The sequence below is a fragment of the Panicum virgatum genome, chromosome 6N (assembly GCF_016808335.1).
Source record: "Panicum virgatum strain AP13 chromosome 6N, P.virgatum_v5, whole genome shotgun sequence".
Lineage (NCBI taxonomy): Eukaryota > Viridiplantae > Streptophyta > Magnoliopsida > Poales > Poaceae > Panicum > Panicum virgatum.
Genome location: NC_053150.1, coordinates 32287118 through 32431296, shown reverse-complemented (window position 1 = coordinate 32431296; position 144179 = coordinate 32287118). Strand labels below are relative to the sequence as shown.

Sequence of the window (144179 nt, the reverse complement as noted above, 5' to 3'; positions counted from 1 at the left end):
TTCTCAAAGGATTCAGATTCAGTAAAAGGGAAGTAGAGGGGATTATCTAATCCTTTGTAGAAGACTCTGAACCAGTTTGCTGCATCTGCCGAATTCAGTTACTGCCAGGGAGACTGAATAAAGCTTGGCCATAACTAGTACATCTGATTGGTTTGCCATTTTCATCAGGAAAGGAGTTCTTGGTTAGGCTTTGGAAGTTGGGAATATGGTGCTGGAAGTACAGTTGTGCCCACAACTGGATAAACCACCAAGGGCCTCCAGTTCTCAGTTTCTTGTGGTTGAGCAAGTTAGATGTCATCAGATGGAGATATCTGTATGTTTCTCCAAGAAAAAGTTTGCCTAGGCCGGTGTGATTACCATGGGCCAGGTGATAGGCCAAGGGGAGATAGTTCTTAGTTGGAGCTAAGGAAGGGCCACAGAAGATGAAGTGTTCTAGCCAAAGATTTAAGAAGGTTGTGTGTTCCTTCTCAGTCACTGGACCTTTTATTTTCATGTGCTGACTCATGTAAGTACCCCAATTTGTGTAGTTGACTTTGGAAGAAAGTTTAAAGGGGACTTCTGTCATTTTGTGAGCAGCAGGATTTGGGGAGCTAATGTCTAGTCCAGTGATCATGACAACATCTAGCAGAGTAGGAGTCATGGGTCCATGACCAAAGAGGAAACAATTCAGAGCATCAGACCAGAAATAGCCGATGGTTTTCAGAAGATTTTCATCTTTGTCAAGGGGTGACAGTGATAGGCTAAGTGCATCGGCTATGTTCAAATCCTGCCATAAGGGCATGTGAGCTTTTGCTACTCTGTTATACCATGTTATCCAGCTCTCAGGTGGATTAGGCCAGGCTCTTAAGCAGTCGGCCCAGAGGTTCAGATCGATGTTTTGACTCACAAAAGGGATCCTATTTGCTTCACAAGAGATCAAATCTGTGGGGTTTTCATGAGTTTGTGGGCCAAGACAGAAAGATTTTGGATTAGAGGGATGCGGCAAGAGGATGTCTGACACCTGAAGTTCAGAAATATGCGTATGGTGTCATGTTTCAGTGTTTCAGTTTCAGAAACTTGGTAAGCTGAAGAAAACTAAAGGTTTAGGCCGAATATTACCTTCAGGCCGCAGGTTGCCGTATCATCGGTTGCAGAGCTTGTCGTCCGAGTTGCAGAATCTGCCATGGTACAGATCTGTTGGCTTAGGGTTTGCTTGCTATGGGCTCTGATTCGAATTCCGGCTGCTTGAAGAATTCTTGCTCGGATTTGTAGAGCTTGGTTTTCGAATTGCACTCGAATTTGAGGGTTCGTCGAGTTCGGTTCAGGCTGGGAGTATTATTCTTCTGCGGGTTGCTTCTAGTTTGAATTTCGTCGGCTCTTGGATATTTATGGAAGCCTGATGCGTTGCCATCGGCTTTTGGGGAAGTAAACGAAGACACGAAATTGGGGAAACTCGATTTCATTAAAAAGAAAGTTCATTACAAGGAAAGCCGATTTTACAAAGGAATTAATCCTTCGGCTTTGAGGTCCTATTCCTATGATGCTACCTACATCTACCAGTCGTAGGTGTCTGAACGCCTACGGCGCTTCGGGCTTCGCGACGGTGCATCTCCACCATCGTCGTCGTCATCATCGTCGTCGTCGCCGCTGCTGCCATCGTCCTCGGTGCTACTGCTGCTTCGCCCGCCGCTGCTGCTGCTTCCCTCTTCGCTTCCCTCCATGGGGGCTTTGAGGAACTGAAGGGGGTTTTCCCCTGCCGCCGTATCGTCGCTGGAAGAAGAGCCGATCTCTTTGGAGGAGTCGGCTCCTTCCCAGGAGAAGGCGTCGTCTTCGCTGCTCTCCAGTTCCTCCCGGAACAGGAACTGGAGGTCTTCCTCTCCCTCAGTTGTGGGTTCGTCCTCCTCAGAGGTGACCCCGAAGTTGAACTCCTCTGCGTCCCAGTGCAGAGGAGCCAGCACCTCGTAGGCCGCTGTTGGGTCCCACTCAGGGGTCGGCTCTCAGCTCTCTGGGATAGAGTCGATGGAGGAGGCCGAGAGGGAGGAAGAAGAAGAAGGGGAAGAGGAAGAAGAAGAAGAGTCTCCGAACGAGTTGGAGCCGGAGGAAGAGGAGATGGCCATGGCTGGTGAAGGATTGGGTTTTCTGTGCTACTGGCTTTGGGAAGATGGAGTTTGCTGTGGAGAAGAGCTGATTCGGGTAAGATTAAATAGTGAAAAGATGGAAGACGGATCGGCAGTTTTCACGTTCTACGAGGAGCCAGTTGCAAAGACGTTGCGTCTTCCTTGGTGGTTGCAATGTGGTTAATGGACATTAACGGGAAGATGAAGCGACGGATTGGTTTTGGAACTATCATTACCAAAACCAGGGGGGCATGTGTTATCGCCATAAATTGACAGGGTTAATTTATGGGCCGAAATCAAGATGGGCTTAAAGCAAAAGATGAGGAAGGCTTGTAAATCGGCTCCTGCGTGAGCGTATGGGCCATATTGGCCGTGTATCCTTAGATTTAGTTTAAGATTAGAGATAGAGTCCAATCGGGACAAGATTAGTTTAGATTGTTTCCCATGTCTCCGGACTATAAATATGTATCCTTTGTTATTCGTAAAGAGAGTGTCATCACGACCCACAAACAACAACTCTCGGTGCATCGCCACCCCTAATCCTAGGGTTTCATCCAAGTAAGTGCCATGCTGCCCTGATCGCTTCTTGCGATCAGGGCAGTATTGTTCTTGCTTTTACCTTGGTATTACTCATACTGAAGCGTTTTTTATGGCGAGTAGTGCTAGTTATCATGATGTTCGTAGCATGGCTTTTAGTAGATCCATTGTGCTTTGTTGCTTATCATCTACGAATATCATGTTGTCTCTGTGCAATCATGTTCCGATCTCATGCTAGTTCTTATCGCATAGAATTAGTCGCACAAGGACAACACCCTGCTTCTTTCATGATTAGTAGATCCGATCTGTTATGGTTTGCTCTTATCTTAAGAGTTGGCGTAATATCTGCTAGGTTAGGCCTTGCAAACGGATTGGATGATCCGGTGGCGTAGTAGATGCTTTATCTTAGCCTTGATAGGGATTGTTCCGGGAATCGGCTCTTGCTAGTTCTTAGGCCTCTGTTTTAGGTTGTGGTTTAGTTGTCTGTTACGTTCGCTAGGCCTAGTCACGTGTAGGATGTTCCGATCTAGCAGTGAAGCCGTTACCATCGTGGATTAGATCAATTAGATTTGACTGAAGCAGTTTTATAGTGATTTGCTTTATTTATCATATCCGGATACAATCAGATCCCGTCTGACACCGGGACTCGATCAGCTCTTCAAAGCCGATGCAAGAGTCGTCCCAGGGAGCCGACCACGGCTCGGACTTACGTTTACACGTGTCTTTGTATGCAGGAAACTGTTCAGAGCACGTCTGCACCCTCCTGATCGGGTATAGGTCAGGTGGCACCCCCGGTTTTCCACAAAACCTCTGGGTGCGTGACAGAAATTGCGGGCCGTCGACGAGGGAGCAGTGCCTCTAGCGCCCTAGCAACCTCCCGGCTCTTCGTGTTGCCCGTCGTTGCTCGTCGGTGGGTTTCGGTCGACAACAACGAGTAAAATGATGCTTGATAAATAAATATGCCACGAACGATTGTAATGATATGCAAATGATATGAGAAGGCATGCTTTGATATTGCAAAACTATGATAAAAGAGGCTAGACATGTAGTACATAGGTGGATTAACCATGGGTAAAGTGTAAGGGTACTAAACAACTAAACGTGGACCGTCCATCTTGGAAGAAGCGGACCTTCTGGCTATAAACGACAGACCATTTGGTGGACCGTCCGTCGGCCCACCGCGGACCATTCTGGGCGAAAAACATGGTTTCTGGGTGTCTCTCTATAAGGCTGAAAAATGACCTGCGGACCTTCCGCCCCTAGGGGGCGACCATCCGCCTCACAATTTTTAGGAGTCCAAAAACTGTCTAGAAACATTGCTAGTCGAGTCGGGTGACTAGCGGACTGTCCGCCCATGATGGGGAGTCCGTCCGTACTACGGCTGAGGTTCACCGGCAAGTTTGCCACCGGCGATTTCTGCCACGATCTGGGATGGGGTTTGTTTCTAAGGGTTCCTGAAAGTGTAAGGAGTTTATTTGAGTAGCTAAATCTCACATGCATTAAGGTTCCAAAGCTCTAGATCATCAATGGTGAAAGTGCTCTAGAGGGCTTCATGACTTCCAAACCTAGGGCAATGAAGATAGATCGGGAAGGGGATAAGCTCACCGGCGATAAGTAGAACACCGGCGAAATCTACAAGATGGTGTAGGAAACTTGGTGAAGCTCGAACTCGTTCTCCTTGCTTGAAGCTTGATGGAGAGGTGAAGTTGGGGAAGAAGCTTGTTGGGGAAGCTCCTCTCCAAGGAAGAAGATGAAGTCGAGGTGGCACAGCTTGTCGGCGTCGATCTCCAGAGGTCCTTCGGCGATGCTTCGGCGAGGTGGAGGGGCTTCAATGGTGGAGAAAGTGGAGCTCCTCCATGGCTTGAGGTTAGAGAGAGAGATGAATTCGAGTGAATGGGGAGGGAGAGAGAGAGAGAGCAATAGGTGCTCTGGTGGAAGAGGGCTCGGGCTGACACGTGGGGTACGTGGTGTCAAGTTTCTGTGTATTTGACACGCACCGAGGAGGCACTAGCGGACCGTCCGCGAGTGAGGCGCGGACTGTCCGGGGGTGTTGATGTGGCAAGGAATTGACTTAGTCGTGGTTGACCGAAGTGGGTCGTGCCGATGAACGGAGGACAGTCCACCCTATAATAGGGGCGGACAGTCCTCCTCTATAAATTTAGAAGGGCTAAGCCCTATGGTTTTGTCACCCCTAAGTGCAAACTAATCATGGTCAATGCTTGATGATGCATATGATGATATGTTTACCCTTTAATTAACATAGGGCTGTTACAGGCGGCGCCGAAGCCATAGGCGGCGGCATCAAATCGAGGAGGGGGCGACGAGAGGAGGGGAGGAGGCGACAGGAGAACAGGCGCTGTTTTCTTTGATTCGCGAACCATGTAAACCAGTGACATGGTGGATAATTATTCCGCAACTCCATAAAAAATAGTATTACAAGAGTTTCCGAGCATCTCTTGGGGTAACTTCACAAAACAAGTAATGGTGCACGTGCTAACGCTACGGGTGCATTTTAGAAGTACAAAAAATAACACATCTTCCGTAGTCTAAATAGAGAAATATATATTTCACACAAACAAAAGAAACTATTGAGATCACGGTGGTTACAACTGTGCTATAACATATAACCACTATTGTAAGCTAAGGATTATTTCAAAGTCCAATTAGTAGGGAGATGACCTAGGGCTGCAAAGTAAATCATTTGCTTAAGGGCAAGGCCTTTACAGTTACACTACATCACCAGTAACAATATCCTTATTTAAACAACTTCTTTGTCTGGAGTCAAATGATCAAATGGAGCACTCAGTGTAGCATCTTTGTCAATCCACATAAAAATTCCAATATATTAGGTGCAAAGTTCATAGCTTCAATATATTGGAATTTTGTCTAAAATATATGGCGGAGCTCATGGCGGCGGCCATAGCCGAGCTCATGCACAGATCTGCTCTGGCCATCCCCGGCGCTCCTCCCTCCCCGGGTGGGCGGGCTCTGCTCTTCGCGGCTGCTCCGGCAGGCTCCCTCGCGCTGCAGCTGCTTCGCCCCGGCGGCGCCCGTCACGGCGGATTTGGCGGCGAACAGCACGCCCGAGGCCTCATCGGCGGCGAGCGACACCACCGCACCCGACGCGCCGCCTGGAGGCGAGCAGCGCACGGCGCCAGGTGAGGCGGGCCGACCAGCCGGAGGCGAGCGACGGTGTCAGGCAAGGCGGGCGGCGCGCAGCCAGAAACAAGCGGCATGCGGCGTTAGGTGAGGCGATCCGGCCAGAGGCGAACGGCACGCGGCCAGAGGCGAGCCACGCGCGGCGTCGGGCGAGGCGGGCCGGCCGGTGGATGTAGATATAGAAGATGATAAATCTCAAGGGCTTTTTTCATATATTCATGGTCCTTGAAGGGTTATGGACTTAAGTGACACAACTTAATAAGTTAAGGGTGCCAGATTTCGATTTTGCAAGTTCGTTGACCTAAATAGCACTAGGGACAAATTCGAGGGCCGGTGGTGTATTTAAATCTTTATTTAACTTGTAGCTTTCTTCTTGGGAGTCAAGCTACTTTGCTGGAACTATATAAGGCCTTTTCTTTGGAGTAATCTTTTTTTGCTGGAGCTGAACTGCCCATCAGCTCTCCAGTAGTTGCGGTGGTTTGGAGAGAACTGCCCACTCCCCTTAAGAAAGCAAGGCAGCTGCAGATATATGTTATCACTAGATGAATATTTGTTTCCTCATTCATATTCCTGAACATAAAGCTATTATTTTTTTCGTTGCTCTCGGCGTGGACCATGCTTGGACTAGTATTTGTTCTCTAGTTGGTCTCGGTGGGGTGCTAGGTTTACCTTGCTAGCTTTTGTAGTGTTTTTTCTAGGCTTCATCTTCCTACAATTTAACAAAAAAAATTACTCATTAGATGATCGTTTAATCTTCATATTAGAAAAAACAGCACTTGACTTTTTTTGGTTGCATTGAGTGGGCACTTGTAACTAGCTTTGTTTGTGATCCTCTCCACCACGTCTGAAACAAGTCATTGGGCCCCTAATCATTTTCTTCCCATTAGTATAGGTGGGAGCAGTACTGACATGATTGGCACCATTACGTGCACCTTTTTTCTTGTGTCCACTTTCAAGACATCCTTTGATCCACAATTTCGTTTGTCTTTCGGCATTTCTCTTAGCAAGGGGCGCACTCACAACAAATGGGAGCTGTACTTGTGGCCATTGAGATTTGTCTGTCATTACACTACTAGAAAACAGTCCATTGGAACCGGTTGGAAATGGCCTTAGGCACCAGTTTTCCAACCAGTTCCCCCAAACCGAGACCAATGGCGTGACCCTAAGACCCCGGGTTTTTCACCCGGTGCCTTAGGCATCCATTGGTACCAGTTGGAAATAACAACCGGTACCACAGAGGCTACCATGCTGACGCAAACTGGTTGCCCCTTTGGTACCGGTTGGTCTTTACAACCGGTACCAATGAGGTTTCCCCCTATTTCCCATAAATCCAGTTTTGTTTGTTTTATTTATTACTATTTATTTTTTATAATTGCTAAGCGCATTCGAGCTCTACAGTACTATACGTTCATTAGTCGTACGCGTTCGATTTCACAGAATATTTGAAACTAACTAAAAGTCAAATGCAAACATATAATTAAGCTAATTAGATAAACTAGTATATTTACAAATATACAAACATCAAGGCATCACGTTTAGAAATATTATAAATGTACAAGTCATATTTGTTGTCCAACTACTAGGCCCCTCAGGACGTCGATGGAAATTCTCTATGGATGTGACCGTCGTGGTAGAACTCGCCTCTAGGATCCAGGATCTCATTCAAAATGAATCCGGCGATCTGCTCGCACACGGCGTTGATCTGATCAGTAGAATAACATTCATCCCCCATTTGAGACATCTATCTTTTAGGAAAAAAAGACTGATATATTAACATCATATGCGTTAGTATAATTATGAAAATGTACTAGTGAACAGTTTGTACGTACTCTTATGTCCTCCGTAGTAGGCTTTCCGCATGGAGTCATGATGTGCAAGAAGTCGCATACGTAGTACCCAGACCAATCAGTTCCTTGTTTTTGTCTCGCACACTTAAAGAGAAACAAATAAATTACTCAATTTAGAATAATTTGGGATTACTTGACTAGACAAATCTTTGTGAATCAACATACCGGATAATCCATTTTAACATTTAGTTGGGGGCTCCATTGACCATGTCCTTTGTTCGTTTTCAATAATTTTTTTCAAACCATGAGCTCAAAGTTAAGTTTGATATTCAAGAATTATTATTAATAGAAAAAGGATTTGATTGTGCAAACTGAACTTACCTGTTCAAAGGGTCTATGATATGTTGGATTGCGGACTTTGGTTTTCTCATTGAGTCAAAGACTACAAGATTGCCGGGTCTCTACAGAAAGTATGAGTAAAATCCAATGATAACTGCAGATATAGATAGGATATATACATACATGCATTAGACGACTCAGTATTTATTTAGAAATATAACAGAGGATTGAGTTGACCAAAGCTTACACATAGTTGTATGGTATGTATATATAGGATTTGTAATTTTGCCTAATCAACGAATCCTACATGTTTTGGCACGTGTCCTTGTAATTTTTATTGAGCATTTTCTGGTTGACTAGCAACAGAGACATGAAGCCAATCTGATAGTGTCATCCTTGTTTTCGGCTTCTTTGAATCTCCTGTCTAAACGATACAATAGAAATTATATAATGCACACAGATAATTACATTCTTGTTAACAAAAAGTATTAATGTAGAGGTAAGTGATACTTACAGAACCCAAATGGTGATGATAGAGGCGTCGAGGACTTATCGATGGTAAATGAGATATAAATCTTCAAAGTACACCCAGAAGTCATCCTCCCCGCGGAAGAAATAATGGTCACAATACTTGACTTAAAACATTTTCCCTTCATCATTCGACATTCGCAGGTACCATCTATGCAAATTGAACATTTGCGTGCCTAGAATTTTCTCCTCTTCCTCAGTGACAAAAGATTTTCCATGCTCGAATGGAGTAAGAATGGGAGCGACAGAGATATCCACATCCTCTTGCCCCGTTGCCTTCTCTAACATTAATCCAGTTTCAGAAAGAAATATCGTCGCTTGTAGGTCCGCCTGGTGTTGTACGTCCGAAGGGTGTAGGACTGGCAACCCTGGTACCCGGAGGGGCTCGAGTTCTTTTTGTTGTGTGCCAAGCTGAGGAATGGTCTTGCTACATTTTTTCTTCAGATTTCTCACCTTGTGTGCCTTTGTCACAGTACGATCATAGTCCGAGGGTAAGCTTTTCGGTTTTGGTGGGTTGTCTAGATTTGCGAGAAGCTTTTTCCCTAATTCTAGAGGTACCTTTTCCCTCGGCGGGGGGACTTTAGGCTTCAACTGTTATTTTATATATTGAGCAGTCTCCTCTTCCAACTCCTCAGTGGTCTTCTCGTATGTCAATTTCCTTTTGATCGTTTTCTGCCTCTTCTTTGAGGGTCCAGCCGCTAGGAGGGATGATGTCTTTTTCTTTCCTTTTTCTGGTGCAGGAGGAGTTGGAGTACTTGTGGCCCTTTGCCTCGGCAGAGATGGTGGTGAGGGAGGTGGTTGTGGGAATGGCGGTGAGGGAGGACGCGGAGACGAGCGGTCGGTCTACACGGGAGCCGTTGTGCTTGCAGTAAGTTTGATGTCGGCCTTGCGCCATAGAACGACCCCGTGCAGTGCGTCTCCCAATGTCTTCTCTCTATCCCCTCCAACGAAGTCGAGCTCAAGATTCCCACTGTTTCCAACTATCTGTTCAGCTGTGACGGAGGTGTAGCCAGGGGGTATCGACCTTCCATGAATTGTAGTACAAGGATTCAGTGGCAGGGCTGACCTGTATGCTACATGAATGGATATATTCTTTGCTCGCACATATAGCTCGCATGCTGTCGGCATGGTTACATCATCCACTGGATACTTCTAGTCATCTACCGTCGTTGGCTCAATCTGGGGGTGCTGATCAGCTTGTACGACGGGCGCCGCCGTGGATGCACAGCTGCTCCGTCGCTGAGAGGCCGGGCTTATCACAACATCCGGGTGCGACCTAGCAGTGCCCCTTTGGCTCAGAGCTAGCTGCACTGCCTCATTGACCCTGGCGTCCATCTGAGATTCCAAGGACGCAACCTTCCTATTCATCTCTTCTTGTAAGGCACGGAGTTTCTCTTCTTGTTCGGCTTTGCTCTTTCGGTGAGTCTTTTAAGATAAATCTCCGGCCCAAGCAACTTTCCATGGGACCACGCCGATGTTGCGGTCTCGTCCAGGGTGTTCCATTCTTTAATGCCTTGGTCAGTTCATCATTCTCCCTTTGAGGCTGGAATGTTCCTTGTTGGGCCTCATCTATTGTTGTGACCAGATTGCGGGACACTTCTTGCATATGCTCTGGCACGACCAAAGTTCCATCCAACTGGCTTAGTGTCACACCGTTAGCAAATAACCACCACTTGGATATATCCGGCCAATCCCAAGTCGCCGGCCTGATGCCTTTGTCCATAAGGTCCAGCTCCATCTTCTGCCATTTTTTTACTTCCTTCTTGTACCCGCTAGCCCCAAGGTAGTGGCTGTACTTCTTATTTGCTGCATTCTCCTTGGTCTATTGGGATTTTCCTTGGGCTTCCTCTAATAGTTTGTATTGTTTGAACTCCTCCCAGTATGGTTTAACCTGAGGAAGATTCTCCCAATTCGGCTCTTTATCCTTCTTGATGTAATTGTTGTACAACTTCTTCTTGAAAGTTGCAAAGGCAAGGGCCATCTTTTTCAAGGCACATTTCTTCACAAGTTCTTGGTCAACTCCTTCAGGAAGAGTGAACATACCCTTGAGTTATGTCCACAACATTTCCTTTTGATGTGGAGCCATGGCATGTTGCTGTTCTTCTGGTTTGCTCGATTTCCATAGTCTTGTGGTGATCGGAATTCTTGCCCGAACAATAACCCCACATTGGTTGACAAATTTTGTACTAGCAGCCTCTGGAGCACTTGGACAACCCTCTGCGTCCACTTCTGTGACGACCTGTCTTCCCTCTATTTTCTTGGTTGGCCGGCGTCTCCCTTTTGATTGGCTCAACGAAGTCAATGCGGAGGTCGACTAAATTACAGAAAAGATATGTTAATCGCAAAACTAATCTACCAAAGTCACCATGCATATATAATTAAGATACATACTGGAACGTGCTGCTGATGATTGGGCGGCGGTGCAAAGTCATCATCTTCTTCATCGGCATCTCCAGACATATTCAGGAAGGAAACAGCTGTCCGAGCATCTTCTTCACTGATTGGCTGGGTGGTGTTGGCCCTCGTATCTTCATTTATTGCGTCCAACATGTATTGCATGGCGGCCTCGTCATCACCGAAGGGGTCCATCCTTAACTGAAACCGTAAAAATGTTTACAGTCTATGACGTGTGTGTGTGTGTGTGTGTGTGTGTGTGTGTGTGTGAGTGAGTGAGTGTGCGTGTGTGCCAGTGTGTGTGTGTGTGAGCGAGAGACCGAGCGTCGGTGAGGAGACAGCGAGAGAGCGTTGAACGAATGTCTCTGTGTGTGTGTGTGTGTGTGTGTGTGTGTGTGTGTGTGTGTGTGTGTGTGTGTGTGTGTGTGTGAGCGAGCGAGAGACCGAGTGTCGGTGAGAAGGAGACAGCGAGAGTTAGCGAGAGACCGATCACCGGTAAGAAGGAGAGAGCGTCGTGTTTGATTTCATAATTAAGAATGAAGAATTTATAATTAAATAATCAATACATGATAAATACATGAGTTACAGAAATGCATGATAAATACATAAATACAAGTATTATTCACTCTCTATTTAAATACATGATTAAATAAAGTCTTTGAATGACACAATTATACACTACATAAGACATAATAATAGAAATTCTCTCTAATAACTAAATTCTACACTATATATAATGAAAACATTGTACCTATAATAGAAACACTATATCTATTATTGTAACTAATTAAATGCTAGAAACACTATAATAGAAAACATTGTAACTAAATTCTAAAAATATCTCTATAATTAAATGCTAGTTAATATCTCTATAATTCAAAGAGTAGCCTAATGGGACCTTGATATTGTTCAAACAGTCGAACATACTTTACTTTTCTTCCTTACTAAGAGTGTAGCACGCATGACCTAGGTAATGCCGTGCTTTATCTCTTTTTCCTGGATGTAAGACGGCCCGTTGTTTCATACGTTGAAGATCTTGCCGTGCTTCCAATGTATCGTTTGGCTTATCGTAGACACCAAGGAAGCCTAAAAGGTTCACACAAAGATTCTTTGTTAGGTGCATCACATCAATTGCATGGCGGACCTCTAAGTCTTTCCAATAAGGTAACTCCCAAAAAATACTCTTCTTCTTCCACATAGGTGCACGTCCGCCATCACTCTGCACTGATCTGCTGTCAGGTCCTTCTTCGAATACTACTTTTATATCTTTGACCATTTCAAACACTATTTTCCCACAATGGTGCCTATGTTTGGTACGATGATCTGCCTTTCCACCGTAGTGAGCATGCCTCCTCCTTAATGGGTGCTTGATCGGAAGAAATCGACAATGACCCATATACACGATCTTCCTACAATGCTTGAGGTATGTGATGTCAGTTTCTTCTAAACAATGGGTGCATGCTCTATAACCCTTATTGGAATGTCCGGAGATGTTGCTTAGTGCTGGCCAATCGTTGGTGGTTATGAAAAGCAACACACGAAGGTTAAAATGTTCCTCTGCGTGCGCATCCCACATATGAACACCCTGCTTTTTCCACAACAATAGAAGATCCTCAATCAGTGGTTTCAGATACACATCTATATCGTTACCAAGTTGCTTCGGGCCGGGGATAAGCACCGGCATCATAATGAATTTCCGCTTCATACACAACCAAGGAGGAAGGTTGTATATACAGAGTGTCACAGGCCAGGTACTATGGCCACTGCTCTGCTCACCGAAAGGATTCATGCCATCTGTTCTTAAGCCGAACCTTATATTCCTCTCATCATTTGCAAATCTTGGGAATGTTCTGTCCACCTTTCTCCACTGCGACCCATCAGTGGGGTGTCTCAACATATTGTCTTGCTTATGTTTTTCTTTGTGCCATTGCATCAATTTAGCATTCGTTTTGTTCATGAACAAACGTTTCAGACATGGTATTAGAGGGAAATACCACATCACCTTAGCAGGCACCCTCTTCTTGACACGCATCCCCTCAACGTCGCCTAGATCATCTCGAGGGATCTTATACCGGCATGTGTTCCATACAGGGCATGAGTCCAAATTTTCATACTCACCTCGATATAGGACGCAGTCATTAGGACAAGCATGTATCTTCTGTGCCTCTAATCCTAAAGGACAAACAACCTTTTTTTGCCTTGTATGTTGTCTCCGGCAAGGTGTTACCCTCAGGGAGTATTTATAAGTTTCAGCAACTCCTCAAATCCCTTGTCAGACAAACCATTTGGTGCCTTCCATTGTGACGGGGGAATAAACCAGGGTCCCTGACGGGCCCAACTCGTATGGAGCAAGGCCCAGCAGACTTATTGGGCCAAGGACGGGATAGCCCATTAGGCCGCGCGGGGAGTTGCTTCGCTACTAAGCGACCGGGTCTTGAAGCCCGACCTCCCGAGACACATGGCGGCCCCCCGACCTAGCGCCCCGAGTCAAAACCAAGCCAGTGGCTTGAGACGTGCGCTCCAAGGGCGCCGCACCTCCTGACAGGCGTGCCAGCCAAGACAGCCTCCATGCAAGCCCCAAGGCACCGGCTCTCCTTATCTTGCAGCAAGGGCCAAGCCAGCAGGCCTCCCTGACAAGAGGACAGCTCCGCTCACGCATGCCCCTTGACACAACGGGAGGGGGCATCCGCAGACGCTGCCTCCCCTCGCCGAAATGATGGTTGCCTCTGCACACCACTCCATTACGCCAGCGATCGTGACCGGACGCCCCCAGCCAGGCCTCGGTAAGACGCCCCTCTCCAGGCGCGCCGTTTGGTGACAGAGCTACGTAAGATAGTCCTGCAGGTAAGAAACCCAGGCACCGGCGGACAAGACTGAAGGAGATCCCCGAGCGACCGACTGGGTCATCGTGCCGCCCCGACTGAACCAGGATGGAACAGCGCCAGGGGACACACCGCTCAAGGAGATCGCTAGGATCATTCCTAGCACCATAAGATTGCCAGGATCAAGCTCGCCCACTCCCGATCGACTGAGTGGGCCCCGACGACTGACAAGGACGATTTGCGCCCCGACAGTGCAAAGTAACAACGCTAGATAACGGTAAATGGGGGTTCCACCTTGGACTATAAAAGGAAAGGCCCTCCACGTTGGAAAGGGTTGGACTCCCACAGGTTCGACATACTAGACCATCTTGTAAGTTCCCCTCTGAACTTTGAGCACCCGGGCTCGAGAGCAAGAACACCACCCCTATACTGGACGTAGGGCATTTCAGGCCCGAACCAGTCTAAATCCTCGAGTCTTTGCGTGCTAGACCATATCCGATCAAGCGTACAACAATCAAGCAATCGAGTAGTTTTGTAGTCGCCCATTTCCAACAGCGACCCATTGCAACAATTCCAATGTGTGCTGTCATTAAAGACAGGTACAAATTTTTTTATTAAGCTTCACGGTATGCCTTTTACAATTATTTTTGTTGGCCCAAATCTATGCACTCCAATTAGCAGATTCAACTACTTTCAAGTGCCCCAAACCTCTAGTTTTGCCTTCAGCTGTACCATAATACCTGGCAGTGTGCTTCCAGGTGGACATCTTTCTCCAATCTTTCTCCTCTTCCTCTAGAAATCTGTGATCATCTCTCAAACCTTATCAACTAGTTCAGCAACAGGTAAATCCTTAATGTCTGAAATCCAATTATTAAAACATCTGCCACATTATTAATAATGTAGTCGCACTTGATTTTAGAATTGAAGGAACACCTCATCCACTTGAGATTGTGGTGCTGCCTTAGCTAATCCTATGCCGCATTTGACTCTTTAAAAATAGATGTCATTTGTTCGGTGAACACCTCTTCCCAATATGCTTTTACTGCAGGATACATCTTTCCAAACCTCTAAAAAAATTTCACCTTCATAAGATGCATGGAAAAAACGTTCCCTTTGATCAACATTAGGAAAAACATTCTTCACTTCATTCTCCGAACCTTTGCAAACATCCATGCACACTGCAAGAAGTGAAAGGTCTCCTATTGCCTTCTTGAGATGATTCATAAACCAAGTCCAATTGTTTTCCATCTCAGAAAATATGAAACTATAAGCTAGTGGATACATCCAATTGTGAGCATCAATTACTGTAGCTGAGGCTAAATGACCGATCCATCTTTTATTCAGTGTAGTAGAATCTATACCCATGTATGGTCTACATCTTTCAAATAACCATTAGTACGGTTTAAAGTGCATAGAAGCACTGATGAAAATACACATTACCATCTACCAGAACTTCAATCTTCACGACACTTCCAGGTGACCTCTCTAGTACCTCAGCCTTCTGTAGGACTGAGAAAGGTGACCAGAGGGGGGGTGAATGGGAGCCAATCAAAAATTCTTACAAACGGAAGTTCGGCCTTTGATCCCAAGTGCGCACCCGACCCTAGAATCCTAGGTGAAGTGTGGAGTAGCCATGGATGAGCTACACCAATACAAAACACCCATATGAACCAACGAGAATAAACGCGGAAGTAAACACGATGAACAGCGCAATCATCGGCACGGTATATGTAACACCCTAATTTAAATTTCAGCATTTAATAATAAATTTAATTGGCTTTATTTAATTTTCTAAGGATTTTTTATGTTTAGTCTTGCATTTTAACTAATTTTGTTTCACAAGGAATTAAAATTTCTTTTAGGATAAATATGTTTGTGCATTCATGCTGGTGCACAGTTTTATTTGATTGAGTGTGGCTTGAATTCAAATTCAAATTTGAACTCAAGTAGTATTAGTTTGGTTGGAAATTGTAAAAAGATTAGAGGAAAGGAAATAGAAAAGAAGCTAGAAAACCCAAACCCCTAAACCCACACTCAACTCAACCCAGATCTGGCCCAAACCCAGTGACCAGCCCAGCTCCCTCCTCCATCTCGGGCCCGTTTCCTCCCGCCGCGGCCCGAACCACCCCGGCCTGCCCCGCACGGCCCGCAACTGCAGCGACCCACTCTCCTCCCTCCCCTGCGGCCCACAGTAGCACGCGCCTGAGCCCACGCCTCCACCCGCTCGCGCGCGGCCCACACTCGCACCTCACCGCGCTGGCCCAGCCTCGCACGCCCCGCTCCGCAGCGCGCGTCGCCCCTCCCTCTCTCACTGTGCCCCCGGGCCCATCTGTCGGCGCTGCTCACCCCCCCCCCCACAACGCCACACGCACTCGCTGACGCCGCGACCCCACTTGGCAGATTCTTCCCTTCCCTCAGTCCATTCTCCCCGCTCGTGTCCTCTGCTCGCAGCTCCAAGTTGCCTGCTCCGCGACCCACTGCCCTGTGGTCCACCCGAGCCCTGCAGTCCCACCGACCGGTCTGCGTCGTGCCCGCCTAGACCTTCCAGAACCTACGCCCCGGCCGGATTCCGTGGGGACCGGTGCGCGATCCACTCTCCCCGCGCGGCACCGAACCCGGCCGCAAACTCCGGCACCTTCCTTCCTGGAACGGACGCCAAGATTCCCGGTCGTCTTCTTTAAACCCCCGCAACTCCTCTGTGCCTAATCCCCATCCCGCAGCCGCCACCACAGCCCCACTTCCACGCCGCATCTTGCCGCCGGAGCAGGACCTCTGCGCCGTCGTGGAGCCGCCGCTCCACAGCGCCCTAGCCCCTGCAAACTCTCGCGTGAGCTCCGCCTTGGACCCAGGAGCAACCCCGAGGTAGCCATCATCGAGCTCCGCCACTATCGCGCCGGGATTTCACCCAAGGCCCGTCATCGGTAAGTCGCGCCGCCGCCACAATTCCTCACCACCAGTGGTCCTCAGCCCTCCCTGACCCCTTGCTCAGCTTCGCAGCGCCACCTGGTCGCAATTTGTCCCACCCAGGAGCCCGGAGGAGTCTAGTGCCGCCCGGACCGCGAGCTCCTTCCCCGGCTCCGACCGACCGCCGCCGCAGAACCTCAACGCCGACGACCCTGCGCCACGCCTTCGTCCAAGTCCGACCCCGGTGAGCACCCCCGGCCTTTCCTTGGTCTTATGCTCTAGATGTAGCAGCCATGGCCCTCCTAGTTTCCAGCGCACGGCACACCGGCGACACAGCTCCGCCCCGCGCCGTGGCGAGCCCCAGTAGAGCCTCCCCGAGCCCCGCCGTAACCCCAGGTGCATTACGCACACAGGGCACTCCACCCTCAGCCAAACCCCGGCCCAAACCGAGTCTGGTAGCCCCCAGTTCACTTTCTCTGGCTGGGCGCCGCCGCGGAGCATAACTCCGGCGACCCAGTGCCGCCGCCCGCGCCCCCAAAAGCCTGTGACCGCCCGATCTGAAACCTAGGGCCCAGATTAGATCGTAGTCCGAATAGATCTAACCCGCTAGATCCAAATCCTACGGCCGAGATCTGTAGATACCGGTTCGCTGTGGCCATCTTGCTAAAGAGTCCCTCCCCTTCCTTGAAATCAACCCGCCATCCTGGATAGTTCAAAAATAATTACAGTTGGGCCCAGTTTTTAGCGAGTTAGACCCTAGAGTTTTAGTTTAATTACGTTTTAGTCCCCAGTTTTACCCAGAAACCCCCTGGAACTCCAGTTTTCTTGCAAATAGGTCCCTGGAACTTGTTTTTGGCCTAGATTTTGCGTTTTAGCTCCGTTTTAGGCGTTCTTTATGTCCATGCGATCGTTGTAGCACGTAGAATAGTTTTAGACTAGTTTAGTGTGCTGTTTTTATGTATTGATGTACTGTTTCTTAGCTCTTGCTATTGTTTGCTTGTATGCTTATTGTTGTGCATTGTTTTTGGCCATGTGTTCGTGAGTAGACGTTGAGCTACCGGAGGAGCCCCAGTATCAGTACCCGGAGCAGCCGTCTTCTGACCAGTTGGAGCAGCAGCAGGAGCAGTACGAGGAAGGCAAGTATAACATGAACAACACCTATCACTTTTAAATACATTTCATACTGCATTTTAATACTGTATGCCTATAAGGACTTTCCTAGCCACTTTATATCCTTTATATATACCTTTGGGTTGCATTTTGGTTAGTTGTGCTAGGTGCCGCGCTATAACACATAATGGTCTTTTTTAATTAATTTGATTAATGGTATATGCAACTTAATTCTGGGAGTGGCCCTCTGTGCTCCGTGCTTGGGTGGCTCACGTCCCGTTAAAATATGTTTTGTTAGAAACATGGTTTAGGGGGCCAGCACGGTGCTTAGTGCTTGGTTGGCCACTCTCTATAAGGACCGGTTCATAGAGCGACAACCTGGGACAACAGTGCTACCACAAGACTGGAATGGGACAGTCTTGGCATAATAATTAGGTCTTTTTGGTTTGGAGTAACTTACCTGCGGGGCAGGGGCGGTAAGCTTCTATGGCCCTCATTCTGAGTGGCCTCGTCTGTGCTTCGTGTCTTGACGCCCACTAGACCTGCTCCATAGTCGCCGATCCACCCTCGCGGTTACTCCCTACCAACGAGATTCTTTGTAAAGGCCTCGTAGTGTGCTTGCTGGCCATCTCACCTAAGGAAGTGTGATGAACAACTAGCGTAGCTCACGACTTGTGGGTAAAGATGTGCAACCTCTGCAGAGTGTAAAACTGGTATACTAGCTGTGCTCACGGTCATGAGCGGCCCAGATCCTCCTTTTGATTAGTGGGGTTATCTTCCTTTGACGAGGCAGGTTTCCCCGGGTGGCTTGGTTTGGTATGGTTCTCAGTAGTATCATGATTAATTTTGATTAATTACTATATAACTGGGTTTATGGTAATTCATCAACTCGTAGTAAATAGCTTTAATAAAATTTTGCCAACACTTAAAAGCTAATGCAGTTGAGTCAGCCAACCTTAGAGCCTCATAGTTTGTGTTATTCTTGTTGAGTACAAGTCGTGTACTCACTCTTGCCTCTTCTCTACTTGTTTCCTCTTGGATACTCTACTGCTGCTCAGTTCCTGCCGACGCGAGGGAGTTCGCTCAGCGCTTCCAGGACTACGAGGACTTCTAGGCGTTCGTCTCCCAGTCGACGTCCCTGTGGCGCCCTGCTCAGCTTTGGAGAGTTTTTATCGTATTTTGTACTTCGCTTCCGCTGTATCAGACATTTTGTCATTAATGTAATAAATAACATTCGTATTCGCTTTATTATATCTTTTTACGTGATATGTGCTGTGATATACTATTCATTCTGTTGTATATACGTGTGACTTGATCCTGGCACGTATATGATTGCTCGGTTTATGTTCTTTTATAAACCTGGTGTTACAGTATATGAACATCGGTTAAACCGACGTGCGAAGAAAGTCTTCACCGGTTTAACCGACGTCACAGAGCCGGCAGCAAAGAAAAGCTATCACCGGTTGATCCGACACAACGGTTTAAACAGCGTCGGTTCAACCGGCGATAGTGCACCGGATGATCCGACAAAATCAAATTGCAACGCCGGTGCAGTTGTCCAGAGCGACCTCAAAATGATCGAACTAAACACCGGATGAACCGACAAAATCGTTCACGAACGCCGGTGCAGTTGTCCAGAGGAACACCAAATCGAAATGTGCTGAGCACCGGTTAAACTGACGTCTAGGAAATTCTATACGCTGGTTGAACTGGCAAAACAGCAGCCGAAGGAGTAATGCCGGTTGATCTGATGTACGTAGAGACTAATACACCGGTGCAACCAAAAACCTAGGTCGAAAACCCCAATTGAACACTGGTGGAATCATTGGCAACGCTGGTTCAACCGGTGATAGAAAAAATTCATCTCGACGCAGAAACTCTGTTTTTGTTCTCGGCTCAATCCAAGACTTAACGATTGGAGGATCAAAATGAGTCCAAATCTCACCAAATTTTGCAGGCACGATCACGAAGACCTTGTGAACATACTCACCAAAGGAATCGATGAATCACTCCATGGTTTGGGGGGAATCGATGAATTCCCGAGCAAGAATGGGGCATTCTCAAAAACGCAAGAATGTCAATTCGAGGAAGCTCATGAATCCTAGTGATCTTGCACTAATAAAAGCGGTTTGGATTCATCACAAAGAGCTCGGAAAGCCACCAAAATCTCGTTCACCAAAACTCGTCAAACCAAAAATGAAAGTCATCACACGAGAGGAATACGACCCATGAATTTGACACAAGATCGAAACCCAAGAGGGCACAAGGAGGATATGGCCTCCTTTCCCAATCAAATTCAATACAAGGTCTCAATAATCCATCCCTTAGAGAGGATAGGGAGGAAGAACAGAGGAGGGAGGAAGAAGAGAGCACACGGGAGAAGAAGGAGGCGTGCGTTCTAAGGATGCCAGAAAAGGAGAGGGAACGAGAGAGAGTGGGTGAGTAGATATTAAGCCCACTCACTCTAAAACTAAAAGACAAAACTACCCCTAGACTTAACTAGACACTAGAAGGCCCTTAGGGGCAAAACAGGAAAAGATACATCGAAGACTATCCAACGGCTGCGACGACTTGGAGAAGTTTGCTTCGACCCGACGCAATCGCTCCGATGTCGCCACGCGTCCTTCTGGAATCTTCACGGGGGCAGTTTTGGGAAAACTGCTGAAACCGAGTTCTGGGGTGGTTTTGGAGGAACCACCAAACTTTCCCGCGCGATGTTTCCGGCACATCCGCCAAGCTCGATGTCGCCACGTGTCCGACCTCCCGCCGGAGCCCTAGCACCTTCGTCATCCAGACACCATCGCCGTCCCTCTCCGACTTGGCCGACGTCGACGCATCCTAGCCGTTGGTTTTTCCCGAGCTACCAACAAACTCCACGCCGTCCCGCCTTGGTGCCAGGAGTGGATAGCAACACGGCCCAGCAGTGGCCCAAGCATCTTGGCCGCCCTTCTCCACCGCACGGTCGTCCGGTCGGGCCTCCAATGCCACCGCAAGGTCTCCCGCCTCCGCATGGTCGTCGAGCTCCCTGCCACAGCAACGCCGCCGCATGGTGCATCGGCACACGCCTCGCTCTTGTCCAAACCATCTCGCTGCCACCGCGCCATCCGTGTACCTACACACCACAGACCAAGAACCGGCGCAATCTCCACAGACTCGCGACTAAACCACTGTCAGTACACTCCACGTGTTGGCAATCACTCATCACCCTCAGGAGCAGGCCTCCACTGCCTCTCAATCTCCCCCTTGATGAGTGCATTGTCAACACCACACCCCACACGGGCACTGGTGAAAGAAAAAGATAACCGAAAAAGAAAAGGAAAAACAAAGAGCTAACTAGAGTGATCAAAATCAAATGAAATCCAGACAAGATTACTCTGAGATAGCAAAGCCAAAAGAGTCAGCCCACAAGACAAGGGCAACGGCTCGACACACTGACTCCAAAACATGCTTGACCCCTCAAGAAAGAGGCAAGCCAGCAAAGAGCATGAAAATGCTCAAAACTCCCCCTAAAATGCAGCTCCCCCTCACTATGCAACTCTCCCCCAATGTGTGCACACTCAAAGACTGGATCTCTCCCCCTAGGAGCGACTCACCCCCTGAGAACAAGGGACACAATCTCTCCCCCTAAGGTACAAGAAACACCAATCAACAATCTCTCCCCCTTGTTGACAAAGCACAAATCAAGGTACCTCCCCCTGTCTAGATGCTCCCCCTGGAAATATGCCATGAAGTGCAATGCATGCGTGCCTAAAAGCTTCCAGGTACAGAACAAGAGCATTTGCAAGGGTCGAAACAGCACAGCATATGAGGGTGCATATACAAAGACAATGCAAGAATAAGCTCATAAGAATATGTCTATACAGATCATGAGCAAGCATTTGTCATTTGTAAAAGAAAAGCATCACCATAAAGGACCTAGCATACTAAAAAGGTAACCAAGTATGCTAGTGCTAGCAAGAACATACAGGTGAGCTATCCAAAGCATATCACAGCAACTGGGACTCAAGCAACTGAAAACTTGTCAAGATGAAAGTTTGATACCAACTGAAAACTCTTAATTTCTTAACAACAAAAAGTGGTGCCAGGGGTTGAAAACTTGCAAGTGCTTAACTTAGCGAATGTGCCAAGCCTAGGTCAAGGACCATCAGAAGCTTAAGACAACACTCTCAGTCATTCACAGCCTTGTCCAAGTTCTCCAGAGGAGCAGTCTCGGAACAAGATCAGTGGTGCAAGCAATCTCACCTGGATATTTTCACTCAGAGCAAAACATGATATACCAATAGTTGGACTTTTGAAATTTGATACCATTTATAACACACCAGCTGTTTGAATTTGCAAAACAATCATGAAGCAAGAGAGGGCATCTTGTTGCATATATGAGAGCAAAGGACCTAGCCACTAAGCATGAAACAAGATAGCATAAGCATACAAGCCTACACATGCTAGTAACAGATCCTGAAGGTGACCATGTTTCATGATTTTCAAAGAATAAAATAGCTAAGCTCAGAGCCAATATACACCATATTAAAAGAAGCAAGCTACACATGGTCAAAGTATATATACAACTCATAGCACAGCACAAGGCACAAGCAAATGCAGATATTGTACAGGAAGACAAGTGCCAGTGCAATGCATATGAACAGATGCTATGCAAAAATGGTATGTACAAAATTGCAAGAAAAAGCAAAGAAGAAAGGAAAACCAATCCTAAACTACAAAAACAACTACCCAACTCAAAATGTGTAGCACAAGCCAAGCTCTCCCCGCAAGCGAGCATAGGTGGCTTGTTCTAGGGGCTTGGTCAGGATGTCGGCTACTTGATTGTCAGTGGATACATGGGTCAGCTCGACATCACCCTTCTCATAATGGTCTCTCAGAAAGTGGAACCTCACGTCTATATGCTTGGAGCGAGAGTGTAGGACGGGATTCTTGGCTAAGCTTATGGCTGAGGTGCTGCCAATGAAAATAGGAACTCTGCCATAGGTTAGGCCATAATCACTTAGAGTGTGTCTCATCCAACGGATCTGGGAGCAGCAACTAGCAGCAGCGATGTATTCGGCTTCTGTGGTGGAAAGGGCTACTCTAGTTTGCTTGCGGGCAGACCAAGACACAAGAGAGGTTCCAAGAAACTGGTAGGTGCCTGAAGTCGACTTGCGATCAATCTGACACCCACCATGGTCAGCATCAAAAAAGCCAACCAACGCAAGACAAGAGGAAGAAGAGTACCAAAGGCCAAACTCAGGAGTGTAGCGGAGGTACCTGAAAATCCTCTTCATAGCCTTCCTGTGAGAAGTGCGCGGAGATGCCTGGAACCTCGCACAGAGACAGACCGCGAACTGAATGTCGGGTCTAGTGGCCGTCAAGTACAGGAGCGAGCCGATCATGCTCATGTATTCCTTCTGGTCCACAGCAATACCTTCAGTGTCCTCATCCAGCGCCGTAGAGATACCCATAGGAGTTGGCATGGGACTGAGATCCCCGAAGTTGAACTTCTTGAGCATATCCTTGGTGTACTTGGCCTGGTGGACGAAGGTGCCATCCTGGGTTTGCTTGATGTGCAACCCGAGGAGGAACTGAAGCTCGCCCATCATCGACATCTCAAACTCACTGCTTATATCATTAGAAAAGCTAGAAACAAGAGAGTGAGAGGAGCCACCAAAGATAATATCATCCATGTAAATCTGAACCAACAGAAAATTAGCGCCACACCTGAGGAGAAACAACGTCTTATCTACCGATCCCATGACAAACCCCTGCTTAAGAAAAAAGGCTCTCAATCTCGCATACTAGGCTCTAGGGGCTTGTTTCAGACCATACAAAGCCTTCTGAAGCTTGAAGACTCGGTCTGGAAACTTGGGACTCTCAAAGCCAAGAGGCTGCTTCACATAAACCTCCTCCTCTATAAACCCGTTCAAAAAGGCACTCTTAACATCCATCTGGTATAACTTAAAGCCCTTCGCAGCTGCAAAAGCTAAGAAGATCCGGATGGGCTCTAAACGAGCTACAGGAGCAAAGGTCTCCTCATAATCTATCCCCTCCTGCTAGCTGTAACCCTGAGCTACAAGCCTAGCCTTATTCCTCACAACCATCCCATCCTCACCCTATTTGTTCTTGAAAACCCATTTGGTACCTATAGAGTGGCAATCTGGTGGAGGCTCTACAAGAATCCAGACTTGGTTTCGCTCAAAGTTTTCTAGCTCCTCATGCATGGCATTGACCCAGTTAGAATAAGATAAAGCGTGCCCAACATCTTTGGGCTCAAAGGTGGCTACAAACGCAGAATGAGCAAAGAAGGCGATAGAGATAACCTTCGACCACGTCTGAACTCCTCGGTGAAGGTCCCCGAGTATCCTCTCTCGAGGATGATCCCGCAGGGCTCGGTGGTGTACTCGCTGAGGTGAAGTCACCTTGCCACGGCCCTCAGCATGGGTCCTGGAGGAAGAACCTTGAGCTCGACGTGGATCGGACGTAGTCGAAGCTGTGGGGAGCGGGCCGCCATCGTCGTTAGAACTCGATTCCTCAGGAAGCGGGCCTGCAGCCGCTGCAGGGATACCACCATCACCCTCAAAGGCCTCAGGCTCATCCTCATCCTCGAAGATGTCCTGGACAAGCTCATCGTCACCTGCACACTCAACAGAAGCAGACGAAGAAGGAGTGGACTCGTTGAAGGTTACATTACAAGTTTCGACGATCCGGTTAGTCTCAAGAATAAGAACACGATAGCCTCTAGATTGAAGAGCATAACCAAGAAGAATGCCATCAGAGCTCCTAGACTCAAACTTATCAAGATTTCCCTCCTTCAGAACAAAGCATCTATAACCAAAAGCACGTAGGTGGGACACCTTGGGCTGTCGACCAAACCGCAACTCATACGATGTCTTCTTCATGAATGAGCGAAGGAAGCTGCGGTTGGCAACATAGCAAGCGGCGTTGATTGCCTCGGCCCAAAAATGCCTAGGAGTCCTATGCTCATCGAGCATCGTCCTGGGCATTTCCATAAGGGTCCGATTTTTGCATTCAACCACGCCATTCTATGGAGGAACATAAGGAGAGGAGTACTGGTGATCAAGACCAAAGCCACAACAGATGTCATAAAAACGAGCATTCTTAAATTCAGAGCCATTGTCACTGCGAATAGCTCTCATGGCATGTGGAAGCTCGTTCTGTAACCTCAAGGTAAGGTCTCGAAAGTACTGAAAGGCATCATCCTTAGTCTCCAAGAAGAAAACCCAAGAGTACCGAGAAAAGTCGTCCATGATCACAAGAATGTACCACCTCCCACCAACAGAGCGCACACGAGCAGGACCAACAATGTCCATATGAAGAAGCTCGCTTGGGTGCGATGTCATCACCTGATTCACAAGTGGGTGCGGAAGGGAAACCATCTTCCCGTGACGACAGGGGTGACAGACAAGGTCCTTGTCCAACTTGAGCTTGGGCAATCCTCGGATCAAATCAAGTGAGATGAGCCTAACTAGTAGATCAAAGCTCAAGTGACCAAGTCTCCTATGCCACTTCCAGAGCTCAGAGGATTGACCAGTCACCAGACAGTGAGAGGTGCTAGAAGAAGATCTAGAGAAGTCAATGCGAAACGCACGACCAAGAGGAACAATGCTGCAAACAAATTCCCTTCTGGAATCAAGAACATGTGAGCAACCTCTCTTGAAATTTACCTCATACCCATCATCAAGAAGTTGCAAAACAGAAAGCAGATTAAAACCAAGTTTATCAACAAGAGCAACCTCTCTCAGGGTGAAGTAGTCAGAAATCCAAACAGCGCCAACTCCACGTACCTTTCCTCTGCTGTTATCCCCGAAGATGATGTACTCCTTGTCCTTCGTCAGGGTGAGGCTGGAGAACCATCTGTGACTCCAAGTCATGTGGCGCGAACAACCGGAGTCCATGAGCCATATGTTCTCCAGGCCTCGAGTGTCCTACTCAGTAAGAATAGAAAGAGCGGGCAAATGGCCCGACACTGGGGTTAGCACAGAAAGAAGCAAACCAATGTCGTGCCATCTGCTCGAAGGTATGGTAAGTATACTCAAACAAAAACTGCGGCTGGCGACCACCACACTGAGGAAAACGTGGGGCGCCTCCGCCACCAAAGCCTCGGCCACGCTGGCCACCACTGAAAGCACGGTGTGGAACGGGGCCGGTGAAACCACCACCAGGAGCGCGGTATCCACCACCGCCTCCACCTCCTCCACCTACACAACGTGGCCTGGCATCCCGCCTCTGCCCACGTCGAGCTGGAGCGTGTCCTCCTGTAGGCTGGTGGAACACCTCCGGAGCACGCCTCTCAGGCTGCCTGCACTCAGACCTCAACCTCCGAAAGCAGAACTCTTCCAAGTGACCACTCCTATGGCACCAATCACACTGGTAAGGCTCTCTCTTGTGTGTAGGCTGTGGTGTATGAGCTGGGGCTCTCTGAGGCACTCTGGTGGGCTAAGTCCTCACCTTGGGCTTAGGAGTAGGCTTACCACTAGGAGGGAGTGTATCCAGTGGGTTCTTAAGGTGGTTAGGCTTGGGAACCCACACTTGATTCTTAGGTGGAACTCTGGGTGGCTCAGAGAGAATTCCATCCTTAACTGGTGCTGGCTTAGGGACTGGTGGAGTTGTTGAAGAAGAAAGTGCACTCACACTCGGCTCAAGCATCTCACCAATCTTGCCATAGGGGTGGACAAAGTCAGCAGGAGTAAAAGCAAAACCAACCCCAACACCATCAGCACGCTTAAACTGTTGAACCATCATGCCCAACTGAGGCTCGCGGGCGAACACCCAACTGAGAATCTCCTGAAGGTGGGAGTTCTCCTCCTCCATCCGGGTCTTGTCCGTCCGTGCCTCCTCAAGCTCAGAAATCAAGCTTGGGCACACAATACAATCAGTAGAGAAAGAGCTAGGGACTGCAGATTTCTCCAACTTTCTCAAAGCAGCATTCTTCTCCTTAAGCTCTTCTCTAAGCGCTGGGCACTCCTTACAAGCACCCAAGAGGGTAGGCCGGGACTTGAGCTTGTCCAAGGCCTTCTTGCCCTCCTCGAGCTTGAGCAAGTTCTCATCATACTTGCTCCTGAGCTCGGCAAAGTCAGACATCAAACCGATGCACTGACTACACTCATCTTCCTCCTCACAATCCTCCATTATAGGGGCAGACCGAGCAACCTCTAGAGCTAGCTTAACTTCCTTCAGCTCCTTTCTCAAAGCTCTAAACTGCCTCTTAGCATCCTCTATGATCAAGTCCTGATTATCTAGAGCAGTGTAAAGATCCTCCAACTCCTGAGGAGTGGGGTGCTCAGGACGTACCTCAGAGCTTGGCTCTGGCTGAAGTGCAGGCTCTGCCATGGTGGAAGGAATCCCGTCGGCGTCGAAGTCGATGGCCATGGTGCAGAAACGTACCGCCTTCCCAGCATGGAGGCAAAGGCCAGTGAAGCCCTCCGTGGCCTTCTTCTTGGTGCTCCGCTTCTTCTCGCCGCGGTGGTGTGAGTCGGACTCACTGGAGCTAGGTGAAGACGAGGATGTCGAGTCCTGGCTGGTGGAGGAAGAATCCTCACTCTGAGCGATGAACGCCTGCTTGCTCTTGTACTTGCCAATGTTCTTTTTCCGCTCGTGGTGCCGCTTGGAGCGTCCGCCATTCTTCTTGTGGGAGTGCCCACTCTTGTGCTTGTGGCGGTGCTTGCGGTACTCTTCGTGCCTGGAGCGGTATTCCTCCTCCCTAGAACTCTTCTTCTTGGGACACTCGGCGGCGAAGTGACCAGTCTTGCCACAGTTGAAGCAGGTCTTCACTCATGCTTGTCTGTTGTTGCAGGCGCGCTGGAACTTGTGGATGATTAGTGCAAGCTCCTCATTTCCCAACATCTCCAACTGCTCATCTGTCACAGACACAAGAGAAGACAAGCAAAAGCCTCCAAGAGAAGGGTCAGAGTTAGCTCCAGAGTGGCCTACCAGGGCCATTGACTTGGAGGCGGAGGCATCAGCATGATTGCCTTCCATCTTAGCTCGAGAGAGCTTCTCCACCTCCGAAGCGTTGAGCTTGCTGAAAAGCTTATCCACGGTGAGGGTCTCATAGCCAGCAGACTCTATGATAGTCTGGACCTTCACCTCCCAGACCTTGTGATCAAGAGCATAGAGAAGCTTCATAGCCTTCTTATGATCGGAGTAGGTCTGGGTGCCCTGTGGCTTGTTCATCCGCACCTTGTTCACAATCGATTGAAAATGACTGAACATGGTGTCGATGCTCTCACCCGGCAACTGAGTAAAGTTCTCATATTCCCGCCGGTGAGTCTCATACAGCCTAGACTTGACATGGTTGGTTCCCTCATGGAAACTGGCCAACCGTGCCCAAATCTCCCGGGCTGTGAGAAGGTCGCTGATGGTCGAACTCAGGGCGAGCGAGACCGGCAATGAGAGCGTTGTACACCTTGCTATTGGCCTCATGTCTCCTGACCTGAAGTTCGATCACGTGGACCGCAAGATTCTCGTAGTCAGGGTCCTCGCACATCTCCCAGACTTCGGAACCTAGACTCAGGAGATAGGCACGCATGCGCACCTTCCAGTAGTCATAATCGGTCCCATCGAAAACTGGGACTTTGCCGGGAGAACCCATGGTCGCACAACGGTTTCGAACCGGTGAAGGCTATAGAGAAACCAACCCGGCTCTGATACCAATTGTAGGACCGAGAAAGGCAACCAGAGGGGGGTGAATGGGAGCCAATCAAAATTTCCTACAAACGGATGTTCGGCCTTTGATCCCAACTGCGAACCCGACCCTAGAATCCTAGGTGAAGTGTGGAGTAGCCATGGATGAGCTACACCAATACAAAACACCCATATGAACCAACGAGAATAAACGCGGAGGTAAACACGATGAACAGCGCAATAATCGGCACGGTATATGAACACCGGTTAAACCGACGTGCGAAGAAAGTCTTCTCCGGTTCAACCGACGTCACAAAGCCGACAGCAAAGAAAAGCTATCACCGGTTGATTCGACACAACAGTTTAAACAGCGTCGGTTCAACCGGCGATAGTGCACCGGATGATCCGACAAAATCAAATTGCAACGCCGGTGAAGTTGTCCAGAGCGACCTTAAAATGGATGAACTAAACACCGGATGAACCGACAAAATCGTTCACGAACGCTGGTGCAGTTTTCCAGAGGAACACCAAATCGAAATGTGCTGAGCACCGGTTAAACTGACGTCTAGGAAATTCTATATGCCGGTTGAACTGGCAAAACAGCAACCGCAGGAGTAACGCCGGTTGATCTGATGTACGTAGAGACTAATACACCGGTGCAACCAAAAACCTAGGTCGAAAACCCCAATTGAACACTGGTGGAATCATTGGCAACGCCGGTTCAACCGGTGATAGAAAAAATTCATCTCGACGCAGAAACTCTGTTTTTGCTCTCGGTTCAATCCAAAACTTGACGATTGGAGGATCAAAACAAGTCCAAATCTCACCAAATTTTGCAGGCACGATCATGAAGACCTTGTGAACATACCCACCAAAGGAATCGACGAATCACTCCATGGTTTAGGGGGAATCGATGAATTCCCGAGCAAGAATGGGGCTTTCTCAAAAACGCAAGAACGTCAATTCGAGGAAGCTCGTGAATCCTAGTGATCTTGCACTAATAAAAGTGGTTTGGATTCATCACAAAGAGCTCGGAAAGCCACCAAAATCTCGTTCACCAAAACTCGTCAAACCAAAAATGAAAGTCATCACACGAGAGGAATACGACCCATGAATTTGACACAAGATCGAAACCCCAGAGGGCACAAGGAGGATAGGGCCTCCTTTCCCAATCAAATTCAATACAAGGTCTCAATAATCCATCCCTTAGAGAGGAGAGGGAGGAAGAACAGAGGAGGGAGGAAGAAGAGAGCACACGGGAGAAGAAGGAGGCATGCGTTCTAAGGATGCCGGAAAAGGAGAGGGAACGAGAGAGAGAGAGAGAGAGAGAGAGAGAGAGTGGGTGAGTAGATATTAAGCCCACTCACTCTAAAACTAAAAGTCTAAACTACCCCTAGACTTAACTAGACCATCCGACGGCTGCGATGACTTTGAGAAGTTTGCTTCCACCCGACGCAATCGCTCCGATGTCGCCACGCATCCTTCTGGAATCTTCACGGGGGCAGTTTTGGGAAAACTGCCGAAACCGAGTTCTGGGGCGGTTTTGGTGGAACCGCCAAACCTTCCCGCGCAATGTTTCCGGCACATCCGCCAAGCCCGATGTCGCCATGTGTCTGACCTCCCGCCGGAGCCCTAGCGCCTGACGGCATCGCCGTCCCTCTCCGACTTGGACGACGTCGATGCATCCCAGCCGTTGGTTTTTCCCGAGCTACCTGTTGGCGCTCCTTAAGTATCCATTTTGGGTTTAAAGAGGATTTTCATTGAGATTCACATCTATCTTACTTCACTTTATCTAGCTAGAACTACAACATATGCATGATCTAGGTGATCTAGATTGGTTATCTCTAACTTTCTCTTGCTACCTTTGGTGTTTATCGTTTTTAGTAGATTAGATTAGTTTTCACCATCTCAATACAAAGGAATCTCTATGCTAGTAGATTGTTTCTTGTCTCTTTGGTTCCATGGATTGATAAACCTTGGGGGAATACTCTAAGGGAAAAGCTACCCGAAACCGTGCGCTTGCGGTATATAAATCGGGGGCGCTAAGGAGCGTCAACGAGCTTTTCTGGCGCCGTTGCCGGGGAACCATCGATTTAAGATCCAATCTTACTTGCATTCGTAAATATTTCTTGATTTTTCTTTTTGACCTCTTTAGATCTCTTATTTTTCTGAGCTAACTAAAAAAAACGGATCTAGTCCCCGTTGACTTTGTGATTCTCGATATGGGAGAAGGGAGCAAGGCGCCTCTCATACTTGGGAGGCCTTTCCTCAAGACCACAAGGGCGAACATCGACGTTGGCAAGGGGGAGATAAAGTTCGACATCAATGGCACCACAAGCGAATTCAAGTTTCGTCCACGCCTCGAGGTATGCAACATGATCAATGTCAAATATGTTCTGCCTCACCGCCGTGTCACAGAGGAGAAGCCAAAGAAAGAAGAGGAGCCGAACAAGATGGAAGCGGAGAAGGAGATAGAAGTCGTCGCGTCCATCGCGACAAAGAAGATCGTTGCACCCGTCAAGAAGAAAGCTAAAAGCCCGCCTGTGAAGACCAAAAAGAAGACTAACATAGAAGACAAACCCGCACCAAGGATTGTGCGGAAGAGGGTACCCAAGACTGCAGCGCCATCACCGAGCGTTGGTCTGAAGTGAAGAAGAAGAAAGTCTAGCTATAGACTATAAACGAAGCGCTTTGCGGGAGGCAACCCGTTCGTCGAGTCAAGAATAAAGTTGCCGGGAGTTCAACCCGTTCGTCGAGTCAAGAATAAAGCTGCCGGGAGTTCAACCCGTTCGTCGAGTCAAGAATAAGCTGCCGGGAGGACAACCCGCAAAAAGTTTAGGTAAGTGAGTCGAGAATTTTGCTACGCAAGAACATGATATACTTTTGAACAATTGGTCATTCGGTCGAACAATTCGATTTGGATTTTATTCGCTCGGTCATTTCGATGATGTTTCTTATTTTAAACCAATGACATGAGCCATCCTATGATTTATTTGCCTCTTCTTGAGAAAGCCACATACAAAATTCCATACCTATTTTTGGCGATCGTCCTGTCCATGACGGCCGGACCAAGTTGAGATAAATCACACGAGTAGATCCGCGCTATGTTTATATTACTTAAATTCTTGATGCGTAGGTTCGCACAAACATAGAGAGAATTTTCAGTTTTCATCACCATAGGATTAGAATTTTTTCTAACTTTAATTATTCTCTTTTTCAAAAATCTCTCTCATTTTGGCAAAAATTAGAACCTAAACCCAAGACCCACGGTTGAATTCAAGATTGTTCGCTATCAATTCATGAAAGTGAACGGTTCCGGTGCAACCAAAATTAATGTAATCAGGAAATATTTTTTCGACTTACAAATGTAAAGATGTTTCAATTCCCCTCTAATTATTCATTTAAACTCATTGCATTCTTTGAGTCAATTCTGAAATTTCAAAGTTAGAGGAGGATTAAACATCTAAGCATGATTTGGAAAGGGTTTATGTGCTTGGTTAACATCCATTGATCAAAGTGAGTTCACGGGAAAGAGTAGTGCTCTCTACCTACCACCACATGCAAATAATTCAAAGAAGGGAGCAGCCATGCATGGAAGGACATGTGATTTTCAGCAAAGATGGCACCATGTGATGTATGATGAAGCATGGGATAAGGTGAATGACACAAAGTGGAGAAATAATGTTGCAAGTGGACATCAAAGGCAAAGAAGGAGTGGTTCACGGGATTTGGACGGTGCAAAGCATGCAAGATGTACCGGACAGAAGCGAATAATTGCACCAGGAAGCCACTAGAGAAAATTGAAGTGGAGATGAGCCAAAAATCCCCTAGGCCGGCGGCCCCAAGGCCCTAGGCCGGCCGGCCTGGCCCCTATTTAACCCCTCTGGTGTTCCCCTTTGGCAGGTATACTCCTCACTCAGTTCCTTGCTTATGTTCTTCAAGTTATTCGCCCAAAAACGTCAGTTAGAGCTCTGAAAAAATTCTTCCGCCAAAATCTACTCCAAAAATCTCAGAAAATTCACCACAATTCCTAGTTTTTTCCACTCTTCGATATATTGTTCTCCCGCCGGCAAGAAACCCCTGGTGTGTTTGTTTTTGAGTGTGTGCAGCAAGGAGTCACCATGAGTGGCCTCATGAAGTTCATCGCCGGGAGGAGAAGGACGCGTTCATCATCATCCGACGCATCGGCAAGTTCTTCGTGGAGGCACTCGGTCTCTGAGTCTCCGCGAAGCATGGAGGAAGACAACCCCGCACAGAGGAGTGACATGCTGCTCCTTGGTGGGATGAGAGACCCGAGAAGCTCCTCCATGCGATTCACCGAAGGGATGCCACCTCCTCCACGACGTTCGACAAGGTCATCCGCACCACCACCATACAAGCCCAAGAATTCAGAATATGGGTTTATTATCTTGTCGAAGGAAGAAGAAGAAAGGCTCAAGTTCATGAAGGGAAGACTGCGAGCAAATTATGATTTTGATGATGAAGCATTGGTGAAGCTGAGATTTCATCATGACATCTATGAGCTCTTGGAGAACATCGGATGGAAGTTATTTTCCGACGGTGTCACGGTTGATATGCAAGAAGAAGTGGCTCTTGAGATGTTCATGACATTAGAAAAATCAACGGAAGTGGTGGATGATGAAGAAGTTCCATGTCTGAAATTTCGGCTCAAGAATGAAGAGAAAGTAATCACCTATGGAGAAATAGGAAGCTTGCTCGGATTCAAAAATAATGCATATGAAATGGTGCAAGTTGAAGATGGAGAGCTCGATGAATTTTGGACAAAAATAGCAAAAGATGTCAACCGCCAAAGGGAAAATATAAGTAATGTGACCCTCCAAATATTCCACTCTTGGTTGAGCAAGAGAATTCTCGGGAGGATGAGAGAATCGATGGTCACCGACCAAGAATTAAATTGGATGTATGCTGCATTGGTGAAGAAGCAAGTGATTGATCCCACCTACATCATGGTTGAAAGCCCGAGCCATGAATCCGAGGTTACGAGTGATCCAAAAATATTATGTCTCGGGAAGAGATATTGGGATTGAACATTTGAGGCAAGGCCATTATATCGGAGGGGATGAAAAGAAGGGATTCACTATTTCTGAAATGGATATTTCCCTCCCCGATCAAAGGCTGAAATTATTTGCAAGAGGGGGGACTGATTGGCGAGTTGAAAATATTGGAAAAAAGGTGAAGAAATCAAAAAGAGGAAGGTTAATTGAAGGAACATCGGCATCGGCACAACAAGAAGACTTGGAAGTAAACCTTCCACCGCCAAGTTCCGCTTATTGGAGGAATGAATTTCAAGGTGCATCAAGTGGACAGGGATACCTGCAAGGATGGACGAGTCAATGGGAAGGAAGCCAAGAACAAGCATGGGGGGCATGCTGCGGTAGCACCCCCACCATTTAGCAACTACGGCTACCCACCCTCGTCATACCAAGGAGAGATGCCCGTCCCTTTATTTGGAGCACAATATTTTGACCTCCCTCAACCAGAACAAGGAATGAGAATTATGGGTGCTTATACGAGAAGAAACATGGAAGATATAGACGCCAGCCGGAGGCATACAACCCAACTAGAAGATGGAACTGCGGGAATTGCATATCAAATGGGACTTCTAGGCCTGGCGCCACCGGAACAATTTAATGGAGGAGCATTTCAGCAGTATTATGACCAAGGATACAACGCAAGAGCCAATCAAGGAGATTGATCGACGGCATGACCATGAAAAAAATGCTCGCACGTGTGGTTTGGATTTTTCTATTTCTTTTCATTTATTTTCAGTATGTGTGCAAGCTTGTGTGTGCGTAGCAATTTTTTTGTTTTTATTTTTCAGCATGTGTGCAAATTGTTTTCTTTTGCTTTCATCACCATGATAAATAAATGCATCACCCACGTTTTAATGTTATGGTTAGTAATGATAATAGAAAGTTTGTGCCACGATAAAATATGATGATCGTTGCCGCTTTGTCTACTTTCTTGAGCTTGGTTTATGCATGATTAAACTAATGCTCTCTCTAATATGATCTGAAAATTAATTAAATGCCGACTCATTCAATTGTGGAGGTTATGATAAATTAAGACCCATATCTGTTATTCTTGCTCTCTTACTTAAGCTTGTCAAGGAAAATTTAATTTGGATTTAATTCTGAGCTAACCTTGTCAATGGTACCTTTTGCAATTGATCTACCCTTCTACAAGCCTAAAATGATATATCATAACAAACCATAGAACAAGGATTATTTTCAGGTGAATTAATTCAGGATTTATCTTCTTTGGTACGAGACTAAGAAGCTGACCATTCCGTATTTTTGCGTACCTCTCTTTTGCTAGCCATTCTATCCATGCATTGTGAGTTTCTATACCGGGAACATCGCAAACCACGCTGGATATCCATCCCTAACCAAAAACATCTTTTTGTGAAACACCAACTTGACCACAACCTATATATTGAGTATATATTTATTTCGACGGCAAAACAGTGGAATCAAGAGCAAAATTCAGTAAAACATAAGCTTGGGAAGCATTAGAGTTTGCAGAAGAAAAATCCGAAGAAGTGGTGGCCTACAGGCAGTAGGCCGGCCGGCTCAATACCCCTAGGCCGGCCGGCCTGCCCCTTTTCCTCTTCTGTTGGCTTCAATCTTTCACGAGGAGATGCTCCATTAAATTCCAAAGTTGAGTCCAGAGAATTGATAAAGGTTTTGTGCACTCACTTCATCAAGTTATCATCACTTCATTGCTTGAGGACAAGCAAAAGTTCAAGCATGGGGGTGAGGTGGAGTAAGTGCATTGTGTTGCCAAGGGTTCTGAGGAGCAAAAAGAAAGAAAAAAAAAGAAGAGAAAGAAAGAAAAAAGAGGAAGAGAGAAAAGAAAAAATATGAATGATGATGAAAAGCTCCTCGGTTCCTTTAGCTTCATTAAACTCCGGGTACTTTGAAGATTATTCTATGCTCAATTATTCCAACCATGTGCAATCCGATAACAAGGACTTCAGTCGTGCCTTGGGATCAACCGTTGCCATTTGCACATGTCCAGCATCTAAAGTGTGTGTTCAATTCTCTCCCTCTCCACAAAGAAATTATTTTCCAATGGTCTTTTTGACGAGTCTCGGTAAATCCATAAGAAGTATTTCTTGTTTTGATAATATCTTGATTATAATATCTTTTGTTAGGACTAACATTTCCAGAGCTCCAAATAAAGCCTCACACATACATATGAGAGAAAAAAAGGAGAGAGTTCTAGCAAGATTGAGAGACAAGATGAGCTGAGAGTTTCCATGAGCAAATTGCAATAAGGTTTGAATTATTGATCTTGGTTTAGCATTACTTATGGAACTTACTTTCTTAATTCTGATACTTGTTTAATTTTGAGAGCATGTGCTTAATAATTGTGGGGAAGCATTTAACTTGTATCTACCTTCCACATTGAAAAAGCTGGTTACAACTTGAACTATTAATTGCAAAATATTTTTTGGGAGCATTGTGTTTTCTCGTGTATGATCAAGTGCAGGGATTGGACACTGAAAGGCAGCGCTGATTTTTATCAAAGACTTACTCGAGAACGAGCAAGGTTTAAGCATGGGGGGAATGTTGGCGCTCCTTAAGTATCCATTTTATCCCCTGTTTAACTTTGATAATGGCATGAATTTAATATCAAAATCACTGACCATCCTAACCATGGCCCAATTATTGGTCGTTTTCGCGTTTGCACATATATTTTGGAGGTACTTCATTTTTGCAGGTTTTTGACCAATTTTGGAGCATGAAATGGCGAAGCCCACGATCACACGATGACACGAAGAAAGACGAAGGCCAAAGCCCGAACAAAGGATCGAAGGCCATGATGATTAGAGGCCCGTTCATGCACATCCACCCTCCAATGAAGCCCAAAGGACAAAGCCCACAAGATAAGATCAAGATACTTCGGGGCTAAGCAAAGCAAAGAGATATTTAAGGAAGAATTTTCCATCCTATTCTTCTCCTCGAAGAAATCTCGAAGATAACGACGTCTAATGGGGTGCAATCGTGAAAGACATAAACTCTAGAAGATTCCAGGAGACTTGGGGAGAAAGATGAACACGAGCCGGCGAAGGAAAGTGCCAGGCCGGCCGGCCTAGGCTCATTGGGCCGGCCGGCCCAGCCCTTTTTTAGGTCGGTTCGACCTCCCCTTTGACCGAGGGTTCCCTGAGGCTATTTAAAGACCCCTCCCCAAGGTTCACGCAGAGATCAATTCGGGAGACGACGCCAAGGAGCAGAGAAGATAGAGGGACACCTCTCGAAGAGCCGAGGGTCGACCCCTCCCCAAGGTTCACGCAGAGATCAATTCGGGAGACGACGCCAAGGAGCAGAGAAGATAGAGGGACACCTCTTGGAGAGCTGAGGGTCGTGCTAGTTGTCTAGGTTTTGCCCTAGCCGACGTGGAAACCTTTCAAGGAAGACCACGTCGAAGTTCTGGAGCTAGGATCATCAAGATCAAGGTAGGGCCCCGTTTGTGATCTTGTGATGTACTATCAATCATGGTGAGGTTATTTGTGATTCCGAATGTTTAGCGACCATGTTCTCTCTTTCGATTTCATTCTTTTTCTTTGGGTTTGCTTCATCCTAGATCTATTATCGAGATAGATCGCTTAGCATGATCTTGTAGTCATGGTGGCTAGAGGTTCATGACGGAACTACCAAAGAGGGTTCCACTTGCTTCAGGGTATTTCGTTCAAAAGGGGGGCGTCGTGACAGGCCGTCTCCACAGAGTAGGCGGAGTATCGAGGGATAGGATTCGAGATTTTGGGTTTAAAGAGGCTTTTCATTGAGATTCACATCTATCTTACTTCACTTTATCTAGCTAGAACTACAACATATGCATGATCTAGGTGATCTAGATTGGTTATCTCTAACTTTCTCTTGCTACCTTCGGTGTTTGTCGTTTTTAGTAGATTAGATTCGTTTTCACCATCTCAATACAAAGGAATCTCTATGCTAGTAGACTGTTTCTTGTCTCTTTGGTTCCGTGGATTGATAAACCTTGGGGGAATACTCTAAGGGAAAAGCTACACGAAACCGTGCGCTTGCGGTATATAAATCGGGGGAGCTAAGGAGCGTCAACACTACCAACAAACTCCACGCCGTCCCGCCTTGGTGCCAGGAGTGGATAGCAACACGGCCCAGCAGTGGCCCAAGCATCTAGGCCGCCCTTCTCCACCGCACGGTCGTCCGGTCGGGCCTCCAATGCCACTGCAAGGTCTCCCGCCTCCGCATGGTCGTCGAGCTCCCTGCCACAGCAACGCCGCCGCATGGTGCATCGGCACACGCCTCGCTCTTGTCTAAACCATCTCGCTGCCACCGCGCCATCCGTGTACCTGCACACCACAGACCAAGAACCGGTGCAATCTCAACAGAGTCGTGACTAAACCACTGTCAGTCCACTCCACGTATTGGCAATCACTCATCACCCTCAGAAGCAGGCCTCCACTGCCTCTCACCTTCCATCTATATAGCATCTCAAAACTGTGTCATATGAAATTGTAACAGAGTATTCATCCTCCATTTTTTCTATATTTTTTAGCACCTATGTTGGGAGCATTTGTAACGATACTCACTGCCTTGCTAGCTACCCAGCCAGTTCTGAGATGGTGTTATGGTCTTCACCCTTTTGCTTGATTACGATCATGTCCATCAACTAAAAGTGTCACCTACAAAATATATCAAGACATCATCGTTATGGATGGCAATGTGCACATTACCAACGGTTAAGGAGTGTATGGACCCGTACTCGCACCCCACGATCCGTGATAGGTGAAAAGCTATGCCCGTACCCGTCACCCGTAGGTACGCCTGCATACCCGTCATGATCATGCAGGCAATAGTAATATCAGCGGTTCAAATGGAGCAAAGCCATCAATCATGCAAGTCAACATAGTAGTGGAACATACAAGAACATGCTCATGCCTTATCACACATGGAATGAGTGGAAAACCCTAGAACTACTTATATACTAGTATACGGGTTCAACTACAAACCCGCATCCGTACCCATGGGCACAAACATATACCCGGATCCTCGCGCTAGCGGATTTTTGCCCGCGAGCAATTTGTACCAGTTACCATCCATAATCATAGTAAGGGTATACACATACAACTATTGAGTGCATAAACAAAAGTAAAGAAATTATTTTAGGGTAACTAATGAAAATTACCTTTATCTAACTTTCCTGTGCCTAGCTCAAACTATTGATGGCAATTTGCGTCATAGCCAACCTACATTCTCCCTGTTTAGATCACTTTCCATTTTGCATTTTTGGATTTTTAGAAGAGAAACTTCAACATTTGAAATATTAAATGTAGACTAATCACAAAACTAATTACAGATCCCTCTGTAAACTACGAGACGAATCTAATGAGCCTATTTAATCCATCATTAGAGCATGTTCACTGTAGCATTACTGTAGTAATTTAGTGTCTAATCACGTCCTAATTAGGCTCATTAGATTCGTCTCATGATTTACAGTCCATTTGTGTAATGCGATTTATTTTTTTTGACTATATTTAGTACACTATGCAAGCGATTTACAAAAATTTTTACATTTTGTGTTTTGGGATCTAAACAGGGCCTCATTTATTATTGGGTATGTAGTGCCAAGGTGTAAGGATCACCGGGTGTCCAACCCTAGAGGGGGAGGGGGTGAATAGGGTCGCTAATCGCTTTCTATCCTAGGGCTCAATCTATTTGCATGAGATAAACCTAACACGTCCTACACATGCTAGTTACGACTAAGGTTTATCTATGCTACCCTCTACTTACCCCTAAAAGACTTGCAACCTATAGCCAATCCTCATCAAACTAACTAGGAAAGAAAAGGCACGCAAGATAGAGTAAATGCGGAAACGTAATACGGCAAGTAAAGAGGTAAGGGAGAGAATATGCAAACTCCCGTGAAGACACCAAGACACACGATTTAACGTGGTTCGGTTAGGACACCAAGTCCCTCCCTACATCCAAGGCCACTTGTCCAACACGAACAAGTGTGATGCCGAGTCTCTCCGCTTGATCATCGTCTTGCGTTCGCCACCAAGGCTCCCGGCAAGCAAAGGCTAAGTGACCCCAAGTCACCAAGACAAGGCCACCACCACCGTCTCTCTCGAAGCGTCACCCACGGCACCGTCTTCACTATCGGAGCTTCTCACCAAGAGGGGTCTCCTTCCCCGCACAAAGTGTCGTTGCCTCTCCACACCAAGTCGGAGGGTCACACGACGAGTACACAAGATACTTGCCGCAGCAAGACTTTCACTCAAGCTAGTTCTCTCAAGACCTAAGCCTATATGATGTACAATGAAGCTCTAAGGTGGTTGGAGGTGTTCTTCAAGTGTAGCAGGCTTCAGCAACTCTAGCACCCACAAATGACCTGGCCTTAGGGGTATATATAGGCAGCACAAGCAAGTATAGCCGTTGGAGAAAAGCTGCCAGAAAAATAATAAACGCTGGTTAATCCGACGCACCTCCAATAGCTATCGTCGGTTCAACCGGTGATACTAAACTGCCTACCTCAAAAACTACCGTTACGTGCACAGGCAATCAACCGATGCTGCATCGGTTTAACCGGTGAGTGTGGTTGTCCTGTGAACTCTGAAAAACCAACTCTCTGGATAACTGCACCGACGTTCACCAAGACCCAATCGTCGGTTCATCCAGTGTATAGACCTTGCCTCAGCTTCTGGGTCCATTGCACCGACGTATTCAACTTCCCTAATGTCGATTCAACCGGTGAAACCAAAATTCCTGGTGTGCTCCAAGTCAATGCACCGACATATGTGATTTTTTCAGCGTCGGTTCAACCGGTGATACTAAAGTATCTCTGTCTTGATTTCTTTGACTTGGTTTCTTCACGGTCTCTTCAATTTTTTGTCCTTTGGACCGAAGAAGCCCTTCGGGCCTAGCTACGCCTATCTTCTCTTTGTCATCACTTGAATCTATCTTCTCTTTGTCATCACTTGAACCTAAAAGCCTGAGAATGGTCATCTTAACAATCATATTAGTCCAAGTGTTGTGCGTGTCATCAATCGCCAAAACATTATATTGAAATATAGCAAGAGAGGCCATTTTCGCTACACAAGGTCCATTTTAGTGTGGTCAGATTTCGAAAGGGCATGTGAATTGGGTGTCAAATTTAGTGAGACATATAAATGAAATTTCTTATCATACACATGAAATTGACTTTTGATGAGATAGTCGGAGCAAGGCTAGAGAAAAATTATGGACTCAAAGGCTAATTTGATGAAAATTTCTTGGATTCCATATCACATTATTATTAAGCCAGCCATAATTTATCAAAAAAAAAGTCAGCCATAATCTCGTCGACACAGTTGATTATAGGAAAAAAAACTTTCCAGCCTTCATGACAACCACAATCAGGTATCTGGTCTTGTCTTCTAGTAGGGAAAAACAATTACATTCCACTCCACTCCACTCCCTTCCCTGACGAGTGACAACTCGGGCGAGGGAGGGCGGCGAGATGCCACGCCGCCGCTGCCGCCACCCGAGCCATGCTGCCCCGGCAGCTTTGCCGGACGACGACGACCTCCTCTCCGAGATCCTCCTCCGCCTCCCGCCATAGCCATCCTCGCTCCCCCGCGCCTCCCTCGTCTGCAAGCGCTGGCACTGCCTCGTCACCGACAACCACTTCTACCGCCGCTTCCGCGCCCGCCACCGGAGTCCCCCCTCATCGGGTTCTTCGAAGTCACTGTAGGCTACAACTTCTTCGGTTCCGTAATGGATCCGCCGGATCGAATCCTAGGCGAGCGTTTCTGTCTGCCGCTCGGCGACCACAGAGCCGGCTGTGACTCTGAGCCCAACCAATGGAGAATCTTCGGCTACCGCCACGGCTGTGTGCTCTTCTACAACCGGAAGCAGAAGGAGATCGTTCTATGGGTGTTGACGCAACATTGGTCAACACACAAGCACTAGAAACCTAGAACCTCAAGTCTGGAGGGACCCCGTCGGAGCTCGAAGATCTAGGGTTGTCTTGAAGTCGGCAGGCCACCCAAGACGCCCTTGAACGTCATCGAGATGAGCAAAGAACATCACGAGGTTGGAAAAGCTAGGGTTTGGAAAAAATAGGAAAATAGTATATTGATTGATTCGATTGGGTAGAAGGACCTCAATCGGCCATGGCCTTTATATTTATAGGCCGGGGAAGTCGTACCCTTTCCAAATTGAGTTACAAACGGATTCCACAATACAAACCCTAACTCTACTCGGACTATACAGACCAGACTGGTCTGACCGGTCAGACCGATCGGCCTCTGGCAATGCCAATTTTGGCTGCCAACATATGCCCCCTGCTTTTTAGTGAGCTTTGCAAACTAAAAAACAAGTACTAGAAACTAGCCTAATTACATAGATCTGCATAGAAAATACAAGGCTAAAAACAATGCTAAGGGCGATACTCTATACCGGCCGTCGTCATCTTCAAGTGTCTTGCCACACACTGGGGTAGTATTTCTTCAAGTATCTTCCATTAAGTGCTCGTGGAAGACGTTCTTCTTGCATCGTCTCCACCATTTAAGAATTCCCGAAGATAACCTTGACGATCTTGTACGGTCCTTCCCAACTTGGCGACCACTTGCCGAACTTATTACTCTTTGTCCCAAGATGTAATATAGTCTTCCAAACCAGCTCACCAACCTGAAAAGATTTTGCTTTTACCTTATTGTTGTAAGCTCTAGCCACCCGAAGCTTGTCCTTCTCAATTTCCTTCAAAGCTTGCATCCGCTTATCGCTTACTTCATCAATATTGTCCATCATCAAGTCATAGTAATCAACAGCAGAAAGGTTGTTTTGTTTAGCCAATCTATAAGCGTCCAGATTCACCTCAACAGGCAAAACAGCCTCTTGACCATAAACAAGCTCAAAAGGAGTAACTTTAGTAGCACCATGTCTAGATATACGATGAGCCCACAATGTTTCAGATAGAACCTCATGCCACCTCCTGGGATTTTCCTCTATCTTCTTCTTGATGAGCTTTATCAAGATTTTATTACTAGACTCAGCCTGACCATTGGCCTAAGCATAATATGGAGAGGAATTGAGTATCTTAATCTTATATAATTCGGCAAAATCACGTACCTTCTTTGAAATAAGAGATGAACCTTGATCTCTTGTCAAAGTTTGAGGAATACCGAATCTATGAATAATATGCTCTGTAATAAACTCAATTACCTCCCAGTGTGTCATATTCTTCAAAGGAACCACTTCGGTCCACTTGGTAAAGTAATCCGTAGCAACCAACACGAAACGATGTCCCTTTGAAGAAGGGGGGTTAATCTAACCAATGAAATCCAACCCCCAACCTCTGAACGGCCATGGCTTGATAATAGGATGCAATAACGCAGCAGGCACTAATTGAATATTACCAAATCGCTGACATTCTTCACACCCTTTATAATATCTAAAACAATCTGCCATCATAGTTGGCCAATAGAAACCGGCTCTCCTAAGCAACCACTTCATTTTAGGAGCCGATTGATGTGTACCACAGATGCCTTCATGAACTTCCCCCATAGCAACACGGGCCTGATCAGAATCTAAGCACTTGAGAAGAACATCTTCGGCGGTCTAACGATAAAGCTCATTATCGATCAAAATGTATTTAAATGCCAAACGCTAAATATTCCTCTCCGCACCATGACCAGGGTCCTTTAAATATGTCACAATAGGCACCCTCTAGTCAGCAACCTCGGCCTTCCCTTTGAAATTGGAAGTGGCGGCCGACTCGCTGTTTTCAGCAGTCTGACCGGTCAAACCGGTCTCTAGACCGGTCAGACCGGCCTAGGCGGTCAGACCGGTTGGACCATCCGGTCTGACCGGTTCGTCCAGAACCAGTAACTCGGCCGTTGCTCGCATCGGCTTTCTCATGTTAAAATATTTTTTATTAACATTGTAGCCAGATGCTTGCTGAGCCAGAGCGTTCGCCTTCTGATTACTATCTCTTGGAATATGTCGGATTACAAATTTATCAAAGCAAGAGATAACATCAAGACATCTATCAAGATATGCATTTAAAGAACCGTTGTAACATTGGCATACCTTGGATACTTGCTGCACCACTAGAAGTGAGTCACCATAAGCTTCTACATGTTTAACGCTCATGGATTCCAAGAATTCCAAGCCAAATAGAAGAGCTTCATATTCAACTTGGTTATTCGTGCGCTCTTCCTCCAATCGATTTGAGAACTCAAAAATAGTACCATTCGGAGAAATTAGAACGGCACCAATTCCTTGTCCATCATCACAAGCCGATCCATCAAAGAACAACTTCCATGGTGTGCAAGTAATATAGCCGACTTCCAAATCATGCTCATCATTAATCCGATGTTCAACAATGAAATCCGCTACAATTTGGCCTTTAATAGCTCTCAAAGACTCATAGGCCAAATCATATTCAACAAGCGCATAAGCCCACTTTCCGACTCTGCCACTCAAAATCGGCTTTTGTAGCATATGCTTAATAACATCGGCTTGACAAGTAACTATGCAAGTACTTGATAAAAGATAATGCCTCAATTTGGTACAAGTATAATATAATGATAACCACAACTTCTCAATAAATGTGTACCTCGTCTCCGCATCAATAAGTCGTCGGCCAATATAAGTGATAACATACTCCTTTCCTTCAGTTTTTTGAGTCAAAATAGCACCAATAACTTTGTCTTCCGCAGCCACATAAAGCCTAAAAGGAATACCTCTCTTAGGTGCCTCGAGAACCAGTGGTGAAGACAAATACTTCTTGATCTTCTCAAAAGCCTCTTGCTGTTCTGCCCCCTAAGTAAATTCAGCTTCGTTCTTCAACCGAAGAATAAGAGTAAAAGCATCTATCTTTCCAGACAAATTAGATATAAACCTTCTCAAGTAATTCACCTTGCCCAGAAACTTTTGCAAGTCCTTCTTGCAAGCAAGAGCCTCTACTTTCTTCATGGCCTCAATTCTTTTTGGATCAATCTCTATGCCCTTCTCATGAATAATGAAGCCCAAGAACTTCCCAGCCGATACACCAAAAGCACACTTGAGCGGATTCATCTTCAATCCATACTGACGCATTCTCTTAAGAGCAAACCTCAAATCAGCCAAATGATGACTCAAGCCGGCCGATTTGATCACAATATCATCAATATAAACTTCCAATATAATACCAATCAAGTTATGGAAGATCAAATTCATAGCTCTTTGATAAGTAGCACCAACATTCTTCAATCCAAAAGTCATAACAATCCACTCAAATAAACCAACAAAACCAGGACATTTAAAGGCCGTTTTAGACGTATCTTCTTCGGCCATGAATATTTGATTGTAACCCATATTACCATCAAGAAAACTGATAACACGATGTCCAGAAGCTTCATTGATCAACATATTGGCTATAGGCATAGGATATTCATCTTTAGGAGTAGCTTTATTAAGATCTCTAAAATCAATGCAAACTCTAATATTGCCCGAATCTTTCTTTTCAACGGGCACAATATTAGAGATCCACTCCGCATAACGACAAGACCGAATAAATCCAGCATCTAAAAAGCGATTAATTTCTTCTTTTATTCGGTCATACATAACAGGATTAAAATGCCTTGAAGGTTGCTTATAAGGTCTAAAAATGGCCTTAATCGGCAGCCGATACTCAACCAAATCGCGACTCAAACCAGGCATCTCAGAGTATTCCCATGCAAAACAATCGACATACTCTTTCAATAATTTTATTAAATCGGCTTTACAATCATCCGATAAGTTTACATTTACAAAAGTCGGCCTAGGAATAGAACCATCTCCAATATCTACCTTTTCTAAAGGATCAGCTGACGTAAAACCTTGGCCTAACTTATCTAAGTCACCCAGGTCCTCAATAGCCTCGCACATATCATTCGCCTTGTCCCGATAGTGCTCGATGCGCTGCTCCAACCATTCTGCTTTGGACCGGTCTGACCGGTCTGGTGCACCGGTCTAACCGGCCGGCTTCGGCTAGTCTGACCGGTCAGAGGAAGCGGTCTGACCGGTCAGCTCTGTGTTGTTGTCTTGCTGCATCATAGGAGTAAGTGTAGCCGACTCTCCATCGGCTTTAGGACTGCAGAGACAAAACCCTCCTTGGTGCAACTGATCAAGTAATAATCGGTCAAGACCAGGCCCGATAAACACTTGATGTTATCATGTGCACCAACGAACTCGGAATCGGCGGTACCAATGAAGGAAGAGGCATCACCATGCACAACCTCGACTTCATCGCCAATCCACTGAATAAGAAATTGGTGCAAGGAAGATGGCACACATTGATTGGCATGAATCCAATCACGTCCAAGTATAAGGTTGAAGTTACCTTGCACCTCGGAGACGAAGAATGTTGTAGCAACCGTTTTGCTTCCAACAGTCAACTCCATCGAAGTGACCCTTTTGGCACCAATGGGATCACCTCCTCCAACGCCACTGACCATCATGTTCATCTTGATGAGCTCTTCATCCGTCCCGCCAAGCTTCTTGTAGAGTGAATAGGGCATCAAGTTCACAATTGCCCCACTATCCACAAGCATACGAGAAACTGGCTTCCCGTTGATGTGCCCCCTCACGTAGAGAGCCTTTAAGTGGTTATCCGAATCTTTGGGCTTTTGAAAAATAGCTTTGTGGGGCCCAAAGTCCAAATGTGCTGTCTCCTCCTCCGGAATCGCCCAATAGTCATCAGAAAAGCGCACAACATTAATCTCCATGCTTGTGTGTTCCGGAGAAGCCTCATAATCCACCAACTCCTCGTCCTCAACTGTAGAAGGAGCCGCTGGAACCTCTGATGTGTCAGGAGCTAAAGTGGAAATAGCTTCTTCGGCCTTCTGCTCAGGCTCAGGGTAGAACGGTCTGACTGGTTGCTCTGAGCGGTCTGACCGGTCTGGGACGCCGGTCTGACCGGTCGGCTGGAGCGGTCCGACCGGTCCCATGGGCTGATCAACTGCCTTGACCCGCCACGCCTTGACTTGAGGGAACCTTGGTCTGCACTCATCAAATATTTCATCCCTCAACTTCTCTGCCTCCTTTTCCTTTTGTTCTTGGCGGCGAAGACGCTGCAGCCTCCTCTTCTGAGTGTGAGTCAACCCTGGTGGGCACCACCTAGGCTGGAAGTACATCTCCTTGTCTTGGTCCTTGAGGTTGCTGCTGCTGGCTTTATGATCATTAGCCAACACAAGCTTCTGAGAAATATTGACCGGTTTCTCAATGATCACCGGTCCCTCTTGCGCATCTTGAGCTTTTCCTTTTCCGTCTTCAACTTGCGCAACCTTAGCAGCTGGAACCTTCTCAAAATCAACTTGCATTAGCACTGGTTCGTCCTTTTTCTCCTTGATGCGATATTCTTGGCGCACTGGACGAACTGGGGCTGGCCTCTGCTGAGACCCGTTTGACCGGTCGGGGTAGACCGGTCTGACCGGTCTGGGTTTCTTCCCCTGACCAGATTGGTGCTGACCCAATCGGTCGTGAACCGGCTTCTTCAACCTGTCAAACACAGGTCCTCTGGAGCTTCCCTCCCCCTGGAAGTGTGGTGGATACGGCATCGGATAGCATTGCATCCAAACCCCCCCCCATTCTCTCACGCGGAAAACTGAGAATCTGATGCCGGTGGAGCCCATGGCATTGTAGCATACATCGGCTGCATCTGCTGAGGAGGGAACAAGGTAACCACATCACCCCTGCGCTTGCTTGATTCTCCCCTAGGAGATGAAGGTACGCCTTGACGCGGAGGTGACCTCGATCTCTTTTTTAGGGGCCGATCGTTTCGAACGATCTTTGAGTTCTTGTTCAACAGCTATCCAAAGGTGGGCTTCTGATTTGCAAGCCTGCCCTGCACCTTTGGCTGATTAATTTTCCATGTACCCACTTCCGGACGCTTTGGCTTGAATATCCGGGGCTGACCAAGTGGGCAATCTGACCGGTTGGAGAAACCGGTCTGACCGGTCTCGGCTGAGCAACAGACCGGTCGCCTGAAGAAGAACACTCTTGCCCCCCCCCCGAGCGTGCGAGGTTTAAGTATGATCCTCAGATTCTTCTTCCCATCAGGAGTCTTCTCCTGAATCACCTCCCTGGCCAGAATCTTGTTATCTACAGTCAACGGCCTATCATCACCAATGATCACGTTCTTGCCCTTTGCCCCTTCGGCTTGATCCAGCCGAATCAGCACCTTTGCATTGTTGAGATCAATGGTATGAACGGGAAACGGAGCTTTGTCTATCTTCATCTCCGGAAAGGTCAGTCGTCCTTCATTTATGGCCGATTGTACCTGTCGACGAAATTTTTTACAATCATTAGTCGCATGAGATGAAGAATTATGAAATTTGCAATAAGCGCGCCGCTTTAGCTCCTCAAGCGGCGATATAACATGTGTAATTTTCAAATGCCCAAGACGTAATAATTCATCAAAAATGCGATCGCACTTGGACATATCAAAAGTAAATTTCATCTCTTCTTGGCGATTCTTTTGAGTCGGCTTAACAGATGTACAAGTACATGGTTTGGCCGAGGCGGGCCAAACGAACTCTGCAGCATATACCTCTTTGTCCGCATCGTCCGATGAATCGGAATCATATTCAACAATGTGAGTGTTTAAACGATGGGACTTGTAGGTATCCTTTTCTTTTCTAAATTTAGTTTCTTGACTCAAAGCTTTAGCTTGAAGCTGATTTATAGAATAAAAACTAGAACCATCAAGCTTCTCTCTATAACTAAATCGTAAACCCGCAAGAGCCAAGTCAACCAAATCTTTTTCAGAAAGCGACAAATTAAAGCATCGGTTCTTAATATCTTTAAATTTCTTAAAGTACTCATTGATAGACTCATCTCTACCCTATCTAACCGATGTCAAATCTGTCAACTTAGTTTCGTTATCCCCATTATAAAAGTGATCATGAAACTTTTGCTCTAATTCATCCCAAGAACGAAAAGAGATAGGAGTTAACGAAGAAAACCACGAGAAAGCCGTTCCAGTCAAAGACAAAGAAAACATGAGAACGCGCAAAGACTTGCTAGAACCGACTTCTCCAAGTTGAGCAATATATTGACTAATATGCTCCCAAGTGGATCAGTTATCATCATCGCTAAACTTGACAAAATCTGGAGCACGCCAACCAGCAGGGTAAGGAATCAAATCAAAAGCATCAACATACGGCCTACGATATAGCCGACTCCTACCTGCGACAAAGCCCAACTTCTCTTTAAACATATCGGCCAGATCTTCTTTCATTCTAGCAAGATCGACCTCATAGTTACCCGTGGATGTTTGGCCAAAACGATGTGTCGCAGGATCAGTAGTGGACATCGTTTGTGTGGCGTACTGCGGATTAGCCCTAAGTCAATCGTCCCAAACATCCTTGAGCAACGGTGGAGGAAAAGGTGGTTTACCATATGACTTTGTCGTATACGGCGGCACAAAATCTGCCAATTCTCGCTCCAGGCTATACTCAGCCTAAGTGGGAGGAGGCATGACTTGTGGCTGTGACACAGAACCGAGCACCATGGCACCGGTCTGACTGGTCCGATTGACCGGTCCGCCTGCCGGGGCACCGGTTTGACCGGTTGATGCGACCGGTCTGACCGGTTTGGCCCTGGACGGCCGAAATGAGCCCGGCGGGGGTGTCTGTCCCGCGAAATAATTCGGCGGCATCCCATACTAATAATCTTATGATGCGGCCGAAAGACTAGGGTTAGGGGTAGAACTAGAATACTCATTGACAGGTTTCTTCCCATTGTTTTGTATAGTCGAGTCGATAAGCATATCTTGTGTAAACTTTTGTGATTGCTCGAATCAACTCAAAAAGGCATCGGCAAACTGCTTAATAGATTCAAAGGTAAAACTTACCTCGTTTGGAGTGGAAGCAGAAGAAGCAGATGTTGTAGCCGTAGTAGATGGGTTCGCCGGCGGTGGTGTGAATGTAGGGATCTTGAACTCTTCCTTCTGGAACACGCCTTGCCGAGTCTTCCCGAAGCATGCAAGCAATCTATTCTTGGCGTCCTTCTATTCCTTCTGGAACGCCGCCTCGAATTGCTTGTGCATCTCCTCAGGTATGTCTTCATACTTGATGTCGATGGGAGTCGCATCTACCTTGGGGTCACCCTTATCACCGGCCATTGCGCCCGATGAACTCAGATCTATCCCCAACGGAGTCACCAAAAAGTATGCTGACGCAAGATTGATCAACACACAAGATCACAACGATCAAATCACCAGCGATGAATTCCGGCGACCGGTCAGACCGGTCGTGCCAACCGGTCAGACTGGTTGGACGCAGACAGCATCGCGAAACCTGGAACCTCAAGCTCGGGAGGGACCCATCGGAGCTCGAAGATCTAGAGTTGTCTTGGAGTCGGCAGGCCACCCAAGACACCCTTAAACGCCGTCGAGATGAGCAAAGAACAACACGATGTTGAAAAAGTTAGGGTTTGGAGAAAAATAGAAAAATAGTAGATTGATTGATTCAATTGGGTAGAAGGACCTCAATCGGCCGTGGTCTTTATATTTATAGGCCGGGGAAGTCGTACCTCTTTCAAATTGAATTACAAACGGATTTCATAATACAAACCCTAACTCTACTCGGACTGTACAGACCAGACCGGTCTGACCGGTCGGACCCTAACTCTACTCGGACTGTATAAACCAGACCGGTCGGCCTGATCGGTCAGACCGATCAGCCTCTGGCAATGCCAATTTTGACTGCCAACAATGCGATCCCCCCCCCCCCCACCCCACTGGCGACCACCGCCGGGTTGCCGTTCCGCCGGAATTTGATAACGAAGATAAGACCATCCAGAACGGCGCAGTGCTCTGTGCTGCTGCCGGCGACCGCAGCCACGTGCACGGCAGTTTCTGCTCCTGCCCATTCAAGGTGGCCATCGTTGGCATCGCCAGCAATCACACGCAAGTCTTCGCTCAGAATCAGGAGAATGGAGCGATCTTGTCTTGGCAGCTGTTCCTTTTGGGGTGCATTGTGTTATTAATCCCGGCGTCCTTGTCGGCAACGCCCTGTATTGGAGGCTTATTGGTCAGGAGTTTGCCATTGTTGAGTTTGATTTGGACAGACATAGTCTAGCTGTGATCGAGTGGCCATCCGGTGCAGAACTTTTAGGGAATTACTGTTCTCAAGTCGTATTGACAAAAGGTGGTGGTCTTGGCCTCGCCAATTTGTCATGTCACAGCCTGCAAATGTGGGAGAGGAAGGTATGTTCTGAAAGTGTTGCCAAATGGGTGCTGCGGAAGTCTGATAAGCTACGGAAGATTCTTGGGAAGAGGTCTCGTGTGGAGTTGATATTGGGCTATACTGATGATATTAATGTGATGTTGCTATCGATTGATTCCTATATCTACGTGCTTCAACTCGACTCCCTGCAGTTCACAAAACTTTGGAAAACTCCTAAGATCTCCCAAAATCATCCCTATGCAAGTATCTATGGTTCAGGTAACTCCTTGTTTATATCACTTTATAATAAAATGAAACAATTGCTCACAGTACTTGGTTGCTGAAATTCCTCTACCGTGCTACTGAAATGTTAGGCTAACAAATTAAACCTAGTTGTCATATTTCTTTTCTCATTTAAGGTCCATGAACTTATCACTGTTTCACTATTAGTTTTATGATTGAACCATAGTTGTCTTCAATGATAGATAACTGTTTCGACTAATTTATTATATGTATAGCTGCAACCATGAGAGCATGATCATTGGCAAGTTTAGTCAACGAATTTAGTAGAAAAGTTTATCTCTTTTTAAATATGTAGGCGAATCTATGTATGTCCAACTATGTTGCATATCTTTCCAGCCCTTATAAGTGTAACAGATTAATATAGGCGTCCAACTTCTCCTGAATTACACTGGTTAGACCATTGAAGTCCTGAGGTCAATGAAAACCCCGTCACCACTTCACCAGTCCAGTTTCGAAGGCTGATACAACCTTCATAAGGGAAAAATCAGGGGATGTGTCTCCCCCTGGTCTAGTCTCTCTTTTTTTTAATTAATATAGGTGTAAACTAGCAGTAAACAAAATACAATTTAGGAGTATGCGGTAAGTGCTGAGATATATGAGCAATTATAAAACATTTATTGTATACAAATGAATAAAATAACTTGTCTGAATTTAGCATTAAACTTCTAAAGATGTTTTAACTTCTGCACCTGGTTTCACACAGAATTTGCATAAGTGGCCATTTTTGAAGTTCTCATAGGATGTACGCGGTATGAACTGTGTTTCAATTTGCAAATTTATTGTTTTTGGTAGTAAGATAAGGTGCACAAATTCTTCGGTTGCCCACAGGCCACAGTACCCATTGTCCATTAGCGTGTGTCAAAAAACAAAACAGGGTAGTCTCTATACCGATCGAATAGGATTTTAGCAGTCTTTGGGCACCTCAGTTTTAGTCTTTAGATCTCTATGCTGTTTTGAATTTCTGGGGTGATTTTTTTCAGAGCAGTAGTCATATGGGGTCAACAAAGTGCATCAATAGAAGAACTACGGATGTTCCAAATTTGAAAGTGCAGTTTTTGTGAATTTGCAGGGTTTGCAAAATATGGTGCATATGCACCAGATACACTCCTAAGTTATATAGGTTTTTTTTTCGCTACTACTTCGTTGATGGAATTACTTTCATATCATGTTCTTTTCAGTGGTACCTAACAATTTAAAATTCAAATTGTACTTAATTTCTGTTCCAGATTGGTAGATATTTTTCCTTTGTTGATTTAGTATTATCATTCAACTGTGTGTTTCCTTCAGTTTCAGGGGTAGCATATTGTTTGGATTAATTTGCTTATCATTGTTAGTAAGTATAAATCATGGTGCAAATATTGGCAATTTAGAAACAAAAACGGAAGTAAACTTTATCATTTCTTATCAGTAGCTGCATGCATTAAAGTTCGACGTTGAGAGCAAACATCTGGCGCGGACCACCAGAAATAATTGATTCAGTATATTGGTTAGTAAATCTGAATGCTTAAAGGTAGTTGTATGTTGCATTCTTTCATTTAATATTGTTTTCTTAATCATAATAATTTCATCTGGGAGCCATATTGAACATAAATAGTTAAATACATGCTAACATTTTGCATCTTGTGAATAGTACCACTCCCTCTGTTCTTCTAGGGATGACATTTTATAATGGTTTTGTTCAAATATTTGAATATGGGCCTTGGATATAATATTAGAGTAATTTAAATTGGTCACATGAAATCTGCAATATCAGGTCTATAAATTGTAACTGAAGATGCTTCTGTAGTACTTTATTTTTAGCTATTTTCACTAACATATAGAAATTAATTTCAAAATCTTTTCATAAGAGTCTGCAAAATATCAGTAATATAAACTGGATTGATCTTTCACATTTGCCATTGCTTGTGTCAGTGACACATGGGCACCTAGATGTCATAGACTGATCCTGGTGGCATATCTGGGAATGAGAAAGTTTTCCAATGGCAAATAAGGAAATGTTCTTGTAAAAGAAACTGAGGGAATGGTAATTATCTTTTGTCAAGATATTAGTTCTGCCACAGATAATAAATTACTTTGCATCACAGACAAGAATAATGTGGTTTTGTGTTTTATCTTTCCTCAAGGAGAACATTTTGTGGATCTGTGAACCTCTGTTTATTTTTGTTCCTATTGTGTGTGTCATTTGGATAACGTGTTACTCTATTTCATTATGCATAGAACAGGATCAGTTTCTCAGAATAATTTTGGATAACTTGTTTTCAGCTTATAATATAGGTAGTTTGAACTTGTTCATCTCAGTTGCTTGGTAAACAATTATACTGTTTTGATGAATTTTCCCTTCCATTTTTGGAGTAGCTATGTGTGGATCTTCCTGAGATCTTTTGCCAGAAGCTAGAGTTGTGCTCAATTGCTTCTAGGATATCTGTTGACTGTGCATATTATCTTCATCTGGAGTGTTTAGTGTTAGCTCTGCCTATGTTGTCTCAACATAGCCAGTCCCAAGAGGCTACTCAAATGGAGATGAAACCCAAGTGCCTGAACCATGAATAGTTGCACTTGTTGGGTTTCAGCTCTACCCTACCTAAACTTGCGTGAGCTCTATTGTTCCTTTTTTTTCTTTTCCTTTTTCACCTTTTTTTGGTGTGTGATACATGTTAGGAATTCAATCTAACAAAAACTTAGCACTGACTTAAACAGGATCACTAATCCAACAGTAGATCATCTCTAGTACAATAACTGATGCGGAATAGATTAGATTCGGTCTTATACCAGTAGTAGTGGTGTCCATGGCATCGCTGGAAGTAGGTGTAGACGTGACGACGTCGACAGTGTTGACGGCATCGGGGATGTAGCGCATACGCTCCATGAGGGTCCTGGAGGTGTAGCGGTGACCTTCAGGACACCACCGGCACTGCCCCGGAAGTGGTGCTCGCGCTTCTGAGCCTTCCAGTGCTCTGATTGATCGATGGGTGGTGGAAAAATGATAGGTTACTAACCCTGGGGTTGACCCCCTCTTATTTATAAGCACTATAGGCCCAGGGCCGAGCCTAATGGGCTTAGATATGCCTCCCGATCAAGGCATTCGCGGATAGGTTCTGGTGAACCGATCCCTAAACTAACGGTATGAGATATCCCTCCTTTTCTGTGGTTTCTGTTGTTGACAGTATTGTTGACAGAGGTCAAACAAAAACAAAACCAGCATTATCCCCCTTGACCGAAGGTCAACAACTTATTCTTAACTTAAACTTAATTTTATTATGTCACTAACTCATACTTAACTTAAACTAAAATCCATCCTCGGTAAATCAACAAGTACCAGACCAATGCATCGTCAGCAGCACAACGGCATACTGGGACAACATTACCCATAGCCTTACTGAAAAACTTTGTCAGGATTCTTATTCTTATTTGGGTAAATATTAATGGCCCTAAACCAGGGCCTGATCAAAAGTATCAACCAAACCCATACCTAGGACATGTTTCTGAAAGAGGGTTGGTGATAAAACTTTTGTGAGTGGATCCGCAATATTTGTTGTAGTACTTATATGCTCAATCTTAATTGTGTGGTCCCGGTTTCTATCTTTCACGACACGATACTTGAGGTCAATGTGCTTGGAAGCACCAGACAACTTATCGTTTGCGCAAAAGAATACTGCAGATTGATTATCACAGTGCATTGTGATAGGTCTCGAGATACTATCCACAACTCTTAATGCCGGAATAAAATTCTTGAGCCACACTGCCTGTCCCGTTGCATCATAACATGCCACAAATTCAGCTTGCATTGTAGATGCAGCCGTTACACCTTGCTTACCACTTCTCCATGAAATTGCTCCCCCTGCCAGAGTGAAGATATATCCAGAAGTGGATTTTCTATCATCTTCATCACCAGCAAGATCAGCATCAGTGTAACATACAACCTCAAGATTGTATGTCCTCTTATATGTGAGCATGTAATCTTTGGTGCCTTGGCAATATCTTAACGCCTTCTTGACACCTATCTAGTGAGCCCATCCTGGATTTGACTGATATCTACTAAAAACTCCGGTTGCAAATGCCAAATCTGGACGCGTACAGACTTGTGCATACATTAGACTTCCGACAGCTAATGCATAAGGAACATTGTTCATTCTTTCTCTTTCTAAGTCATTCTTAGGGCATTGTGCTTGACTAAACTTATCGCCCTTTTGAATAGAAATAGGTGAAGTGTTGCACTTATCCATCTTATATCTCTTAAGCATTTTCTCAATATAGGCTTTCTGAGATAATCCTAGTACTCCTTGGGCTCTATCTCGGTGTATCTCAATGCCAAGAACATATGAGGCATCACCAAGATCATTCATATCAAAGTTGGATGAGAGGAAATTCTTAGTCTCATGCAACATGTTCTTATCGTTGTACGCCGACAGTATGTCATCCACATACAGTACTAGAATTATTAATTTTCCACCCTTAACTTTGACGTAGATACAACTATCCACATCGTTCTCCTTAAATCCGAACTTCTTAATGACCTCATCGAATTTAAGGTTCCACTGCCTGGACGCTTGCTTAAGTCCATAAATGGACTTCTTTAATTTGCATTCCATATGTTCTTTACCCTTTATAGCAAAACCTTCTGGCTGTGCCATAAAGATTGTTTCATTTAAGTCTCCATTTAGGAATGCAGTCTTAACATCCATCTGATGTAGCTTCATATCAAAATGAGCTACTGATGCCATGACAACTCTAAAAGAATCTTTGGTAGACACAGGAGAAAAGGTCTCATTATAATCAATTCCTTCCTTCTGTGTGAACCCTTTTGCTACGAGTCTAGCTTTGAATCGTTCGACCTTCCCTTTGGAATCATGTTTGGTTTTGTAGACCCACTTACAGCCTACTAGTTTGACTCCATCGAGAATTTCAACTAAATCCCATACTTTATTAGTACTCATAGACTTTAATTCATCTTCCATGGCTTCAATCCATTTAGTGGAATTATCACTTGACACTGCCTGTCTGAATGTGGCAGGGTCACTTATATTCCCGATATCATATACATCTTCACTTAAGTATGTCTCATAATAATTAGGAATAGCTTATTTCTTTGCCCGTTGCGACCTTCTTACTAGTTCAATCGCAACTGGTTGAGGATTTAGTTGAGGAATCTGATCTTGTGGCGCAGGTTGCGCCTGGTTCCCAACCATTTGCTCCATGTTCTCCTGCTGAACAGCAATAGATGGCATGGCTCCACTTACCTGAACAGGAGGAATGGTAGGTGGTACAAACTGATATACCTCTGTGGGCTCTTGAACTACTGGATCAGGAAGCTCAACCCGTAGTTCTTCGAGACTCACTTCCCTCCTTGGAAAACTCCCACTAATTCCTGAGTCCTCTAGGAACACAGCCTGCCTGGTTTCTACGAACTTAGTGTGACGACCAGGAGAGTAGAATATGTACCCATTAGACTTTTCTGGGTATCCAATGAAGTGGCAGCTTATTGTCTTAGAATCTAATTTCTTTTGCTGTAGATCAAATAATTTAGCCTCAGCAGAATAGCCCCACACTTTTAAATAATTAAGTGACGATTTCCTCCCATTCCACAGCTCAAAAGGTGTCTTGGGAACTGACTTAGACGGAACCCGATTAAGTATGTGAGCAGCTGTTTTTAATGCTTCCATCCACAGCTCCACGGGCAAATTAGAATAACTGAGCATGCTCCGCACCATGTCAAGCAGTGTACGGTTGCGACGCTCAGCGACTCCATTTTGCTGTGATTCGCCTGGCATAGAGTATTGCGCTCTAATGCCATTTTCTTCTAAGTACTTAGCGAATGGTCCTTTAATCTGACCATATTGAGCATGTTTCCCATAATATTCACCTCCCCGGTCTGATCTTACAATTTTAATGGAAGTGTTGTGCTGCTTCTCAACTTCCGCCTTATAAATCTTAAATATTTCTAAAGCGTCTGAACGCTTTTGAATGGGGTAAATGTGTCCATAAAGGGAATAATCATCAGAAAATGTTATAAAAGAGTCATAACCGTCTACTGATGTGACTGAGAGAGGGCCATAGATATCTGTGTGAATTATTTCTAATACGCCCGTACTTCTAGTCGCACCTTTCTTAATAGTCTTAGCATATTTTCCCTTAATGCAGTCGATGCACTGCTCTGAATCTGAAAAGTCTAACTCCTGAAGTATCTCATCTTTAATGAGATACTCCATTCTCCCCCTCGAAATGTGGCCAAGGCGACAGTGCCACAATTTCGAAGAAGTCTCATTCTCACGCTTACGCTTATGCATCGCATCACAGACATTCATTACAGAATAATTATCATCAAGAGAGAGCAAATAAAGATCGCCTTGCAAATGACCAAGGCCAACACTAATATTATGAAATTTAATGTTGCAAACAGAGTTGCCAAACTCACACACATGTCCAGACTTATCTAAACGTGAAACGGAAATAATGTTTCTCTTTAAACTAGGAACATAAAGGACATCATCTAAATTAAGCTAGAAGTCGCCTGGCAACTCTAAGGTGAAGCTTCCAACACCTTCGACTTCAACCATGTTCCCATCAGCCACTCTTAGGCTTCGCTCCCCCTTCTTATAGTTCGCATCGAACTAAATACCTGTAATGAATTAGAAATGTGCATAGTGGCACCTGAGTCAATAACCAAGTATTAGGGGACAAATATGCTAAGAATAACTCATCAATGAAAGAAAAAACATCAATCTTAATATTACCTTGCTGTTTTAGCCATTCCAAAGCCTGGGCAGCACTTCTGAAGATGCTTGGGTGAAGCACAGAATGAACACAGCATCTTTCCACCTTGGGACTGCTTGCCTTTGAACTTGTTGTTGTTCCTTGGACCAAAGTTCTGGTTCCTTTCTTCTTAAAGTTCTTCTGGCCTTACTTGTTGCTACCTGACTCATGCTGATTCTTATGAGTGCCTGAAATGCTAAGGTTGCCAACCATGTTGACAATATCCTTCATCTTCACAGTCTTAAGCCTTTTTTCTTCTTCAACATAGTAGTTGATCAACTCACTGATAGACCAGACAGTCTTGTTGGTGTTGTAATTGATCTTAAATGCAGCATACTGTGAAGACAATGATGTCATGATGAAGTGCACAAGAAAACCTTTAGAGATCTCATCTGCATCTCCTTAGGCTTATTGGCCATGTCACACATGTTGAGAATGTGCTGCCTGATGCCATTCTTCCCATCATACTGATAGGCCACTAACTTCATGATGAGAGTGCTTGCATAAGTCTTGGACGAGCTCTTGAAGTTCTCCTCAATCTTTGCCAGAAAGGCCTTAGCACTCAGATCTGCTCCCTGTGCATCCTTGGTGGGGATGACGCCCTTAATGCCAGCACTGATGGTCTGAGACATGACCATAAGAGCCATGCGGTCTGATCTTGCCCACTTTTCCAGAGCAGCTGAAGTCTGTCCTGCAGCAACAGCAGGCTTATCCTCCCTTAATGCCAGATCTAGATCATTCCAAGCCAAGCATGTCATGACCTTGCCCTTCCGGTCAGGAAAATTCGCTCCATTAAGCGGCTCGATGTTGTTTAGGTAGGAGGCCACAACATTGACATTTGTCACTGAAAATCAAGGGAAAAACTTATCTTAGTAATCATATACAATGAAATGCAAATAAAAAGCATGATAATAACCCTACGGTGGTCTGATTAAAATCATGCAATTAAAATTTTAATTTGCATCACCGGTGGGGAAAACAAACAAAATTTTGTCTTAATACTCATGATTAAACAACGGTGGTCAGAAATAATCACAAGTTTACTCTAAATAAACTTCTCGGTGGTTCCATATATTTACAGGCATCTCAAAGTATAGTGGTGTCCATGGCATCGCTGGAAGTAGGTGTAGACGTGACGACGTCGACAGTGTTGACAGCGTCGGGGATGTAGCGTAGACGCTCCTTGAGGGTCCCGGCGATGTACCGACGACCTTCAGGACGCCACCGGCACTGCCCCGGAGGTGGTGCTCGCGCTTCTGAGCCTTCCAGTGCTCTGATTGATCGGTGGGTGGTGGAAAAATGATAGGTTACTAACCCTGGGGTTGACCCCCCTCTTATTTATAAGCACTGTAGGCCCAGGGCCGAGCCCAATGGGCTTAGATATTCCTCCCGATCAAGGCATTCGCGGATAGGTTCTGGTGAACCGATCCCTAAACTAACGGGATGAGATATCCCTCCTTTTCTGTTGTTTTTGTTGTTGACAGAGGTCAAACAAAAACAAAACCAACAATACATACCTTTTTAGCTTTTACTATTTTTGCAATATTGAAATAGTTTGGTTTAAGAAACAGTGGTGGATTTTTTTAATACTGTTCTATGTTAGAAATTACATAATTTGGACCTGAAGTATGATAGTGTCTTGATGCTTCTCCTATGACTCATAACTTAAACTCAGTAATAGTTGATTAGCTCATAGATTTCTAAATTATGTATGAACTAGAAACTTGGTATTTCTAGTTTCTGCTTGCTATGTGATTGTCATCCTGGTCTGTCTACGATATTCAAAGGCTTGCACATGATGGAGGCATTGAAGTACCAAACACTTAATCTGTACTGAAATATACAGAAAATCTTTAGAACATGTCAACAAAATTGTTTTTCTTTTCTTTTCAGTTTTAATTTCTTACTTCACCTAGTAATAGTAGTTCTGAAAAATTGTGAGTGACTGTCTTTGTGACTGTGGAAAATCAGCTCGACTGATGGATCTGTCATCCTGCAGGTATCTAGGGTTTACCTTTGGTTTGGTAAGGTGCAGAGATGGGTGCTTAGGTGTGCAGCCTATAGCGTGGTCCGTGTTGAAACTGGCCATCTATGAGCGCGTGGATGCATGTTTGAATTGCATTTGTAGTAACTAATGGCTCGACGATGCGAACTCCGGGTGTTCTTTTGGTGACCTTTGAGCAGTTGACGCCGTGAACTATCTTCTATCTAGCATATTTGAGCCAAGCTCCCTTGTTAATTAAAGTACTTAAGTTGATGAGTTGGTGCCCATCAGGATACTATGTATACTTCTATTCATATATGTGAAGGCGTGTATTCTTTTCTCTCTCTTTTTCGTTTTGAAACCTGCTACAGTATTTTTAGTTTGACTTTGATCCACTGCCCAGCGGCCCAGCCCATGCAAAACACCGAACGAAATGGGAAATGGGTTTCGGGGCTTTTGGCACAACCTCATCCATGTGAGTGAAATGGCGAATGCTTAGGGGCTGATTGGTTTGTGGATGGCCAGATCCTGGCTCGCATGCTGCGTGCAGGCCTGCTGTGGCCAGGCTTGTCTGGTACCAGGGCCGCTTGATTGGTTTGCATACGGCCAGGCTTGTCTGGTACCAGGGCCGCTTGATTGGTTTGCCTATGCAGGAATACTGGTCGAGTTGAGATGCTGTTTGGTTGCATGTCTAACGTAAAAGTGATTTTTTGTGTCTGCACGCTTTCCCATGCGCTCACGCTTGCACCACCGGAGCCTGGTTCCCGAGAAACGGCCAATTTGCTCGTTCCTCCAGAGCCTGGCCGAGAGGCATCTTTTGCATGTGCGCAGACTGGTTGAGGAGGTGGACCCGTAAACCAATCTTGTGAAATCTGCATCTGACGGGTCTGATTGAGCTGCCTGCAGCAAACCAATCAGCCCCTTAGAGCATCTTCAAGAGGTATTTCGAGTAAATTTTTTAAAACAAGAAAAGGAAGATAAAAAACTCTTATACAACAGAAACTCTAACTACCTCGTCTTCTATTCTCATTTTCTATTCAAGGGGTGTCGCTGGGCATCTTTGCCTAGCGCTGAGCGCTAGCCATTCCTTTTCGGATTTTGGAGAAACCGTTAGATTTCATCCTTTTCCGCTAGCTATTTCATTTCACATAATAGTTACATCAGAACTTTAGCTACTCATAGATACAAGAGCTCTTATAAACGCTCTTACCTCTTCTAAAAATCAACGAGAGAGAAAACTGCTACACTCCACTTGACGCGTGAGGGGGCCGAGGGCGGCGATGAGATGACGCGCCGCCGCCGCAGCCCACGCCCCCGCCCTGCCGCGGCGGTGGCTTTGCCGGACAACAACGACCTCCTCTCCGAGATCCTCCTCCGCCTGCCGCAGCCGTCCTCGCTCCCTGTGTGACGGGGGAATAAACTAGGGGTCCCTAACGGGTCCGACTTATAATAAAGCAAGGCCCAGCAGACTTATTGCGCCAAGGACGGGATGGCCCGTTTAGCCGCGCGGGGAGCTGCCTTCGCCGCTAAGCGAAATGGTCCGAGAGCCCGACCTCCCGGAAACATGGCGGCCCTCCGACCTGGCGCCTCGGGTCAAGGCTAGGCTGGTGGCCTGAGACATGCGCTCCAAGGGCGCCACGCCCCCTGACAGGCATGCCGGCCAAGATAGCCTCCGTGCAAGCCCCAAGGCGTCGGTTCTCCTTGTCTTGCGCCAAGGGCCAAGCTAGCAGGCCTCCCTGACAAGGGGACAGCGCCGCTCGCGCGGGCCCCTTGACACAACGGGAGGGGGCGTCCGCAGACGCTGCCTCCCCTCGCCGTAATGATGGTTGCCTCTGCGCTAGATAACTGTAAATTGGGGCCCCATCTTGGACTATAAAAGGGAAGACCCCCACGTAGGAAAGGTTGGTTGGACTGCCACGCGTTCGACACTACTAGACCAGCTTGTAAGCTCCCCTCTGAACTTTGAGCACCCGGGTTCGAGAGCAATAGAGCAAGAACACCACCCCCCCCCCATGCTGGACATAGGGCATTTCAGGCCTGAACCAGTCTAAATCCTCGAGTCTTTGCGTGCTAGACCATATCCGATCAAACGCACAACAATCAAGCAATCGAGTAGTTTTGTAGTCGCCCATTTCCCGCAGCGACAGTTTTGGCACCGTCCGTAGGGAGCGCTTTGTGCGTTCACTGCTTCGGCGATCGGATGGTTTCGATCACTCCATTCGCCGCTCCGGCGGCCGGCAACGGCGAGGCGATCTGCTTCGGCTTGCTGGAGTTCCCCGCTATCCCTCGCGATGGATTGTGGGCGCCTCCACCGTTCTCGCCTTCCCAGACCTTCCAGTTCGGAAGCCTGGAGTTCATCACCGACCAGCTCGGTGCACTGCACCTCCATGAGGAGGAAGCCGCTCCGGCGGACACTGAGGAGCCAACTCCTCCACCCAAGCCTCGCAACCTGAGGTGTCGGTGATCAGTTCACTAGCGCGTCAAGAAGCATAGGCCATCACAGCCAACCTGTGCGGTGCTCCGCCGCATCTTGCTCATGATGGCCTCCAACCCCACCGTCGAGGACGTCAACTTGGTCCTCTTTTCTCTGGCCAACGTCTCTCGGCAGCTCGCGGGTGGACCGCCGCTCCTGACGCTGTGCTCATTCTCAGAGCGGTTTCCGTTCGGCCTCCGCAACACCGTGAGCGTCTACGCTCGGGTGGCGCGCAAAGCCGTCCAAGGGTTCCAGCCCACGTCACAGTTCGTGGGCATGACGGAGAGCTACCCTGACTCCGTCCATGACCTCCTGTGCTACGAGGATCCCCTGAGCGATTTCTCCAGAACGGGGGATAACCGCCTGGAGGGGACATCCGTGCTGCCGCGCATGTGCGCCATGGCCGACGTCAATCCGCCGCCAGAGGCGGTGCCGTCCGAGCAGACAAACACCCCAGCGGACCACCGCGAGCACGCGCTCGCCAACACACTGGCCCACGGAGACGACCTTTGCCATCGCGAGCAGGCGCCTCCTCCAGTGGAGCGGCCCCCACGGCCCCCTCCGAGTCAAAAGGGGTGAACCCCACAAGTTCCGCGCGTCGGCACGCACGTGTGGTCAACCACGACATCATCAATGACGCCCGCATGCAACTATCGTAGGAGTTCCGTGCAAGTCAGAATATCGCAGCAGCCGCGATCCTGCTGCAGACGCTGCCAGAGCCACAAGATCCAGCCCAAAGAGACCTACACCATCAGGTGAGGAATCTGGTCGAACTTGCCGCCGTCCAGCAGGCGGAGAGCTCCTCATTCCACCGCCGGCAGGCTGCTGCCTCATGCCCAGTTGGCGGCGCAAGCCATGGTGGGTGGGAGCCATCCCAAGAACAATGTACCCCGCCTCCACGGCAGCCCGACGTGGGTGGCGCGATAGCCCCAGCGGCGGCATCTGTTCCTCTCCCGACGAGGCCACCGATCCACGACCGCGTCGGTCCTAACTACGACGCGCGCAGCATGATCCGAGGCCGGCAGCAGGCGAGGCACCACACCGACGTCGATCGCATGGCCGCTCGGGCAGAAGATGCGCGGGCATGTGTCCCAAATCTGGAACGCTCACCACTCCGTCGCAGAGGACGTCCCTGTGACCCCGACGTGGATCACGACCGGAGTCTGAGTCCGGATCCCACTGGGCCAAACGCCTTCTCCAGAGCAATCCGGGGGGGCACCTTTCCCCCAACGCTTCCGACCGCCGGCGAACGTCGTGAAGTACACTGGGGATACAAACCCCGGCGTGTGGCTGGAGGACTATCGTCTCGCCTGCCGAGCTGGAGGAGCAAATGATGACCGCTTCATCATCTAGTACCACCCCATATGCCTCGGAGAGAAGGTCCGCGCCTGGCTGGAATTCTTGCCCGCCGACTCCATCGGCTGCTGGGCAGACCTCCGCAAGGTCTTCATCGGCAACTTTCAAGGCACGTATGTGTGCCCTGGCAACTCTTGGGACCTCAAGAGCTGCAAGCAGGAGCCCGGTGAGTCCCTGCGCGACTACATCCGGTGCTTCTCCAAGAAGTGCAACTCGCTGCCGGACGTCGTCGACGCCGACGTCATCGGTTTGTTCCTCAGCGGGACGCACTGCAAGACCCTGGTCCACAAACTGGGGTGCCAGAAGCCGCGTACCACACACGAGCTACTGGAGATTGCCACAAACCACGCTTCTGGCGAGGAGGCGGTCGGGGCCATCTTCGAGCGCGACCAGCACGCGGCGAAAGAAAAGCGGCGTGACTGTGACTGGCCTACTTCGGGCTGCGAGGACAGGAAGAACAAGAAGAACCGCCGACCTCCCGTCGCCGGCGAGGTCGCGGCGGCCGAGCGCCAGGACAAGCGTCCTCCGAGAAACGACCACTTTTACCAGCTCCTGGATAAGCCATGCACCAACCATGGCTATCCGGTGAACCACAAGTTCAAAGATTCTGATATGATGAAGCACCTCCTCCGACGGACAGCCAAGACCGATGGCGACGACCGCGACAAGCGGCCCGACGCCGGCCAGGAGAAAGAGAAGCCGGCGGAAGGAGAGTTCTCGGACGTGGACCGGTGCATGGTGATCATCGGCGGCCTGGAGGACGAGTGCTCCAGGCGACTGCAGAAAGTGCGACTCCACGAGGTATGTGCAGTCGCAAGTTCCATTCCTAGAAAGTTAAAGTGGGCGTCCACGCCCATTATTTTCGATCAGGACGACCATCCGACAAGCATCCCTCGACCTGGGAGCTATCCCCTCGTTGTCAACCCCATCGTCGGCAACATGCATCTGTCCAAGGTGCTGATGGACGGGGGCAACAGCCTTAACATTCTCTACTTGGACACCTTGTAAGCCATGGGGATTCCACGATGCTGCTTGCGGGATTTCCCCTTCCCCTTCTACGGCATCTTGCCCAGCATGAAGGCCTACCCGGTCGGCAACATCGACCTGTCGGTCATGTTCGGCAACAAGACCAACTTCCGCACCGAGACCCTCACGTTCGAGGTGGTGGACTGGAAGGGGGTGTACCACGCCCTCCTCGGGCGCCCCGCTTACGCCAAGTTCATGGCGGTGCCCAACTACACCTACCTCAAGCTCAAGATGCCGGGCCCTAACGGGGTCATCACCGTGAGCGTCTCCTTCCAGCAGGCCTACGTCAGCAGCCGCGAGTACTATGACCTCGCCACCACCGCGGTGAACTCGGCCGAACTTGGCCAGCTTCGCGCCACCACCGCCGAGTGCCGCCCCGACCCTGGCAAGCCCAGCTAGACACCGGCTTTCGTCTCAACCACTGAGACCAAGGTGGTCGCGGTCGACTACACCGACCCAACCAAGATGGTGCGGATCGGCTCCCAGCTGCCGACCAAATAGGAACGCGCGCTCGTCGACTTCCTCCGCGCCAACAAAGACACTTTTGCCTGGAAACCGTCTGACATGCCGGGCATCCCTAGGGAGGTCGCCGAGCACAAGCTCCGCATTTTGCCAGGATCCAAGCCCGTCCAGCAATGACTGTGCTGCTTCGACGATGAGAGGCGCAGGGCCATAGGAGAGGAGATAGCTAAGCTACTAGCTGCCTGCTTCATTAAAGAAGTCTACCACTCCGACTATCTATCTAATCCAGTCCTTGTAAGAAAGAAAACTGGTCAATGGAGGATGTGTGTTGACTACACCAGCCTGAACAAGGCTTGCCCCAAGGACCCTTTTTCTTTGCCTAGAATAGATCAGATAATCGACTCCACCTCCAGGTGCGAGATCTTATCCTTTCTAGACACTTACTCGGGCTATCACCAGATAGCGATGAAGAAATCCGACCAGCTCGCGACATCCTTCATCACGCCGTTCGGCTCGTACTGCTACGTATCGATGCCTTTCGGTCTCAAAAATGCGGGAGCAACATACCAGTAATGCATGCAATCCTGCTTCTCCGACCAGATCAACCCACCGATCGATCCCGACCGGTCAGACCTGCCTCGGGCAATGGTCGCAGTCTACGTCGACGACATCGTCATCAAAACACCACGTACGGATGACCTGGTTGCCACCCTGACCCCACGTTCGCAAATCTCAAGAGATTCAACATCAAGTAGAATCCCGAGAAATGCACGTTCGGCGTGCCTAAGGGCAAACTACTCGGATACATGGTGTCCGAACACGGCATTGAAGCCAACTGCGACAAAATTACGGCTGTCACCAACATGGGACAGATCCGTGGTGTCAAGGGCGTCCAGAGGCTAATGGGATGCCTGGCGTCGCTCAGCCGATTCATCGCTCGGTTGGGGGAACGAGGCCTGCCCCTACACAAACTTCTCAAGAAATCTGACACCTTTGTCTGGATGAAGGAGGCTCAGGTGGCCCTTGACCACCTCAAGGCTCTCTTGTCCTCTCCACCGGTGCTCGTGGCGCTGGAGCCCTGGGAACCCCTTTTGCTTTACTTAGCAGCTACCAACCACGTGGTCAGTGCCGCGCTGGTAGTTGAAAGGGAAGAGCAAGGACACACCCTGAAGGTCCAACAGCCCGTATATTTTGTCAGCGAGGTACTAACAGACACCAAGTCACGGTACCCTCAGACACAGAAGCTTCTGTACACCATCATCATGGCAGCCAAGAAGCTCCAACACTACTTCACCGAGCATGAGGTGTCAGTCGTCACCTCGTTCCCACTCGGAGAAGTTGTCCGCAACCGCGACGCCGTGGGACGGATTTCTAAATGGGCAGTCGAACTCATGGGCTACGACGTCAAGTTCGTGCCACGCACAGCGATAAAATCCCAGGCCCTAGCCGATTTCATCACCGAGTGGACGGAAGTCCAAGCGCCGACCCCAGAAATCTCTCATGAGTACTGGACCCTCTACTTCGACGGGTCGGTCATGGGACCCGGCGCGGGGGCCGGGATCGTCTTGGTCTCTCCAGAAGGAGGCAAGTTTGAGTACGCAGTTCGCCTCCATTTTCCTGCACCCAACAACGTTGCAGAGTATGAGGCCCTCATCAGCGGCCTCCGTATAGCCATTGACATCGGGGCAACCCGCCTGTATGTCTATGGCGACTCCAAGCTGGTAATCAACTAGGTCACGAAGAACTCCAACTGCAAGAGCCCTCTCATGGACGCATACTACCAGGAGGTCCGCAAGTTGAAAGGAAGATTCCGGGGTCTAGAGCTCCACCACATCCCACGGAAGCAAAAAACCTGACGCGAACGCTCTCGCAAAAATGGCCGCCGAGCGCAAGCCAGCACCCAGCAGTGTTTTTGTCAACGACCTGAATGCGCCGTCGGCGCATGAAAGACAGCCGGCCGCAGACAAGGCAAAAAACAGAGGAAGCAGAGCATGCGCAAAAAACAGAGCACGCTCCCTCCGACCCAGCCCCCGACCAGACACCCGGCGGCCCAACCTATCTCGCCACGGGACAATCCGACCCAAGCCAGACAGACAACACAGACTGGAGAGCTGACCTATTGGCTTATATCCTACACGAAGTCCTCCCCGAGGATGGCAATGCAGCTCGTCGCGTCGCCCGACGGGCCAAGACGTTCGTTGTAATCGACGGCGAACTCTACAAGCGCAGTCCCTCAGAGACCGGCATTCTCATGAAGTGCATCCCCATTGCCCAGGGCAAGGAGCTCCTTCTCGAGATACACACCGGGATTTGCGGACACCACACTGCGCCACGCTCCTTCGTCGGAAAGGCGTTCCGACAGGGATTTTACTGGCCAACAGCCCTGCGCAACGCGGAAGACATCGTCCGTGCATGCAAAGGATGCAAGTTCTACGCCAAACAAACCCACCTACTAGCCCAGGCGCTACAGACCATCCCCATAACATGGCCATTCACCATATGGGGTCTAGACATAGTCGGGCCACTCAAAAAGGCACCAGGAGGGTTCACCCACCTACTTGTCGCAATCGACAAGTTCACAAAATGGATAGAGGCAAAACCGATAACCGCAATCGACTCCAAGGAGGCCGTCAAGTTCTTCCTGGACATCGTCTACAGATTCGGAGTGCCCAACTCCATCATCACAGACAATGGGACCAATTTCACAGGTCACTACTTCCAACAGTTCGCAGAAGGATACGGGATCTGGATCGATTGGGCATCGGTTGGACACCCGCGCATGAACGGGCAAGTAGAAAGAGCTAACGGCTTAATCCTCCAACGGCTCAAACCGCGCATTTTTGACATGCTCAAAAAGTTCACGGGTCGTTGGGTGGAAGAACTGCCGGCAGTGCTCTGGAGCTTGCGAACCACACCCAACTGATCCACAGGGCTGACGCCTTTCTTCCTAACATACGGCTCCGAAGCTGTGCTGCCCTCCGACCAGGACTCCGGTGTGCCGAGAGTCAAAGCCTTTGACCCAGCAACGGCAGACGAAGCCTAGAGGGACGCAATGGAAGTTTTGGAAGAAGCAAGGCTAGTTACGCTCCTCCGATCGGCTCACTACCAACAAACTCTACGCAGGTACCACGAGAGGCGATACGGGAGAGGACGCTACAGGTCAGAGATCTGGTGCTACAATGGGTCATGTCAATGAAGGACAAGCACAAGCTCTCGCCGCCATGGGAAGGACCCTACAGCATTGCAGAAGTGATACGACCAGGCACCTACAAGCTAAAAGACTCTGACAGTAACATTCTGACCAACTCCTGGAACATAGAATAGTTATGTCGCTTCTTTTCGTAAGCAGCACTAGCGGCTCAGTCCAAGTGCCCCGACCCGGCCACTTCCGGCTCGGAGCACTCGAGGGCCCAACACCCGTCGATTTTTTTTCCCTCCCCGCACAACACAGTGCCATCACTTGGTGCCCCGACCTGCGCACTCACTGCCCAGAATCACTCGGGGGCCAGACAACTGCCTCTCTTTCTTACATGCTCACAGCACACAAACAAACTCTCTGGTATCTAGCACCCCGATCCATACAAATTTGGCTCGGAGCGCTCGGGGGCCAGACCATGGTCTTTGACCATCTTACTTTCCATTGCTTCCCGCCTCTATAGCCCCTTGCCCTGAACACTTTCAGGCCAAGGTGCTCAGGGGCCTCACTGGGACAAACCGTGCAGCGCACACGCATCTTTTTCGTCATCACACAACACACAGAAATTCTCACAACAAAATCAAAAAGCGAACGCAAAAATGTTTTCGAAAAAACTCGGGCCAGACGAAAAACGGAGCAAAGACGAAGTACGAATACAAATTTAAACATAGTTGGGGGCGCCACGCACACGGTGGACGCCCTAGATGTTCCCCCAAGCTGCACGAACGGCTTGATACACAGCTTTTTCATAATTAAACAAAATAAAAAGAAGAAGTAGCTGCCGGTCGGCCCCGCGCTCAGTCGCCATCCCGTCGAGACCCTACGGCCTATCCAGCTCCGGGTATGCGCCGCGTTGTAGGAGGTCGTCGACGTCTATCTCCGCCGCGGTGGCCCGTCCGAACCCGGCGAAGTCCCGCATGGCTAGCCGACGAGACGACGCGCTTGGGGTCTCCGGGAAGCCAGGGTCGATTCCCCCGAGGTGCGTCACAATGCGCAGACAGGCGGCAGCCAGTGCAGCAGCAGTGCCACGGCGGATCCCCAGCCTCACCGACGACCGGATGATCTCAGGGAGGGCATGAAGCTGGTCCACCAGCATGGGCGCCCGCGGCTCCACCACATGGAAGACGGCGAGCGCACCCTCCTCTAGGGCCTCACGCTGGTCCTCCACCTCACCGAGGCGGCACTGTAGGGAAAAACAGGGGAAAGAAGACGTGACCAAGAACGGAACTCACTGAAGGCGCGGGCCTGCGCGGCCGCCATGGCGTCCCTCACAGCATGCACCTCCCCCTCGGCAGCACCCCGAGCCACCTCGACCGCCTGCAGGCTATCCCGCAGGTGCTCGATCTCAACCGTGGCAGCCGAGAAGCGACCGTGCGCCAGGTCGCACTCCCGCTGTAGTGCCAATATCTCCAAGTTGACTCCCCCGGAGATGAACCCTGAGGAGGCGGCAGACACAGCAGGCGAACCCTGCGCGGGCGAGTCCGGCGCAGGCAAGCCCGGTGCTCCAGCGGCCGCGACTGGCGGAGCCACAACAATCGGCGGCAGTGGTGCAACGGAGGATGACGCCGAGCCGCCGGCAGCAGCACCAGACGCCCCAACACCATCCCGCGCCGGGGGCCCACCAGACGAAGAGGACTCAGAGGCGCCAGGGCCGCCCGACGGTCCAACGCCGCCCTGCCCAGTGATCCATTCTCCAGGACCCGACGACGGCACCCTACCACTGCGCAGGTATCATCATGAACACAACAAAATGAAATCCAGGGATAGAAGAACGAGGACAATGCTGAAAGGAACCTCCCCTGGAAGAACTCGCACTGTGCCCGCAGCAGACCGCGTGGCTCGGCGCTGGACTCCTCGTCACAGGGACGCTTGTCGCCGGCCATCGAGGAGGATCGACGACGACGACTGGTGCAGTTAGAGTTCTTTTCTTCTCCTTCTCCTTGCGCCTTCGCCTTCCCCTCTTCTCTGTGTCGTTTCTCCAAGAAAATGGCAGGAAGCAATGTCGACGGAGACGAGGCTGCGGAAGGCAGAGGATTAAATAGGCGAACACCGTCATCGCTCCGCGGCGGTTCCCGAGTGGCGTGACGCTTCGAGACACGAGCCGCCATGAACAGACTTCTCCACTGCAACCGGCGTGACGCATCGACTCTACGGGTGTGTACTCTACAGTTTCAATTAAATCCTCATCGTCTGTTCGTTTCCGATTGCAGAGAAGACGGCGGACCGTTTCGATGCCTCAAACGAATCGCAACCGCACGATTCGATTTCAAGGTTCGAAAGCCAGTCCGTCAAGGGCTCCGCGCTGCCTTGACTCAAAGAGATAGGGAAGAAAAACCGAGACGAGCACCAAGCGGCCCATGGCCGACCTGCCCCGGCAGCACTCGGGTCGTCTCAAATTTTCTTGTCCGATCCGGCCTCTAGCGTTTCACGGAATCCCCTCCAGGGGGGAGGCCAACTAGGCCCCCTGAGCTGGCTGACGGCTCGGGCATCTGTCTGGGATGCAGGCTGTAGAGCAGTGGAGTGCTCCCATTGGGGCTCCTGTTGGAAATATACCCTAGAGGCAATCATATTTTCTTGTATTCATGGTTAATAAAGTGTTCCTTAAATATTCATGGATGACAACTGGCATTGATTAATGCTTATGTGAAGTATTTTTGAAACTCTTTACTTGTATGAATATTCTAAAGTGTTCCTAGTCAGAGTTCATTTGAGGACACACATGAATATTAGACTAGCACATGTATTAGTTGATTGACTACGTTTCACAAGTCATGGACATGGTGATATCAAATTAATAATGTGGGCTCATGTGAGACATGAGATTGAACTGACCCAACACGAGATGAAGACTTCTCATTACACAATATGTACGCTGTGTCCTAAGACCTGAGATCGTCGTATGTACTCAAGATATAAACCGACTTACTTAGGAGCCATCAAACGCTGCACCGTAACAGGGTAGTCATAAAGGTGGCTTTCGGGTCTGTCAAGAAGCATGCTATGAGATATAGTCGGTCAAGATTGGATTTGCCCCTCTCTACAAGAGAGAGATATCTCTGGGCCCCTCGAGTGATTTGGATCAGGAAATGCATGGCCATGCTGGGGTTAAGAGTTAACCAAGGATTCTGAATCACAGGATCGAGAAAGAGTGGTCGGCTTTAAGCTAGACCAAATATCGTGAGGCAAAGGGAACAACATGTATATGATATTGTGGCGGCTCGTCTGATATGATCTTTGTGTGCGTATAGGAGTTGACATGTCTTGCTAGAGGCCACTGTCTACTATTGGGCCAAGTAAGAGTACTCGGGGCATGTCTATTCGCATGTGAGCCCATAGGGTCACACACTTAAGGGAAAGAAGTCTGATAAGGATGAGATCCGAATTAGACTGGGCTTAAGTGCACTAATGGGCCTTTTAGGCCCAAAAGGGGGAGCCTAAGGTGGGGGCCCAAGGCAGCCCACCTAAGGGGCTATATAAACAGAGGGGGGCGCCTAAAAACCCTAACCCTAACTACTGTTCAAGCGCGTGAACAGTAACTGCTACAGTAGCCGCCCCTTTTCTGGGCGCCCCTCCTGTGCGCCAAGCCCTAGGTCGCCCTCGCGGACCTAGCAGTCTGGATTGCGGTGCTTCTTCCCATACGTGTGGACTTCGTGGAGGTGCTGCGCTTGCTGCACAAGGACGAGCCGTTCGTGAGGTGGTTCACGCAACTGCACTGCTGGCTTCCATCTGCAGTACACCGACGCGCTACAGAAGTTCCGCAACCGTGCATCTAGTGGTAATCCCGTGATCTATAACTGCAGTAATCCTGGTTTATGCGGTAGAAAATTTTTATTTTTGCTACCCCATATTCCTACAGCTCCGTCGACCCGGTCGTCCGCGGCAGGGTCGGACTTCACTCGGATTGTCCTTAACTGGGCCTACCTGTTATCGAGCTCACCGAACTCACTGTTCTGGGCCATCTAGGTCAAGCGGTAGGGTTCACCTCCTCCGATCGCTATCGGTCACAGTGGAGTCATTCATCGTTGAGGCACGAAAATGAAAAAACAATGCGAACAAAATGAACAAACAAGAACGCCTCAGGGCCAACTTTGTTTCATTAATCTTCCTTTACAATAATCGGCTCTAAGCCGTTACAACAAACAAAATCTAGCTGTCCTCGACTCACGGACACAGCGGATACAATGGATCAAATCCATTTACTCCCACCAAGGGAGGAACAAAAAGGGACTAAGGCAACGGCTGCTACCTAGCAAGCTGGAGGACATGTCCAAAGAACGTCGCAAGACTTCTTGTAGCATCTCGCAAGCCTTCTCCTAGCATCAGCCGTGCCAAAAAGCCCCTGGCGGAGAAGAAGGCAGACGATGCCAACGAGGGGAAGTCTTCGGAGCGGATGTTAGCCCAAGACTCCCCGCCGGCGCCTGCTCCTGGGTATCTTCCTCATACGCCGGAAAGACGGGCCGTGACCTCCTTTCTGCTGGACACGGCGTCTTCCAGGCGAACCACTCTAAACCACCTGCCTCCGGACGGAGACGCGGAGACCCATCATGGTGGCAAGACCAACCTGCCTGGCGAGACAGGAACCCTTCACCGTCCCCTGTTGCCACGGCGCACAGCATTGAGCTGTGCAGCCCTCCAACCATAGTTGGAAAATGAGGCAGTGGACCTGCGGCTCCGCGTCGATGACGCGTGAACTGCCCACCCGAGATCTCGGGGGAACGGCAACCGCAAGAAGAACGCAGAGCAGAAGGGTGACCCCCGCGGCAGGAAAGTGTCGCACCACCACTAGGTCTCCGGGCCGGTGCCGAGAGGAGGCCAAGGAAGCCACGAGAGGCTGGGAGCCCCCCCCCTCGCCTAACGACAAGGGAGTAGGCAGACCAGTGGCCTGGCTTGCCAACTCCAGCAGCAAGCCCTCGGACCTCTTGACGCCGTGCAGCAGTCGACGGCATGAACTCGCCAGCGAGTTCATGCTTGAGGAAGACCCCCCACCGTTCGCAAGCATTCTTCTAGCACCAGAAAAACGAGCCATGCCCACTCTCATCTGGAGGACGGGTGTGGGGGTGAGGAAGAGAACTAGCGAATGGAACTCCATGATCTATTCACCTGTGCAAAACCATGTATCCGCAACCCCCCTATTTATAGGAAAACATGGGCACAAACGGCCCTAGTAATCAGTGGACCGGCCAGAGTGGGGCACACCAAAAGGCCTCGCCAAAATCAAACCCCCACTTAAATGCCGACGAAACGACGCCAGTGCGCCCGGCAACTGCCAAGCCACTCGGGGCACGATCGCTGCACGACCCACCAATGGGAGGCAGCCCCGAGCGGGGGAAAACGAGGTGTCCGCGGTACAACGATAAGACGTGATGACCGGCCTCGAGATTCCACGACCCGTCAGCCGGCCATCAAGATGGGCCTGACCCCGTCACGCCCCGTCTGGCGCACGCCGAAAGCTGAGGGCGCGGGCAATTGGATGGGACGCCCCGGTCAGGAACCATCAAAGCCGAGACCAGCGGCTCCACGATTATTTCAAAATCATGGAACCGCTCGGGGGCCTCTGATGGGGGAATAAACCAGGGGTCCCTAACGATCCTGACTTATAATAAAGCAAGGCCCAGCAGACTTATTGGGCCAAGGACGGGACGGCCCGTTTAGCCGCGCGGGGAGCTTCCTTCGCCGCTAAGCGAACGGGTCCGAGAGCCCGACCTCCTGGAAACGTGGCGGCCCTCCGACCTGGCGCCACGGGTCAAGGCCAGGCTGGTGGCCTGAGACGTGCGCTCCAAGGGCGCCGCGCGCCCCCTGATAGGCGTGCCGGCCAAGACAACCTCCGTGCAAGCCCCAAGGCGCCGGTTCTCCTTGTCTTGCGCCAAGGGCCAAGCTAGTAGGCCTCCCTGACAATTGGACAGCGCCGCTCGCGCGGGCCCTTTGACACAATGGGAGGGGTCGTCCGCAGATGCTGCCTCCCCTCGCCGTAATGATGGTTGCCTCTGCGCACCACTCCATTACGCCAGCGATCGTAACCGGATGCCCCCGGCCAGGCCTCGGTAAGACGCCCCTCACTAGGCGCACCGTTTGGTGACAGAGCTACGTAAGATAGCCCCACAGGTAAGAAACCCAGGCTCCAGCGGACAAGACTGAAGGAGACCCCCGAGTGACCGACCGGGTGGTCGCGCCGCCCCGACTGAGCCAGGATGGGATAGCGCCAGGGGGACACACCGCTCAAGGAGATCGCCAGGATCATTCTTTACACTAGAAGATTGCCAGGATCAAACTCGCCCACTCCTGACCGACTGAGTGGGCCCCGACGACTGACAAGGACGATTTGCGCCCCGACGGTGCAAAGGCACAATGCTAGATAACTATAAATGGGGCCCCACCTTGGACTATAAAAGGGAAGGCCCCCCACGTAGGAAAGGGTTGGTTGGACTCCCACGGGTCAACACTACTAGACCAGCTTGTAAGCTCCCCTCTGAACTTTGAGCACCCGGGCTCGAGAGCAATAGAGCAAGAACACTACCCCCCATACTGGACGTAGGGCATTTCAGGCCCGAACCAGTCTAAATCCTCGAGTCTTTGTGTGCTAGACCATATCTGATTAAGCGCACAACAATCAAGCAATCGAGTAGTTTTGTAGTCGCCCATTTCCCGCAGCGACACCGTGCCTCCCTCGTTTGCAAGCGCTGGCGCCGCCTTGTCACCGACCCCACTTCCGCCGCAGCTTCCGCGCCCGCCACCGGAGTCCCCCCTCATCGGCGTCTTCGAGGACTACATAGGCTACCCCTTCTTCAGGTCCGTCATGGATCCGCCGGTTCTCATCCCACAAGAGCGCTTCTGTCTGTGGATCGGCGATGTCAAGTTGTCAACAGGGCCGGCTGCGAGCCCGACAAATGGAACATCTACAGCTGTCGCCACGGTTGCATGCTCCTCTACAACAAGACGCGGAAGGAGGTCGTTCTGTGGGATCCCCTCACAGGCGACTGCCGTGTGGCTGCCGTTCCGCTAGAGTTCGACAACGGAGAGAGGATGATCTGGAACGGCGCGGTGCTTTGCGCTGCTGCCGGCGACCCCAGCCATGTGCATGGCGGTTTCGGCTCCTGCCCCTTCGAGGTGGCCTTGGTAGGCGTTACCAAGAACCACGCACAAGTGTTCGCCTGCATTTACTCGTCGGAAACTAGAACATGGAGCGATCTTGTTGCAGCAGCTACTCCCTTTACGGTTTATTGTGTTAGTGATCAGGGCACCCTTGTCGGCAATGCTCTGTTTTGGCTTCCTGTTGGTCTAGGATATGGCATTCTTGAGTTTAATTTGGACAAGCATAGTCTGGATATGATCGAGTGGCCTTCCAGTATAGTCTTTCAGAGAGTTGCTCACGTCCCACCTTGCTGGCACAACATGGCGGTCTTGGCCTCGCCATTCTGTCACACCATAGCCTCCAAATGTGGGAGAGGAAGGTCTGCTCTGAAGGTGTTACTGAGTGGGTGCTGCAGAAGACTCATCTGTGCAAGATTCATGGGAGGAAGTCTGGGTCAGCGGAGGTATTAGGGTATGCTGAAGATGCTAATGTGATGTTTCTATGGACCGTTTTTGGTGTTTACATGCTCCAACTTGACTCCCTGCAGTCCAAAAACTCTGGGAAACTTATATCCTCTACCGACATCACCCATACGCAGGTATCTATGATTCAGGTAATTCCTTGTTTACATTTCCTTTGAATAAAACAATCCAATTGCTTTCAGTAATTGGTTGCTGCAATACATCTATTGTGCTACTGAAAATATTGGTTGACGACTTAAATCTAGTTATTGTTGTTTGTTCTCTTTGTTAGGTCTATGAACTTAACATTGTATCAGTGTCGCTTCTCATTTATCATTGAACCATAGTTATCTTCAGAGATAGCATACTGTTTTAGCTAATCTCTTCTATGCACAACTGTAAACCATGAGGACCATGAATAGTGGAAATTTTATTGGATGAATATAGTAGAAAAGTTTATTACTCCCTCCATTCTAAAATGTAGGTCGTTTTGACTTTTCTAGGACATATGTTATATAGGTGCATAGCGAACACTATGAATCTAGAAAAGCCAAAATGACCCCACATTTTGAAATGGAGGGAGTGTTTTTCAAATATGTGAACTGAAGTATTCACGTACCTATAGGTCTATTATATATCTTCCAACATTTAGATGTGTAATAGATTGATAGGTGTGAACTGGCAGTAATGTAATAGAAGTTTTAGACTTTGAATCATATCACATCTAAACATAATAAAAGATGGTGTTTTATCTTATTTATTTTGCTATTTGCTATTAATAGCAAGACTCAAAGTTGGTAGTATATATCAATATTCTTTATAATTAAATAGTAACTGCTTTATATTTTGTCAAGGACTGCAAGTTATGAGATAAGGAAAGGATTTCAAAATATTTAACTTGTGTTTTCTAGGTTACATTTAACTTATGTGAAACGCAACAAAACAATTAAACTTAAGTTTGCATTTGACTTTGGAGAAAGGTTTTGAAACTTCTACAACAGTTTTTTACAATTTTTTTTTATCAAGTAGCCACTTTTCGCAAATATGCTCCGACTATTAGTCTTAGATGTGCAAATCCAAATTTTGCTATTATCTTACATGTTATAATTCTTGATGAATCAGTACAATGTGCTTCTGTAATCTGGATGTTACATAATTTTTGGTATTAGGAAAGGCTTCACGCATCCTTCTGTTACCCATATGTTGTTGGCATGTGTCAGGAAATAGGCAGCTTCGTGGGTGTTCGAACAGGATTTCAGCAGTTCTTTGGGCACTTCAGTTTTAGATCTCTTTGATGTTTGGAATTTTTTATGTGGTTGTTTTCAAAGTAGTAGGGTCATGGCCTGCTTGCTAGGGCTATTACTTGGTAGTGAAAACTGCTTACACTGTACCTTTTTCTAATTATTTACACTAAAATAGAAATTAGTGGTTAAACCATGTCTTAGAGATACTTCTCTCAATGAATTAGTTTGCATCACAGAGAAGAAATGATTTATTTTGGTTTTATTTTTCCTTATGGACAGCAATTTATAAATCAATGGAATTCTAGTTCACCCTTAAGGCCTCAACTACCAGGTAGATGAGCCTACTGTTTGAGGAATTTACATTGCATTTTGGCAGTAGATATTGGCCTTCCATTTGGGGAACCGAAATCTACCATTTTTGCTCACCTGAATGTGTCTTTTGTGTTTATCTAGTCTATGTGACATGGTGTCACGTTTTGTTTTAATTGTTTATGATTCCAAATTAAGAGAGATTTTTTCCCCAATAAATCAACATCTCATATATGCTGCTGGATAGGATATGGGTCCCCATGCAGGTGAGAGAGCTCAGTAGCATATGTGAGATGTTTGTGAAATTGAGATGTACTAGCAGTGAAAACAGTTTCCCTTAGTTGAACTGACAATGCTGTGCATGAAAAAAAATGTGAAGATTGTGGCTGTAAAACTAGGTTGACTGATGGAACTGTTGCCTTGCAGGTATCCGGGGTTAGCTGGTTGCAATGGTGTAGAGATGGTTGGCTGGTGTATCCAGTTGTGGTGTGGCTTATGATATGATATGATACATATGGTCCCTGTGGAAATCGACCCTTTACTTTAGCACACACTTAAAAGTGAAGTGAATTTGTAGGAGTTAACTGCTTGGTTTACAAACACCCAGTGCTCTTTCAGTGACCTCCGTAGCAGTTGTTGGCAATTGATGCTCTGAGTTTATGCAATGAAATTTAGTGGTTAAGTTATGCCTTCTGAGAACATTAAGGCCAAGCTTCATGTTGAAGTTGACAAGTTGGTGCTCTTTACAATCTCTTGATCCTGTCTCCATGAATTTGTTATAAGTGTACTAGGGTAGTATTTTTATTTTGGCTGTTTTCTTTTGGGACCTGCTCAACTTTAATCTGCTGGGGTCAGGCTGAATCTTCCGAGTTCTGTTGTTTCAATGCTAACCGTCCACCGACATTTCTGGACATTCACCTCTTCTTGACGTGCATACGTAAAAAACATATGCATTATCCACTAAAAAACAGAGTGTGTGAGCTCAAAAGATAGCTATCAAGTATGGTTGCTGTCTTGATCCTTCTAATATGAATTTTAATGTTGTTCTCCAATTCATAAAAGTGTTTATAACGTATATATCGGATGTTTGTACTTGCGATGTTTTTCTGCCCATTTTCTTATGATACTTTTAAAGCTTAACTGGAGCTGCTAAGGAGCTGAAGTTTTAGCTTGTTTTGTTAATGAGCTGAGCGGTGCCAATTTGTTAGCATAACGAGCCAGATCGAGCTGGGTCTGGCTCGTTATCCAGCCCAGCCTAGCCGAGATCCTCCTCCACGTAGGGTCGTATGAGGCTATGAGCTGCTTGAGGCTAGTACTTGGTTGATGAATGACTTTATGTCATGCCCTTTTGACTGTTACGTAACCTTTTAAATTCAAATTGTACCGTTTGTTTCTTTATGGTAGATTTTCTTTACTTTGATTTTTTGGTATTACTATCAACTGTATGGTTGCTTTCAGAGGTACCAAATTGTTTGGATTAATTTACTTACCGTTGGTGATTCATATTAAATATGATAACAAGAACAAAGTAAATCTTATATTTTCCATCTCTTCCTTCATGTATAAAACTTCGATGTTGGCAGCAAACACACCAAAAATTGATGCAGTGATTGGTAGCTCTGAAAGCTCAAGGGTAGCTTGAAGTTGCATGCATTCATTCATTTTTCTTTAACGTAATAATTTCATCTGGCTGCCATAATGAACACAACAAAATCCTAACATTTTGTATCTTTGTGAAAAGTATTAGCCCCCCTATTCTTCTATGACACTTGGTCATATATTTTAATTCAAACCACAGCTACATGTAGAATCAGTAAGATTGGGGTTGTTGGATATGATCTCCAGGCCCGATCCAAAGATCGGGCCAAATCCCCTTTGATCGCGCCCTGATCGGGGGCGCCCAGTCATTATGGCTGGTGGGCCCCCGTCGCCTGCGCTATATAGAATAGGAGGGGGGCCGGGGCACGGATGCCCAGGTTGACCGCTGCCAAACCCCTCTCCCACAAACCCTACCGATCTAAGGGAGCGCAAGGCCGACGGGAAGCACCCCAGCGCCGCCACGACGTTCCCCACCGACTCCGCCGTTCCCGGCCAGTGCCGGTACCGGCCCGAAGGGTACCGGTACCCTCGCCGCCCATCGTCGCCGCCGGATCCACGTCTTGCCAACCCGGACTTCCTCGCCTCCATCCTCGACTCCATCGACGCCATGGCACCCGCGGGGTCGAGCTCCTCTGCGCCCCCTTCCACGGATGGTTTGCACCTCCATCTCCATACCTTCCTCTCCTTTTGTTGTACTAGAACTAGGATGAACCCCATGTTTATCTACTAGAAGATATCCCCGTACTCGATTTTGTATGCCTAGATATCGATCCAGTGTAGAACCCTAGAATTTTGTAACAAACATTGGTATCATTCGCCGATCTAGTGCATAGATCGGGTTTTGGGATAGAGTTTAGAAGGAGAAAGAATTGTTTTCGATGCAAATCGAAGAAAGAACCTCGAATTGATCTCTGATTGACCGAGATCCCCAATCCAGAAAACCCTAACTCTAGACCCGTGAAACTCTAACCCGCAGAATCAAGAACTCGACAGAAAGGGGGGGACTCACCTCCTCGGCCGCCGCCGCTCACTGGGGCGCGCCAAAGAATCCGGCCGCCGCTGGTCGCCGTTGCGCAACCGCGCGCGGGGCCCCGGCCGCCACTCAGAACCGGCGCACGGCCCGTGCACCACCTCCAGTCCGCTCGACGGCGGCGCACTCCCACTCGGTTGAGCGCGCGCGCCGGCGAGGGGACCGGCGGGGGGCGCCGCCGTGCTGCCGACTTCCCTGGGCCGCCATGGCCGCCGCTCACTCGCTCGGGCGTGAGAAACGGGGGGGAAGAAATGGAATGGCGTTAGGGTTTCCGGGAGATCCGGCCGGCCGCGGTTTTTGTTCCGTTTAGGGCGTTTCCCAGCCGTCGGATTCGATCCGACGGTCAGAGCGCGGCCGCCGGCCAAGCAGGCCAGAAACAGCCCAAGAGGGCGCGCCGCGCGGGCCGTTTCGGCGGCCCGGCCGTTGGCTGCTGGGCTTCGGGCCCAGGCGCGCCGCGCCGGGTGTCCCGCGGGTCGAATTAGCTCGTGGGCCGGATGAACAGTACAGATTAGATTTTTTTTCAGAAGCTTTTTGAATATGTTTTTGACGTATTTGATTAGAATTTGAACTCTATAAATAAATACACCTACGTGTATTATTTTTAGAGCAGAAATTAACAAGAATTATGCTTCTGAATATTTAGAATTTTACATGTTTTCCGCTGCAAAGAATTTATTTTGTCTCTATGTTAATTTGAACCAACGAGATAATTGATATAGAGGCTTATAGAATTTATTTCTCAGAATTTTCAGAATATTATAATGTTGTAATTTCTGACCAAAGTTGATATTGCAATATTATAATTTTGTTCAGAATTTTGTATACATTATATCTTTTTCTGCCCAACGGTGATTTAGATTTAATGTACAGATTATTGCATGTTTTAATTTTGACCAACGTTAAACTGATACATGCATTTATTGTTGTCCTCACAAATTTTGAATTCAAATTTCAGGCTCTAATGCTATGACTTATGTGAATGCCATTCCTGAACTAGATGGCAACAACTATGGGAAATGGTACCAGAAATTGGAGATAGCTCTGGCGATGGCCAATATAGATTTGGCCATCACAACGCCAGCTCCACAAGAACCAGAAAAGCCCGTAAGGGCACAGAATGAAGAAGCTGCTGCTTGGGCTATCCGAGAGAAGAATTATGACTCTGCTATGACCAGATATGATGCTGACAAGACACGTTGGAATGATTCCAACCGCAAGTGTCTTATGGTCATGAAGGGTTCCACTTCAGATGCCATCAAGATGGCGATCCCAGATTGTGACACCGCTTCAGAATATTTAGCAAAGGTGAAGAGTCAGTTTACTGGTTCTTCCAAGGCTTATGCTGCCATTCTTGCTGAGCAGCTTATCACCAAAAAATACACTGGCGGTGGCATCAGAGAACATATCTTAGAAATGAGCCACATGACCAACAAGCTTAAGACAATGGACATGCCTTTGCCAGAAAAATTCATTGTTCAGCTGGTCTTCAAGTCCCTACCAATGGCGTTTGAGGCATTTCATGTCAACTATAACGCTTTTCCAGAAGATTGGGGAATTGACAAGCTGATTGGCATGTGTGTTCAAGAAGAAGATCGCCTTAAGAACTCCAATGGTGGTGAACTTGCTTTTCAAGTTCAGCACAAGAAAAAGAACTTTCAGAATAAGAACTTCCAGCATAACAAGAGACATTTCCCACCAGGCAAGAATCAGCATGAGAGTGGCCCTTCCAGACCACCTCCACAGAAAGACTGGGAAAATTTCCCAGTTGAACAAGACCAGTGCCTGAAGTGCAAAAAGAGAGGGCACTACAAGAGGGACTGCCCAGAATTCCTGAAAGAGTTGTTAAAAAAGGGTGAGGACACCATTACTTTTGTAGATGAATCCCTGTATTTAAGTTATGACAAATCCACTTGGTGGATTGATTCTGGTGCAACTACTCATGTTGCTAATTCTTTACAGGGATCAAGTATGAGGAGGACCCTGCCAAGAGGCGCAAGAAGAATTAAAGTTGCAAACGGTGTAGAAGCTGAAGTCGAAGCCATTGCAGAATTTCATTTAGAATTACATAGTGGCTTTGTACTTTGTTTGAGAGATGTTCTTTATGTACCGTATTTGCAACGAAACTTAATAAGTGTGTCTAAATTAGATGATGACGCTATTGCTTGTCATTTTGGTGATGGCAAGTGTAAGATACAAGTTAATTCAGAATGTGTTGGTCTTGCCTTCCGACAAGACAAATTATATTTGCTTTCATTATCTGAGAATGTGGATGCAGTATGTTCTGAGAATAAAAATGCCTCCTCATATGAGAATGTTACTAAGAAACGCAAACGAATTGATGCAATTTCGTCGAAATTATGGCACTGTCGTTTAGGCCATATTTCGAGGGGGAGAATAGAGCGCTTAGTGACAGCATCAATTCTTCCACCGTTAGAATTTTCAGATTTAGAACAATGTATTGATTGCATTAAAGGAAAATTCGTTAAGAACATAAAGAAAGGTGCCAAACGAAGTGCGGGAATTCTAGAAATAATTCACACAGATATATGTGGACCATTCCCTGTCACTACTGTAGATGGTTATGTTTCTTTCATAACATTTACAGACGATTACTCGCGTTATGGCTACATTTATCCAATAAAAGAACGATCAGAAGCATTGGATAAATTCAAGATATTCAAAGCAGAAGTAGAAAACCAACATGATTTAAAGATTAAGATAGTCAGATCCGACCGTGGGGGAGAGTACTACGGTCGACACACCCCCTATGGCCAAGTTCCAGGACCTTTTGCAAGGTTCCTTATGGAAAATGGCATAGTTGCCCAGTATTCTACGCCGGGCGAGCCTCAGCAGAACGGAGTAGCAGAAAGAAGAAACCGTACCCTGATGGATATGGTCAGAAGTATGATGAGCTACTCCACGTTACCGATTAATTTGTGGATGGAGGCGTTAAAAACCGCCATTTACATTCTTAATCGGGTGCCAAGTAAATCGGTGCCGAAAACACCGTATGAACTATGGACAGGAAGAGAACCCTCGCTTAATTATTTTCGCGTATGGGGCTGTCCAGCTGAGGCCAAAGTGTTTAATCCGAACATTGGGAAGCTAGATCCCAAGACAGTCAGTTGCCATTTTATTGGCTATCCAGAAAAGTCTAAGGGATTTCGCTTTTATTGTCCCGACAGACACACGAAGTTTGTAGAAACAAGACACGCTGCCTTCTTAGAAGATCAGATGATCAGGGGGAGCATAGTAGCCAGAAAAATCGACCTAGAGGAGAAGCGGGTATACGTTCCCACTCCGATGATTCAAGAGCCTTATTTCTCGTTACCTGTGGTTGTGGCACCGATAGAGCAGGAAACTGCAGTGCCAACACCTGCTGTCAGTCTACCTGACGTTGCAGTGCAAGAAACTGTGGTGCCACCACCTGTTGTTGGTTTTCCTAGCTTGGCATTAAATGGAAATGAGGACCCTGTTCCTCAGGACCAAATAGAACCCGTTGCCATGGATGAGGGGGAGCAACAACAGCCTCCTGTGCAAGAAATACCAGTCGCAGTGGCCCCGAGAAGGTCACAAAGAACTAGGAAACCAGCTATTTTTAAAGACTATGAAGTTTATCATAGTGAAGAAATACAGAATGAGGGTGATCCCACCTCTTTTGAAGAAGCCATGAAAAGCGACAATTCATCCAAATGGTTTGCAGCCATGGAAGATGAAATGAGATCCATGAATACCAATAAAGTTTGGGACTTAGAAGAAATTCCCAAAGGAGCCAAAACAGTAGGCTGCAAGTGGGTCTACAAAACGAAATGTGACTCCAAAGGGAACATAGAAAGATATAAAGCGCGGCTCGTGGCAAAAGGCTTCACACAAAGAGAAGGAATAGATTACAATGAGACATTCTCTCCGGTCTCATGTAAAGACTCTTTCAGAATAATAATGGCCTTAGTGGCACATTATGATTTAGAATTGCATCAGATGGATGTGAAAACGGCATTTCTAAATGGGGATTTGTATGAAGATGTCTACATGGCACAGCCCAAAGGTTTTGTCATGGAAGGCAAAGAAAATTTAGGATGCCGCTTGAGAAAATCGATTTATGGCTTGAAGCAAGCCTCGAGGCAGTGGTACTTGAAATTTGATGAAACAATTAGAAAGTTTGGATTTAAAGAAAATGAAGAGGACAACTGTATTTATGCGAAGTTCAAGAACAGAAAATTTATTTTCCTCAACTTGTATGTGGATGACATTCTGCTAGCTAGCAGTGATGTTAATCTACTACTGGAGACAAAGAAATTCTTGTCCTCGAAATTTGATGTGAAAGATCTTGGTGAAGCTTCGTTCGTCTTAGGAATTGAGATTCACCGAGATAGAAGAAGAGGGGTTTTAGGATTATCACATAAAGCATACTTAGAAAAGATATTAAAGAAATATGGTATGCATGCGAGCAAGCCCACACCTACTCCAATAGTCAAGGGCGACAGTTTCGGGAAACATCAGTGTCCCAAGAACCAGTATGAGCTCGAGCAAATGAAGGCAGTGCCTTATGCTTCGGCTGTCGGAAGCTTACAGTATGCACAAGTGTGCACACGCCCTGACTTAAGTTTCGTTACCGGGGTACTTGGCAGATACCAGAGTAATCCAGGCATAGAGCACTGGAAAATGGTAAAGAAAGCTTTGCGCTATGTGAGGGGCACAACTGGCCTCATGCTAACATATAGAAAATCAGAAACTTTAGAAATAGAAGGGTATTCAGATTCAGATTTTGCAGGAGACGCAGATGATAGAAAGTCCACATCTGGATACATCTTCACTCTTGCAAAAGGAGCAATATCGTGGAAAAGCTCCAAACAGACAGTTACAGCATCCTCCACGATGTATGCTGAATTTGTGGCATGTTATGAGGCCTCGGGGCAGGTCACATGGCTAAAGAAATTCGTACCCGGATTGAAAGTGGTCGACAGCATAGAAAAACCACTGAAATTATACTGCGACAACGAGCCAGCAGTATTTTATGCTCATAACAACAAGTCGAGTGGTGCTGCCAAACACATCGACATCAAGTTTTATGTTGTTAAGGAGCAAGTCCAGGATCAAACTATTTGTCTAGAACATATCAGAACGAACAAGATGTTAGCGGATCCGCTTACAAAAGGCCTACCACCCAATGTGTTCAGAGAACACTTAGCCGGCATGGGTTTAAGGGAAAGCCTATGATTCCTGGATAAAGAGGGCCCTAGAATAAGACTCTGTTTCAGACCAGAAAAGTGATTGTGGCTGTTAATCTGACAGTAATAACTGTCATGACGAGGCACGCCCTATACACTGATCTGCGATGGGATGAACCAAACTCAGATAAAGAACAAGAATAAGAAAATGAGAGATCAAGGGGGAGAATGTTGGATATGATCTCCAGGCCCGATCCAAAGATCGGGCCAAATCCCCTTTGATCGCGCCCTGATCGGGGGCGCCCAGTCATTATGGCTGGTGGGCCCCCGTCGCCTGCGCTATATAGAATAAGAGGGGGGCCGGGGCACGGATGCCCAGGTTGACCGCTGCCAAACCCCTCTCCCACAAACCCTACCGATCTAAGGGAGCGCAAGGCCGACGGGAAGCACCCCAGCGCCGCCATGACGTTCCCCACCGACGCCGCCGTTCCCGGCCAGTGCCGGTACCGGCCCGAAGGGTACCGGTACCCTCGCCGCCCATCGTCGCCGCCGGATCCACGTCTTGCCAACCCGGACTTCCTCGCCTCCATCCTCGACTCCATCGACGCCATGGCACCCGCGGGGTCGAGCTCCTCTGCGCCCCCTTCCACGGATGGTTTGCACCTCCATCTCCATACCTTCCTCTCCTTTTGTTGTACTAGAACTAGGATGAACCCCATGTTTATCTACTAGAAGATATCCCCGTACTCGATTTTGTATGCCTAGATATCGATCCAGTGTAGAACCCTAGAATTTTGTAACAAACAGGGGTCACATAGAACCTATGAAATTAGATTTAATTATAACTGAAACATTTCCATGCCATCTCTTTTTTAGCTATTAAGAGTAATCTACTGAAATTTACGGTTGAACCTCGTCTTAGTTTTATAGGTAGACTGCAAAAGATCAAGAGTACCATAGTAAAACGGAATAAACTTTCGTGTATCTCCTTAATCCCAGATCTGCCGTGCTTGTGTTGTATACACATAGGTGCCATATCGGGGACAGAAATTTTTCATATGGGAAACGCAAACGAGATCAGTTTATCCCAATAATTTGGATAAGTTGTTGTCTCCTTAAAAAGCTAAGTGTAATTTGAACCAATTCATCCCCAATTAAAAGGTAGACCACTCTACTGCCTGCTTTGATGATTTTTTTTTCCTTTCATTTTTGCAGTAGAGATATGGGTTGTCCAATCCTCGGATCTTTTGCCAAAAGCAAACCTGCGGACTTTTTCACCTCTTCTTGAAGGGCACCTTTTGCAGCATCGCTGCAAACTGAGAGCGCGTTTGGTGGTGTTTTAGAGCATCTCAAGCAGATTTGGTAAAATAAATACATATCCCTAAAAACTGTCAGGATACCTAAAATCTTCCAAAAAAACAGCTCCAGCGGATTTGGTATATGGATACCTATACCTAAATTTTTTAGCAAAATACCTAAATTTCTCTCTCTCCTTGACCCGAATATACCAAACCAAAGGCTGCATTGCTAAAACTCCAGATGTGTGGCGGGAGAGCCAACTGCTCCGGGTCGGAGCTTTCCGTGCCACCTCCGGCCGCCCGCCGCCTCCCCGCGCGGCCGCGCTGCCGTTCCCCGAGATGCCAACGCGGCGCTAGCCGCCGTCTTCTGCTCCCGCGAGGCCGCCGTCCGCCGCTCTTGCCGGCCGCTGCTCCCGCGGCTCTAGACCCCGTCTCCGCCGCCGGATGGGACCAGGGAGGGGACCTCAAGATCCGCACTCGAGAGAGAGAGAGGGAGGGCGCCGGCGGAGGTCGGTCGGCGGGGAGCACCACGCCGCCGCGTGCGTCGGCCATGGCGGGCGCCGTTTGGGAGGACGACGAGGAAGGCAGGTGCAGGGAGGGCCACTGGGGAGGAAGGCTCGTCGTCGCAGATCCACCGCCGCCGCTCCGCGCGGGCCTCCGCCACTGGAGTTCGAGGGCAGGGCGGCGGGCGCATGAGAGTCCGGTGCGGGAGCTCGCCCGCCCGCACCGGGGAGAGAGGCCGTCGGGGAGGGAGGAGCGGGGGGGGAGGATGGCCGCGCGCCGCCGTGGCCGGGACGGAGGAGGCGGCGGCCGGCATGAAGGAGAGGAAGGGGATTTTTATATGTAGGTGACATTTTGCAAAAAAAAAATCCTCAATGAAACATGTAATTTTTTATAGTTTTTCCATGTCTTGGACTTTTTACGAAAAATTCCTGCTGCATAAGAGTATTTTTAGAAAGCTTTATAGGTAACTAATTATACCAAATCTGTTGGAGGGGAGCACAAAACCATAACCTAAATCTTCTCTCTCCTATATCTAAAAGCAAATTTAGATATCTAGTTTTACCAAATCTGCTGGAGATGCTCTCCGGGCTCCGCATGTCACTGGCACCGGCGAAGCTAAACGGCCATGCCGAAGGAGCCCAGCTGCGCTGAAGAAGCTGCTTCTGAGCTGGCCGAGCTGCTTTGGGGCTGCATTGGCGAAGCCGCAGGAAGTAGCTCCGCGCTTCCAGCTCCGGCTCGGGGGAATTCAGAATATAGCACTGCTTTCCTGCGGTGTTCAAGAAACAGCACTAGAAACATGTGAATTCACGCAATAGCACTAGTTTCATCGAACGAGTCTGAAAAGCACACTCCAGCTACTTTCCCACACTTTATTTGATTATGATAATTTTTTAGCTTACATATAGATCAAATTACCCCTGCTAAACCCATGTGTGCTGGCATCCCTTTCTATCCCTTCCATCCAGTTTGAACAAAGAAACTATTTCTCCACATAGCACATTGCACATTTATATGTAATATAGGTCTTGTTTAGTTCGCAAAAAATTTTGAGTTTTGGCACTGTTGCATTTTCGTTGTTATTTGACATTTAATGTTTAGTCATATATTAATTAGGCTTAAAAGATTTGTCTCGTCGGTTAAACTATGTAATTAGTTTTTTAATTGCATTTAATGCTCCATATATGTGTCCGAAGATTCGATAAGATGAGTACTGTAGGAAAATTTTTGAGAACTAAACATAGTCATAGATCCACTTTATCTTATGAAGGGGCTTCACTTTACATATTTTTAATATTCAGATATATAAATAACTACTGTAAGTTGCATGGCTCATAAAATATCACTTAATTTTCAAGGAACAGTATAACAAAGTTTGTTATTCCGGCATCTCAAAAGAGCTATTAAGTTGAATGGAACACAAAATATCACAAAAATTCCATGCATTACTACTAAACCATCAATGTATTCTAGTTGATAATGTAGCTTATTAAAAGACACGGTCGGAAAGGCATGGTTGGGGAATGAGTGGAGAAAGATTTCGCAAAAAAAAAAGAATGAGTGGAGAAAGAGAAGGGCCAGTGGGTCTTTTCATTTCTGTGGAAACGAACGAAAACAATCGAAAAAGAGGGAGGAAAAAGAAGTAGTGCTGTTTCGTGACTCCCGGCCGTGCCTACGGTGCTATTCCATGAAGGTTCGGATAACCAGTGCTGTTTTGTGAACACCTTAGGATACCAGTACTTTATCCTGAATTTCCCCGCTCCGGCTCCGCACGCGGGCTTCTCGGCGAAACCCTCCCAAACGCCCTCTGAATCTTCAGAAATGGCCACGCCACGCTCTACAGGTTCTCAGCCGGTCAGGTCTTCCATCCCCAGGAGCGCATCGGGAGACTGAACGAACGAATCTATCGCATTGATGGAAACTGTCAGAACGAGTAGGGGGTGTTTCGTTCGGTGCATATAATTGAACCAGGCCCCCGGGGTGCAGCATAGCTACCATTGGTTGCCTGAACCACATCCAGAGCCTGTCCCCCACCATACATTTCTATCCCCTCCGCCTGCATCCGGAGAAACACCCATACACTCCATTTCTTAGGAGCCAGGCTCGCGAGGTGCAAGGGTGGGCGATGGGCTAGAAAATGAACTATGTTCACATTATATGCAGGCAACCAAACATAGTTTGTGTTCATCATGGCTGAGTATATATTAGCAACCAAACAATGAGGTGTTGTATGACTTAAGCCTGTCCCAACCAGTCTGGATGTTACATACGAGCCAGGCTCGGCACAGCAACGAACCAAACGCGTCCTAGAATCTCCGAATCCTTCAGATTTACCGCCCCTCTGAAAACCCTTGAGTTCCCAGCCATGGCGGCGGCGTTGAAACGGGGTGGTAGTAGTATATATCAGACTATCTGTGTCAGGACGGCTTGGATGCTTCGCTTCGTTGGATCCGTCTGTCAAGGCCTCAAGGGGACAGAAACCAATTTCTCGGCTGTTTCCAACGACTATTTTCAGACCTTAACTAAATACTAAACAAGTACAGACGAAGCTGCCTAATCAATCGACATGTGTAAACATCTGCACATGTTGGAGACTGGGAGCAACTTGGAGGTGGCCGGCCGGGCCTGTTCGTGAGTCGCGACGGCGACAGGAGCATGGACGGTCAGGCGAGGTGATGAGCAGAGAATCCCACCTACCCCAGACAAGCTATTAGCTACTCCCTCCGTCCTGAAATATAAATCATTAGAGATTTCAAAATTTGTATTTAAATATAAGACATCCTAGATTGTTTTGGAAACTAACTATTCCTAACTTACCATAAAATCAGCAAATGGCAACCAAATAAGGTATTAAATAGGGGTATAATGCGTTATTTTCTCGTCTCCTTAGTCTGCCCTAAAAATACTAGGATACCCTATATTTTAGGACGGAGGGAGTATATGGGTGGTGGTGGTGAGGTGTGACAGGCTGCCCACTCCCGAATCCAGCTGAAGTCGCCCTCCACATGAGAGTGGTTTTACTTTTAAGGAGTAGTTTGGCCTTCTAAATTTTTAGCCCTTCCAAAACCTTGAGTCCTTGACCACCTCTTGTGGCACTACAGAAAGAAATTATTGGAAATATTCCGTGGGATATTTTATGCGCATTGTGTGTGTGCGTGCATGCATGTCAAATGGACGCCGAATAAACCAGATCAATAGAATGAGGGCATGAGTGCCACCACTGTTCATTGGGGGACTAGAGAGAGAGAGAGAGGCTCAATCATCCATGCTAGCTAGCTGGGTCCATTGCTGTCTGCACGGTCCCACACCACCATGTGCAGGGAAGCACCAAGCGTCCCTCGTGTATGTAACGCCCTGCCTCGCGGACAGTCCGCTTGGGACCGGCGGACGGTCCGCGACAGCTCTGTTTTATCTGCTCCGTGACCGAGGATCATCGGTCGCCGCCACGTGCCGTCCATCAAGCCTTCCCCAGCCACCCCGTATGCCGCATTGAAGGCGAGCACCATCCTCCTCACCCACCCGCGCCCACTCCCTCACTCTCTCTCTCGGTTCACTCTCCCTCTCCCTCCCGACGCCATGGGCGACGCTTGAGCGCCCTCCCCGTTCGCCGGCCGATTTCGCGAGCTCCCCTCCATGGATTTCAAATCCACCGCGCCCAGAGCTCAACCACCTCCCTAGCTTCCTCCTCAACCCCTCAAACCATAGCCACGACCTCCCCCTCGCCGGGAATCCCGGATTTCTCAGCCACCGGTTGGAGTTTCGCCCAAAATTGACCTCACCGTGGAACTCCATCGCCCGGCCACCATTTCTTTCGTCCAAGGACTCAAATCGACTGTAAGTGAGCCACTCATGCTCGTGCTCCCCTCGTTCCTCCACGTTCACATCGTTTCCACGCACGTTCTCGACAAAGTCATTTTGACCGCCACGGGCCGCACGTCGCCGACTAGGTTAGGTTTGGTTTCTTCGCGTGCAATACCCATGCACGTGTACGTCTCGTCCAGTAGATGGTGTAGTGCTGGCCTCGCCGTCGGTCGGGCCACCGTCGGCGGGAACGGTGTGCCGCGCTGCCGCGACGGCATCACTGGTGGCGGCGCGCGGTGTCAAAAGATATGAACTGCGGACGGTCCGCCTAGGAGGGCCGGACAGTCCGCAAGTCAAGTTAGAAGTTGTCCAGAGATGATGTTGTCTCTGATGTTTTCGTAGAATTGAACTGCGGATGGTCCGCTACTGGAGAGCAGACAGTCCACCGTAGAGTTCGGGATTTGGCCAGAGACGATGTTGTCTCAGGTGGGTTTCACAGGGTTGAACAGCGGACGGTCCGCTATTGGAGGGCGGACAGCCCGCTGTAGAGTCTAGAATTTTGTCCAGAGACGTTATCGTCTCTGGTGGAATTGGCAGAGTGAACAGCGGACGGTCCGCCAAGGAGGGCCGGACAGTCCGCCGTAGAGTTTAAAATTTGTCCAGAGGCGTCGTTACCTCTGGTGATTTTGCGGAGTTGAACCGCGGACGGTCCGCTATTTTGGAGCGGACAGTCCGCCCTATAGTTTTGAAGTTTGTCCAGAGACGTAGTTGTGTCTGGTGGGTCTGTGGAATTGTACTGGGGACGGTCCGCCATTTGGGCGCGGACAGTCCGCAAGACATTTCTTTTTATAGTAGTGATTGTATAGTTTGAGTTGCACTCAATCATTTCATATGCATTCGTGTAGCATCCGCAGCTGAGGGCGCCGTATATGAGGTGATTGCGGCACCGCAAGAGCAGCCGGAGCAAGCCCAGGAGGAGAGGCATGAGGACCCGGCCCAAGGCCTGTCTGACCCTAGCTCTGAGCAACAGCTCGAAGGCAAGTCCAGGTGCATAACCCTTATTTCAAATTATGCAACATTATATATATATAGATATCTACTCTTGTGCCTTAAAGTCATAGAAATTGAATGGAACCTTAGATGCATAACCCTTAGGTACCAGGAGTCCTATACTAGTATATGTCAGACGATAGACGAGCTTTGCTAAATAGGGTTCGGTGGAAGTCGAATAATTTCCAGTTACTCGCAAGATATAGGATATTTTAAGTTTCCATATATGAGATACTAATCTTGGAATGAAAAGAAAGATAGAACTTGAGACCGGGCGGGAAAAGAGTAGTTTTGTCTATGTCGGTTAAGGACTGTACCGTTGTTGGCCCTACTGATCATATTTGAATTGTACTAACCTCATGCCGGGAGTAGGAGGTAGTCGAAACCGGTAAGCCGAGTACTGACTTGCTTTGAAAGTACAGAACTTCTACCCACCCCTTAGGGCGATCAAGTGGCCGCGGAGAATTGGGATGCAAGAGTTTACTTTTGGTGGTCTCACGTAGGGCTCGGCTGACTATATGCAGGTGGGGCGGTTCTGTAGTTCGTGGCAGGGAGGGGAAAGGTTGGTACGTGGGGTCCGACGGGGCTTTTGCGTGCCGTGTTGGTTAGGTCCACCTTGCAAGGTTAAATCGAATCGATTCGCCATCAGTCGCTCTCGGACATGGGCACCTTGATCAACTGCGTCACATCGTAGAAATGAGATGAAATATGAATGATGTATGGTTATGATTACTTGTAATGTTATTATATGCTTTACCATGTTTGCTCTAGATATGCCAATATTAGATGTTGGTTAAGATATATAGAATCTTGAACTAAAATATGGAAAGAAGGATTCATTATAGTCGCTTTTTCCGCAAAACTAACTACCAGCCAAAAAGCTTGCATGTCTAGGTAAGTGGGCTAAGTTATACACACTGGTCGGGTAAGTCTTGCTGAGTATTAGTTGCTCAGGACTTTTGTTGAAATATTATTTTCCGGGCACACAGACGTAGACTTCTGTCCCTGTTGTGTCAAATTCATCCGGCGGGATGCAGAGGGATGGGAAGTTGTGGACCCAGACGTTTAGATAGGGAACTACCTGGTGTACACTTGTGGTAGTTGCCGGTCCTTTCCTCTACTCGAACCTTAGTTTCGGTAATGTAAGGTTTGTAAATTATGTATGTATTAAAATTTGATTTGTAAAACTTATGGCAAGGTCTTGTGTACATTACTGTATTTTCAATTATATATCGTACTTGTACCATCTGCGCTCACCTTCGCGTGAGACTATCGGTGTCGTTTCAATCGGGATGTGGGCTGAGAAAGGACTGTCAAATTAAACCACTAAGCTAATGCGCCTGATGTGTTCAAATGACGGTCATTACGCTTAATTGAGAGTTTTAATTTGGCGGTTCCATCACAGCTGGTATCAGAGCCGAAACACATCGAGGTGGTACAGGCATGACTAATTTCCAGTTTTTCCAAAAATATAAAAATGAATTTTTGCGTAGGGCGAGCATGCATCATATTTTTGGTTGGTTTTGGGCTTTGTCCCGTAGGAGTTGATGGGGGGAGTGAGTTTAAGACCTTAAGGACTTATGTAGATGAAGTTCGGGTCGTAAGATTTTATAGGCGCGGCGCGAAGTGTTGTGAAAGCGTTGTTGGTCGGACCGGAGACACTGTCTGATAGTTCAAACATGTTGCGCGGACAGTCCGGTCATGACACACGGACGGTCCGCCGGCCATTAAGGAAAAATACACAGAACCATCTGAAACCGAGTTGGGTTGGCATTTCGTAAAGCGGACGGTCCGCAGAAACGTAGCGGACAGTCCGGTTAACTAGAATCTTGTACAGCGAACGGTCCGCCCTATTACCCCGGACCGTCAACCATACATTTTTTTCGGCTGGACCAGGGCAGCCTAGTCAGACCGATTGAACTGATCCGGTCGGACCGCCTGGCCCCGCCTGCAAGCATCACACAAAAATTATTTTGAAACTCTATATTCTGCAATGTGCTATGTATAGAGAGATTAGTTACTATCGGGATTGTTATAATTAATCTGGATGATGGAACTAATCTTGTCATGGTTAAATGCAGAATGGCAGCACCCCCAAACCCTCCTGATTTGGCCCAGGCCATTGCGGCCAGGCTTACGGGGCGCGACGAGCAGACAGCGCTCCACCATGAGATCGTGCAGCAGGGCAGAGTGCCGCGGCCTGAACAACACCACCAACCACCTATTCCTGGATATGAGCAGTTTCTAGGTAGTCAGCCACCGCTTTTTTATAAGGCGGATGAGCCATTGGAGGCGGACAGTTGGCTCCGGACGATTGAGTTCAAGTTTACCCTGCACCCCTACAATGACAACGACAAGGCAGGATTTGCAGCTCAGCAACTCCGGGGTCCCGCACGCACATGGTGGGATAACCATGTGGCCATGTTTCCTGTGGGTACTCGGTTTACCTGGGCAGAGTTCAAGGCAGCGTTTCGGGCCCATCATATTCCCGCAGGGGTGATCAGAAGAAAGCTCACCGAGTTCTTAGCCCTGAAGCAGAGTAATAACAGTGTGATGCAGTATGCCCAGGCCTTCAACACACTGTCACAGTACGCCGGTTATCACGTGCATACTGATGAGAAGAAACAAGCGTGTTTCCGGCAGGGACTTAGTAGCAAGCTCCAGGATCGCCTGGCCATGGTCAAGTTTGACACTTTCAGTGAGCTAGTTAATGGGGCTATCATTCAGGAGGATGCCCATTTAGCTCACAAGGCGGAAAAGAAGAGAAAGGCACCGGCAGTGGGATCTTCTAGCAGTGCTCCACAGAGGTTCCGTCTCGTACAGTCTGGGCCACAGCGAGCCCCCTTCCAGCACCAGTCTGTGTACAGGCCACCACAGCAGCAGTGGGGATATCGGCCACCTCAGCCACCACAGCCACCGGGGGTAGCCATGCCTCCTATTCCTCAGCAGAGTGAGCAGAAGAATTGGGTGCTGCAGCAAGGGGTGCGCCCAAATTTGTTCCAATGTTACAACTGTGGGCAGCCTGGACACTTTGCACGGAGCTGCCCGATGCCACCCAAGCAGGGTCAACAATCAAGTCAGCAGGGCCAGAAGCAGAAAGTGGCTCACTTCAAGCCAAGACAGGTGCACTACACCACCTTCGAGGCCATCCCTGAGGGAGCACAGGTGATGTCGGGTATGTTTTCCATTAACGGGCACCCTGTTACTGTGCTATTTGATTCTGGTGCCTCTCACACATTTATTAGCAATGAATGTGTAAGTAGATTGGGATTGGAAGTGGAAAGCATATCCAGACCATATAATATTCACTCACCCGGGGGGCACTTAATTACTAATCAACTTGTTAGACAAGTACCCTTGCAGTTACAGGGGAGGCTTTTTGCCACTTAGCTTATAGTGTTGCCATCCCAGAAGATGGATATTATTCTTGGCATGAATTGGATGGAAGTTCACGGAGTCGTTCTTGACACTGTTTCTCAATCTGTGCACATCAATTCTCCTATCCATGGTTCGATGACCTTGGGTCTTGGGAGATCCACCCCGTTGGTCCATACGGTGAACCACGCCGAGGGCAAGAAGCTAGCAGACATATCAGTGGTATGTGAATACCCAGATGTATTTCCAGATGATTTACCCGGAATGCCCCCAGATCGTAACGTGGAGTTTGCCATTGAATTGCAATCGGGAACGGCACCGATCTCCAGAAAACCTTATCGTATGCCACCAAATGAACTAGCCAAGTTAAAGAAGCAACTATAGGAATTACTTGATAACGGGTATATCCATCCTAGCACTTCGCCTTGGGGCTGTCCTGCACTCTTTGTTAAAAAGAAAGATCAAAGCCTCAGGTTGTGTGTGGACTACAGACTTTTGAATGCCGTCACAATCAAGAATAAATACCCACTCCCCCGAATTGACATCCTGTTTGATCAGCTATTCGGGGCTCGGGTATTTTCAAAAATTGATCTCCGCTCTGGTTATCATCAGATAAAAATTAGAGCTGAGGATATTCCCAAGACGGCCTTCTCCACCAGATATGGGCTTTATTAATATCTGGTCATGTCTTTTGGGCTAACAAATGCCCCTGTTCATTTTATGTATCTCATGAACTCGGTATTCATGCCCGAGCTAGATAAGTTTGTCGTGGTTTTCATCGATGACATTCTTATATTTTCCAAGAATGAAGAAGAGCATGCAGAGCATCTTCGCATTGTCCTTCAGCATCTCAGGGAGCACGAGTTATACGCCAAATTCAGCAAGTGTGAATTTTGGCTCAAAAATGTGCAATTTCTAGGCCACGTCATCTCGGAGGACGGTATTTCTGTCGACCCCAGAAAAATTCGAGATGTGCTAGATTGGAAGACCCCTGAGACAGTTCCGGAAATTAGAAATTTTCTTGAGACAGTACCGGACTTCTCTAAAATTGCTAGGCCCATGACAGAATTGTTTAAGATAGGGGTGAAATTTGTTTGGGATGACAAATGTGATCAGGCTTTCCAGACTTTGAGAAAGCTTTTAACGTCGGCCCCTGTTCTGGCTCAGCCAGATGTCACTCGACCCTTCGATGTTTATTGTGATGCATCAGGTACGAGTCTTGGCCGCATTCTCATTACTACCTTTGGCTTAGCCAGGTATTACCCTGGCCTTGACATTTGTGTGTAATGCATTAGGTACGGGCCTCGACTGCGTCCTTATGCAAGATCAGTGGTTGATTGCTTATGCTTCCAGAGCTCTCAGGCGGCATAAGGAGAATTATGCTACTCATGACTTGGAGCTAGCAGCTGTGGTCCATGCATTGAAAATCTGGCGACATTATCTTCTGGGTAATCCGATTCATATATATTCAGACCACAAGAGTCTCAAATATATTTTCACCCAGAGCGAGCTAAATTTGCGCCATAGACGGTGGTTAGAGTTAATTAAGGATTATGACCTAGAAATTCATTATCACCCGGGCAAGACAAATGTTGTAGCCGATGCACTGAGTCGCAAGGCAAGTTGCAACTGCATCTCAGCTACTGGTTTGCATGAGACTTTGTGTCAAGAAATGGAGAAGATGAATTTGGCTATTGTAGCTGAGGGTACTCTTGCTAACATTGTTCTAACTCCAACCCTCCGAGATCAAGTTATTGCGGTTCAGAAAGACAATATTGGCATGGAAAAGATTAGGCAAAGGCTCAAAGAAAATGACCCTCGAGTGGCATGTTTCCATTTAGATGGCGAGGGTGTTTTATGGTTTAAGAACCGGCTGGTGATACCTAAGGATTTAGAATTCTGGAAATAAAATCTTGATGAGGCTCACCTTTCTAGGTATTCCATTCACCCGAGCAGTAACAAAATGTATCAAGATCTCAGGCAGCGGTTCTGGTGGACCAGGATGAAACGTGAGGTCGCCAAATATGTGTCCGAGTGAGATATCTGTCGAAGAGTCAAAGCAAGTCATCTCAGACCTGCTGGTATGCTACAACCGTTGGATATCCCTTCGTGGAAGTGGGAGGATATTAGTATGGACTTCATTGTTGGTTTGCCTCCCACGTCAAAGGGATATGACTCTATTTGGGTTATCGTTGACCGCCTCACTAAATCCGCTCATTTTCTTCCAGTGAAGACCCGTTATTCATCTCACCAATATGATGAGATATATATGGCTCGGATTGTGAGTCTTCATGGTGTACCCAAGACAATCATATCAGACAGAGGCTCACAGTTTGTTGCACGTTTCTGGGAATAGTTGCATGCATTTCTGGGTACTCAGCTTATTCGCAGCTCCGCCTATCATCCTCAGACCGATGGTCAAACTGAGCGAATCAATCAAATTCTGGAGGATATGCTTAGAGCCTGTGTACTCTCTTACAACAAGAAATGGGATGAGTGTCTACCTCTGGCAGAATTTTCTTACAATAACAGTTATCAAGAAAGCATCAGAATGGCCCCGTTTGAGGCACTATATGGACGGAGGTGTAGAACTCCAGTGAATTGGTCAGAAGCCAGGGAAAGGAATGTGGTCAGCCCTGATATGGTCAGTGAGGCAGAAAGAACAAGTCCGGTTTACACAGGAGAATTTGAAAATAGCACAATCCTGGCAGAAAAGCTATGCGGACAAGAAACGTCAATCAGTTTCGTTCCAAGTGGGAGACCATGTTTATTTGCGGGTATCGCTAATGAAAGGAGTCCAGCGATTCGAAGTGAAAGGAAAGCTCGCCCCTCGCTATGTTGGCCCTTTTTCTATCATTGAGCGGTGTGGGCCGGTAGCATATCGCCTGGAATTTCCTGCCCAATTATCTGCGGTTCATAATATTTTCCATGTCTCTCAACTCCGGAATACCTCTGTGTTCCAGAAAAGGTGATTGACATAGAGAAATTGCAACTGGAGCTCGATCTTGTCTATCCCGAGTATCCAATCAAAATTGTGGATCACAAGACCAGGGTCACTCGGAATCAAACCAGTGATTTCTATAAAGTGCAATGGAGTAATCACTCCGAGCGGGAAGCTACTTGGGAGACGGAAGAATTCGTGCAATCCAAGTATCCTGAGTTGCTGCAAGCTTATTGAGGTACCTAACTTTTCGCTCCTGTTTCAATTAGCAACTTCACTCTAAATCTCGGGACGAGATTTCTTTTAGGGGGAAGGATTGTAATGCCCTGCCTCGCGGACAGTCTGCTTGGGACCGGCGGACGGTCCACGACGGCTCTGTTTCACCAGCTCCGTGACCGAGGATCGTCGGTCGCAGCCACGTGACGGCCATCGAGCCTTCCCCGGCCACCCCGTACGCCGCATTGAAGGCGAGCACCATCCTCCTCACCCACCCGCGCCCACTCCCTCACTCTCTCTCTCTCGGTTCACTCTCCCTCCCGACGCCACGGGCGACGCTTGAGCGCCCTCCTCATTCGCCGGCCGATTTTGCGAGCTCCCCTCCATGGATTTCAAATCCACCGCACCCAGAGCTCGACCACCTCCCTAGCTTCCTCCTCAATCCCTCAAACCATAGCCACGACCTCCCCCTCGCCGGGAATCCCGGATTTCTCGGCCGCCGGTTGGAGTTTCGCCCAAAGTTGACCTCACTGTGGAACACCTTCGCCCGGCCACCATTTCTTTCGTCCAAGGGCTCAAATCGACTGTAAGTGAGCCACTCATGCTCGTGCTCCCCTCGTTCCTCCATGTTCATATCGTTTCCACGCACGTTCCCGACAAAGTCGTTTTGACCGCCACGGGCCGCACGTCGCCGACTAGGTTAGGTTTGGTTTCTTCACGAGCAACACCCATGCCCGTGTGCGTCTCGTCCAGTAGATGGTGTAGTGCTGGCCTCGCCGTCGGTCGGGCCACCGTCGGCGGGAACGGCGTGCCGCGCTGCCGCGCCGGCATCACTGGTGGCGGCGCGCGGTGTCAAAAGATATGAACTGTGGACGGTCCGCCTAGGAGGGCCGGACAGTCCGCAGGTCAAGTTAGAAGTTGTCCAGAGATGATGTTGTCTCTGGTGTTTTCGTAGAATTGAATTGCGGACAGTCCGTTACTGGAGAGCGGACAGTCCGCCGTAGAGTTCAAGATTTGGCCAGAGATGATGTTGTCTCTAGTGGGTTTAACAGGGTTGAATGCGGACGGTCCGCTATTGGAGGGCGGACAGTCCGCCGTAGAGTCTAGAATTTTTTCCAGAGACGTTATCGTCTCTGGTGGAATTGGCAAAGTGAACTGCGGACGGTCCGCCAAGGAGGGCCGGACAATCCGCCGTAGAGTTTAAAATTTGTCCAGAGGCGTCGTTACCTCTAGTGGTTTTGCGGAGTTGAACCGCGGACGGTCCGCTATTTTGGAGCGGACAGTCTGCCCTATAGTTTTGAAGTTTGTCCAGAGACGTAGTTGGGTCTGGTGGGTCTGTGGAATTGTACTGCGGACGGTCCGCTATTTGGGCGCGGACAGTCCGTAAGACATTTCTTTTTACAGTATAGTGATTATATAGTTTGAGTTGCACTCAATCATTTTATATGCATTCGTGTAGCATCCGCAGCTGAGGGCGCCATATATGAGGTGATTGCGGCACCGCAGGAGCAGCCGGAGCAAGCCCAGGAAGAGAGGCATGAGGACCCGGCCCAAGGCCCATCGGACCCTAGCTCTGAGCAACAGCCCGAAGGCAAGTCCCGGTGCATAACCCTTGTTTCAAATTATGCAACATTATATATATATATACTCTTGTGCATTAAAGTCATAGGAATTGAATGGAACCTTAGATGCATAACCCGTAGGTACCAGGAGTCCTATACTAGTATATGTCAGACGATAGACGAGCTATGCTAAATAGGGTTCGGTAGAAGTCGAGTAATTTCCAGTTACTCGCGAGATATAGGATATTTTAAGTTTCCATATATGAGATACTAATCTTGGAATGAAAAGATAGATAGAACTTGAGATCGGGCGGGAAAAGAGTAGTTCTGTCTGTGTCGGCTAAGGACCGTACCGTTGTTGGCCCTGCTGATCATGTTTGTGTACACTTGTGGTAGTTGCCGTCCCTTTCCTCTACTCGAACCTTAGTTTCGGTAATGTAAAGTTTGTAAATTATGTATGTATTAAAATTTGGTTTGTAAAACTTATGGCAAAGTCTTGTGTACATTACTGTATTTTTAATTATATGTGGTGCTTGTACCATCTGCGCTCACCTTCGTGTGAGACTATCGGTGTCGTTTCGATCGGGACGTGGGCTGAGAAAGAACTGTTAAATTAAACCATTAAACTAATGCGCCTGATGTGTTCAAATGACGGCCATTATGTTTAATTGAGAGTTTTAATTTAGCGGTTCTTACACAGGCAGCACGCCGCGCGACACTGATGGGGAGATGCTGCGTGCATGGCAGGACCACCAACCCAGCTCACTATCTCATGTGTGCGTGCCGGGCCGGGGCGTCACAAACACTCGAGCAAATTCTATGGTTCGTGGCAGGGTTAACCATTTCGTTTTCCGGTCAAATCCCGGTGTTTAGCGGAAACGGAATTCCGTTCCGAAATTTCGGTAAATTTCGGCGAATTTCGTTGAATTTCGGTCGAAATTTGTTGAATTTTGAATTTGAAAACGAAATATACCGAAAAATACCGAAATTTCGAATCCCGGTAACTAGCGGAAACGAAAAAATTTCCGAAATTTCGGCGAAATTGTTAACCCTGGTTCGTGGCACTTGTCGACTCAGCCTAGGGCGCGAGGGCCCCCAAGCAAGCAGCCTCCTCCTTCGAACGGCACATACGTTGCGTCGGTCCTCCAGCTTGGCACCGATGCCGTTGGAGCTGCTGCACGGCACGGCACGGGAGAACGAGGTCCGGAGCCCCAGCCCCACGCAAAACATCCAGCGACGCGGAGCGCGACCCGCGCGTGGTGCCCGGCCACGAACCCGCACGGCGCCACCGACAACCAACCTGGCGGCCGGCCGCAGCCCGCTGCCGTGCGGGCCCCGCCCCTCGCCCCCTCGCCCCCTCCTCACCCCCAGCTGCACGCAACGCAATAACCCACGCGTCGCCACCCTCGCTTCTTCCTTCGTCTCTTCGCTCCCACTCCTCCCCCCCCCCCCCCCCCCACCGTTCCGAAGCTTCCACGCCTCGCCTCTCCCGGCTCCCGCGCGCTCCGAGGCCAGATCCGCGCCGCCGCTCTGGTCGAGGGCGGCGGAGGCCGGCGCGGGGAGGCGACAGGCGGGGTAGCTTCGCCCGGGGAGGAGAGAGAGGCGGGCGGGCGGGCTAGCTAGCTAGCTAGCTACCTAGGCTGCGGCTGCGATGGTGGTGGAGAAGACGGCGCCGGCCGCCGCGGGGAGGACCGTGCTGGTCACGGGCGGGGCGGGCTACATCGGCAGCCACGCCGTGCTGCAGCTCCTCCTCGCGGGCTTCCGCGCCGTCGTCGTCGACAACCTCAACAACTCCTCCGAGCTCGCCGTCCGCCGCGTCGCCGCGCTCGCCGGGGACCACTCCCGCAACCTATCCTTCCACAAGGTGAGCCGGGACCCACTGCCGCTGCTGCTCGTCTCCCCGTTCTGGATCTCCCACCCGTGCCGCGCAATGTGACCCCGCCTAGATCTCCGCGGTGTCGTCGAGGGGCTGAATTGCTCGTGGCACATGGGATGCACTCCTCGTATTTTCGTTTTGGGGATTGTTTGACTGCCAGATTACCTCTGAGTGGCAACGCTGCGGTGCTAAAACTTGGCAACCGTCTTTTGTGCTGATTCTGTGTCCTTTCCTTTGGGTATGCCACATTCCGACTCCCATGGCTTTTGGTGTTCCAGTCAGCTCTAGTCACTGCTGGGCTTGTTCGGGGAATCGATTGAGACGCTGTCACATTTGCCGTATATAGACAAAAATTGTTTTCCCATAAAACTCTAAAAATTTGGTTTCCCATGGATTACTGACGATTGGAATTTCATTTGGTGCTACATTGTAATATTATTTTCCCCTAAGAATGTTTTGGTGGCTTTGCTGAGGGACCTCACATTTGGATCTGCATTCTCAGTTTTATTTTTGTATTCCTGATGTGCTTTTCTTGATATATGGTAAGGTTGCTTTCAGTTTACCTTGTCTTAGAGCCTGCCATTTATTGATCCTGGTTCTTGGTAATATAATGGAACATTAATACTCGGTGATGTGAAAATGTTATTAATTATTGATAGAAAGCAGTTTCATTGCATGACGTTCTTGAACTTGTCTGATTGCCTGATGTTTCAGACCAAAAACGGTGAGATTTCTGTTCAGAGGCATTTTATTAGCTGTAAGTGGAATGCGAGTGTATGTGGCGTGTTCCTGTAAGCTGTAAACCATTGGATAACCAGCTTTTTGGCATGCTACTTGGGGTGGTTGAAGAGCAATGATTCACTTTTTGCAAATGTCCAGTTGGGCACTTCATGTTAGCTTTGAATTATTTGGCCAACTCATTCAATTGCTCCTTGCCTGCATTGTTAGGTTTGTACAATTGGCACTAGATTGAGGGTGGGTTGTGGTTGATTTGCGGTCCACATTGGGACAATGGGAGTGGTTGGCTAATTTAAACAAGATGACAGCTAGCCATTTACTACTTCTCTTTTCTTAAAATAAATGAAACTATGTTATTGTTGTTTGCCTGACGTTAGTATTTGACTTGTCCCCTATGTTGATGCAATAAGTTTGTTTTTCTTTTCTGGAGCATTAATGTAATATATTTTACCAATTCACTTTTAAGAAAGAAATGTTTGACTTGATTTCTACAATAAGTAATAATAAGTGATTGTGTTTTCTAGTTCCTGTTGCTATTTGTGTACATGTATTATTATAAAGCTAAATAAGTAAAATGTGAAAGGAGGCTGGGCTGCTGGGGTCTCCAACACAATTCAGACCTAAACAACTAAAAATAGGGGTGCAAGAGAGATTTGAAGTATTCGAACTTACGATTTATTGGTGGACTTGGTTGCGTTAAGCTTTCATCATGGGATTCATGGCTGCTAAAGATCTAGGCTAATAGAAGAACCAGAGCTTTAGCAGACAACCTAAAGTAAACTTTGTGAATATCAGTGTAATTAGTGATTCTATATTCTTAATAAGGAACAAGAGTAATGTGAATTCAATTTTAACTAAATATCACTAGCAGAGACTCGCTCCTTGTTTCTTTTAGCGGTTTTTTACTTTAATGTCATGAACTTTCTTTTGATTTCTTTGGAACACTTTCCACATTTTACTACTTTGTTCTATCCCCCATATCCTGGCAGTTGGTATTGGATGCAATGTGAAACTGGAACCTTGATGATTTGGTGTATTTGCTGTTCTGTGAAACTGCATCTGTTCACCAATTTGTGCTTGGAGCTTACTGTTTTATTTTGATGTTTCATGTCTTGAACAATTCTATTACTGTGGTCTGCAAAGTTAGTGTTCTATTGTGCACTGAATGATTTAGTAAAATAGATTTTACAGACTGCAAAATTGCTGTTTACTTGGAGAACTGGCTACATACTTTGACTTGCATCTAGAGCTAGGTCTATGTCGGCGCAATGTGATAACAGGAACCTTGACAATTTGGTGCATTTGTTGCCCTGTAAACACCAGTTTATGCTTGGTGCTTTCTATTTATTTTGATGCCCCAAGTATTTTTGTCCATCAGACTTTTAGTAATTCTATTACTGTGGTTGGAAAGTGAGCATTTGGTGCTTTAATAAATTTGTGCAGCCCTGTGAATTAGTCATTTGAAATAGAACTTGGATTGCTTGGAGGACGATGAACATACTTCGACTTGCTTCCAGAGCAATGTCTACTTTTATGTTTTGTTTGTTACAAGCTAGGGTGTCCCTACCTGTCCAGAGAATAGTATGCTTGATTACTTGAAAATATAACCCCTGCTGTTATCTATTAACCCAATAATGAGTAAGGGTTAGGATTATATTTTCTTATTCACGCTTTTGCTGCACCATTTTAACTCTGATGCAGGCTTGCGACTGCTTGAGTATTTAGCTGCTTTGATCGATTTTTATGCAGGAAGAGCCTACACTCTTCTGATCTAGTTTTCTTGTTGCTACACGATGGCATATGGTGTTTTACCATTTTGCTACGAAAATTTCACTGACATAAATGCAACATTCCAACAGTTACTACCTTTTTTTGATTCTGCAGGTCGATCTCCGTGACAAGGGAGCACTGGAAATGGTTTTTGCTTCAACAAGGTAAAATTGCCACCTTTTCAGCTGTTCTGTTGTACTGACTCTGTTCCATTTTCAATTCCTTTCTTTTTTGCAAATTTGTATCCAGCATGTTCTTTATTGTTAGACAATTTGCTCTTCAGATTTGATGCTGTCGTACACTTCGCTGGACTAAAAGCTGTGGGTGAAAGTGTGCAGAAGCCATTGCTATATTATGACAACAATGTCATTGGGTCAATAAATCTTCTAGAAGTTATGTCTGCTCACGGTTGCAAGAAGGTATTTACCATTTTGCACATTATATTTCTGCTGGAGCCACCATTTCAAATTGTTTTCTTTTTTCTGAATTTGTCTGCAGATGTATGCTAGGTTGTTACTTTGATTTAAATGTAGGGTTACTTATTAGGTCATTTTTTATTTACTTTTATTTTAATTCTGTTGTAACCTGTGCATTGAAGAGTACTAATTAAGCATGTATGTGATTTTCACATGCTTAGGTTGGATGATTGTTTTTTTAATTATCATGCCTATAAATTAGATATTCCATTATGCAGGCTTGCAGTTGCTGATGCACCTTAGTAGCACATATTATTACTGAGGCATGCTCTGTGCTGTGGCCAACTGTAGTTACTGTGAATATACGGTGGCCAGATGCCAGTGTGGGCACTTCTTTGCACTCACTGGGCATAAGTTTCTTTATTCAAATGAACGTAGGCAGTTATTGCGTTCGAGAAAAACATACACAGTTATTTCCTGTTGTGCAATAAAATCTGTTGCCATTTCTAGCCTCACTACTTTGCTTGATTGCTGCTGTTCTAATCTATTCATCAAATTGATCACTGGATGTGTAATTTAATCAATTAATAATCACCTTACTTGCACCATCTTATCTATTGCAGCTTCTATTACTCCATTTTAGCAATGGACGAGCTTTTGGAGTCTAGATTTTGAGCTATTAGGGGCATATGGCCCAATATCTATGCCAATGAGGATCATGATAGGTGCCCTCGTGTTCAGTGTTATGAATATGGATGCCTAGGAAACATCTGCTTCCCCATTTAATGCTATTAATTGATTGTATTAACTGTATAATTGTACCTTTTTGCTTCCCCATTGAAGATCCATTTGGTCAGTTAGACTTTGGACCGACAATTGATTTTTCATATCAGTCTCTGACACTGACATGCGGTATCTCCTTTCTTTTGTTTTAAAATGTTTTAGTTGGTGTTCTCATCATCAGCTGCAGTTTATGGATCACCCAAGAACTCACCCTGCACAGAGGAGTTTCCTCTGACTCCAAACAATCCATACGGCAAAACGAAGGTTTGCTGCCCTTTTTTCACTCAATGCGAAATCCTGCTAAAATTTGTGAGCTCTTTAAGTTGACTGAAAAAATTTCAAATAATTGCAGCTTGTTGTTGAGGATATTTGCCGTGACATCTACCGTTCAGATCCTGAATGGAAGATCATTTTACTAAGGTACTTCAATCCAGTTGGTGCACATCCTAGTGGATACCTTGGTGAAGACCCATGTGGAATTCCCAACAATCTTATGCCCTATGTTCAGCAAGTTGCTGTTGGAAGGAGGCCAGCTCTGACAGTTTTAGGAAATGATTATGCGACAAGAGATGGGACTGGGGTAATTATATTGCATATGACATGCTCAATTACTTTTTTTGCATGCCATTCAATTTGATTAATAAGTTGCATTTCACGATTGGTATTCTGACCTCATTTCGTTAATGTGCACCAGATAAGTTGCCTTTATTTTTGTCTAGGGTATGTGCTACCAGTGAAGCTTGAAATTTTATACTGGAGAAAGCATTGATCCGTTGTGGCAGCTGATTGCAGCTGTGTGCCTGAGTCAATCTTTCTAATTGTAGTTTCTGACAAAACTGCATGCGACTTTTGTCTTAATTTACTAATGTCTATTAAATATACAACAACTAACAAAGTGTCATAAGACCTGAGGGAAGTCGCACCTTTCTTAAAAACTTGACCAGATCTAGGTTCATACAACTTGGCTTGACCCACTTTTGGCTGAACTTTATCTTCAACAGACAAAATAATGACTTCTCGTACCTTTTCCTTCATATATCATTGGATAGATTTCACCTTTTTCTTTGCCTTCTTTGATACCCTGCTGTTTATATCTTTGTATAGTTTTCCCTCTGCACTTTGTGGAATTCTTCTCCCACTTGTTTCGTAATATAATAAACTATAGTAGGGTTTTTCTGCTACTGCATTTCCCTTAAAAAGGGACAAAGATTCCTTGCTTTGAATCTTTGATGTTCCCTTCTATCATCTCTACCATGTGCCATACTGCCCTATCACTTGAATTCTGAAACAATGCGTAACCTACAACTTTTACTTGAATTCCGAAATAGTATATAACCTAATAACCTACAAGTTTCCATTTGAAATAACCTGGTTAAAATTTTGGAAGATGTTCTAACAATAGAACATACAATATTCATGTGCTTCTTACTTCAGTCAATCCAAATGACCTCTTTTTTCGTTTTTACATTTTTCAAGAGTTAATGATTTTAGAATAAGTTATTTAGGCATATCATTGTGACAACTGTAATCTGCATTCAATATAGAATTGTCACACCATTAATCAGACTATCATTTCTTTTGCAGATTCGAGATTACATCCATGTGGTTGACCTTGCTGATGGACATATTGCTGCATTGCATAAGCTTTTTGAGAACCCGAGCATAGGTTAACACCTGAAATCAAACAATTGTTGAATTTCTTTCCATCATTGCTTGCATACTTAGTTTCTTACTCCCTCCGTCCTGAAATGTAGGGCATTCTAGAGTTTTTAGGACAGATTATGGTTGTGTAGAAAAGACTCTCCTACCCTTAATTATTATGCATTGGAACTCTATTCAGATCATTAAATATATGCTAATTAAGGTAGCATGCCATTTCCCCATGCACATCTCCCACATGCACCTCCCCTACATGGTTGCATGCACATCTTTCTATTGAGAAAGACACGAAAACGATGCACAATTAAGATAGTTGGGTCCACTTTCAACCTAGAATGCCTTATATTTGAGGACAAATTTTGAATTCTAGAATGTCCTACATTTCAGGACGGAGGGAGTACATGGTAACGCTTTTGTCCTCCTATATTTTCTTTAAGGGAAAATTCGATTCATGCCACCACAACTCCGTGAAATTGGGTTTCACGTTGAAAATCATGCCACTCAATGGCATGGATTTCAACATGAAATCCAACTTCAAGAAGTTGTAGTGGCATGGATCCAACTAACCCTTTCTTTAAACCAACAAATTTTTTGTTTCCCTAGGCTTGTCAAACACAAAAAGTACACTTGCACAAGGCACATCAATACGCACTGTTTGGATAGAATTTTTTTTTTTTACAAAACACATAGGAGGAATGCCCGTTTTATGTAACTTGCATTTGTTCACTAAAACCAAACTTTCGGGATGCATGGATGTCTGCATAATTTCTATTTGCTTCTTGGGCATGGGGTCATTGAGTTATTTGCTTTTTATACTTTTGAATCTTATTTTCAAATTTGAGTCTAATTGCAGGGTGTGAAGCATACAACCTTGGAACTGGAAGAGGTACATCAGTGCTGGAGATTGTTAAAGCATTCGAGAAGGCTTCTGGGAAGGTATGCCAGATTAAACAATATAAGTGTTATGCGACTATTACCACCTTGCAATGGAGCTTACTTAGGTTTACTGCCTTGATAAGCTTATAAGGACATATTTTTGCTCTCTGTAGAAAATTCCTCTGATTTTTGGTGCAAGACGCCCTGGTGATGCAGAGATATTGTTTTCAGTGACTGCTAAAGCAGAAAGAGAGCTTAACTGGAAGTAAGTCAATCGACAATATATGACATGACAAAAACGGGTTTACTGTGTTTATATGATTGACATTGCCTTTTTTTTTTCCTCTAGAGCAAAATACGGCATTGATGAAATGTGTCGCGACCAGTGGAACTGGGCTAGCAAGAACCCCTATGGTTATGGATCGCCTGATTCCACCAAGCAGAACGGCCACCAAACAAATGGATCTGTTGATTCCTCCAGGCAGAATGGTCACCACACAAATCCGTCAGTTGGCTCACCCAGGTGGAACGGGCACTGTGGGTATGGGTCAGCTGACTCACCCAAGCGGAACGGCCACTATGCCTATGGATCATCTGACTCCAGGCAGAATGGCAATGGCCGCCTGCAATGAGCCGAGTCAGTCTGGCCTGTGAGCCCCCTGTACATTCGGTATGTCGCGAACCCACTATCCGAGATTGATGTGGATCAATGGGTTGGCAGGTCATACAGTATAGAGTCGATGGCAGCAGAATTCCAGTTTGTTGTGGGTAAACCTATTTCCTACGTTATTCTTTCCTTCTTTCAAACGTGGTGTAGGAATGTGGTCATAGTTTATCGGCTGATTCTATTCGTTACCTGCTAATTGAGCTGCCCTACGCTCCATGAAGTTTGATTGTTACTGTTTAACAGGGAAAATGCCGCTGTGTAGGGTTATTATTATTATTATTTGTATCTGTGATATGTGTGAAGAGAGAAATAGCCTCGCCGTTGCCACATGATGAAAATACCTTTTACTCCCCATGTGAATGTAGATGAATGGTTCTGCAAACGTGAAGTGGATAACAGTTGCGGTTTTCCTTTCAATTTACCTGAATGAAGTCCGAATCTAGCCACCAATCTTGTGGGGAAGGAAGAGCAAAACTTGCCTTGAACGAATGTGCTGGTTTGTTCTGGTTCTTGTGTAGAAGAGCTATGCTTGGAAATCGCTGTGCTTTGCTGCATGCAGCATTGCAATCTGTTACGGTGTGGGTAAAATGATGACTGAAAATGCCAAAGCAATTGAGGACTACTGAGCACTGGAGATTCGAAATGTGTGCCGTCGGTCAGTTAACAATTAACTTTTGGCAGGGCGACAGCTCCACATTGGCCCTTCCATTTGCCCCAACCCCCAAGCAAAGAACCATGCTCTCGTTTGCCTTACTTGGCAATAGCACGGGAAGCACAAAAGCAGGACCACAGAAACATGGAGGGCGGAACTGCAACGATGCAGCTAGCATAAAACTAACAAAAAATGTTTATAACTTACGCCACTGTTATTGTATTAGAAAATAATATTCTTTTATATAATTAAGTGGTTCATGATTTATTTAATTGTTTCAAAAAATTAACAATAATATGCAAAATCGTTGAGTTTAATAATTGGTTAAAAGTAGATTTTTCTTCGTGCAGCACCGTGTGGCCTATTGTCTGTCACCATCAATCAGGCTAAATTAGCTAAAATTAGATGTGCAAATTGGTGACTCTTAGATGCACCTTCAACCCCAATCCTCTTTACTTCAAAATTTTATACTAATTTTTCAAAATAAGATCTGATTTTGGAGAAGTAGTATAAAATTTTGAACTAAAAAGGGTTAGAGGTGCACCTAAAGATCACTAATTAACATCCATAGCTAAAATCTCATATGTTTCTTCTCCATTGGATGGGTTAGTGAGGCCACTGGCAACACACATGCGTGGCAGGAACGGGAAAAGAAATGTCTGGATTAGCTAGTACAATGGTGATCGTGTTTTGCCTGACCTATCTATGAGCATCGATCATCTCCTTTACAAGCTAGTTCCACATGAGGTGCATGGGTATGTACTATGTAGCACGACCAAGCAGCCCGTTGGCCGCCGGTTAGGTGACCGGCCGGCGGGTAGCTAGGTAGCTAGCAGCCGACCTCGAGGAGGCGCTTGACCTGCGCGCGCTGCCGGCGCGTGAGCCGCTCCGGGAACGCGACGTCGAACCGGATGCGGAGGCTGCCGCGGCGCCCGGGCTCGCGCGCGATGGGCATGCCCTCCGCCGGCACCACCAGCTCGTACCCGGGGCACACCACGGGGGCGTCGTCCTCCTCGCCGCCGCCCACGTCCACGGCCAGCTCGCGGCCGTCGAGCGCGGCGAGGACGACGACCGTGCCGCCCAGCGCCTCGGCGAGAGTCACCCGGGCCTCGGCCACCAGGTCGTTGCCGTCGCGCCGGTACACGGGGTGGGGCTTCTCGTCGACCACGAAGACCAGGTCGGCAGGGAGCTGGTTCCACTGCTGGTTGCCCTTGCCCGGGAACGTGATCTTGGTGCCCTTCTTCCACCCGGGCTTCACCTCGATCGACAGGAGCTCAGACTCCGTCTGCATCCTCCTGTATGTCCTCACATACAGTACAGACAGGTTTCAATCTAATTAGGATCCATTTTATTAGCTTTTCACGAGATTGAAAATTTTGAATTTTTTTTGACGTAATAAGGAACAAATTAAACAAGCTAATTGATGATCGATGAAATCTTACCCGGTGGCGTCCACGACGTTCCGGGAGACCCTCATCTTCTTGGTGACGCCCACGTAGAGCTCCTCCAGGGTGCACGCCAGCCTGCTCTCCACGGGCGGCGGCGGCGGCGCCATCGAGGGCGCCGCGCCAGCGCCAGCGCCACCACCCTGGCTGCGGCGGTACGACCGGCCGAACCCGCTGTCCCACGCCGGGGGCGGCGGGGGCTGCCTCCCGCCGCGCGCATTGCTGCCGCCGCCGCCCGTGCTGCAGTACGTGAACGGCGTGCTCCCGAAGAACTCGGCGAAGATGTCGTCGCTGCCGCGGCCGCCGCCGGGCTGCGGCACCTCCCCGTACTGGTCGTACACCGCCCTCTTGTCCGCGTCGGTGAGCACCTGATGATCATCAACCATGGGAGCAAAAAGGATCGATCGATTATATATTATTCCCTCATGTTAGAATGAATGATGAGCAAGGAAAGGATGCATGGAATCAAAAGCAATTCGCGCCGTACGAACGTTGTATGCCTCGGTGATCTCCTTGAACCTGGCCTCGGCGTCGGCCTTGCCGCCGGGGTTCTTGTCGGGGTGCCACCGCATGGCCAGCCGGCGGTAGGCCCTGCGGAGGTCGTCGTCGGTGGCGTCACGGCCGACGTTGAGGATCTCGTAGTAGTCCCTTGATCCCATCGTCGACGAAGATGCATGACAAGAACGAGGACCTAGCTAATCCCAGTGGCTAATTAATAGCCAAATTCAAAGGCGTTCCCCAGAGAAGGATTGATCACCAGAGGAAATGGGATATGAACGAGACCAGCGCCAGCGTCAGGGCTCGCCACACGAAGAGGAGGCTCCTCAGCTTGAAAGTGCACAACATCAGATCGAGTTGAAAGGGGATCGAACAAGAGAGATGGAAGAAGGCTTCTTCTGGTTGCAATCAGCCAATAGTAATTGTTCTCTTGCAATGGAAAGGGCAGATCGAGAGCTAACGTTCCTATCTGCCCTGTTTTTCTATTTCTTTTTTTCTTCTTCTTTTTGAGATCTGCTCTCTTCTTTATTTGGCATGCACGGTAAAAATAAGAATAGTAGAGAACACATATATATAAATATGTGCACGTTTTCCTTTGGCTTTGGGCTTGAAAAAATAGGAATTACTGAATTAGTCTTTTTTTTTTTGGTTTGGCGATGTTGTGTTTCCGTCTTGATATTCATTCATCAAATGATACGCAACCCGTTGTTGCATGTAATAACTCTTCTTGACAAAATAAAAGGGTATGGACAAGAGTCTTTTACGTGTATACCATCAAGAAAGTTCATGGTTACGTGTATACCATTAAAAAGTTCGGAGACGCCTATATACCATCGCGTAAACTTTCTTTTACCTACACGCCATTTCGTTCACCATCCGTTAGGAATTAACAGTTTGATAGGACTGACAGGTAGGACCCACGTAGATAATTGTCCATCTTGCCCTCAGACTGGATAAGGCCCTCGCATGTCCTCTCCCCTCCCTCTGTTGTGCTTGGTCGTCCGCTCCGTGCTCCCTGGCACCAGCGCCGCCCAGATCCGGCCCATCCCCTCCTCCATCGCTCGTTCGCCAGGTCCCTTGCTGCTCTCCGCGCCCCCACAGTTTAAGAGAACTATTGATTATAACAAAATGTGGTTTTATATGTATCAGCAAACAATTTCGGCTTCCGTACTTCTAGGCATATTCAATAATAACAGAGGCCTTGATGCAGCTATGGTAGTGGCCGATCACATAAGTCATGGTTCTTTGGTGAAGAATAAGTAGGATATTGATAGTTACAATATGACAACCAAAGATTATAATAAAACCATGAGTTAGGATCAATTATATATACCTGAATATGTACATGTACTCTGATTATGGCACTGCATCGATGGAATAAATGACGAATACCAATAAAATTACCATCAATGGATCTTTCTTTGTTCTTAGTGATGAAGGATTTCTCCAATAGTTCCCTTCTAGTTCTAGCGGATTGCTTTGCTTTTGCTTGGCTATGTTTTGATATTTGCGTAATAACTCTTCAAAGATTGATTTCTTCCTCATCACCTTGTTCCTTGACCTAATTTTTTTTTGTTTCCCTAGAATTTCTAGCAAACATGATCAATCAGGTTTCAAAACCGATCAGTTTGGCCTTCTCATAACCAAGCGTTTTGATGTCACCTTACTTACCCTCTAGCCTAAGTTATCTCCTAAGAACACAGCTGCATCATCACTTACATGCATGCATGTTCACCATCCTTTGAGATGAGTCATAAGTAGAATTGTGATGACTAGTGTTGCCTAAACATGCGGCAGGGAGGGGCGCCGACGTGCAGCAGGGGCACGGGCCCCTCAAGGAAAATAAATCTTGGAAGTTCTGGATTTGCCCCATTTGTGATCGCAAGAGGTTTGTCGACTCTAGTCTGCTATTGTCACACATGTGCGGCAAGCACCCCAAGGGCAGTCCTGCCACGGCTGCAGTCACTTTTAGATCAAGCGCTCAGTAGCGAAGCATCAGAGGAGGAGGGTTTTCTGGATGGGGTGACTTTTTGTGCTTCTGCATTTCTTTCCTAGATGAACTCTTGTACTGGTAGTTTTAACGAAACTAATGTTTCACTATTTTCGGATTGCAGTTTGCAGAGGCTCTTCCGAGGATCCAGGAGTTGTGGCACAATTTTCTCAAAGCTTCTATGTTGGATTATCGAGGAGTCATTCTGGAACTTGCAAGATCCTTCCTATGGGTTTGTATCTCTGAATTTTCTTTCTTAAGTCTACTGATACAGTTGTTTGCTCATATTGTATACGGATAACCATCTTTGCAGAGAGAATTGAAGAAAGGGTTAATTGGATTCATGTCATTACAATTATCTGAGTTCATTAATATGCCATTACAATTCGTCATATTAAAATCATGCCAATACAATTTTACAACCCTACAAAGCATGCCACTACGCCTTCCCCTTCTTCTTGGTGGCGCCCAACTCGGACGACGCGGTGTCGGACGAGGCGGCGACGGCGGCCCCGAGCGGGCGCGGCACCGGAAGCACGTCGGCGGCTGCGGCCCCCGAGCGGGCGCGCCACCGGAAGGGCAGAAGCGGGAGCAGGCTAGCGGCTAGAGCACGAGGAGGAGGCGCACAGTGCAGCAGCTACCCCACAGCTTCCACCGTCGATGGAATGGGGCATGCGCAGCTCCACCATGGGCCATCGGGCTTGGCTCCACTCCATCGAGGTGGATTGGAAAAAAATTGGGGGAGTGGGTTGGAGAGGGAGGTACGGAAGGAGTGGAGCTGAGTGCGACCGACAAGGGGAGGGGGGAAGGCAGCGAATTCGCGAGGATGACGACGACAATCAATGCTCCCTGTGGGTCTGCTCACGGAGAGAGAGGAAAGAGAGAGGGGATGAGAGGAAGAAGAAAGCTAGGGGTATTTTGGTCCATAAAATATAAAAAACACATCCAAAGGGTACGTAGTGGCATGTTTCGGAGAGTTGTAATATTATAGTGGCACGATTCTAATATGACGAATTGTAATGGCAGTTCAGTGAACTCGGAGAATTATAATGGCATGAATCCAATTAACCCTTGAAGAAATTCATGACCGAAGATCCACAACTAGCTGCTAAGCGGATCAGTGCTACTGATATTGATGCTCATATTGTTGGGTTTCAATGCTTGATATGTAGCTCACTACTAGTTGCTTAGAAAACCCACTACTTTTTGTTAGACATATCATTTAGACCTATGTGTTGGTGTTTGACATATTTTCTGGACCTCTATGTTGTCATCAAATATGGTACTAAGATGGCATGTTATATGGATTCGGTTTGATGTACTTAATGCAATATTTGTCAAATTAGTTTGTTGTGTGATATTTAATTATGTTCACATGGATTGTCAGTTGAAATGCTATCGAAATTTTCTACAATTCCTATACTCAATGTCGACTTATGTCAACTTGTTAATCTAATACAGGGGTAAAAACACAATTATCATAAGAAACAGGGGTAAAAATGCATGGGCAAAGTTGTCCATTTGTCTAATAGTTAACACTGTTACCCGGACTTAACAGACTAGGGGAACTCAGCCTTCGTTTTTGAAATCGCAGGGGTAAAATCACAAAGTTAAAAATGTGAGGGCAAAATCACCATTACGTTGCAAAACAGGGGTAGAAACGCTTTTGCCCCTAAATAAAATAATGCTCCTTCACGACCCAGCCCGGGTGGTGACACAGCTCCGCCTCGGCCCACAAGAGTGATTGGGCTTCTAGCCAGCACCGCATTTCCGTAATTAAACAACCACGGTGGAGTGCGCTATTTTCATTTTTATATTAAAAAAAACAAAATTTCAAAAATATATGTCGAATAGGGAAATTTTCAAAAATGAGTGCATGTCACCCCCTAATAGGCGACAGGGTGCTTGTCGTCCATCCAGTTGGCAACAGGACCTAAATGTAAAAAAAATTTACATTTAGGTCCTGACGCCCAGGGCGCATTAAACAGTGAACTTGTAAAATTGATATAAATTCATAGAAAAATAAAAAAAAAATACAAACTCAACTGTTCTGTATTCTATGAAACAAGATCTACAACTTTTGTTACATAAAGTTTTCATTTGATCAATGTATCTTGCTCTATTTTAAATACCAGTTTAATGCACTTTTATTTAAATCTCAAGATCCATCCTTTGGATGCATGTCATCTTTGGCCAGAGTGTTGCATATGGTGAGCATAGGCTTGTAAAAAATTGGTAGGCTCAGAAAACATTTCTAGAATAAGTTTTTAAATTAGATCTTGCAATATGTCTAGTTTAAATGAGTTATTTATTCATGCTGCTATACTGAGTATTAGAGCCATAACTTTTACAGTACCATTATTTTATTTCCTAAGAGCAATAAAAAAAGTTTGGTAAATTTTAGATAAGCACAACTAGACCAAATGAATTATTTCAGATTTTTCTAGGTACAAGAACTATTTTTTTTGATTTAGATACATTGATCAAATGAAAAACTTTATGTAACAAAAGTTGTATATATTATTTCATAGAATCCAGAACAGTTGAGTTTATATTTTTCCGATTTTTCTATGATTTTATATCGATTTTACAAGTTCACAATTTAATGCGCCCTGGATGCCAGGATCTAAATGTAAATTATTTTTTACATTTAGGTCCTGTTGCCAACTGGATAGGCGACAGGTCCTGTCGCCCATTAAGGGGGCGACATGCACCTATTTTTGAAAATTTCCCGTTTCGACATATATTTTTGATTTTTTTTAAATATAAAAATGAAAAAGGCCGGTGGAGTGGACTTCTAAGCCGGCCCGGCCCACCAAGCTAAACAAATACCAGTCCAGCTCGGGGATCACAACCCGAGATTAGGGATGGCAGCGAATCGGGTTCGGTGAGGGTATCCGCGGGTTTCGGTTTTTCGGGTTTCGGGTTTGGTGTTGGTTTTTCGCCCACAGTTTTCAGGTTCTGGTTCGGGTTTGGTTTCGGGTTCGGTTTCGGATTTTGGTTTTCACCCGTTGATATCCAATGGATATCCAAAATAAATTATTTGGAATTAAAACTCATGTTTTATAATATGTTAATGATAATTTATTTACTTAGACTATTAAATTTATTGAAAGTTGAGTCATGAAAATATTTATTATTTGTTGCCTCTTGTTTATACATGTGAATATGTGTATATTTATTCGCGGATTTCGGGTATCCATTCGGGTTTCGGGTATCCGCGGGTTTGGTTTTGGTGATGGATTTCTACTCGAATCGGTTTCGGGTTCGGGTTTCGATTTCGGGTTTCGATTTTGGGTGTACGGAGACTCCACCCGATCCGAACCCGACCCGTTGCCATTCTTACCCGAGATCGACACGGAAACAGGAGGGGCTTTCGCGCACGTCAACTGACCCTCTCCTCTGCCTCGTCACCAAACCGCCGCAGATATCCACCCCACCCACACGCCTTCCTCGACGAAAAATCCCCCACCTCCACCTCATCACTGCCATACGCATCCGGCCGGCCCCATCAATCCCCCCGCGACGCGCGTGCCGCTCCGGCCACCGAACCCTAGGCCGCCCGCCCGCCCGCCCGCTCGCGGTATCACTCGCCGCAGCCGCGCGGCCCCCCTGTCGCGCCGCCGCTCGGATCCGGTAAGCCCTGTCCTCCCTCCCCCTCTCCCCTTCTCGAATCGACGGCTCCTCGACGTGGGGGGGCTTTGTGGCGTAGGGTCGCGTGGGCGCTCTCGGTTGTTGCTGCCCTCAGTGTTTCGTCTGGGGTCGCGGGGGCGGGGAAATCGATTGTGCCGGGTGGTTGGTTTTGTGTAATTGATGCGTTCGGCGTTCCACACGGTTGGCGTTGGTGATATCGTTTGTAGCCACTCCGTATTAGTTAAACCTGCATGCTTAGGTATTGGTGCTGTGATTGGGCTGGGGATGATTAGTTCCCATGGTGGAATTTTGTGGAATTTTTGTAGGATAGGTTCCTGCTTTTGTAAGGTTCTGTGTGTCATATTTGGCTTAGGTTGCTGGTTCTTCGATTCAATTAGGATATTTTGGCCCTATCAGGATTCAGGCCAGGGGGTTGTGCTTTGGTCGCGGTCCTTGTGGATTAGCTTGTTTTATTGGTACTTGCAGTTGCTTATTCATTGGCAAGTCACTTAGGTTTAGAATGAATAGATAGATATATTTGCTCCTTTGTCTGTATCACTTAGTTCTTCAGTTTTGGAGAGCACGTTCTGCCATGTAAACTTGTTGATGTCGGTGTTGTTGTGTATAAGAAGGTGGCTATTTAGGTTTTTTTCTTAAACACGTAGAAGAACTGCGCGTCATTGTATTACAAGATAGAAACAGTCCAAATTACATGCTATTCCATGGTGTGAGGGTTAGAGACTACCAAGCTGCCCTGTTAACTCTCTGAGCCAACAGACTCCCTAGAGCTTTCGCTCTGGCCAATGATTAACTGGATGCTAGCAGTTGGCACCTGGTTTGGTATTGTAATTAGTTTTAGTTGGGTGTCCTCCCAATAAATTTCCCTTCCAAGCATGGTTCAGATTTGGACAAAAAAGATCTTTGTTGGTTGTTCATCTCAGTTTTGTTTCTCATGCATACCTTATCAATTGCTTTTGTCATGTATGAGGCCATTACCATTCCGGTTATTGTTGTGTATATTTGAAATTACTGAAGCTGGATTTGCTTGTAAAAATGTCTGCTGTTGTGTTGTTGCATCTTTTTAATTGAATATTGGATTGGAAGTGACTATATTTGCCTGGGATTTACCATTCTTTGTTTAACTTTTGCAAGCTTAATTTTGCTGGTGTTCAGTTTACCACTTTACCTATTTAGTTAAATGGCATGCTGTATATTGTGTCAGATTTTTATAGTTTCTGTTCCGAATCGTGATAGGGTTTTCTTACGCTAATTATATCATTTGTTTATATAGAGATGGAATCACTACCCCTAACAGCTGAAGCTATTGCCTTTACCGAGAAAAAGATGGACATGACTTTGGGTATGCTATATGACCATTTTTTTTCTCGTTTAATTACATTATAACTCATATTTCAGGGTTGATTTATTCAGATATTTTCTTTGTTTATGCAGAGGATATAATTAAGATGTCAAAGAAAAAGAATCCTGGAGGCAAGAAACCCCCTAGGCAGCCGGTAAACATATTAAACTGTTGGAGTACTCTGTTGCATTTGTGTTCCATGTGGAAGTTTGTTAATTACCCTCATTTTTACACAGATCAAAAAACGCCCATTCCAGAATGGCAACTCTATTCAAGGGAATACCAAGGTTCAACGGTTTATGGAATCTAGATCGACCATCAGACAAGTATGTTGCAATGCCAGTCTAGATTGTGTCTTCCAGCTTGTTTCACGTTGCATTTTCTAATGTTCCCTTTTGGGTGTTTAGGGTGTTCTTGCACAAAGGAGGTCAAATCTTGGTGGAAATCAGTTCCCTGTTACAAAACAGGCTGCGAAGAAGGCTGCTGCTATGCCAATGCGCAATAAGGCTGGCAGATGGAACAAGCCAAGGTAACAACAAATCACGTTGTTTTCTTGTTCCTTTTTTAGCCATGTTTTCATCTCAATAAATTGTTATGGACAGGTAAACAATGGTTCTCTTAATGCTTATGAGAAGGTTTACCGCATTCAAGGGCTCGTTATATTTGTTGACTCATTCACCTTGGGTTATATTGGCTGAGAATGATTATGATGTTGATGTTTGCCTGGAACTGCCTTAACCTCCCTACTATTGGTATCCCATTGGTATATACACATGCGAGTTTAAAGAAAAATCAATGTCAAAATCGTGTGGCAGAAGGCCTATCTTCTTGGTTGAACTGCTACAAATATATGGTGAATAGAAGTTGAAGTAATTTGGGCTGATCTAGTTCATTGCATGGTTACTTGAGAGCGTTAAAGCTTTGCTAAAAGTTATGGCAGTTGCCTTTATTCTGGTTGAGCTGGTTAAATTTGTGAACCTGCTGGAGCACCATGGATATGTATCTGCTGCTTCCAGACAATGCAAATTTGCAATGCAATCCATGCTATAGCTGCTGGACGAATGCTATTTTTTGGAGACTGGCATTAACTGTTAGTGGGGGTACCTTTGTTTTGTTTGTCGACTTTGGTAGGAAGGAGATGTGATAATCACTAGCATCTTGTTCATATGCCACTGGTCATCCAGATGCTGGGATGGTACATGCCTGAGATGGAACTGGTTTTGACCTGCTCTCTGGCACAGTTGCTCATCTTTATTTGTTTGCATGAATGCAGTGTGAATAGGGTAGTGCTGCTCACAAGCCAATTTGTGGTATGCATCTGGGCCTCTTAGAGTAAATTCTGTTGCTTCCTCTTATTCAAGTTGGACGTATCCAGCAGCATGTCAATTTTGAGCGCCCTATCATCAAGTGCTATATACTTCCCAGTGTTCACGGGTGCCCACAAAGATATTTGCAATGCCTGCCTGCATTTCAACTGGATAAGAATAAATCATGGTATCTCATGATTTTTGTTAAGAGTTATCCCAGTATACTGAGCTGTATGGATGCTATCTTTTCAAGGTCAAGTGATGGAATCTATTTTCATTGATTCCATATGTGGCCTTGCTGTTCTGGATGAATGGTTTTATCTGTCCAATCAATCAATAAATTGTGTCAACCTTGGGACATCGTTGAACCTTGTGCATTCAAATTTGGGTGGAAGTAAACAGTCTAGAATGTTGAGGGCCATAAACCAAGAGGATGCACTGTATATTTGCAATGATCACATTCTTATTTTGTTTGATTTTATTTCAAATTATGGTATGGTATGTACATCCTGACTTGCCTTAAAAGTATATCCTTGTCTTGAGGGGTTATGGTGAGTTGTCAGCAGACATGCTCGGAGAACAATAGCTGTTGATCCTCTGGTGCATATGATTCTTGGGTACTGAGCACTCCTGCTCATGACTAATGTTTTGATTTTTATGCAGTACGAGTACCTTAGTGCAGAGGAGGCCTGTCAGTGATGCTTTTCAGAATGGGAAGGTATGGACTACGTCAAATGTTGAACTTGGTGCAGAGTAAATAAGATAAACTGACTTGGAAATGTAAATTGTTACCCAATGTGTTGTATACTTGTATCTGATGCATAATCGATTTAAGATGTACAGGAGGTGATGATAATCACTTCATTTATCAATTTGGTGGCTTCTCTTGGACAACCATTTCTATTGTAATTTAGTTCTTTTTACTTCAGTGATATGTTGCTATAGTTTTTTTTTTGGCATAGCTTTATGCATATTTTCCTGGTAGTATTGTTCCAATGCCTCTTCATAACCAGCCATACTAGTTTCCGGACCTGGGAACTTGCATGACTAGTGCATCTTTGGATTCATATTTGTGTTTACAATTTGCATGATACAGGAAATTGTTTAATGTTTGTTGAATTATTCTTGTCCTTCTGTTGTCACCACAGCTGATACTTAATATGCCTTAATCTATTTGTAGGCCAAAGAGACGCAGAACCAGGCAGCACCAAGGACGATGGATGCACTCTTTGCACAGATGAAGGCTCAACGCATGAGGACCGTGCCACAGCAGCAGGCAAATCCTGCCACTGGGCATCAGTTCAGCCAGCAGCGACGTGTTCAGCAGCAACAGAGGCGAGGCAGAGGATATGGTGGCCGTAATGTTGGCAACCAATGAATTGAACTAGGCTTTATCAGCGGCGCTAAAGCAAGGTTTTCACTGGTTTCTTGGAAGAAAGGACGAAACCCCCCTGGAAATCTTACTTGATTGCGTTTGTTTCGCATATTTTAGTTATATCGGAAGCTCGTGGACAGAAATTAAGTGAAGCTTGTATGCGGTTTTCTAGTTGCTGCTCCATGTATAATGACCAACATAATGTATGGAAATTATTTTGGTGCTAGACTATGTCAAATTTTGTTAGTTCAACTGATTAGGTACTTTCTTTCTTTTTTTCCAAATAATTAATTCGTCCTTTATACCTTGTATAAATCTGAAAATACCATTACTGAAAGATTGTCTGATGAAAATACTTCAAGCAAAGCTCACGCGGCAAGGATTTGGATGGAGCTGGGCATGGGTTTGGTCTGGCTGCGCCAAACAGTCATGGCGAGACAAACCTCGCCTGGGTATTCGTCAGGTGTATTTAAAGTTTGGAAAATATTTTAAGTTTGGAAAATATTTTTAGTCACACATTCACATAAATGCAACTACACTCGTCTCAATGAACATTTGAATATACATTAACCTCTGTAAATGGTTCAGTTGACGTTAAGATGATTTTGATTGGTACAAGATCGTTAGTTTTTAGAATAGATCTAAAATTGCGAGGGCTTGTCCTGAGTCGGACTCAACCCAGATGGTTATGTTACGTATCAAGGATCCCAACAAACAGTTAGATTACTGTGAGATAGAAGATAAGGGTGGAAGTAGCAATTAAAAAAAAGGTGGAAAGGACGGCGGTGCGAAGTTTTCTAGTAATTTTCATTTATCTTCTGATGAATAGATTAACTTCGCCCTTTTTTTCTCTCTCTCCAAGACGTTGACTTCTATTCTGTGGGCAGTATCTTGGTTCTGTTCTTTAAGGGTGGCTAATTTTTACCTTTTGTATGAAGTAATTGAACAGGTAACCATCATCACATTCATTCAATTAAAATGAGTATGCATTGCCATAGCTGGGTGAAGTGTTATTCACAGTTGTGTTGTGACACAGAGCCACAGTGGACAAAACTTTAAAGTATTATATTATTTAAAATATGGCTCGTATTGACTTGACATGTAGAACCTTTACACGTGTATCTGGAAGTAGCAATATTGTAATATGTGTATGAAGTAGGTGTTTGCATTAAAATAAAAATAAATCAACCAAATTTTACATGTAACTGTAAGCGAACTTTTCAAGAGAGCTTCGGTAAACTCTCCACCCTTAAATATAAGTACTTTTAGATTTATTGTAGTTAAATCATTTTAAACTTTAATATCAGTAGCAAGGAAATTGTAAAGATTGATAAGGTAAAAATGATGTTGCTAGATTCAATAAGAAACCGACTATCATAATATAAGACCTATTTTATTTAGAATAGTTATTAATTTATGTTATTGGTAATGTTTAAAAAATTGATATTGGACTAAAATACTTATATATATATATGTTGATTCCGGAGCTATTTTTAATATCATTAATTAACTACTCCCTTTGTTCAAAACTATAGTTCTTTTGTCTTTTCTAGATACATAGGTTTTGTAATTTATCTAGACAAAATATATAGATAGTATTGTAAAATCTATGCATCTAGAAAAGACAAAATGACTAATATTTAGGATGGAGGGAGTACTTTTAGAACATGCATTACCATTTTGCCATTTCCCTCCTCTACGAAAAGAGAAGTACAAAACTCACGCTTTTAAGGGCAAAGCGTTTGGGGCTTTGGGCCTACGTGAATCTGCTGGGAAAAAACAGAGGACGACAAAGAAAAAGAAGAGGATAACATGCAAAAAACCAACCCTCCCAAGAACCTCTCCTCTCCTCCTTCCCCCTCACATGGAGCTCCTCCTGGCTCCCCTCCCCTCCATCCTCCCCAGGCCCCACCAATTCCCGCCCCAACCCGCCTCCAGGCCCCGCCATGGCCGCATCCAAGAACCCATCATGGCGTTCGCGCAAGCTCCTCCCCTCGCGCTTCCATTCCAAGAAGCAAGAAGCAGCTTCCAAGCCCCTCGCCACAGCACCCGCCCCCCTGCCCAAGAGCCAAGAATCCACCCGCCGCCTGGTCCTTCGCTTCGCAGCGAGCCCCGGATGGTCTCGGATACGAAGCTTATCACGATGCACTCCTGCGCCGGGCGCCTGGTCGACGCTCGCAAGGTTTTCGACGGAATGGCGTGCAGGGATCTGCTCGCCTGGTCGGCAATTATCGGGGCCTACGCTATCAGGGGCATGTACAGCGATGTCATTGGGCTCACATTGACAATGGTCAGAGAAGGGGTCATCCCGGACCGGTTCTTGATCACCCGGATTTTACAGGCATGTGCGTACACTGAGGAATTGAAGCTCGGGATGGCGATGCATTCCTTGGCTATTCGGAAAGGGTTCACGGAGAGAGCAAGGGATGTGCCAGTCGGTAACTCGGTGCTGGTGATGTATGTGAAGTGCAGAGAATTGGGGCATGCGCGTAGGGTGTTTGGGAAGATGGTGCAGCGGGACTTGGGCACATGGAACTCGATGATTTTTGGGTGTTGCCGGTCCGGTGAGTGGGAGGAGGCGCGGAGGCTGCTTTCTGATATGAGGCATGAAGGTACAGAGCCTGGGGTTGTCACATGGAATACATTGATTTCGAGCTATGCGAGGTCTGGGGATCTTGATGTGGCCATGGAGCTGCTGGAGCAGATGGAGGAATCTGGAGTTGCTCCAGATGTTGTCACCTGGACTAGCCTTGTGTCTGGGTTTGTCCACAGTGATAGGGGGGATGAGGCACTTCAGTGTTTCATCCGGATGCGTCTTGCTGGAATCGAACCGAATGGTATGACAATTGCAAGTGCCATCTCAGCTTGTGCAAGTTTGAGGTTACTGAGTCAGGGAATGGAGCTCCATTGCCATGCAATTAAGGTTGGGAGTGTGAACAATGTGCTCTCAGGGAACTCCTTGGTTGACATGTATGCAAAGTGTGGAGAAATTGTTGCGGCCAAGAAAATATTTAACAAGATACCCGAGAAGGATATATTCTCCTGGAATTCAATGGTTGCAGGGTATGCACAAGCAGGCTATTGTGGCAAAGCATATGAACTTTTCTGTAAGATGGAGAGCCTTGGTGTTCGGCGCAATGTGATTACCTGGAATATAATGATCTCAGGATACATACGAAATGGGGATGACGAGAGAGCCTTTGAACTATTCCAGATGATGGAAAGCTGTGGAGTAAAAAGGGATACAGCTTCTTGGAACATACTCATTGCGGGTTCAGTGCATAATGGTCATTTTGATAGAGCCCTAAGAATATTCCGGCAGATGCGAGCTCTTCTGGTGCGACCAGATTATATTACAATCCTAAGTATCATTCCAGCATTCGCAAATTTAGTTGCATTTTGGAAAGTAAGGGAGATCCATGCCTGCATTTTTCACCACAATTTAGAGATGGATGCTAAAATTGCAAATGCACTCATCAGTGCCTATTCAAAATCTGGCGATCTTGCTGGTGCTTGTGCTGTTTTTGATAGGCACTCGTCAAGAAACATTATTACTTGGAATTGTATCATTCTTGCACACTTGCTGCATGGTTCTCCAAGTGAAGCATTGGATCGCTTCTCTCAAATGAAACAAGAAGGTGTGTTACCAGATAATACAACCTTGACTGCCATAATCAAGGCCTATGGCCTCAAGGGCAAGGTATCTGAAGCGAAAGAAATATTTTACAACATGACGCATGATTACAACATTCCTCCAGATGTAGATCATTATGCAGCTATGGTTGATATTCTTGGCCGCTCAGGGAGATTAGAAGAAGCATATGAGCTTATTGATGAGATGCCACTCATTCCCAGTTTAGCAGTTTGGGAGGCATTGCTTACCGCTGCAACAATTCATGGAAATGTAAGGCTGGCAAACCTGGCAGCAAGAGAGCTGGTTTCGATTGAGCCCAGTGACCCTAGAATTCAAAGGCTGATTTATAATCTGCAGGATCTGGCTGGAAAGTCTGTTGATGTACCACACATGATAGTATCCAACAAAGGAAGAGAGTTGGAAGAGGTTGATAGCTGTTCAGTTGAAATTGAGAACAAGGTCTATTTGTTCTCAACTGGTGATAATTTTGTTTTAGAGTGTACAGTAGCTGAACTGAAATCTATTATGGTTCAGATCGGAATCTCAATGCTGAATACCAGTAGCGGGACTCCAGATGTTGAAGAAGAGAAGGAAGAATTATCTGCAATGCATTGTGAGAAGCTAGCAATTGCTCTTGCAATTTCAAATTCACCTCCTTTCAGAAGCATACGGATAATAAAAAATGTAAGGATGTGTCGCCATTGTCACACATTTTCCAAGCTTGTTTCAGAAAAGTACGAGCGGCAAATACTGATCAAGGATTCAAATTGTTTGCATAAGTTTAAGGGTGGAAAGTGCTCCTGTGAAGATTATTGGTGAATACAACTGATATTAGTGGACCAAAAAAAAGATTTTGTCAATGACCATGCCTGAGTAGTATTACGTACAGTAAATACACACAGTTGATCTTCTGAATTGACGGTGTTCAATTTGTTTGATATCACTTATGTGGTATCAAAGATATCTTGAAGATTTCATCATTGATACAGAAGTAGGTGTTGTTTATAAACCTTCCTTTTCTTTTTCCTTACATGAACCCATCAGCTTCTTGTGCTGAATACAACTCTTCATTCTTGTAGTGGTGACCTCCAGATATTCTGTCCAAGAATTACATCTCTAGATTCAGGATATCTGTTCAAGAATTCTGTCTCCAGACTCCAGATTAAACAAAAAATGAATACTTACTAATCTGTGGTATCAGAAAGGGAAAGGCATTCTGATTGTATTCCCAGCTTCAGCAAGGCTGCCGTATATGGATTGAGAGAGTTGATTGTGCCGTGTATGGGAGAGTTGATTGGGAGACTCAGCACCTTTATTCCTGGTAAGGGAACACTTATGTACAAAATCACGCTGTGCTATTTTCTACTGTCATCAATAAGTCCAAAATTTGTTATTATCATTTTACCATTTGTTTGAGTAATTTTGTGCCTTTGATAAGAGAAATTCATTGACGCCCTCCAGTTAAATAATTTTCCAAAGCATAAAACACAATTTTGTATTTAGCTGGAGTTAATTATTATTGAATATCTGGTAAGGAGCTTTGAGTGCTTCACAATTTTTGTATTGTCTAATAATCCAGCTCGGTGGAAAATTCATGTGCTCCCTGTATTGTTCTCTTGTAAATTCCTCCCATGATTATTTGACTGCCCAGAAGTAATTGCGATCAAACATTCTGCATTTAACTGTTTCCTATAAGTGGCAGAAGGCCCTGTTTAGATTTTAGCTGTTGCAGTTTCTAACTTTGGCACATTTCCTGATATCAATCTTCTACCATTTGATCTTTCCCACTCTGATGGAATCATGGAATTATCCTTGCAGGTTCAGAACCATGGATGTGGCAAAGCATTGAAGAATTATCTTTCAAATGCTCTTCACTTTACACTGCTGTAGCAAAATAGGCAACCTGACTTAGATTAACATTAGTGATGGTGTGGCTACAAAAGATGTTAGCTACATTCATTTGGTTCATCCAATATGGAACAGCATCCAACTTCCCATTTTGATGACATGATCTGATAGGAAGTCTGGGATACTTTGCTCCTTTGCGATGTGAGTTATAGTGGGCCGTCAGCCCCACACCAGACTGACCGAAGTTTGAGGTGAGGATTATGTTCACATTTATAGTAACAACTGGAGGCTCGATCTTGCAGAATTGGAAAAAGAGTGCTTATCACAAGTAGTGGTGAAAAGAGATATTCTGTCCAGAGAATACTCTTGCACAATCTATTGTTGATTTGATCATCGCCGCACCTGAGAAATAGTTAGCTTCTTGCTCTTATTTCATTGATTATATTTTTGACAGTTCTTGAGTTGTAGGGCCCTTCTTGTATGAATGGTCAGAGAGTCCACTTGTCCTCTTGTTTAGAATAATTTCCTTTTTCTGCACTTTATGCGTGTTGCATGGCGACGAAAGAGAAGGGAATAAGATTCTCATTTGTCGACCACTTCTACATGTAGTATGGTAACCTAGCCCTCCAAAACACCTACAGAACTGTGAAAGAAAAAGCATTGAAATAAATAGAAGATTGAGAACTGGTGTCCAAATTTTGAATCTTTGCATGAGCCTCGAGGAACAGTTGATGGTACATGTATACGAATACCTAGCTACATAGGTAGGGATACTCTTCTCCAGGCGGTACAAATTCCTTCTTTTGTTCTTCCAAAAAAGGTCAATTTATCATTGAATAAAAGAAAATAAAAAATTGTTCGAATCTGTCTTTCTAAAAACTTTTGACTATATTTTGCTATGGAATAAATAGAGAATTTTAGAGATTCTGGCCACATCTTTTAGGTTGTGAGAAGGACGAAAGTCAAGACTCAAGAAGTACAGTCACCCAACTAGTAGAAGCTGAGTAAACGAAAGAAAAGCACAAGAAATTTATATGCTCGTGATAGAAATAGACTGTTTCATTGCACTGTTTTATAGACAAGAATATAAAGTTTTATAGAACCGTTTCATAGATAGGCTGCGGCATTTAATACTTGCATGATTTGTGATGAAATTTAAGATGCAATAAAACCATAACATTCTCATTGCGTGTTTCTTTTGTTTCATGGAATTTGGTAACGGAACCTGCTAGGTTTTATAGGGACGAAACTCTCATCTTTTCTCTCCTCATAATGAGCTTGCCAAGTATAGGATTATTTATATGTTATAGAATTTGTGCCCATAAACTCTATGAAACCATATTGAGATTGATATAACTATAGTGCGCATTCCAACAACGTCGAAAGTAAATTCAACTGTCGCCCTTGTCTCCACGACTCCACCACTGCCCATGCCTCGGAGCAAAGTCATTGCCATTTTTATGTCCCGAGCTCTGTAAACACCTCTAATTTCCTCGCCTCTAACAACGGCTAAATGCTGTGGTAGTATTCCAATCATCTTTTATCGCTGCCTGTAACCACCTTTATACTAGTTGTCCATGGCCATCTTTCTACATCATCGTCTGTTTTATCCAAGCTTGAACCATTTGTAATCATAATCAAAACCCTAGTTCTAACTCTTCCTTTAAAAAAAAATCTTAGTTCTAACTCTGGTCGGCAAGCTCCAGCAGCCACACCACCCCTACAATTTGAGAATATAGATAGAGGGAAGATGAGGAGTGTTGGAATTATGGGTTTGGCTCATTTATTTTCATCAATATAATTAAAAGAATTCAAAGCCTACTATTAAATATTAGGGAATCAATTGATTAATTCCGTATCGGGATATGTGGAGGATCTCAACCGAGTTAAAGGGTGGATCCTGTGTACATCACTTGTGAAGCCGGTAAGAGGAAGTTGGTGAACCGCGCGTGCGCTCGAGCCGAGGGCGTGGCGTGGCGCGGCCGGCCGGACGGTTGGTGCGTGTGCGCAGTCGACGTGCTGAGATGAAGAACGTTTTTGCTGTTGAATGCTGTTTTTGACAGTTATAGGTGAATGATGACACAGAATTAATCTTGGTTGTTAATGGAGATTCCTGTGATTCAATTGCACCAGTAACAGTCACTCATCAAAGCCCATTACAGTGTCCAGGTTCGTTTAATCCGAGGCACCTCCACACCTATATAAACCAGCACCTCTGTAACTGTGGCAGAACCACCTGAATTATCCCGGCTCAAGTGCGCAGTCCATCACCATAAAAGCAACACCGGCTCAAACGTACTTCAAACGGAACAATTCTTGGTCTGTCGGGTAACGTCCCGATACAACCACCGGTTCTCGGATCGAACAAGCATACCCCGCACGAAGGCGAGTCCAGAGATATTACAACCACAATTTTACAACATAGGCAAAGTAGTGATTACAACCAGTTCAAACCATTATTACAAAACCAAATTTAGTAAAATAGTTATACAAGCCATAAGTGTAAAGATTCAGAGTTTAAACAGCGGAAGATAACACACGACGGCTACAACACGTCTTTAAAGTATACCAGGCTAGCCCAAGCATGGTATCACTTGTCAGGGTCATTGCCGGCCGAAGACATATCCCATTCTACGGACCAGCCAGGAGGCAAAGAGCAGGGCCAAGACAAACTAGCGACCTGGTCCTCAAGACTCATACCTGAAAAAGGGGTTCAACAGAAAGGCTGAGTATTCTAATACTCAGCAAGACTTAACCGACAACGGGTATATGTAGCCCACCTTAGCTAGACTATGCAAGGTTCTGTGAGGCTCTGGTTTTCCTTTTGCTGAAAAGCAATAAAGAGTAGGTCCTTACTTTCAAGTTTTAGCTTCCAAGATTCTAGTTGATTAACCATTCTATGTGAGCAACTACTATCCAATCATGGTAGCTCTTTAAGCAAACAACAAAATTGAATATCATAATGTTGCCTTTATTACTCTATGTGGCAAAGAGATCAAGCAGTCCCAAACTGTGGGAAGCAGACGATTCCAATCGAATTTGTTAACCTGGCCAGGCAGACCTAACACACACGTTTGGAACACCGTCGGGTCGTTCCCAAACAACCGTTTGCCTTTCTTTCAGGCTTGTGGATAGGAACACTCTCCCCGACTACAGCGCTCCAAGGTCCAACCTTGTCCCTCCTAGTCGTGGTGTTGATCAACATAAACATAAAAACCTATCTCTAAAGAGAGAGTGTCAGTATATCCACTCCCCGGTCCAATCGGTTACTAGGCTTACCGCATACCATATTTACGGCTTGTGGCTAGTACGTTCAAAAACTTAGCCAGCACTACCACACACCGCGACCTTAGCAAGTTCATCAACACAGACGGGGTCTCACATAAAGTCATGATATCGAACACAACCCCGTCCGTCGTCCTTATATTGATAACAGAAAGTAAACAAGCAATTCCTATAGAGCTCGCGAGTGACAGGCAATCACTCGACTTTTACCGGTCCTATAAGCTTAGCAATTAATCGAACTCAAGTCTAGTGTTCATTACATAGGTTCCTAGGATCATGCATCTAGGATTTCAATTCAAATCCTAAGAACTATAAATGCACAAGTAAGTAATAACAGTAAATGATAATAATTTGAAATATAGGTTATGTCCGGGGCTTGCCTTCTCGGTAGTCACTAACTATTTCAGCCCTGGGCTCTTCCGAACTTTGGTCCGGGGCTTCAGTTAGTACAGCAGTGTTCACTTGAGCTTCGAGATCACCTCCTTCGGAATCCGGGATCAACTTGTACGTCCCGTCCGATAAAGCAGTTGTATCTATATGTGATGCAAGAACAGTATTATAAACACACTCACGATGTGGTGAAGCTAAGCAAACAAAATTAATCCAAACATGGGCAATCGATTATAGAGCAGTAACTCAACATATCTAACTGCACAAGGCATCATGATCAACAGCACAAGAAAGCTATACTAACTTCCTAAACAAGTGGGAGTAGTTTTCTATAGCAATTAAATCATGGTTTGTTAATAAATAAACAACTCAGAGCACAAATAGTAATAAATTTAGCAAAAAATTACACTAAACATAATATGAACAGAGTAAGCTATCCTCTAAATTTCATGCCAAAACCTGTAGCCATTTATTGAGAACAAAACAATTATTCAGATAGCACCTAGATCAAGATTGAATTCTACGGAACAAAACACAATACTTATGAAGCTCAAAATTTTTAATAACAGACATCATATGATTATGAACACTAAATAAATTTTTCGGAATTTACTCTAGACAGACCTAATTATGAGAAAATAAACAAAACAAACATGAATTTAACAAGATTCATTTTTAGATTCTGTTCTAGTCATTAACTGGGGCTCAAGCTTCATGGACAATCTAAACTATTCAAAAAGAACACTCATAAATATTTTCATGATTTATCATCAAAATAAACTATTTATTATAATTAAAGCCTACTAAACAAGTATTAAATCAAAGAAATAGCTACACATGAGAACTGACCACGGCGTTTTTATAGAAATACTATATTCATATGAGTAATTCACCATAAAAATTTCACTGCAATACATGGCTTCAAGCAATAGTTAAGAAAAAGATAAAACAACTAGTCTTTATATACCTAGTGACACAAATCAATTTGTACAGCAAAAACTTTCAACAAACATCCATCATATTTTGAGGTTTGCATTTTTCTGAATTTCCTACGAATTTCTATGGAATTTCAAAGTTTACAGGAAAAATTACAAAGGGGCCCCTGCTGCTACTATTCAAATGAGTCACTGGCTATTCAAATAACCCCCTGGGTTTCCTGAAATTCAAACCGAGAGGTCCTTGGCCATGGTCAGAGAGGGGAGCGAAGGTTTGACCGCCAAATCCGGCGTCTAGGCTCACCGGCGGCGAGGGGTAGGTTGGGGAAAACGGAGAGGAGGTCGAGGCGAAGCTCTGGGTGGCTTGGGAGCTCGAGAGGAGGACCGGAGCAAGGACGTCGACGGCGAGCGGCGGCTGGCGGAGCTCGGCTATGGCGGCGGGGTGGTTCTAGTGGGGATTGGGCGAGGAGAAGGGGGCTGCGAGCTGCGCAAGGCCACGACGGAGCTCGCTAGGGGGTCAGCGCGGGCGGAGGAGTTGCGGTGAGGCGGGTCGACGGCGGGCCTGGGCTCGCCGGTGTTCTGCGGAGCAGCGGCGGTGTTCTGGGGCGTCGGAGTGGGGAGCAAGCAAAAGAGCAGGCGGAATGGAATGCTGGGGTACTTGTAATGCTCGTGCGCGCACGAGGAGAGAGTGGCGGGCTCTGCAGCGAGCTCGCCACCGCGACGGCGAGGTGGCGGCTGCTGGCCTCGGCGGGGGCGCGTGGCAGAGTGGAGAGAGCACCAGCGCGAGGCAACGGGCGGTGGAGAAGGTTGGGAGCGACGCGTGGGTGCCAGCGTGAAGCAGGAGGTGGCCGGGCTGGCCCTCCACGGAGAGGTCGGCGCTGCACAGCGGCGGCGGCAGGAGAAGCAGGCAAGCAAGCTGGAGGAAGGGGAAAAGGGACCTAAACGCAATTTCCAAAAATTCCAGGGAGCCAATTGTAAACCAGCGATAACTTTTAAAATAGGGCTCAAATGAAAAAGTGCCTGACATGAAAGTTGTTTAACTTTTCAGGATCTACAACTTTGATGTTGTGCAAAAATTTATTTGATCAAAGATTCAAGAGCTATTTTTGAAAACATAGGAGGGATTTTGAATTCCAGGGAATTTTGTCTTTTTCAAAGCAAATTCACTTTAAACTTAGACTTAAAAGCAAAATTTGCTGCCATGTAATAAATGCACTGAATTTTGCAAATAAACCCTCCACAAAAGCTATAATTTCACAACCTATTCAAATATAACTATAAAAAGGACCTTGCATAAAATCATAATTACACATATAACCTTTATATTTACAAAAAGATCCTTTTTCAAGCAATTCAAGCACATGATGCATACAATAGATACACAACTACTATGCAGACACCTAGGGTGTCACAGCCTTCCCCCCTAAAAGGAATCTCGCCCCGAGATTACAGGAAGAAAAGGAATGGTAAGGTTGGATACCTGTATTTGCTCTAAGAAAGTCGGGAAAGTTTCTTTGGAGAAAATTTTCAGTCTCCCAAGTAGCTTCTTCCTCGATATGATGACTCCATTGGATTTTGTACATTTTAACTTTATCCCTTCTAGTACTTCTTTCCTTGGTGTCAAGAACTTTGATTGGATACTCTGTATAGGATAGATCGGATTCAATCTCCATATCTTGTGGTTCAAGGATCTCAGTAGGTACCTTGATGCACTTTCCAGAGTTGTGATACATGGAAGACATCATGAATGGCGGCCAACTGAGAAGGAAGACGAAGTCGGTAGGCAACTAGTGCACAAGTTTCAATAATTTCAAATAGTTCGATGTATCGGGGTGCTAATTTCCCTTTGATACCGAAGCGTTGAACACCTCTAGTAGGAGATACTCGTAAATATACAAAATCCCCTACGTTGAACTGTAAAGGATCTCTTCTTTTGTCTGCATAACTTTTCTGTCTTGATTGGGCTGCTTTAAGATTAGTCTGGACAACTTTGACTTTCTCCTCTGCCTCAGAGACTAAATCTGGCCCAAAGATTTTGCGTTCTCCAGCTTGTGACCAACTCAAAGGAGTTCGACACCTTCGACCGTATAACGCTTCAAATGGTGCCATTTGCAAGCTTGATTGATAACTGTTATTATATGAGAACTCTGCCAATGCTAGGCACTTATCCCAGTTCTTGCCATATTGAATAGCACATGCCCTCAACATGTCTTCAAGGATTTGATTGATTCGTTCAGTTTGCCCATCTGTTTGTGGATGATAAGCTGAACTACGAATCAATTTGGTTCCAAGGGATTCTTGCAATTGCTCCCAGAAACATGCAATAAACTGAGCCCCACGATCAGAAATGATCGTCTTTGTAACTCCATGTAAACGGACTATTTGATCAAGATAGATCTCTGCATACTTCTTGGCATAATAAGTCGTATGAACCGGAATAAAATGGGCGGTCTTGGTGAGTCTATCAACTATTACCCAAACAGAATCATGCTTCTGAGAAGTGTTGGGTAAACCTACAATAAAATCCATACTGATGTCCTCCCATTTCCAGGATGGAATGGGTAAAGGTTGAAGAGTACCAGCTACTTTCAAGTGACTAGCTTTAACTCTTTGACAGACATCACATTCAGAAACATATATGGCGATCTCTCTTTTCATTCGAGTCCACTAGAAATTTTGTTTAAGATCTTGGTACATCTTGGTACTACCCGGATGAATCGAAAACTTCGATAGATGTGCTTCGTCAAGGATTTGCTTTCTAAGCTGATGATTCTTGGGTACAACAAGTCAAGATTCGAACCATAAAACTCCTCTATGATCCACTCGGAAACATTTGTACTTTGCTTCTCCTTGGGATAACTTTTCCTTGATGATTTTGATACCTTCATCATGTAATTGTGCCATGATGATGCTATCATGAAGTGTAGGCTCAATAGATATATGGTTCAAACTTCCTTGAGGTACCATTTCTAGGTTTAATTTCATCATTTCCTGGCATAGAGTTTCATTGAATGGCTCTACAGATAGACAATGGCATTGTGACTTGCGGCTGAGTGCATCCGCAACCACATTAGCCTTTCCTGGATGATAGTGCACTTCTAGATCATAATCCTTTATCAACTCTAGCCAGCGTCTCTGTCTCATGTTGAGATCCGCTTGAGTGAAGATATATTTGAGGCTCTTATGGTCAGTGTAAATATTACAATGAGTTCCCATAAGATGATGTCTCCAAAGCTTGAGAGCGTGTATAACAGCTGCTAACTCCAGATCATGTGTTGGATAATTCTTCTCATGATTCCGGAGAGCTCTTGATGCATAAGCAATAACTCGGTTGTCTTGCATAAGTACACAACCAAGTCCCATACCAGAAGCATCACAATAGACATCAAAAGGTTTGGTACTGTCCGGTGTAGCCAGCACTGGAGCAGTAGTGAGCTGTGCTTTGAGAGTTTGAAAAGCTTCTTCACATTTATCATTCCAAACAAACTTCACTCCCTTCTTTAATAACTCCGTCATAGGCTTGGCTATTCTGGAGAAATCAGGAATGAATCGACGATAGTATCCAGCTAAACCAAGAAAACTGCGAATTTGATGAACTGAAGTAGGAGATTCACAATCCATCACTTCTTGTACTTTAGTTGGATCAACTGATATACCATCACTGGAGATAGTATGGCCTAAGAATTTCACACTATCCAGCCAAAATTCACACTTGGAGAATTTGGCATAAAGATGATGATCTCGTAATCGCTGAAGAACGATACGTAAATGCTGCTCATGCTCTTCTTCATTCTTGGAGTAGATCAAAATATCGTCAATGAATACCACGACGAATTTATCCAGCTCCGGCATGAAGACTGAATTCATCAAATACATAAAATACGCCGGGGCATTGGTAAGACCAAAAGACATAACCAGATATTCATATAGTCCATATCTGGTCGAGAAAGCAGTCTTTGGAATATCACAAGGCTTGATCTTTATTTGATGGTAGCCAGAATGAAGATCGATCTTAGAGAAAACCTTGGCTCTAGCTAACTGATTAAACAGAATATCAATGCGGGGAAGAGGATACTTATTTTCAAAAGTAACTGCATTGAGTGGTCGATAATCAACACATAGCCTCAAACTGTTATCCTTCTTCTTCACAAATAGGGCTGGACATCCCCAGGGTGAAGAGCTTGGACGTATAAAGCCCTTGTCAAGAAGGTCTTGAAGTTGGATTTTCAATTCTGCTAACTCATTTGGAGGCATACGGTATGACCTCTTAGAAATAGGGGCGGTACCGGGTTGAAGCTCAATAACGAACTCGATATCTCTATCAGGGGGCATACCAGGCAGGTCATCTGGAAATACATCTGCATACTCACACACAACAGTAATATCTTCAATTTTAATTTCTTTTGTGGCATAGGCACAAGAGTTGAAGCACTCTCGTTGTGGCAGATAGAGTATGGTGGCTCCTTGATGTTGTGAATCTATAGTGGCTCCTTGATGTTGTGAATCTATCTCGATAGCTTGGGAAGAGATATCTAACAGTACTTTATGTTTAGTCATCCAATCCATGCCCAAAATAACATCCATGCCTTCTAAGTTCAGTAAGATCAAATCTGTCTTTATCACTTTGCTACCCAACTTAAGGGGTACATGTGTAGTGATTGGATTGGAAGCTATCTTTCCACCAGGAGTTGCTATCATGTAAGATTTCTTGACATGACAAAAATCCAATCCTACCCTTGCTCCAAATTTGGCACTTATAAAACTATGAGTTGCACCAGAATCAAATAGTATAACTGCTGGTTTATTGTGGATAGAGAAAGTACCCGACATGACTGGTGCTCCTTCGAGAAGGTCTGCAAGAGTAGTAAAGTTAACTTGTCCCTGCCAGACTTGCACCATTTGCCTTTTGCCCTTGCCCTTGTTGTTTTTCTGGTTGGTGTTCTGCCCTGGATAATTCTTTCTGGGTTGCGGACAATTCTTGGCAAAGTGGGAAGTACTGCCGTAGTTAAAACATCGATTATCACCATTCTCACGATTGAACTGTGGGGCATTTGGCCTTGAGTCAAACTGCTGCTGTTGCTGCTGCTGAGGCACTGGAGGTCTGAATCCTCCTTGCTGCTGAGGCGGCCTAAAAACTAGCCTGCCCATTGGGGCATTTCTCTGTGGAGGTCTGGGTGGAGTGTTCTGCACCAGACGATACCTCGGTGGCTGAACACTCGAGGGTCCCGTTGGCGCCTTTCGCTTCTTCTCGGTGCGTTGTGCTGTGATACAGTCTTCTTGAGTAATGGTCATATTAACCAGCTCATTACAAGTATTGGGCTGAACCAAGTTCAGACGTTCTTTGAGCTTGGTATTAAAGCCACGACGAAAAAGATCACGTTTCTTGGCATCAGTATCAGCATGATGGCCCGCATACTGGCACAAGTGATTGAAGACCTGTGCATATTGTAGAACAGTGCGGGTTCCTTGATTCAGAGCCAAGAACTCATTCAACTTTCTTTCAATTAGTTCACCAGGGATATGATGTGACCTAAAAGCATTTCGGAATTCCTCCCAAGAGATGACATGTCCAGCAGGCTGCATCGCACAATAATGATCCCACCATATACGTGCAGGACAACGAAGTTGCTGGGCGGCAAAGTGGGCCTTGTTTGCATCAGCACAAGGTACCGCTAGCAAAGCAAACTTAGAATTGATAGTATGGAGCCAAGCATCGGCGTCCAGTGGGTCATCAGCCTTGCTGAAAAGCGGAGGTTGGGTACCAAAGAATTCCTGGTAACCCGCAAGTTGTGCATCACATCCTCCGTGCTGCTGGTGTGGCTGATTTTGCTGCCCTTGGACCAGCTGGCGAAGCAATTCAGTTTGTATGGCCATTAATTTGGCCAGATTCGACGGGGGTGGCGGTGGCTGCTGAGATCCACTGCCAGCTTCATGACCGAAGCCATCAGGCGTTCCATGAGTATGACCAACCATCTGTAATTATGAAAGACATCCATTAGATACATTTTTCTTGCTCCCACAATCAATGGTACTGGTTCATCATTTGAGATTCTATGGAACGAAAAGATCATCAAGACATCAAGATGTAACTAGTGATAAAGACATGACTCAAACTCCCTCTCTCAAACCAAGTTTTCATTCAACCCTTTGTTTAACCACACTAAACATATTCATGAAAACAACTCTAGAGATTCCTTAAGAAGACTCATGTAACATTTTCAAATTCTAGGAATCAAAGCAAACATCAATCAAATATGCATGCACGTCCTGTTTGTTCCTCACAAGATAAATAATTGCCAACTATGGTTGGACTTACGTGGTTAGCACGGTGGCATAACATAGGTACGGCTCTCCCTATATAGCTAGTCAATAAAATTCTAACCGTTCTTAACTTATCGAATTGCGGTTAGTGTACCTGCAGAAAATTGACAGAATATATATATATATATATATGTATATATATATATATATATATATATATATATATATATATATATATATATATATATATATATATATCCATTGAACCTTTCATGCCAGCACTCATGAAAGCGTCCCCATATATTACCGCTCACTATAGAAGCGGCAGCCATACAATTTCAGCCGTATGGCCAACGTTAACATACGCTACTCAGTGGCGTATTCACAAGTTCCTTTACTCCCATTATAGTCGACCGAGGTTGGTATATTGGCAGTAGCTCAAGTGGGCCACTGCTTGAGCGCAGCATTCGGTTCGCATCGCCGACGGGAAGGTCAGACTCCCTCAGCTGACTGAGTACACTTTACTTCCAATATAGTCAACTAATAGTTGGTATATTGGGAGCACCTCAAGTAAGCCATTGCTTGAGGGCAGCGTTCGGCTCGCATCACCGACGGGGAGGTCAGACTCCCTCAGCTGACTGAGTATCCTTACCTTCTTACCTTAACATAGGTGCGTCGTTACAAAAATTAAGGGTTGCTTGTGAGTATGGTTTGACAAAAATGTAAAGTGCTGGAAGTCAGATAACATAAACCATACATAAATAGCCACCTAGTAATTCCCGTAAATTCCCTAGGACTTTACGTTCTATGCACAACCCTTAACGAATCCAACGTAGTTTTCCGAAATACCTTGTTGGTCAAATTTTATACGGAAAGCGATTTTTAGGGTTCCAACACCTCTAGTGTACACTTGTAGCTTGATACCAGCTGTGGCAGAACCACCTGAATTATCCCGGCTCAAGTGCGCAAGCCATCACCGTAAAGGCAACACCGGCTCAAATGCACTTCAAACGGAACAATTCTTGGTCTGTCGGGTAACGTCCCGATACAACCACCGGTTCTCAGATCGAACAAGCATACCCCGCACGAAGGCGAGTCCAGAGATATTACAACCACAATTTTACAACATAGGCAAAGTAGTGATTACAACCAGTTCAAACCATTATTACTAAACCAAATTTAGTAAAACAGTTATACAAGCCATAAGTGTAAAGATTCAGAGTTTAAACAGCGGAAGATAACACACGACGGCTACAACACGTCTTTAAAGTATACCAGGCTAGCCCAAGCATGGTATCACTCGTCAGGGTCATTGCCGGCCGAAGACGTATCCCACTCTACGGACCAGCCAGGAGGCAAAGAGCAGGGCCAAGACAAACTAGCGACCTGGTCCTCAAGACTCATACCTGAAAAAGGGTTTCAACAGCAAGGCTGAGTATTCTAATACTCATCAAGACTTAACCGACAACGGGTATACGTAGCCCACCTTAGCTAGACTATGCAAGATTCTGTGAGGCTCTGGTTTTCCTTTTGCTGAAAAGCAATAAAGAGTAGGTCCTTACTTTCAAGTTTTAGCTTCCAAGATTCTAGTTGATTAACAATTCTATGTGAGCAACTACTATCCAATCATGGTAGATCTTTAAGCAAACAACAAAATTGAATATCATAATGTTGCCCTTATTACTCTGTGTGGCAAAGAGATCAAGTAGTCCCAAACTGTAGAAAGCAGACGATTCGAATCGAATTTGTTAACCTGGCCAGGCAGACCTAACACACACATTTGGAACACCGTCGGGTCGTTCCCAAACAACTGTTTGCCTTTCTTTCCGGCTTGTGGATAGGAACACTCTCCCCGACTACAGCGCTCCAAGGTCCAACCTTGTCCCTCCTAGTCGTGGTGTTGATCAACATAAACATAAAAACCTATCTCTAGAGAGAGAGTGTCAGTATATCCACTCCCCGGTCCAATCGGTTACTAGGCTTACCGTGTACCATATTTACGGCATGTGGCTAGTACGTTCAAAAACTTAACCAGCACTACCACACACCGCGACCTTAGCAAGTTCATCAACACAGACGGGGTCTCACATAAAGTCATGATATCGAGCACAACCCCGTCCGTCGTCCTTATATTGATTACAGAAAGTAAACAAGCAATTCCTATAGAGCTCGCGAGTGACAGGCAATCACTCGACTTTTACCGGTCCTATAAGCTTAGCAATTAATCGAACTCAAGTCTAGTGTTCATTACATAGGTTCCTAGGATCATGCATCTAGGATTTCAATTCAAATCCTAAGAACTGTAAATCCACAAGTAAGTAATAACAGTAAATGATAATAATTTGAAATATAGGTTATGTCCGGGGCTTGCCTTCTCGGTAGTCACTAACTATTTCAGCCCTGGGCTCTTCCGAACTTTGGTCCGGGGCTTCAGTTAGTACAGCAGTGTTCACTTGAGCTTCGAGATCACCTCCTTCGGAATCCGGGATCAACTTGTACGTCCCGTCCGATAAAGCAGTTGTATCTATATGTGATGCAAGAACAGTATTATAAACACACTCACGATGTGGTGAAGCTAAGCAAACAAAATTAATCCAAACATGGGCAATCGATTATAGAGCAGTAACTCAACATATCTAACTGCACAAGGCATCATGATCAACAGCACAAGAAAGCTATACTAACTTCCTAAACAAGTGGGAGTAGTTTTCTATAGCAATTAAATCATGGTTTGTTAATAAATAAACAACTCAGAGCACAAATAGTAATAAATTTAGCAAAAAATTACACTAAACATAATATGAACAGAGTAAGCTATCCTCTAAATTTCATGCCAAAACCTGTAGCCATTTATTGAGAACAAAACAATTATTCAGATAGCACCTAGATCAAGATTGAATTCTACGGAACAAAACACAACACTTATGAAGCTCAAAATTTTTAATTACAGACATCATATGATTATGAACACTAAATAAATTTTTCGGAATTTACTCTAGACAGACCTAATTATGAGAAAATAAACAAAACAGACATGAATTTAACAAGATTCATTTTTAGATTCTGTTCTAGTCATTAACTGGGGCTCAAGCTTCATGGACAATCTAAACTATTCAAAAAGAACACTCATAAATATTTTCATGATTTATCATCAAAATAAAATATTTATTATAATTAAAGCCTACTAAACAAGTATTAAATCAAAGAAATAGCTACACATGAGAACTGACCACAGCGTTTTTATAGAAATACTATATTCATATGAGTAATTCACCATAAAAATTTCACTGCAATACATGGCTTCAAGCAATAGTTAAGAAAAAGATAAAACAACTAGTCTTTATATACCTAGTGACACAAATCAATTTGTACAGCAAAAACTTTCAACAAACATCCATCATATTTTGATTCTACCGCCTAGAGATGTACACTAGGATTCCAAAACATTAAGGTTTGCATTTTTCTGAATTTCCTACGAATTTCTATAGAATTTCAAAGTTTACAGCAAAAATTACAAAGGGGCCCTTGCTGCTACTATTCAAATGAGTCACTGACTATTCAAATAACCCCCTGGGTTTCCTGAAATTCTAACCGAGAGGTCGTTGGCCATGGTCAGAGAGGGGAGCGAAGGTTTGACCGCCAAATCCGGCATCTAGGCTCACCGGCGGCGAGGGGTAGGTTGGGGAAAACGGAGAGGAGGTCGAGGCGAAGCTCTGGGTGGCTTGGGAGCTCGAGAGGAGGACCGGAGCAAGGGCGTCGACGGCGAACGGCGGCTGGCGGAGCTCGGCTATGGCGGCGGGGTGGTTCCACTGGGGATTGGGCGAGGAGAAGGGGGCTGCGAGCTGCGCAAGGTCACGACGGAGCTCGCTACGGGGTCGGCGCGGGCGGAGGAGCTGCGGTGAGGCGGGTCGATGTCGGGCCTGGGCTCGCCGGTGTTCTGCGGAGCGGCGGCGGTGTTCTGGGGCGTCGGAGTGGGGAGCAAGCGAAAGAGCTAGCGGAATGGAATGCTGGGGTACTTGTAATGCTCATGCGCGCGCGAGGAGAGAGCGGCGGGCTCTGCAGCGAGCTCGCCACCACGACGGCGAGGTGGCGGCTGCTGGGCTCGGCGGGGGCGTGTGGCAGAGTGGAGAGAGCACCAGCGCGAGGCAACGAGCGGTGGAGAAGGTTGGGAGCGACGCGTGGGTGCCAGCATGAAGCAGGAGGTGGCCGGGCTGGCCCTCCATGGCGAGGTCGGCGCTGAACAACGGCGGCGGCAGGAGAAGCAGGCAAGCAAGCTGGAGTAAGGGGAAAAGGGACCTAAACGCAATTTCCAAAAATTCCAGGGACCCAACTGTAAACCAGCGATAACTTTTAAAATAGGGCTCAAATGAAAAAGTGTCTGACATGAAAGTTGTTCAACTTTTCAAGATCTACAACTTTGATGTTGTGCAAAAAATTATTTGATCAAAGATTCAAGAGATATTTTTGAAAACATAGGAGGGATTTTGAATTCCAGGGAATTTTGTCTTTTTCAAAGCAAATTCACTTTAAACTTAGACTTAAAAGCAAAATTTGCTGCCATGTAATAAATGCACTGAATTTTGCAAATAAACCCTCCACAAAAGCTATAATTTCACAACCTATTCAAATATAACTATAAAAAGGACCTTGCATAAAATCATAATTACACATATAACCTTTATATTTACAAAAAGATACTTTTTCAAGCAATTCAAGCACATAATGCATACAATAGATACACAACTACTGTGCAGACAACTAGGGTGTCACAGTAACATCCGTAAAATTCATTCAAATAAATCGCTCGCCAAAAATTTCATTTCAAAATCTTTTCCGTCGTTGAGCTCAACCTGTTTCAAAAATCTTTTCCCGTCCAAGCTCCCAATCTCCCGAAATCATTTCCCCGCAATCTGCCATCCCGAAACCAGTACCAATCACCATTCCATCTCCCTCTTCTCCTCGTTCTGCGTGCATCGCTGTCCGATCGGAAGCCGCAGCGCGCGCGTGGCCGACCGCCGCCACGAATCGCGCTGACGCCCCTCTCTCTTCTTTTTTTCTTTTCCTCCTCCCCCTTTTCTTTTTCTCCTTTTCTTTTTTTTTCCTTTGTCTTTTTCCTTCTCCTTCCCTCTCTCCTTTCTCCCACGCGCTGCACGGGCAGAGCAGCTCGGCGCCACCCCCCGCATCAGCGCCACCACCGGCCCCCGCCCCTGCCTACCCCGCCGCACCGTCATACCCCGCTTGCCTGCCTCGACGACCGAGCTCTCGCGCCCGCCCGCGAGCAGAGTCACGGACGGCGCCCCGCCATTGCCGCCGGCCGCTCCCTATGCTCCCACGCGCGGCACGCGCAGTGCCCTGTGTGCCCACGCGCTCCACGCGCACCCGGGATGCCCGGCGCGCCGCTCGGCCTCTACCCGTGCCGTCCCATCGCCCTGTGCTGCCTCGCCACTCTCGCCGCGGCTCCGCGATGACGAACGCCCTTAATGGCCGCCGGGAAGCTCGCCGGACGGGCACCGCTGCCCCTCCCCTCCACCGCCTCTCCTCGCCTATAAATAGGCCCCTCGCGCAACCTCTCACTACCACAACCACCTCAGCCGCCGCTGGCCTCCTCCCTAGACCTGCAGCACCGCTGCCGGAGCTCCTCTGCCCGACCTCCGCCCGCCGCCGTGGGCAGCCCTCTTCGCGCCGCCTCCACCCTAGGTGAGGAGGGGGATAGAATCTCCTCGCTCTCCTCTTCATTCTTCCCCTAGCCCCGGCCGCCGCCGAGCACCGCAATGGTGCCGCCACGCACGCTGGAGCCGGCCACCACTCACTGCCGTAGAGCCGCCTCCACACGCCACCTCTACCCAGGGTTGGTAGGGGAACCGGATCCCCATGGACCCCTCTCCCTTTCCCCCTCCCCATGGCCGTCGTCGTGCCCCGAGGCCGCCAGCCCAGGCACCGCCGGCGCCCTGCGCCCTCCCCTGTTTCACGGGAGAAGGGGAGGAAGAAGAAAGGGCATTTTGCCCTTAGCCCCCTATCCTCTACCCTTTTTCCAATAAGAACCCCCCTCTCTCTATTCATTTTGCCAAAGAAGCCCCATCTTTTATTATTTTTCGAAACCAACCCTTCCACTATATGAAAATAATTAGAATAGATCCCTGCCCTTTCCCAGAGTAACCCCAACATTTCCAACAATTATAATCAAGCTCTTGTCATCTCAAACATAATTACAAAGAAGCCCCTATATCCTTATTTAGCCCCTAAACACCTCGTTAGTTCATCATTTCATGTGCCAAAAGTCCTCCAATTGCCTCCAAATTCGACCACGCCATTTCTAATGTAGTTTTGGCCATGCCATTAGAAAATCTCCCAAAAATATTCTTCCTACCCCCATATCTAAAATTCTTCTGATTCGAGCTCAATGGTAAAACCTTTATTTCTTTTTATTTATTGTGTGTTTGTTTGTGTGCGCTGTAGATCACAGTGTGACCGAAGAAAAACCCGTCGACGGTCAGTACCGCGAGCAAGTGTGTGAGGACCAGTACCGCGACCCCGAACCCGAAGGACAGTACCTCGATCAGGACCACCCGGAAGGTTTCGAAGACGGCAAGTTCAATCTCATCCTTTGATGCATATTTTATCCCAGTTTTATAAATACAACCTATTGGCCTATTTTCAAAACTGCATATTGTTTTGCTGCTAAAACCCGGTTGGATAGCCACTCCTTGATTGCTTTGACCATTCTTTGATAACCTAGGTTTATCTCTGAATATGATTTACTCTGTTTGGATGATAAACCATGCTAGAATGCTTAGGACCCGGTTACTCATTACACTTCAAATATTATTACAAAATGTTTTCAAAACAAAGAAAAGCGTGAGTATCAAAATGGGAGAAATGGGATTTTTGGAAAATAAAGGAAAGACATGCTTACATGAGATGGACGGTGATTCATGTGTGGAACACCAAATGGTGTGCTCATACCTGTGTGGTTGAGGAAGGTTGGGAGATATCCATCTTGTCACAATTAAGGACCGAGTTGATGTGTCATCTTGCCTTACTCAACTATCGTGCAAACCACTCGACCGTTGTGTGTGGCAATGGCTTAGCCTAAACCCCACTAGTTAGTCTGATAGC

The 144179-nt window shown here is 46.4% G+C and overlaps 5 protein-coding genes, 1 long non-coding RNA gene and 1 pseudogene across 7 annotated transcripts; 5 read left to right on the top strand and 2 right to left on the bottom strand.

Annotated features, from left to right (window-relative positions):
* The first annotated feature begins 40815 nt into the window (after window positions 1-40815).
* LOC120678074 lies at window positions 40816-51508 on the top strand (annotated as a pseudogene).
* A 6183-nt stretch (window positions 51509-57691) lies between these two features.
* LOC120678073 lies at window positions 57692-61917 on the bottom strand. Its single transcript, XM_039959231.1, has 3 exons — window positions 61860-61917; window positions 57922-58388; window positions 57692-57880 (listed from the first exon to the last, which is right to left on the bottom strand). The coding sequence occupies exons 1-3, from the start codon at window positions 61915-61917 to the stop codon at window positions 57692-57694; spliced, it is 714 nt and encodes a 237-aa protein (XP_039815165.1).
* A 39161-nt stretch (window positions 61918-101078) lies between these two features.
* Window positions 101079-108800, top strand: LOC120678702 (UDP-glucose 4-epimerase 2-like). Its single transcript, XM_039960002.1, has 9 exons — window positions 101079-101529; window positions 104164-104213; window positions 104333-104468; window positions 105411-105512; window positions 105601-105828; window positions 106833-106914; window positions 107761-107843; window positions 107957-108048; window positions 108133-108800. The coding sequence occupies exons 1-9, from the start codon at window positions 101317-101319 to the stop codon at window positions 108413-108415; spliced, it is 1269 nt and encodes a 422-aa protein (XP_039815936.1). The 5' UTR covers window positions 101079-101316; the 3' UTR covers window positions 108416-108800.
* Window positions 108801-109736: 936 nt separating this feature from the next.
* Window positions 109737-111669, bottom strand: LOC120679486 (dnaJ homolog subfamily B member 1-like). The gene is made up of 3 exons (XM_039961090.1): window positions 111039-111669; window positions 110545-110915; window positions 109737-110397 (listed from the first exon to the last, which is right to left on the bottom strand). The coding sequence occupies exons 1-3, from the start codon at window positions 111204-111206 to the stop codon at window positions 109932-109934; spliced, it is 1005 nt and encodes a 334-aa protein (XP_039817024.1). The 5' UTR covers window positions 111207-111669; the 3' UTR covers window positions 109737-109931.
* Window positions 111670-112837: 1168 nt separating this feature from the next.
* On the top strand, window positions 112838-114409 carry LOC120679437. Of its 2 annotated transcripts, XR_005677192.1 has the most exons (3): window positions 112838-113067; window positions 113160-113267; window positions 113349-114409. It is a non-coding gene; the product is annotated as an uncharacterized LOC120679437 (long non-coding RNA). The 2 variants fall into 2 exon arrangements; XR_005677191.1 differs by having other exon boundaries at window positions 113160-114409.
* Window positions 114410-116393: 1984 nt separating this feature from the next.
* LOC120677745 lies at window positions 116394-120973 on the top strand. The gene is made up of 7 exons (XM_039958927.1): window positions 116394-116671; window positions 117960-118028; window positions 118121-118182; window positions 118265-118354; window positions 118436-118557; window positions 119999-120053; window positions 120516-120973. The coding sequence occupies exons 2-7, from the start codon at window positions 117962-117964 to the stop codon at window positions 120711-120713; spliced, it is 594 nt and encodes a 197-aa protein (XP_039814861.1). The 5' UTR covers window positions 116394-116671; window positions 117960-117961; the 3' UTR covers window positions 120714-120973.
* Window positions 120974-122473: 1500 nt separating this feature from the next.
* Window positions 122474-126888, top strand: LOC120678936 (pentatricopeptide repeat-containing protein At1g19720-like). The gene is made up of 3 exons (XM_039960397.1): window positions 122474-125335; window positions 125424-125665; window positions 126163-126888. Exon 1 carries the CDS (start codon window positions 122575-122577, stop codon window positions 125161-125163), a length of 2589 nt encoding a protein of 862 aa, XP_039816331.1. The 5' UTR covers window positions 122474-122574; the 3' UTR covers window positions 125164-125335; window positions 125424-125665; window positions 126163-126888.
* The last annotated feature ends 17291 nt before the right edge of the window (window positions 126889-144179 follow it).

Excerpts from the sequence above, each read along its gene's own strand:
- LOC120678073 (XM_039959231.1), bottom strand. The coding sequence starts at position 61,917 with ATGGAGGTGCAGTGCACCGAGCTGGTCGGTGATGAACTCCAGGCTTCC. Across the intron at positions 58,389-61,859 it reads CCAGGCTTCCGAACTGGAAG|TGACAAATGTCAATGTTGTG; the intron begins GTCTGGGAAGGC and ends CTTGATTTTCAG. Across the intron at positions 57,881-57,921 it reads TGCAGATGAGATCTCTAAAG|TATGCTGCATTTAAGATCAA; the intron begins GTTTTCTTGTGC and ends TTGTCTTCACAG.
- LOC120678702 (XM_039960002.1), top strand. The coding sequence starts at position 101,317 with ATGGTGGTGGAGAAGACGGCGCCGGCCGCCGCGGGGAGGACCGTGCTG. Across the intron at positions 104,469-105,410 it reads CTGCTCACGGTTGCAAGAAG|TTGGTGTTCTCATCATCAGC; the intron begins GTATTTACCATT and ends AAAATGTTTTAG. Across the intron at positions 105,829-106,832 it reads CGACAAGAGATGGGACTGGG|ATTCGAGATTACATCCATGT; the intron begins GTAATTATATTG and ends TTTCTTTTGCAG.
- LOC120679486 (XM_039961090.1), bottom strand. The coding sequence starts at position 111,206 with ATGGGATCAAGGGACTACTACGAGATCCTCAACGTCGGCCGTGACGCC. Across the intron at positions 110,916-111,038 it reads AGATCACCGAGGCATACAAC|GTGCTCACCGACGCGGACAA; the intron begins GTTCGTACGGCG and ends GATGATCATCAG. Across the intron at positions 110,398-110,544 it reads AACGTCGTGGACGCCACCGG|GAGGATGCAGACGGAGTCTG; the intron begins GTAAGATTTCAT and ends GAGGACATACAG.
- LOC120677745 (XM_039958927.1), top strand. The coding sequence starts at position 117,962 with ATGGAATCACTACCCCTAACAGCTGAAGCTATTGCCTTTACCGAGAAA. Across the intron at positions 118,558-119,998 it reads GGCAGATGGAACAAGCCAAG|TACGAGTACCTTAGTGCAGA; the intron begins GTAACAACAAAT and ends ATTTTTATGCAG. Across the intron at positions 120,054-120,515 it reads ATGCTTTTCAGAATGGGAAG|GCCAAAGAGACGCAGAACCA; the intron begins GTATGGACTACG and ends ATCTATTTGTAG.
- LOC120678936 (XM_039960397.1), top strand. The coding sequence starts at position 122,575 with ATGGAGCTCCTCCTGGCTCCCCTCCCCTCCATCCTCCCCAGGCCCCAC.